Genomic DNA, 144,179 nt, shown 5'->3' on the forward strand with positions numbered 1-144,179 from the left:
AAATTTGGCTATGAATAGACGGATAGATGGCTAGGGAAGTGAATAAATGTAAGATTCTATGAGCCAATGTAAATGGCATATTGAATAAAAAAAAGTATGGCGCTTTAATTAGGTGGCTAACTTCATTAAGCCCTCAAATCCTTTTCCTTCAAGAAACCCATTTAAAGTCCAACTCCCCTAAGCTGTTTATACCTAGAATTTTTTCGAACGTATTCTTTGCATCCTCAGGTCTAGCAGCGAGGGATGTGGCAATTTATCTCTCCAACAAATTTCCTTGGGAGGTTGTAGAAGTTCATAGAGATCGGCAGGGGAGATGGATATGGGTCGCAGTAAAGCTATATGGGAAGAGGCTTAATGTAATTAATTACTACGGCTCGATAGGTGATGATGAGGCTCCATTGACCCAAATATATACTTTATTATCGGGCAGATGATAATTGGAGGAGACTTTAATTTTATAATGGATCCAAGAAAGGATACGTCAAATAAACAGAGGAGACAATTGAAACCGAATACTAAAAAAGTTGTGGAAGCTATTATCAAGGGTTTCCAATTGGTGGATGGGTGGAGGGAAAGGAACGTGGAAAGAGAATGTTTTACTTTTTACTCGCATCGTTTTCAAACTGCATCCAGAATTGATTTCTTTCTTAGCTCCAGGTCCCTCCAGATTGTTGAGGCAGGTATAGGATTTAACCCATTTTCCGATCATGCTTATATTAATCTGGAGATTAAAATCAATGGTGTGAATAGGGAACGACCCCGGTGGCAGCTGGATCGCCTCCTCTTGCAGAACGAGGAATGGGTAAAGGATTTCAGGGTCTGGATTGGGGAATATTTTCGGATCAACGAAAATACTGCTTCCCCTTTTTCTGTTTGGGGTGGGTTTAAAACGACAGCTCGGGGTCTAATAATAGCTTTCACAACTGCCCAACATAAGGTTCGAAGGGATAAGATAGCTCAATTACAGCTGGAACTTGAACGGGAATATGCCCTTCAATTGCAGTCTCTTCCTAATGAATATGACCAGGCAAAAATGGCATTGAAAGATTTTTTTACCATTGAAGAGGTTTATGAGGAGAGCCAATTGATCGGCAGACTCCTGGCAAATTCTACTAGAAAGAAACAGGAATCAGCCTCAATAATAAAAATATTGGATCCCTCTACTGGTTCGGAAGTAGTCGACAGCTCCAGAATTGCCCAACTCTTTTTGGATCATTATGCCCGGTTATACTCCACTGAATATAAAATACAGGACAACTCGATTGAAGAGTATTTTTCAACCTTAGATCTCCCTCAACTATCCTCAGAGAGGGTCCTTAATATAGAAAGTCAAAGTGAGGAAGGTGAAATTTTAGCAGCTATTAAATCAACTGCGGGGTCTAAAGCTTGCGGGCAAGACGGGTTTCCAATTGAGTTTTTCAAAGTTTTTTCAAAGGAACTTGTTTAATTTTATAAGAGAAGGAGGCCAGGTCCCGTCCGAATTCAAAGAAGCGATTATCGTCTCATTTGTTAAAAAAGATAAAAATCCTGACGATATGAATTCGTATCGGCCCATAAGTCTTCTAAATTCTTAATACAAATTACTAATGAAGGTTTGGGCCGAGCGTTTGTTACCTGCTGCTCAGGAAGTCATTCATAGAGATCAAATGGGTTTTATAGCGGGCAGATCAATGGCTGCCAATACCCAGTTTTTAATACAAGCTTTAGACTACATTAATATAAACCGTATCCCTGCAAGTATCGTAATGGTCGATGCAGAAAAAACTTTCGACCTCGTAAACTGGAAAACCTTATTTATAACTTTGGATCAATTTGGCTTTCCACCAACTGTCGTAGGAATGCTAAATAATATTTATCAGGGTGCAACAGCTAAGCTTGTAATAAATGCCACCTGTGCAGGAACATTGCAAATAAAACGTGGAACGAGACAAGGGTGTCCACTCTCTCCTTTACTTTTTACCTTTCTTATAGAACCCTTGGTTTTAAGAATCCGGAACAATGCTGCTTTCCACCCCCCTATTCTTGATATGCCTAAACTTAAACTATTCGCCGATGATATTATCTTATACTTGGCCCCTAATAAGATCAATTTCGAGGAGGTCTTGGGAGAATTTTCTCAGTTTGAAAGAATAGGCGGCTACAAAATCAACGTAAACAAAACAGAAGTTCTCACCATTAATGCAGATATAGATGCCTTTCCCTGTTCTTTAAAACCACAGGCTTCCAGAACTGATCCCATAAGATACCTCGGGATTTATGTCTCCGCACAGTTTTCTCAATTATTTGATCTAAATTATCTAAGAATGAAAATAAAAGTAACCAAATTATTGGATCAATGGTCACTGCTTCCATTATCTATAGTAGGGCGAGTATCATTAATCAAAGTGTCTATACTACCTTTATTGACCTTCCTATTCTCTAATGTCCCTATTAAAATCAATCAGGTATTCTTTAGGGAGATTGATACTCTTTTTAGACAATTTATTTGGGAGAAAAAAGCCCCCAGAGTTAAATTGAACACCTTACAACTACCAATAGATCAGGGGGGGCTCGCGCTCCCACACGTAAGATCATATTATGAAGCTGCCCTTCTCGATTTAGTATCTGGGCTGTTAGGATCTTCATCTTGTAGAGATACTTTTTTTTCGATAGAATGTTGTTAGAAATTGGTTCATCCACTCCAGTGTTTTTAAAAACTGCTAAGCTTCCAAAGAAAACTCGGTATAAAACTTTAAGGGACACCCTTTTTAGACTCCAGGCTATTTTTAGGGACGTGAATTTGATAGGCTTTCAATATCTCAATATAAGAGAAAGTGCCAGTCTCGGTTTCCAGATACAAGCTAGCCATATTAAGGCCTGGGAGAATTCGGGATTAACCGAACTGAGACATTTCATAGTCCAGAATAGACTGACCTCCTGGCAGGAAATATTGGCCAGGTCAGGGGCTAACCGGAAACCGGCCTTTTTTTAATATCTGCGGCTAGTCTCATGGTTGAGAAGTAACGGAGATATAACCGAATCTCCCAACCAGTTGACAGCTGCCCTCTTTGGTGCTAAATTATGAGGAATAGGCAATTGGTACAAGTTGTTACATAAAATAGAACATCCTTCTCTGATCCTGAACCATCTGGAAAAAATAAATCGGGAGACCGACTGCAGTTTTTCCGAAAGGGAATGGGAGTGGATCAGCCCCTCAGGTGGCAGAGCATTGCGTGCTGCCAATTTTAAGAGGATGGCCTTTCTCTCAACGTGGCTGGCCTATTTAACACCCTCTACTCTTAGTAAAAGGTTCCCAGATGTGGAAGATAAGTGTTTTTGGTGTTCCAAATCTGGGGAAGGTGGTTGGCACCATATTTTTTATGTATGCCCCGGTTTGAGGTCTTTTTGGGAAGCCGTTTTTCTAGACATTGAGCGCGCAATCGGAAATAAAATTCCGATAGCAGCAGAGACTGTACTATTTGGCTATTGCAAGGGAGGCCTACAACTGTCTAACCCAGAAAGAGTTTTCATTTTTATTGCTTGTGCGGTAGCACGCTCTCTAATCTTGCAAAATTGGAGATCTAATGAACCCCCCTCTCATCAGAAATGGATTAATAAAATGAAAAGGGTTAAAAAATTTGCGGAGGCCTATGCGAAATTGGAGGTTTTTTGAAATTTTGGAGAAGACTTAATAGGCAAATGCAATCTTGGAGATGATTTACACAGTAGTCCTTTCCATATCCCTCTCCATATGAAAGCGAATCTCACTTTCCTATTGCCTGCCAAGAATGTATTAGCACTTTTTAGCAATTATATTCTAAATACTGGAAGTGGTGAATCGTTTTGAAACTCGGTTTCAATTGAAGCTTTTATACTAATGAATTCCTTTGATCGTAACATTTCCGTAAATAGCTATGTTTCGCACTTGCACTTTAGTGGATTGGATGATTGTATTTTTGCTGTTTGTACATGGCACATTGCACTTTCAATTGGAAGTGTATCTTTGCCTTGATTGGCTTTCATTAAGAATCTATTCTGCACTTTTAGATTTTATACTATTGAAGTGGTGAATTGTTTTAATGGATGTCTTTGTATCGTTTTTTATATGCCAACGCATGTTCTTTATTGTAATACTATTGCAACTATTCACGTTTGGCACTTGCACTTTAATGGTTATTGTGTATATGTACTTTTGCTGTTTTGCACACGGCACATTGCACTTTCTCCTAGTACTTCTTTTTCTTTGTACTATTACATTTCAAAGCCATATCATTTATGATATGAATGTTAATTGTACTTCGCAATGTTTTTTCTTTTTTCCTTTTCCCCCTCGCTCTGCTGAATAAAAAAAAATTAAAAAAAAAAAAAAAAGAATAAAGAACTGAATCCCGCTAAGGAAGCTAACACTTTAGGTGAGATTTGTATAGAAACTAGAGAATTAACATTAGAATATGTTTTTAGAAACAATTTAACCTGCAGTTTGAAGGAAGAAGAGAAAACTTTCCTAGATATGGTTGAGAGAAGAAGGTTGAACATGCATAAGAAAGCAGAAGGACATAAGATGAGTGAAACAGTGTGGGACATTGAGAAAGAAAAAGAGTTGAAAAATGGAGCCAGTCCAACTATGGCTATAGATGCACCACAGAAAGGCAAAATATGCATTACCAGGAAGAAATCCCAGTATGATTATTATTTCATAGGGACTAGTGAGTGCCATGATACATACTTTATTGCAAACGGATGGGGATTTAGAGGTGGAGAAGATCCAGTCTTTCCGGGAGTGTATTATATTTGTGGGAACAAGGCTTATTACAGGTTGCCTGACCATTGGTATGGCACATGTTATGTTGGCCTGGTCTTTCCAAAGATTTTTCACATGGATAGAGTAGAAAATGATGAACAAACTAATCCATTAACACGCTACAGAAGAGAAACATGGACAGAAATTGTAGGAGATATTTTTGGAGCTTTGATACCAGCAGTGGGAATTTCATTGAATGCATTTGGCATTCGGAAGCTGTCAACAGTGGTAGATCGCTTGTCAACAAGCACCGCTGGAGGCTCTCTTTTGGTAAATACTGAAATGGTTGCTTTACGCGCTATGGCGATGCAAAATCGACTTGCCCTTGACATTCTATTGGCAAAAGAGGGTGGAGTCTGTGGAATGCTGAAAGTTCAACATTGTTGCACTTACATTCCTGACGAAAGAAAAGATCTAAAGGTCTATATCAAAAATATTACTGATTTGCATGAAGAATTAGTACCACTGGAAGCTGAAAGTATCTGGACTAAAATGGCTAATAAGATGATTGCTATTAAGAATTTTATAGCTAAAATAGGTAGTACTATATTTGGTAAAGTATTATTTCCATTAACCTGTGTAAATGTTGCATTATTAATTCTTAGATTAGTGTGTATGTGTTGTAGATACAGAAGAAATAAGAAGAAAATAACAAGAGAAAATGTTAAAAAGAGACAAAAGAAACCAGAAAGAGATCCACAAGAAATAGAATTAGAAGAATTGAGGGAAAGTATGTATATAGAATCAAAAAGAGAAGATGATAAAGAAACAAGAGTTTAAAAAAATGAACAAGAAGACATTTTGAATTTCTACAAAAAGGGGAAATTAAATTGATTTTTTTTGGGTGGTGATTTTTGTGGTGATGATATATCACCAAAGGGGGGATTGCTGGAGCAGGGTTTTCAATTTAAACCCAAATACCTGTTTCATTTTCGTATGTTATTATTAAAAGTACTACTGATTAATTAGTAATTACTAAAGGTTTGTCGAGTCTTGTCTATCCAAGCTTATTAACAGAAGAATTACACGTGGGATTGCAATTGCATGGCTAAAATAATAAGTGAACTAAGTTGGTGAGCAAATTGACAATATAGATGTTGCTTATGTGATGTTATTGTGTTTTGCGCTTTTAATTAATATGCATTAATGGCTTTTGATGTCGCAAATGGCTAGATAAATACATACACATAAGGGTATTAGCAGGGGAATAACACTGTATAATCATTTCCATGTAGTAATTATGTTTTTGTGGTTTTTTTCGCTTAAGTTGACCATTGTGGCCTGCTGTAAAATGGCTACCACCCGCAGCCTGCATTCGGGTAGATGAAAATTGAAAAAAGGCTTTGCGCTGACTGCGACCCTGTCCCTTGATTGAACTGAAAAGCCATGAACATGACGACAAATCTGGGAGTATTGCCAGATGTCCCTGAACATGAAGAATTGTTACATCTTTAAATCTGACCTGATGAACTTATAATGGTCCCATGGATGAGATACATTTTATCCTAAAGAGACATCCGTAGAAGTAACGAATTAGTTATGGACTTCTAATTTCTATTCAGAATTTGAAACTATCAATACATGAGAAAATTCATCGTTGTAACCTAATGTACCAAGACGACATAATTTCCACCAATCGACTGTTTTGAAAGATATGTTTGCAACATTTGGAATGTAAATTTGGTATAAATATTAGTAGACTAGAGAGGTCTAGCGCCACTTCTTCCCGAACCAATATTCAGAGGTCCCGACGCTGACGGAGAGGACGGTGACTCTACATGACGGCTAGAAAACTTTAACTATTTGCTGAGGACCATTTCTGACTTAGAAAACGACTTTTAGCCAGAATAGGTAAATATGGAGAAAATTGGCTTTTCTTACAATTTTTAGATAAACAATATTCTGTTTGAATTACTGTGTCGGGTGGTTATTTTATTGTCATGTTTATTGAATATTTAGAGTGTTAGGATGTTTCACCAAATCTATAGCAACTAGTTGATGCCATTGACCTCAGGGTACATGCAGATTGGTTAGGTATTGAAAAGTGTTTTCCCTTATACATGGCACGGATAGAGTGGTAGGATGAATGTTGGTGTTATGGGCCCCACCAGCGTGTGATGTGTGTGTGTGCGTGTGACTGTGAAATCACTCCGTCCGTGGAAGTAGAGGGGATTCGGAAGCTCCGATCTGCACCATAAGCAGGACCAATTGACCCGGACAAAAGCTTTGGCCGCGTCAAATGCAAAGATCGTAAGTGGCATATTATTAGTTGAAGCGATATCAATAGCACCAATTAACTCGTGAGTTAAATCATGCAAATGGCGCCCTCTAATAAACCCCTTTTGATCGAGATGGATTAAGTTACCCATTATGTTGTTCAGTCTCCCTGCTATGATTTGCGCAAAGATTTTATAATCACACTTGATCAGGGAGATGGGTCTGTAAGACTCACATTCTTTTTTGTCTTTATTGGGTTTCAGAATCAAGGTGATGGCTGCCTCGTTCCAGGAACTAGAGATTGGGGAATTATTTGTAAAGATTCTATCAAAAAGATTCTCCATGACCGGGACAAGCATCTCATTTAGTGCAATATAAAACTCATTAGGGATTGCATCTAGACCTGCAGCACTCCCCCTCTTTAAATTTTTAATTGCAGCCCTGATATCAGATAGTGAGATCTTCCTATTAAGCTACTGAGCCTGATCTTCAGATAACGACTGTACGGAGGTGTTATCTAGGTAATTTTTCATTTGAGAGTCAGTGACAGCTAGATCTTCAGAGAGTTTGAACGCTTTTTCCATCTTGGCCCTATCTGAAAATATCTCCCCTGTTTCTATATTGCAGATCTCTTTAATCAGATTTCTCATTAGATTGACTCGAGATTTCCAGGCCAGGAGTTTCCCACTACCCTCTCCTTATTCATATTTAGCCAGTTTGCTGGCTTCCCCTCTTCTTTTAATAATACTGTCTAAATAGTCTGCCATATCTTGTCTTTTAGCTAACAGCTCAGGACTATCCTCCCTCTGATCTACACTATTCCAATTAGTTGATTGAGCAAGCGAGGCTTTGAGAATTTCGGCTTCCAATATCTTCAATCTTTCTTTTTTTACCTTAGTAATATTAGCTGAAATGCCAATAATTCTGCCTCTGATGAAAGCCTTATAGGCATCCCATATTATCTCTAAAAGGGCAGGCCTATCATTTGCTTCAAAGAAAAATAGAGTGTCCATTTTTAACTGTGCAACCACTGACTCATCGTTAAAAATGGACTTATATAACGTCCATCTTTTGGTTTCTGATTGATGAAAGAATTTTAAATCCATCCAAACAGATGAGTGATCTGATAGATGTTCTGGAATGTGAGAAATTACACCAACTAGTTCTGTCAATCTATGATCTATCAGAAAAAAATCTATTCTAGAATTGCGTTTATGTTTTTTATCATCAAAAGTAAAATTTTGAGGGCCAGGTATAGACTTATTTTTCACTCTCCAGATGTCTACCAGATTAAAATCCGCCATAAGAGTTTTGATCAATGAGCCCATTTTCGTATATAATAATCTACCCCCTTTAGATTTGTCCAAAGATGGGTTTAAAAGAACGTTAAAATCTCCACCCATAATAATGGGGTGAATTGAGTCAAGTAGATGATTGTAAATCGTTCTAAGAGAGGACTCATCGTCAATGTTTGGGCCATAATATCCCACCAAAGTCACCCACTTATTTTGTATTTTTAAATCCGGTATGACCCAGCGCCCCTTATTGTCTATCTTAAAGGACCCTAGAACCACATTGGCAGATTTGTTCCAGATAATAGCCACGCCCTCTGTAGGGTTGTGTGGTGTGAAGTGAGGCCTCTATCCATCTTTGTTTAGCAATAGCCAGTTCCCATTCATCAGCTGTGAGATGGGTCTCTTGTAGAATCATAATATCGAAGTCTGCTTGCCTTAAATATTGAAAAATTCTCCTTCGACCTGCTTGGGATCCTTAAACCATTAATATTCCAAGTACAAATTCTAATTTCAATAATTTGTACCAGCCCAGCGATCATCAACTCCAATCAAGCGAAATGCACTTTGGATGCCGTCCTTTTCTATCTGGTTAGCAACTTCCTTAAAAAAGCTGTATAAATGAGGACTTTTTCTTTTTGTTTTACTACTGTGCTCCCCACCCAGTGAAAAATGTAAAATGTAGTCTTTCCGTGTATCCCCAACCCCCCTCCCCTGGGAACCCTCCTATTCCACATGGGGTTTGATATAGAATAACCCCTATGAGCTCATTACCCACCCGGCAACCTATACTTATCCTGCTTTTTCTACGCAACCTTATCCTTGAGCTTTAACTTGATCAACAAAGACCCCTACCTCCTTAGGGTCTCTGAAATTATGCATTTTGTTCCTTCACATCACCCTAAGTAAGGCGGGAAACCTGAGCTGTACTGTGGCGCCAAGTGATCTTAGAATTGGTATAAATTTCCCCAGTTCTGATTGTCTGTCTTGTGTCATTCTGGAAAGATCCGATCTTATCCGAAAGACCCAACCCCCCTTTGTGAAAGTCCTAGCTTTTAAGGCTTCCGATAGAACCCGTTCTTTTAGAGCGTACGTTTTAAAATTAACCAAAATTCGCCTGGGATTTTTCCTGTTTGGATTCTTGGAGAAAGGGACTCTGTGAATTCTCTGGATGTCAGCTTCTAGCTCCTTAACCCCTACTATGCCCACGACGAGCTGGACTCGTCATGGAGCACAGTCGCGCTGTGCCCATGACGAGTCCAGCTTGTCATGAGGCATTCCCTGGGGAATCCCTCTGGTGCGGGCACCAGAGGGATTCCCTTTAATTAAAAATAGCCTCGGGAGCTGGGGAAGAGGTCCCCCAGCTCCCAAGCCCCCCCCCTTCACGGTAATGACGATCGGCGCGCACGTCGCGCCGACTTCATTACAGTGAAAGTGAAACTGAAATGAGTCAAGAGGCTCATTTCAGTTTTCACTTTCTATGTGCTCAGGGAGCTATCTCAGCCCCCTGACCACGTAGAAAGACGGGAGAGGTATCGTTGGAAAGGGAAGAATCTCCCCTTTCCAATGGTACCCCTCCCCAGTAGATCCCTGCTTGGGGATCGCCACAGGAGGGCAATCCCCAAGCAGGGATCCACCCACTAGACACCAGGGAGGGGGGAGCGGCCCCTTGGGCTAGGGCCTTTGCTTCCCCCTGGTTACTTTGGCACAATTTAGTCTTTTTTCCCCCCCGGGGGGCAGATGGGGGCATTAGCCCCCAATCTGCCCCCCCGGGGGGGCAAAAAGCCCACTAGACACCAGGGAATTGTTTTAGAAATAAAAATAGGGGTGGGGGCTGCCCGAAACGGGCAGGCCCATGCCCCTACCCCACCCCCTAATTACTACAGTCTTTCTGCCCCCCCGGGTGGCAGATGGGGCATTGGCCCCTAATCTGCCCCTTCGGGGGGGCAGAAAGCCCACTAAATACCAGGGATTAGTTTTTAGGTTTTTTTTAGGGTGGGGGCTGCCCGAAATGGGCACGCCAATGCCACCACCCACCCACCCACCACCATTACAGCCTTTCTGCCCTCCTGGGGGGCAGATGGGGCATTGGCCCCCAATCTTCCCCCCCGGGGGGCAAAATGACCACTAGACACCAGGGAATTTAAAAAAAAAAAAAAAATAGGGGTGGGGGCTGCCCAAAACGGCCAGGCCCATGCCTCCACCCCACCCCCAAATTATTACAGTCTTTCTGCCCCCCCGGGGGGCAGATGGGGCATTGGCCCCTAATCTGCCCCTTTGGGGGGGCAGAAAGCCCACTAAACACCAGGGATTTTTTCTGCACAATTGTTTTTAGGGTGTGGGCTGCCCGAAACGGGCACGCCAATGCCCCCGCCCTCTCCCCCACAAAAATAACAGTCTTTCTGCCCCCCAGGAGGCAGATGGGAGCTGTAGCCCCCAATCTGGCCTCCCCTGGGGGTGCAGAATGCCCACTAGAAACCATGGATTTTTTTGTTTTATTAGTGTAGGGGTAGGGGCTCCCCAAAATGGGCATGACAATACCCCACCCCACCCCCAGAGAAATTCCAGTCTTTATGCCCCCCCGGGAGGGCAGATGGTGGCAGTGGCCCCTGATCTGCCCCCTGGGGGGGCAGAAAGCCCACTAGGTACCAGCGAGTACGCAGGCTTTTTTTATGCGTGGGGGCTGCCCAAAATGGTCATACCAATGCCCCCACCCCCACAAAATATAGCCACAGTCTTTCTGCCCCTTTAGGGGCATATCAGGATGAAACCCCCTTCCCCGATTCCCCCCCAGGGCGGCAGAAATCCCACTGGGCTCCGAATTATTTTAGCAATGTGCATACCTGTGGATTTTGGGCCCTAGGGCAGTTGGCACGTAGGCAAACCTAGCAAACCTGTACATTCTTTAAAACTAGACACCGAGGGGAATCCTGGAAGGGGTGACTTCACTGGCTCTCACCAGGTTCTGTTACCCAGAATCCATTGCAAACCTAAAAATGTGTCCAAAATAACACATTTTCCTCACATTTCTGTGGTGGAAAGTTCTGGAATCTGCGTGGGTCCACAAAATTCCACCCACCCTGCGTTCCCCAAAGTCTTCAGAGAAAAATGGTACCTCACTTGCGTGGGTAGGCCTAGTGTACGCATCAGGCAAGGGCCCAAAACCTATTGAGGAGACATCAAAATTACCTATCACAAAACAACCTGGTTTTGCAAAGGGGGTCCTATGAGTTTTCGGCCCCGGGCTTGGCGGCCACCCAGTGAAACCTACCAAACCCACACATTTCTGAAAACTAGACACCCGGGGGATTCCAGGGAGGTATGGCTTGTGTGGATCCCCCAACGTTTCCTTACCCAGAATGCCCTGCAAACCTCAAATTTAGCTGAAAAATTCACATTTTTTACACATTTTTGTGTGGGAAAGTTGTGGCATCACCGGGCTGACACAAATTTCCTACCACCCAGCGTTCCCCTGGGTCTCCCGATTAAAACTGTGCCTCACTCGTGTGAGGTTCATTGTGTTCTTGCCTTCACTGACTTAACTCCACACTAAATAGAGGGGCTATGTAGTTCTTTGTCTGGAGACAAGACATAGCGTATTTAGGTGCAAGTGGGGCTGTTCTTAGCACCACCCTCCCAACCAGTGATGATCAATCTAGGCATACATAAGGACTCTATTTTGTGGAGCTGTCTGTGAGGAGTACACAAATTCCATCTGCCAACTATTCCCAGTCAAGGGGCAGATGGAAGACTGATCTGTCTCTACTGCAGTACGTGGTTGAAAGGAAGTGAGATGTCGCCAAAAATGAATGAATCGGTCTGTTTACAGTAAGCATAGAGACACATGTCGGGGAAATTGAGACTGCCTTGAGTTTGTGGTCTATAGAGTGAATGAGTGCAAAAATGGTTCGGAGGTTGTGCGCAGTCAACTGCCCCGGCAAGAATTCCGATTGATCTGGCTGGACAATATAAGGCAAAAGAGGCTGAAGGCGATTGGCTGGTAATTTGGCAAGTGTTCTGTTGTCAAAATTGATCATTGACAGCTGCCAATAAGAGTCACATTTATTTGTTGGCTTGCCAGGTTTCAAAATAGTAACAATGACTGCCTCACGTAAGAAGAGCGGTAGCTTGCCCAGGGACAAAGAGTCATCATACATTGTTTATAGATGTGGGTAAGGAACAGTGGGTTACTTGGTGAGTTGAGTGCAGATTGATTGGTCTTGCTATTATCACTGATGACAACTTGGATGCCTCCCAAAACATGGAGGGACAAACCACCAACCCCTGATTGTGAGCAAAGAAATCTAGAATGTCCTTGCAGATTTAATCATAGAACACCAGACCCTAGTGCATTTGGAGCCAATTTCCAGGTGAAGGACCAGAGGAGGCAGCAGGACTGGAGCATGATCAGAAAGGGTTCTGGGAAGGTGGGAAACACCAGTAGTCCAGGCAAAGGCATCTTCATGAACAACCAAAAGTCTATGTGAGGCCATGTGTTATGTGTGGAGATGACACAGGTGTTCTGAGTGCTGTGGGAACGCCACAAAGCGGTACAAAAGAGGGTGGTGATGGATGGAGCATCAGAACTAATCAAACACTCACACCCAGTCAACAGATCTGGGTTTGATCCATCACCGTTCTTTAGCCCACTCTGCCACCCCAGTTCAGACATGGCCATATGCAAATCAGTCTGACCCTGTGCCTCATGGGAACCGTCCAGCCCGAACTGCCAAGCCATGCCTTCCCTGGACCAGAAACAAGCTTCCTAGGACCGGTTTCTGGCATTTCAGCTGTCTTCAGCCAGGCTTGCTTGAATCTAGTGGCAAAGTGAGCAAGGGACTCACGTCTGAGCATACCCTGCCAACTTATGGCGAACAAAGCGGTACAAAAGGGGGTGGTGATGGACGGAGCATCAGAACCTATCAAACACTCACACCCAGTCAACAGATCTGGGTTTGATCCATCACCGTTCTTTAGCCCACTCTGCCACCCCAGTTCAGACATGGCCATATGCAAATCAGTCTGACCCTGTGGCTCATGGGAACAGTCCAGCCCGAACTGCCAAGCCATGCCTTCCCTGGACCGGAAACAAGCTTCCTAGGACCGGTTTCTGGCATTTCAGCCGTCTTCAGCCAGGCTTGCTTGAATCCAGTGGCAAAGTGTGCAAGCGACTCAACGTCTGAGCATACCCTGCCAACTTATGGCGAACAAAGCGGTACATAAGGGGGTGGTGATGGACGGAGCATCAGAACCAATCAAAAACTCACACCCAGTCAACAGATCTGGGTTTGATCCATCACCGTTCTTTAGCCCACTCTGCCACCCCACTTCAGACATGGCCATATGCAAATCAGTCTGACCCTGTGCCTCATGGGAAGAGTCCAGCCCGAACTGCCAAGCCATGCCTTCCCTGGACCGGAAACAAGCTTCCTAGGACCGGTTTCTGGCATTTCAGCCGTCTTCAGCCAGACTTGCTTGAATCCAGTGGCAAAGTGAGCAAGGGACTCACGTCTGAGCATACCCTGCCAACTTATGGCACAGGGACCAGACATCATGTAAATAGTTATCCCTGATGATCACATGCAGTTGTTCTGCAGCACCTGAATGGGGGCCACAGAGTGTCACAAGAGCGGCCTATAGTGTGATCTAAGATTGAAATCTCCCCCAATATAATTGTGCCATGCCCTAGTGTGGATATTAAGCACTAGACCTATGCAGGGAGTTAGTGCAGGTGTCAAAACAGTAAGAACATGTAGCAGTCTTGATCCAACAGTGAGATTGACATCTGCAACTATGAAGCAGCGGGGGCAATATTACCACGTAGGAAAAGTAGCTTTTTTTCTATCTCAGTAACTGAAATAAAATCATTGTTTACATCTTACTTGCTCAATAAACTCCTAACCTTATCAACTTTGCTTATCTTAACAGACACCTGTTTAACAACAAATGAGTTGTATTGTGCAGAATCTTTTTTAGATGATATAGAACCAAACCTGGCTAGGAAACTTTACATTTCTCTTCAGATATGGTACATTGACTCTCTCCACTTTCAAACCAAGATGGGCTAAGTCAGCTGATTCTGTCACTATGTGCTGCCCATCTTATAAACATGAGCAAGAATCTGTAGCACAAATGTTGTTTTCTGAACAGCCTATAGTAGGGCGAGGGCCAGGTGGATATTGCCAATTTGCAGGCATCCAGGTTCGAAGGCACTTGGAGGTAGGGCTGGGCGGAAATTGCGTAATCGCGGTACGCAAATCTCCGCGAAACGGTATAAAATCTCCGCGAACACGCAGAAATTCTGCGAACACGCGGGATTGCTTGTTCGTGATGCTTTTTTCCTGCTCACAATTGCTGTTTGCGTGCTCGGGGAGAAATATCACGCAAACATGCATTTTGAGAACGCGAACAAGAGAAAAATTTCGCGAAGTTGCGGAAAGCAGAATTTTGGGCAATTTTGCGTTCTCCGCGGAACGCGAAATTACCCAGATTCCGCAAATTCCGCGAGCGGAACAGAATTTACCGCCCAGGCCTACTTGGAGGCATGCAGAATTCTCCAGGCAGATTAGTTGGTCCCAGTTGTGTTTGATGTATCAAGGTTTTTAGTGAGTATTAGGTAACTTAGAATCCTCTAGACAGATTTGATGGCCCCGTTTGTGGTTGGAACACTGAGGTCTACAATGAGCATTGGGGTTGGACAGAAGAAGGTGGGAGTGGTCCCAAATTTGATAAACCAGGAACTTTTAAGATATATAATTGATAATGACCAATTGATTTAAAATCATATGTCCTGATGCTAAGGAAGTGTATGGAATACCAATATGTGTTTAAAGTGTGTATTTATTTCAAGATCATAAATGTATTTTAAGATTAGGTATGTATTTTATGATAGTGACTGTTTTATGAGCTTATTTGTATGTCTCTCTTATGGTATTTTTGATTACCGAAATAAAGAGTGTTGATCTGAGAAAAATCAGTGGATATCTTGTCAATGTTGCTAAGGCAGTTGTCTGCAGAGGTAATGAAGGAGCAGACTTAGTAAAGGCTGAGCACCAGGAACAATTAATGGCAGCTGTCGAGTCTGTAAAGAAGTGTTGTTTTCCACTCAGGCCGGGTAGATCAGGGAGTAGGAAATCATAGACTTTTAAAGTGAGTGTTTTACAGGGAGGAACTCTTATTTGGCAGCTTGCACAGTGACAATAATGTCAGTATAAATGGCAATGGTAATGCCCTTATGCTGGATCTCTTGAAATTCCCTGGCAAGCCGTATAATGTTATCCTAATCTCTATATTTGGGAAGTCTAGCCATGATGGGTCATGCCTGACATGCCCGGATGGGGAAGACAACTCAGCTCCTGATGTGCTCGCTCCACAATAAAGACTGGTGAAAAGACATAATCGCTGAACAGGGAACAGAGCATGTTTTCAATTATGGTTTCCATCTTGTCAAAAGCCGTGGACTTAGGAACACCCAGGAGGTTGTCATGTTTGCAACGCACTCAAAGGTCTTTATTTTTAAGCTTAATGATCTCCAGATCTTTGTCCAAGCATAAAAGGTGCCCTCCCGCAGTGGTGTGATAGTCTTCAATATCGGAGGTGTGAGTTTCTAAATGATTGAGGTGTTCATCATGAAGTCGAGTCTGCTGGTCAATAAATACATTTTTGCGTTGATGGATCTGAGGATGGTTTTTACATCTACCAACATCTTATTGGAGTCTTAATCTAGAGTATTTGCACCAGGAGGGGTTATAATAGTGGTGCAGGGGCCCTAATCCAGATCAGTCATGAATGTTTGATATTTGCCCTCAAAGGCCAGTGAACAAGCAGAGCCCATGACAATTTAGTGATTCCTGCCTCACCCCAGTGCTGAGAATGGTAAAGGGTCCTGGGGGCCATGAGCAGTCTCGAGCCAATGCCGAGATGGCGATGGAGAGCAAAGGCAGTGCTGACATGTAAATGGTATCCAAGGCAGTCCAGAAGATACAGTGGAACCTGTAGCAAGTGAGTGTAGATCAGTGTCTCCCTCTACGTCAGGCAGTTATGGCCCAAGTCCCCTCAGGTTCCTCCTCATCCCAGAACTCCCTATTAGGGAAAACGGGGGGCACAAGCATACCCAATGCACTACTGGGCTTGCTACAGGGAGTAGGTTTAAGATAGCCCTGGTATGGGACCCAACATCAAGCTCCGCCCTATCCTCTGAGGATCCAAGTGGGGGGAGGAACTCATACCTTTGGAGACAGAAGAGGAACAGGCTAAACAGGGCTGCCCCCACCCTGAGACTAGCCCATGAATACGAGGAGCTGTGGCCACTACAGAGAGTGGCACTGGCCCAATCCCCCTCCCCTTTACAGTGGTAGTTCACCACCCCAATGGCCCGGCCACCAGTCTGATGTCAGGCAAGCCTGTCATGGGGCACATGTTTAGGCTGCAGTCATCACACTGGATATGACCCTGAAGTGTCCTGAGGTTAAGAAACATACTGTGGCCAACAGTAGCAACTACAACATGAAGATCAAGCCTACCGAAGCCCACAAGGCAAGGCTGCAGATCACTCCCCCAGGGCCAGACATCAGGGAAATCAGAAGCACGATTGACTCACTCTGCTCTTCAATGCAGATGGCAGGTCAAATCTTGTGCGAGAGCAGACTGGCACAGAGGATATGTGTAGAATATTCCTTCAGCCAGCAAAGCCTTGCTAAGTGACAGCCATCTTGAGGCCAAGCTCTCCTGTGTGCCCCCAACCCTGGGAATATTTAGAATTCCCAGGATGTTCGAAAAAAGCACACAAACTTGGTAAGGATACCTAATCTGGACAAAATTGAAGCCTGAGCCCAAACTACCTCAAATAGTAAAAAATGGGCTGAGCACTGGGAGGTAGGTCAGGCAGTTAAGGGGATAATGTTGAGTGATTTAGCTCCGACCACTGATACAACACTACTTATAAAACATTGCCTTGTTGTCATATGAGTCATTGAAGAATTGGATTGTTGGTTCACTGGGGTGTTAGCCCTGGTCAAGCAACAGCCACAATCTCTTGCAGGGCAAACCACTAAAAGTCACTAAGTTAACCTGTGCTTAACTCTGGATAGATTTACACACAAATCAGTCAGGCTTGCCTTAGAGGCAATGTCTATATTATTCATGTAGCACACAAATGGAAAACACAACACAAGAAAAAATGCAAACCAATGTAGAAATAAAACTAAGTAGATTTTAGTACATGGTTTGAAAAACCAAAGTTATACATTTTTTTAGAAACAACTAGCAGCGAAAAGATCAAAGTGCCATCCGCGGGCATCTAATCACGTGTGACCAGGTCAAAGTAAAAAAACATGGGTGGCTGCGATAGTATGCGATTCAGTTACAAGAAGTGCTTTGGGAACAGTCTGCATAGGTAATGTTCAGCAGGTTAAGGCTACAGGAGGTGAGTCTTGGAAAATGTTAGAACAAAAGAAAACTAAGAATCTTCTGTTTCCCTCACTTCATAAGCAATGTAGCTGGCTAACTCGCTGGCTTACATATGCCATCACTGACAGCCAGTGTGACTTCACACCTGGTAATTTTCACTGAATCAGTATTTACGATTTATTAAGTAGTTAACATCAATGATAGCAATTCATTAACATACTAAGATGCCTATGTGAATAAAGAGTAAGGATTCATATTTTGTGAGTCATTATTAATTGCAAATTATAAATCAGTAATTTTTCTTTTTCAGTAATAAGGCACACCAATGCGTAACTGTAAACTGACACAGATGTAAAAACAAATATATAAAACATTTGTTTTTCAATAAAGAAGATTAAACAAATGAATCTCTCCATTTCCAGAGTCATGAAGGACACTACAAGAAACTAACAAAGAATCAAGCTAATATGACAAAATATAGCATTCACGACTTGGTCACTGAAGAGTGTAAATTGTATAGCGCACTACTCACCCCCAAGGGTCTCAAGGCGCTTGTACGAATACCGCTGTGGAACCCATCCTGGCTTTCCCTGTGAGGCGTCCACTCCTGGGCACCCCCAAGGTGGAGGCCAGGTATCCTTATCCATGATTGGAATAGGTACCGAGGCGAGAATTATCAGGTCTGTGGAATTTTGAGCCCAAGACCCACCGAGGTGGGGAATTGAACCCTGGTCCCTGGCTAGACCTCTGCATCAGGGTCTGCTGCTCTAATCATTGAGCCACACTTCTCCTCAGTGTTGTTCTGGGTAGTTATTTAAGGAGGAATGAGATTTCTTTAAAAAATCAAGAACACTCGCTGGAGATATTGACACCCCTGAGGATTTCCATGTGCTAACCATGTTTGGAAGGCCTGACAATTTAGGTAGTATTATTTTACTGTGACTAAATGTCTGAGCTGTTGAATCAAGGAAGATACCCTAGCTGAGCAACCTAATGTTTCTCAATTCACCCTCTTCAAGAGCCATAGCGCCAACAGGAGTAGCATCAACGATGCACCTCAAATAGATACAACCCCTACAGAGGATATGGAATCTGATGAATGAACCAATGGGGTTGGACCGATAGGTGAAGGATAAGCCAAGGTTGTCAGTTTCAGAATGACTGATTTATCAGTAAGACCTCTGCTTGATCATCTCTGATCGTCTGTAATACTCTCAGGATGAACAGGATGAGAGTAAAAGCAAAGAAGAGATCCTATTGCCATAATAAAGAAAGAGCATCCTTCCTCCATACTTCCAGACATGGTGCTAATGCGCAGAAGCAAGGATAAGGAAGAAGAGCATTCTTCTTTGTTGCAAAAATATCTATCTATCTATCTATCTATCTATCTATCTATCTATCTATCTATCTATCTATCTATCTATCTATCTATCTATCTATCTATCTATCTATCTATCTATCTATCTATCTATCTATCTATCTATCTATCTATCTATCTATCTATCTATCTATCTATCTATCTATCTATCTATCTATCTATCTATCTATCTATCTATCTATCTATCTATCTATCTATCTATCTATCTATCTATCTATCTATCTATCTATCTATCCATCTATCTATCTATCTATCTATCTATCTATCTATCTATCTATCTATCTATCTATCTATCTATCTATCTATCTATCTATCTATCTATCTATCGGAGATCACATGTCCTCACTATCTGCTGTAATGCAGTCTGGGTCGAAGATAAGTGTTTCAATGAGGTAAATTTCCTGTTGAGGTGGTCTGTACTCCTGTTTATGTTATGTTAATGTTATTTACACAATGATAAGGTAAGGACTAGGAAGAGGAAGACGAACAAAGAGGTAATAATGGTGTTCCTGGTGCACTGCTATTTTATTTCAGTATATTTTTCCAACTATAGCATAACAGGTTACATGTTGTCTTTTACAAAAACATTGACAACAAAATCACGGTATAGTACATTGTACATGAGGGAGATAGGCTGCATATTATGCCTTATATCCCACAAAACACGGTCATAAAGAGTTATACATTAGCTGGTTCCAAGGGAGATGAAAAGAAGAGGAATAGAGATGGAAGAAGTTAATGGATGTAGTTGGAGTAAAAAGCTAGGAAAGAAATATTAATGTCCACCAATTCCTAATCACCTACAAATCTTCCATAACGTTTAACATGGCAATAAGCTTTTTATGATTTAGCCTGAGTCATATAAGGTGTTTTAACATTCATTCGATGCATCACCAACATCAGCAGTATCCACCGAAGACCCTATAACCTCTGCAGCTGCTTTATCTACTCAATACAAACTCATCCAAGGACTGCATGGTCATTCATGTCCACTCCACTATCTCTATCATGTAGTTTATGTCTCATTATTACCTTTTGCCCAAAGGAACAGCCTACTTAATACCTTTGTCATACATTGGGGAAAGGATGATGGTAGGAGAAGTTGTGGGTTGACAGACAGTGGTGTTGGCTTAAAATGTACTCCTGAGGGACTGCATAATATATGACAGATCCCCATACTGCCATAAACATTTTAAGTTGGTCTTGAATCCTGTAAATTTGCCTTTTGTTTGTAGCCATCCTGAAATGTTCTGTCACTCACTCTTGTTGTGTGGGAATGTTAGGAGAGGGCAGTGTTTGACATACACATTTTTGTAACAATAAGGGCGCTGCTATCTTCCCAAAACAGGAATTGGCATCTTCCACATCACTAGCATTGTGTGGGATGTTAGTTTGGCTGAGCCTTTAAAATAGTGTTGTGCAGTGTACACCATGGGCTAGATGTACGACCATTTTGCGAGTTAAAAATCAATCGCACATTGATTTTTGAATGCGAAATCGGCCTTACGCAATGTACAGCAACTGAATACTGACTCGCTAAAACAGCATGCACAAATAGCATGCCCAAAATTGCGAATCACAATTAGGGAGTCACTAATCTGCATGTACAGAGGAGTCACAATTTGCGCTCACTCGCAAATTTCCTCATTTGCACATGTAACTTAAAATTAATTCAAAACAGGTATTAATCAATCAATCAATTAATAAGGGGAATTGTAAGCGCGCTACTCATCCGTAAGGTAGCAGTAACAGTGCCCAACCAATATAAACAGCCCCAGAATACATCAGAAATCTTTCCACAATGGCTGCCCTGTATGTGATAGCGAGGAGGATGCAGATATTGGCTGCTCAGCAGGAGAGCAGAGACATGAGAGGATAACCAGAATCAGGCTAACCTTGTTTGAGAAGACAGAGATATATGAGCAGTACAGCTTGAGCAGCACTGTGATCCTGCATCTAATAGACACCTTGAAGCCACAACTGGAAAGCAGAAACCAGTGCAGCAATGCAATCCCCACTTATGTTCCGGTGTTGTGTTCCGTCTGCCCATTGGCTACTGGGAGTTACCAACATCTTGTTGCGGTGGCTGGAGGGGTTCCGCGGAGTGCGCATTCATGTTTTTTCCTCCATTTCCGAGCTGCCATGCTCCAACACATACACCAACACATCTACCTGCCCAGGGAGGATATAGAACAACAAAATACTCAAATGCAATTCTACCCAAAGGCAAGGTATCCACAGGTCATTGGGTGCATTGATGGGACCAATGTGCCCATATGTCCCCCATCTCACATCGAATAAATATTCTGGATTTCATAAAGCACACATTCACTCCACATTCAAGCTGTCTGCAATGCGTACAACATCATCACAGACCTTGTGGCTACATTTCCTGGGAGCACTCATGACTCTTACATGTTTAGGCACAGTGGAATACACCAAAAATTAGAAAGAGGTGACTTTGATGAAGGATACCTACTAGGTACTGAAATTTCATGTCCACACTGAGATGTATTTGCACTTCAATGTCTGCCTGCATGTTGACTCACCATCATAAATCCCTCCCAAGGTGAACGTGCGTATGCGCTGCATCCATGGATCCTCACACAGTGCCTGTCTTCCAACTAAGGACATGAAAGGTGTTACAGCAGGGCACATAGAAGCACCAGGTACGTCATTGAGTGCACATTTGGCATCATAAAATTACGATTCTGATGCCTTCACAAGAGTGGCAGAGACGTGCAGTATGAGCCTGAGACTGTCTGCAAAATAGTGACAACGTGTGCCATATTTCACAACACTGCCTGCAGGCGTGGCTTGCCCATGGAGGTGTCTGAATCAGACTCAGCGGATGAAGACCCTGGCCTACCTGCCCAACAGCCAAGTGAGGAAAGCTCAACAGCAGAGGGGAGAAGGTGCAGACATTATTTTTTAAGGTACATCCTAACCATTGACACTCCACCCACAACAAATGACAATACAAAATGTGATCTTAACAATTGGAATTTCCCATTATTTGAAGGGCAGGTCAAAAAAATATGGAAAACCTGTCCATCTCAATCCACATAACCAAACAAAAGTATAACTGTCATATGGTTACTGCAAAATTAAAAATAAACAAACAGGCACATTGGTGAAAAAATGTCAATTCTTTCCTCTATGTCCAGCATGTGGGGATCTGGCAGGTGGGATAACTAGCTGGTGTCTGCTGCTTCTCTGCTGCACAGGCGTTTCTGCAGTAGAGATACTACTGTGGCTGGACACCTCACTGTCTGTTGTCTATGTGGCTCCTCCAGTAGCAAACATGTTTGTTTGGATTGCCTCCACTGCAGCTGTTATCTGTTGCAGCCCTGCTGCAATGTCACTATTGTAGTGGCCCATCTCAATCTGCAGACCCAGGTGCGCTTGGTGTGTTGTGTGGTTGCCTGTGTCGGACTCTCGATTGTCCTTGTCATTGAATCCATTCTGTGTGCCCGGCTGCGATTTATTCTCATCTACTGCCCTCTCTCCTCAGATAACTGTGCACAGCTGCCCAATAGCCCCTGTAAGGGCATCAAATGTTCCCTCATTGTGGGCCTGGCTCTCAGCCACCTGTTGAGTGATGTTTAAAAATCTCTCACTTAGCTTGGAGTTGGTCAGCTTAATCTGTTCCAGGCCACCAAACACCACCTGATTGGCTGTTCCAGTATGAGTGGGAGAGTGCATCCCAGCTTGCAGCCGCTTTCCTGACTACTGTGTCGGATGCAGCAGCCGGATCCTGGTACGTGGAGTGTGTTGGCATGGTGCTGGCTGCTTTGTTGCTGGTATGTCATGCGCTGGAGCCTGTGGTGACCTGTATGTGGCAGTTGCCTGGGCATTGGAAGAACTTGGCTCAATTGCTTTTCCTTCTTTCTGCCCTTCCTCCATCTGGACCTGCTCCTGTTGTGTGTCATTATCATCCGCCCTTGGCTCTCCTCCCAGAGTTGCATCTATGTTACAAATGGGAAAATAAAGAAACAAAACCTGAGTCACTATCTCAGTGGTAGTACTATGTTCTTCAGCTCATGTCAGTCCTTAACTGCACTGTTTATGTCACTTACTACATTTCCCATAATACACCAACTGTGACTTTTGGTTCATGTAGATGGATCATCTAGATGTAGTTGTTTCGGGGTGTGTGGCATGCATGTGGGGTACAGGGTTTTAGCCAATTTCACACTGACCAGGGGGTGGTGAAGATTGAGATGTGCCAAGGGTCCCAAACCCCAATACTGCCTCACTCTCCAGGGTACTCTCCACCATTGCCTCTGCTGCTAAAGGTTCTGAAACATTGAATGGGCCTCCTTCTGTTCCTTGTACTTCACACGTCGTCTTGCCACCATCTCATTGGCCCTGGAGTGCAGGTCGTACCACCTTTTCTTTAGGTCGTCCAGGGACCTGCCAGCTCACAAAGGGCATTTTTGTACAGCTGCATCTCTCTACAGATTTTTGCCAGACTCTGTGACATTATGACATGCCCTCCCAAACAGCTGAGCGTGGTTGTTACAGCATTCTTCAATTAGCATGTCCAGTTCCTTCATAGAGAATTTGAGTTTGTGCAGCTGCTCCTTTCCTGCCTTCTCACTGGACTTGTTAGACATCTTGGTTAGCTGGCTTGCAGTGTTGGACTGTGGTGCTGCACCGTACCATGTGCTGTCAATTCTGTCCAGGATTCTCCAGGGCCACCACTTCCTGTTTTGGGGTCCTTCTGCTCTTCCAGGAGGTGTGTCTGCTTATTTTTTGTATCACAGTTGCTATATGCACATGCAAAATGCCGTTTTCTGCTGCTATCACTATTTGCGAATGCAAAACTGACTTTTCCTCCATGGTAGCTAAGTGAGTCTCAATTTGCATCTTCAGTAAATTACCATGCAAGTCATTTACGACTTACAATTTGGGGACCAGTTGGGTAAGTACATTTATATTTCTGACTCGCAAATTGCGACTCCCTATTTGGCGCAAATAACGAGTTGCAAATTCAGGCGGTCGTACATCTGGCCCCATATTATGCCCTACTAAGGGATCTAATTTAGGGCATGCCCATAAGACATGCACTAAATCATGAGTGATTCCACACACCTGCAGCATACATCATCTGGTGTTAATCTTTAGCTTAAAAGTGGACCAGTCTCAATGGTTAAGTAGTTTAAAGTAGTACAATTTTAATATGAGATCTCTAAGGATACAGGTGTGATATTCCATAAGAACTGTGCAAACCTAGTCAGTATAGTCTCATATTATTCCTGTTGCCATTTTCTTTGTTCCAGAGTGTATAGTTGATGGAAATGCCACATCTAAGAGTATCATATATTTTATTATTTATTATTTATTTACTTATTTGCTTGATTAATTAAAATCATTGCACATTATTACAGGATAAGCAATATACATAACAGACAAATGATATAAAAAGGAGAATGCCATAGAATCCATGTCAAATATGTCAAAACTTGGACCAAGGACACTTTGATTGAACAAATAAATAACAGTTAAAACAGTAAATGCAAATTGATCCTCCAGATACGTTTTTGAGAGCTAGAGAGAAGAAATATGACAGCAAATCCCACAAGGTGATCTGCAGCCAACATGCAACCTCATCAATGAATTTCATTAATAAAAATCACCTGAAAGCTCTAAACATGCAATTTGTAACCTTAGATATGGAAAGAAACTACTAAGGCGGCCGAGTATCCCGACTGTGACTCAGCATGGTGTGTCATCCATTTAAAGTGCAAGTGCTACTAAACCTCTGCCCTCTGAGAGCATAGAGACCTGAGCGTAAACAATACTGAGCGGCCATCATCAGCAGCAAATGTGCAGCCCTTCTGGCAAGGGTGAATGCCTGAAACAATAACTAATGCTGTTTAGCCCCTGCATTCAGCATGGATGCCACCACCTTCATTTATTTTATCTATCTTTCAGAAAATTGGCCTGATTCACCTTTTTAGCACTCCTCCACAGCACCTTTTCAGGTTCTGATAATTAGCTGTCTAAAAATTGGAACCAGCCAAAAATGTCATGGGTAAATATAATTACTGTATATGCCGAGAGATTCCAAATCTGCTCCACACCCCATATGTAGTTTCCTGAGTGCCTGTCACCCAGTGATATCTGTAAGCTGCAGGGACGTAACACAGGCCCCCGCATCCCCCGTGGTGCGGGGGGGCCCGAGCTGCAGGGGGCCCCCTCAGCCCTGTACTAAGGCCTTAGAGCTCCGGATTAAATCCGGAGTGGGGACCCCTCCATGTACATTGCAGAGGGGCCCCCTGAGCTTTCGTTACGCCACTGATAAGCTGTAAGTGGCAACTGCCCCAAACAGAAACAAAGGAATTGGATTTGTGTAGCCTGTTGAAACAAGAAAATGAAGGTGGCAGTGAAAGAGCTGATGCAGGTCGGCAGATGGAATAGCATTAGCTCTATAGCCTCTAGGTCATCATGGGCAGATAACAGCATTGCCTCCTTCTTCAGAATTCCTGCTAACTGTTTTGATGGAACAGACAGTTACATCAGGTCCTTGGATAGAAGTACTTTGATAAAGTCCAAGTAAAAGTTAGTTAAATGTGATGCCTTTTTCTGAATAATATTCCATAAGAGCAGCTTATGCAAGCCATGTTCTGCAATTCTCATTTTAACACAAAGAGAAAAGACTCAAGCATAACTACAGTAATCCTGCCTTGTTAAGTCAAGCTCAAGACAGATGTGTGCCTGTGCCTTGCACTTCAGGAGATGAAAAAGGCATCTGTAGATCTGGCTTTGTGCCTGAGCCAGCCAGGAGAAAAGTCTGTTGTTATATGAACATGATCCACAAAGTAGGCATCAGTTTACTTTCAATGGCTTTGCTGACAACAGACAGATCTGGACCAGAAAGGCAGCTGGCGAAGCGCTGGACAGCAAGAGTGGGATAATTCTCAACTGAGGTCAATACTTCAATCTGTGAGGATGGCTGGCCATAACTGTTCAGCCAAACCCCCCAGTATTTAATTGAATCAATTATTTTGATATTTTGATAATTTAAATACCAGGCACCAAACTTGATTTTCCTGTTGGTAAAGACCAGAATCTTAGTTTTGGATGTTTTAATGTACAGTTTATTGGCTTTACAGTAAACAGCTATTGATTGCAAAGACCATTGTAGTCCTGTTGCTGTTTGGTCCATAAGGATGGTGTTGTTAGCATGATTCAAACTGCTGCCCTCTATTTTAGGTGGAAATCTCTTAGTTGGTCTTAAGTGGTTGTTCAATTCAGCCAAATATAGATTAAAAAGTAAGTTTGATAGGTCTCTGTTTGTATAAATCTTCACCGAAGTGGCCCAGTTTCTGCATACTCACACCCCCACCCATGTATTTGAATACAGGCTGATGGTGGCTGTTAAAAGGCGTGCAGGGATGTCCCAGGCTGTCAGTTTGGAGCACTTCTGTTCTCTGTCAACCTTCTCAAAGGCTGTTATATAGTCAGTGAATGCACAATATGAAGCGCTTGCCCCCTTTTTTGTAGCTCAGTCCATTATTGCCGATATGCATTGCAGGTTAATCTTTGTCTCACTCCCCTGTCGGAAATTAGTTTGAGTGGAGGGAATAATGTTTTTATCTGGCGCCCACTCATGGATTGTAGCAAACTGATTTTTTTTGCAGTTTTCCCCCTACTTTCTGCTTTGTATTTGAAGCAACGTTAATTGAATGTGTACTTGGTTCCTGCTAACCAGGTGCCCTGTACTAGTGTTCCTTCCCTAAACTGTATCATTGCTCCACAATTGGCACCACTGTGGGCTCCATGTTTGCCCCTAGTAAATGGTACTCCTGGTACCTAGGGCATTGAAACTAAGGATGGTCCCTAAGGGATACAGCATGAATGTTGCCACCCTTAATGATCCCTGACCAATTCCATGCACATTACCATTGCAGCCTGCATGTCTTGGCTCAGAGAAAAGTGAAGAGTCAACATGACACACATTCCTGAATGCCATGCCTGCAAAGCACTACATATGGTATAGATAAGGCACTCCTACAGCAGGCCTTACAGCCCCAAGGCAGGATGCACTATACCACATGTGTGGACATATCAGCTGGGATTGGACGTGTCTCTGTATTATATAAGTTGATTCGTAGAGATCCCAAGTGCACAGGGAGTATATGGGTTGTTTACGAATTCCCCAGCTCCATGATGGCTTCACTGTACCCAGAGATATTTGGAACCAATAATCTCATATTATAAATCAATACTAATGGCAGTTATGGATTTATTAATAAATACACCCCGAGGGTACTTTAGGGTGCCTCCTGAAATCCTTCCCAAGCGAGCCGACCAAGTTGCTGACCCCTTGAGATAAAAGCCTTTGCTCTCGGAAGTCAGGAATGAAGCCTGCTCTGGGAAGAGGTGTTTAAACCTCCTCCATGCAGGATCTGCATTCAAGGATGGGAAACATCAAAGGCCCGACAACCTGTGTTATGTGACTCCACTTTTTGGCAGCAAGACAGGTGCAAAAATTTGTCAGATTAGGAGGTGTGGCCAACCCCAAACCACTAGTTTGAGCACCCCCTTTTCAGATTCCTCCATTTTGTTTTGTAAGGATTCGCATTATAGGGTCAGGGTTATGCCACATTCCACAGGGAGGGGTCATATAGAGGGTGATGATGACAAAAGGAAGAAGTATCACTGCCTGGCAAGAACTGCAGAAGAACTGTGAACTTTTGGTGCAAATACCTGCCTGCTTGCAACTCTCTCTACAATCACGACAGAGTGACTCATCCTGCAAGTTGGAGCACTACCAAAGCATTGAGAAGCCTGTCTGCTCTTTGAAAATTGCCTACATTCTCTCTTGGAGTAGAAGAGCTGCTTCTCTGCACTCCGCAGGCACTGAAAAGCAGAGTCCGATCCACTGCCTTGCTGCTCCTAATTTAGTGTCTTTTTGTGGTCCACTATGCAAGGAATCGTATCTGTTGCTTGACCATGGCTCGCATCCCAGTCAACCAACAACACAATTTCTCACAATAAGTGTGGGATGTTGCCCCTTTTACAAGGCCTCTCCCTCTTTTTTTCAGAATGTAATGGCTAGTTTTTTAGACATAATGGCTAACTGATGTCCAGCACCCAGAGTATGTGGTTTAAACCCTAACACATGTAGAAATTGGCTAATCTTTGTGTTTCTATTTAACATTCATATATGGTTTGCCAAATATGCTCCTAGCACAGAAAGTTACATGTCACCTGTAGACTGCAGCGCTTATTGTTCCAGCTGCTAGTGTGATAAAGAACATGGCTTTGTCATTATCTCTAAAGCTTGCCAGCAACAGTTTGAACCCAGTTGTACAGACTTGTCAAAACAACCCTATTGACAAGTAGGAAACCGGTATTTTAAATATTTAAAAAGTGGCCCCTAAGCACACTTTGCTGCCCATGAGGTAGGAGGCATAATATTTATGAACAGAATATGTGTGGCAAGAGAAATGTCATGATTCCCCAATGACTACGTCGAAAAAGAAATTGTCACTGGTCAGGTTGTACTTGGCATACAGGTAAAGTGAAATTATAGATTAAACATGTTAATCAATACCCTTTTGCCTGTACGAGCTACAGACTCAATTCAATTAGTTATTTTTATTTTAGATGAAAATCCATTCTAATGATGAAGTCACCTGTTTTTAATATAGGGGAAATATAACTGTTAAAAAGTACATGGGACATGGGTCCCTTGCTTGCTGTGCCACTGGATTCAAACTAGCCTGGCTGCTGAGGGGTGTTACCTCAAAACCAGTCCCAGAATGCTTGTTTCTGGTCCTGGGAGGACCGGATTGGCATTTGGGGCTGGACTGTTCCCATGAGGAGCCGGGTCAATGCGTATTTGCAAATGGCTGGGTCCAAACTGTGGTGGCATAGTGAACACAAGAAGGATGCATTTAACCAAGATCTCTTGACTGGGGTGAATGTCTGATTCATTAAGCATCCTGTCTATCATTCCGTTTGGTGTGCCTTTTAACAAAAAAGAAAAATGACTGATTCCTTCTATCAGCACTTTTCATCCTAAGTGGGATGGGTATGCACGGACGGAATGAGGGGAGTTGCCCCAAACAGGTCCACGGATGCTTGTTTTCGGTCCATGAAGGACCAGGTTTGGCAGTTGAGGCTGGATTGTTCCCATGAGGTGCCTGGTGAAGACTGATTTGCATATGGCTGGGTCAAAACAGTGGTGGCGTAGTGAACAAAAGAATGATGGATTTAACCAAGATGTCTTGACTGGGGGTAAATGTTTGATTCATTCAGCATTCTGTCCATCAGCATCGCAATTATAAACAGGTAGTAAAATTGAGCCTATGCATCCTATTCCTTACAAAATTAGTTTGTGTTCAATAGTCTATATTATATTATTGATGCTAAAGGAAATGTTTGCTGCCTTTCTACACACCTGGAGTCTGTTTTGGCCTCTCCTTACCTGCATTGAGATGCAATAGCCATAATCGTTATACTTGGTGGTAAGTACACACTTACTGGTCCGCAGATTGACTTTCAAGCAATCATTGACTCAAAATGAGCATTACATTAAGCATAATATTCCACACTCGGTGGCTCATTTACACTTTCATTTTTTACATAAAATGTGCAGTGATAATGAGGAAACAATATGGGTAGGAATCTCATTTTTAAATCAGATTTGTACTATGTCCACTAATGTACTAAAATAGAACTTCTTTTGAACTTTAAAACACAGATTTATTGATGAAATCTCAGATTATTTTAAAATAGTTTAACCACACATGATCCCCTTGCCACCTATTTGTAGAAGATTTAGTGTATGTTATGTTCGCCAAACACCACATCTATAAGCCGCCAACTTCTACCAGGTGGTTATAAAGAAAACCATTATGGCATTAGGCATGGGACAGTCACTTATGATATCACTGTGGAGAGATAGATTTCACATTGATAGTGTCAGAAACAAGAGCGATGACTGAGTCTTCACATGCCGATAAAGTTACAGAGCAACTCCACAAAATTCTGCGAAATTACAAAAATGGTTGGAAAATATGTTGCTTGCACTGTAAATTAGCACTACTAGCATGAGCAGCAATGAAAATAAGTGCAGAACGGCACCATGTATTACGCACAACATGCATTGATTTGAGTTGATTTTGCTGCCGCTCCAGTAGAAAATCTACTCGAGTGTCACTGAATCTCCTAGAATGGTAGCCCTTTGACTGTGACCGCTTGTGAACATCAGCGACCACCCACGTTAGAAAATCGAGCCAGGTGATAAAAAATCTTGCTCACGCTCACCAGCTCGCATATTTTCAGCATCACAGGTTAACAATTCTGCCATGTGTTGAGTGACAACATTTGACCAGAACTCCACGTTAAAGAATAATGTGGAGTGACCAAATTGTTGCCAATTCCACTGGGGGGGGGGGGTCAGAATATTTCAGCCAGCCCTACTCTATATACAAAGGCATTTCAACCACAGACGCAAAGTATGACCGAAGAGTGTACACAGAAATATGCTGTCAGATAACCGAAGTTTACTGAAAGATACAGTGTCCCATAAATATTGCGCAGACACACATGCTATTTACTCATGTGGAATCGGAATCACTGCATGAGTGAATAGTGTGTGAAAAGACACAGAGAGCTGGATATAAATGAGGATGTGAATGTTACCCTGATATTATTTGTTGTTTTTTACATAGACTATGTAACTTTCAAGACTGTGATTGTTCCTGAATGATGCACATCACCTAACTATTGTTAGTGTATAATTTAGCTCCTGACATTTTATTTCCACAATCACCCATCGACCTCCTGCATCTACCTGCGTTTTAGGTATTTCCAGGCCTGTGATTTCCTGTTTTCACTCTTTTCCTGCCCTAATAGTTGGGACATTTGGTTTTCATGGTCATTTTTTATTCTGTTCCATATTTTAATAAACTGACCTTTTCGCACATACAACTGGTTATTTAGGCCAAACTCCAGCCTTATTTGCGCTGGGGATGCGTTATCAGACAAACGGAAAAGGTTTTTAAAAGTTTTTGAGACCACATTATTTATGATCACAGCATCGTTCCCATTTAAAGGCATTTAAAGCCTCACTACCTGACCTGACCTCAGGACACCCCTGCGCCGCACGGCCACCAGCTGTAGCGTGTGCATCCCCTCGCTACTGTCCTCAGCCTCGCTGAGCCCGCCCCGTCGACCCCGCCCCCCGCCGTCACATTTGGCGTGTGTTCTCTTCATTCTGTGCTGCCTGTATCGTTTTGCCCTTCTGTTCTGTGCCCTTGATTTTTCCTTTTTTGTGCCTGCATTGTATTAGCACCGCTCTCTGTGCCCCCCACCCGCTTCCCGCTCCACGCTTCCCGCCGCCTGCGTGCGGCCACGCCCCCTTACCTTCTGTGCCCTCCCCGCTCCCACCTACCAGCTGCTCCGCCCTCCCTCCCACTTGGCCATAAATGGCGACCATGCAGCGCAGGTGAGTGTGACCTGACCTCAGGACACCCCCGCGCCGCACGGCCACCAGCTGTAGCATGTGCATCCCCTCGCTACTGTCCTCAGCCTCGCTGAGCCCGCCCCGTCGACCCCGCCCCCCGCCATCACATTTGGCGTGTGTTTTCTTCATTCTGTGCTGCCTGTATCGTTTTGCCCTTCTGTTCTGTGCCCTTGATTTTTCCTTTTTTGTGCCTGCATTGTATTAGCGCCGCTCTCTGTGCCCCCCCACCCGCTTCCCGCTCCCCGCTTCCCGCCGCCTGCATGCGGCCACGCCCCCTTACCTTCTGTGCCCTCCCCGCTCCCACCTCCCAGCTGCTCCGCCCTCCCTCCCACTTCGCCATAAATGGCGACCGTGCATACGCGCAGCGTTGACGCGCAGCGGGCGCGCCGATTGAGCGCCGAAGGTGCGCCAAAGGTAAGCCCGTCTGCGCCCGTCCGTGCCTGGCCCGCACCCAGCGCCCGAACCCCTGGCCCCCGAGGACCCCAGCCCACCCGCCAGACGTACGACGCCGCCACCCTCAACGCACTCAACACTGGCCGAACCCCGGGATGCCACCAAGCCACCCCGAGACGCACCCACGGACCCTTCAGCTGCCTCACCTGCAAGTTCACCTGCATCCGGACCTGCCCCACACCAGCACCCGCCAAGCCGAACACCAGCAGCAACCACCTCAAATGCATCCTGCTCAACACCCGCTCCGTCCACAGACACGCCATCGAACTCTGGAACCTCCTCGACACCACATCTCCAGACGTTGCCTTCCTCACGGAAACCTGGATGAACGACTCCTCAGCGCCCGACATCGCCATCGCCATCCCAGAGGGATACAAGATCACCCGGAGAGATCGCGACAACCAGACTGGAGGAGGCATCGCCATCGTCCACAAGAACACCATCCGCATCACGACCAACACCGACGACACCCTGACTACCGCCGAACACCTACACTTCCAGATCCACACCGACCCCAAGACCACCCTCAGAGGCACCCTGATCTACCGACCCCCGGGACCACGCACACCATTCAGCGAGGACATCGCCGACTTCATCAGCCCACACGCCCTCCCCTCCGCTGACTACATCCTCCTGGGGGACATCAACTTCCACCTGGAGAACAACAACGACCGCAACACCACCACCCTGCTTGACAACCTCGCAAACCTGGGACTCAAGCAGCTGGTCACCACCCCCACCCACTACGCCGGACACACACTCGACGCCGTCTTCTCATCCAGCAAAGACATCGCCTTCAGCCACGCCACTGGACTCCACTGGACGGACCACAGCTGCGTCCACTTCACCTTCAGAAGAACCACGATCCACCACCACCAGCAACAGGATGCTCGAAGAAGCTGGAACAAGATCACAGCCGACCAGCTCGCCGCTTCCCTGAGCCAGCACCCTCCAGCCAGCTCAGCGAACCCTAGCCAGGCCGCCGACAACCTCACGAAGTGGATCAGCACCTGCGCGGACGAACTCGCCCCACTGAGGACCCTGCCCAGCAGACCCGGCAGCAAGAAGGCTCCATGGTTCACCGACGAACTCAAGAGCTCCAAGAAGAACTGCCGAGCCCTCGAGAAAGCCTGGAGAAGGGAGCCAACCCCGGACAACATGACCACCCTCAAGCTCGCCACCCGGAAGCACCATCAACTAATCCACGCCACCAAGAAAACTGCATTCAAGGACCGGCTGGACAACAACGCACACAACTGCAAGGAACTCTTCAACATCGTGAAAGAGCTCTCCAACCCCAACGCCGGAAACAACGACATCACCCCGTCGCAAGACCTCTGCAACTCCCTCGCCTCCTACTTCCACAACAAGATCGCTGACATACACAACAGCTTCATCCCACAAACAACGCCCCCCACGACCGCACCAATGCCCCCCACCACCACCCTCAGCGCCTGGACCCCGATCAACACAGAAGACACCATCCGCACGATGAACTCTATCCACTCCGGATCTCCGACCGACCCCTGCCCTCACCACGTATTCAACAAGGCCGAGGCTGTCATCGCACCCCACCTGCGGGACATCATCAACACCTCCTTCGACGCCGCCACCTTCCCTGAGAGCTGGAAGCACGCCGAACTCAGCGCTCTACTAAAGAAACCAACAGCGGACCCCACCGAACTCAAGAATTACCGCCCCATCTCGCTCCTCCCGTTTCCAGCCAAAGTCATCGAGAAGACCGTCAACAAGCAGCTGGCCGCCTTCCTCGAGACGAATGGCTCCCTCGACCCCTCACAGTCTGGCTTCCGAGCAAACCACAGCACCGAGACCGCCCTCATCGCTGCCACCGATGACATCCGAGCCCTGCTGGACAACGGAGAAACAGCGGCCCTCATCCTCCTAGACCTCTCCGCGGCATTCGACACTGTCTGCCACCGCACCCTAGTGCAGCGCCTCAGCAACGTCGGAATCCAGGAGAAGGCACTGGAATGGATCATCTCCTTCCTCGACGGAAGGACACAGAGAGTCCGCCTACCACCGTACAAGTCAGAGGCCACCGAAGTCATCTGCGGCGTCCCCCAAGGATCATCGATGAGCCCCACCCTCAACGTCTACATGAGCCCCTTGCGGCCATTGCACGCCAACACAACCTCAACATCATCTCCTACGCAGACGACACCCAGCTGATCCTCTCCCTGACCAACGACCCCGCCGCCGCCAGAGCCAACCTCCACGAAGGGATGAAAGACGTAGCCGAGTGGATGATGACCAGCCGCCTGAAACTGAACTCAGACAAGACGGAAGTCCTCATCCTGGGCTCCTCGCCCTCCGCCTGGGACGACTCCTGGTGGCCCCCCGCCCTGGGCACCGCACCCAAAACGACAGACCACGCACGAAACCTGGGCTTCATCCTGGACTCCTCCCTCTCCATGACCAGACAAGTCAACGCCGTCTCCTCGTCCTGTTTCAACATCCTGCGCATGCTACGGAAGATCTTCCGGTGGATCCCCACCGAGACCAGGAAGACGGTCACCCAGGCCCTTGTCACCAGCCGACTGGACCACGGCAACGCCCTCTACGCCGGAACCACCGCCAAGCTCCAGAAGAGACTCCAGCGGATACAGAACGCCTCAGCCAGACTCATCCTCGACATTCCCCAAAGCAGCCACATCTCCGGACATCTGAGAGACCTGCACTGGCTCCCCGTCAACAAGAGAATCACCTTCCGTCTCCTCACCCACGCACACAAAGCCCTACATGACCAAGGCCCGAGCTACCTCAACAACCGCCTTAACTTCTACGCTCCCAAACGCCATCTCCGATCAACCAGCCACGCCCTCGCCGCCGTCCCCCGCATCCGAAGAGCGACAACAGGAGGAAGGTCCTTCTCCTACCTGGCCGCCAAGTCCTGGAACTCCCTCCCGACCGACCTGCGCCTGACCCAAGACCACCTCTCCTTCAGGAAGAAGCTCAAGACCTGGCTGTTCGAGCAGTAGCGGCACCCCCCCCCCCAAGCGCCTTGAGACCCTCCGGGTGAGTAGTGCGCTTTATAAATGGCTTTGATTGATTGATTGATTGATTGATTGATTGACTACCATATGCTAAAGTAGGCAGCAATTTTGCTCATATAATCTTTAGGAGGGGACAGTAAGTCAGATTGCTTAGTGATTTCTTTAGGATCCTAAATGCTGCTGTCAGGGCATTTGCTTCCCTTCGAATATCCAGTTTTTGAGGGAGAAAATTTCCACTATCATTAAATAAAACACCCAGATACCTATAAGATTCTACTTATTCTTTTTCGACTTTTTCCAGAAACCATTTGAATTTATGACTTTTTAGTAATCACCATAACTTTAGTTTTTGGTCGTTTATTACCAACCCATTTTCTTTTGAATAGGATGAAATACGCTCAATTACCCATTTTAACCCCACTTTTGTATGGCTTCAAAGTAGACATCACCTGCGTACATCAAGTTCGATATTTCTTTGTTGGCTAATTTAGGCGGGTGCGCAATTATGTCATTCAGTGCATCTGTAAGATCTGCTAAAATAAGATTAAAAAGTAATGGGGCCAGTACACATCCTTGCTTTAGTCCTGCTGTTGTTAATATATCCTTCGTTAGTGTCAGGCCATCCCCCATCCGCACTCTAACCCAGTTGTCGGTATACAAAAGTTGAATTTATTTTAGCAATGGAACTGGGATATCTTGCTCCTGTAATTTTCTCCAGAGGTGTTCACGCAATCAAAAGCCAATCTAAAATTGACAAAGCACAAATACAAGGGTTGTTTCTTTAAAATAGTTTTGTGCATCAATAGTGATAGGGCTAATATATTTGTAGTACTACCTAATTCTTTAATAAAACATTTTTGATTAGGCTGGAGTATCTGTTTATCCTTTGCCCATTCAGATACATTTGAAAGTAAAATCCCCATAAATAATTTGGCATCTGTATCTTGAAGAGTTATTAGACAATAGTTTTCTGAATGGGACGAATTTCCTTTCTTATAAATAGGGGATATTAGAGACCCTCTCCAGGATTCAGGTATTGTCCATGTCTGTGCTACTTCTTTAAAAACCTCTCTTAGATGTTCTGACCATAGGTCTGGTTCCTCCTTATAAAGGGCAAACGGAATACCATTAGGACCTGGTGTCCCATCTTTTTGTTTCATTACAAGTTTAGACTCTTGTAGCTTTATTATATTAATTTCACGGTCCATTTCATGATTTAGTGTATCCATCCTGTTCTGATTGCCAACCTGATTCATTACTTTACCATCAGAGTTTAAATGTTTTACCAGAAAGTCAACCCATTCATTTTCAGTTAATCCAGATGTTAACACAAATTTTTAAGTTTGTTCGGTTGCTAGTATAACAAATGTTGTCCCTAGATAATGTTTAGCTTGTTTTCTTTCATTCCATATTAATTCCCTCAAATTTTGATTTGTAGTTTTTAGTTTAATCGATATTTCTTTATTGTATGAAAACTTGGTTAACTGTCTCCTGAGATGGTTATGAGTCTGTCTCATTTTCCTTATTGTATAAGATAAATTAATAATGTTTTTCTTTTTTTTCCATTCGTATCACTTGTTTTTCCTGTAAAATCATATGGTTTGACTATTTTACCTGTAAAAGTTACCCATTGTTCAATTGGGGATTTCATGGTTTTATATTCAAAACAATCTTTAACCAGTTTTTGGGCCAATTCATTGGTGTCATTTTTATTGTGAAGTTTCCAGATAAGTCTTCTATAGTTGATGGTTCCCGTTTGGCATTTTGTTGTTAGATACTTTTGGTGTTTTTCACTCGGCAAATTTGTAGTGATTATTTGCTGACTATGATCACTATCAGGCACCATCCTTAGATAATACGACTTAAAATTGTTAAAGATGTTCAGTGATACCATTGTATAGTCAATTTGTGACTTCGAATTATGTGAATGAAACGTTCATGCAGGTGGTGCATCTAACTCGAATCTACCATTTAATATTCGTAGTCCCATTGCATCTATGTCCTTCACAAATTTTGCTCCTAGTTTACTTTGCCTGGACTTTATTATTGAATTAAGTGTCTGCTCAGGGATTGCCCATTGATTATCTTGTGACTGTGTAGTATTGTCTCTCATAAATGGCACTAATCGATTTAAATTAAAGTCCCCTGTAAGTTTTAAATCTACGAAAGGGTCATCCATCATTTGTTCCAACAAAAAACTGGCAAGGGTAGCACACCTATCAAACCTTGAACTCTGTGTTGGATGTATATATACATTGATCCAATTGTCCAATTGTGTCCGATGTAAGAGCAAAATTTGTTTGAGTAATTTTTTTTTCGATCGATTGCTTTCCAATTTTAGTGAACATAGCGAAATACTTAAAATGTTTTCTTCATTATTGAGGACTGCTCTCTACATAGTGAGTTTTTTTGTTTATCCGTTGTTACCTTACATTGTTCTTTTCCTTCACTTCCCCTTTCAGTTGATGCTTCCTCTAGGCGATATGTTGCTACTATAGTTTCACGCTTGGCCCTATTTCTTCCTTTGCGTTATTTTTTCCTGTGTCTTTTTGACATGCTAAACAATGGAGACACTGCTTCTTTGATCACCCGGTCTTCAGTTGTCTTTTCTGTATATGCAACCGATGGTTTTGAGTCCAATAGCTTCTTTCCCTCCAGCTATTTTTGGAGTTAATTTATCCTGGATATCGAGGATTATTGTGGCACTAAGTTGTGCCGTATCTCTTACAGCCATCATCCTGTTAGTCCTGTTTTCCTGTATTTTACAAGTATCCTCTTTATGGTTATCTTGTTTCTTTTGGAGGCTCATTTTGACGTCTTCTATTATGGTATTCATGACGTCCGGTATTATTGCCAATTTGTTTATTATTGGGGCACATGCACAGTCCGAATATGTTGCAGCAGCTTCCGTTTGGGCTCTAATTATCAAACTATTTAGCTGAGAAAGTTTATGATCTAACCCGGCTACTATATTTGCCATTACTCTGGGTAGTTCAATTTGTATGTCCATCTTATTCGACTGGTATGTCAGTGCGTCTAGAGATAGTGATGATATCCCAAATAGACCCCAAGTCCTGGTTGCTGATGCTTTTAGCTTTTTGATCACACTGGGGTTCGTATTTGTTGTTGGTGGAACTTTGCAAATCAACACAGGGGGATTTCCTGTATTTCAGTTAACTTTTTGTAAGTTGGCCGTGTCAATATGATTGCTACTATCATTTCCACTATATAGTGTTTTACTGCTTTTAGTGCTGTTATGGCATGCAATTTAATTTTTAATCCCAGAAGTTTCAATAGTTCTTTGTAAAGTTTCTTCATTGAATCCTAACTTTCGATAGATATTAGTTAATATATTTTGCCAATGAGGGATTGACCTTCCTTCTCTTCATTTCTTAGTTCCGTATTTGTGCCTCCATTAGTTCTTATTGACATGGTTGTCCCCAAGGTGGAACTAGTATTACTATTAATTCTAAATTGATTATCCGGCATGACATCTACCATGTTCTCACTGGGGTCTCGATCTACCACCTGGTTATGTATGAGGTCACAGGATTGGTTAATTTATTTTCCTTATTTCTACCTCAACCTCTATAGGTAACATGGTCGTTGTTTGGAAAAAAAAAAAATATTCAAGTTTTTGAATTCTGATTGACAGCACAAACTTATATATTAAGCCGAGAGGTTACAACCAGACTTTTTTAGCAGTCAGAAAAGAAGATAAGAGTTAATTCATTCCACTCAAATATACTGTCAAAAAGAAAATGAACAATGACTCATCCTACTCCAAGATATGGTTAAGGAAGAGCTCAGCCATATATCAATTCATGCTACCAACAGCAACATTTACAGCATTTACTAACAGGTGTCACACCGAATAGATTCTCCTATCCCTCTCTGCAAATGGTTCAGGGATCGATAGCCTACTATGGCTCCTTCCATCTCATTAAAGGAGACCAAATGCATCAACCCAAAAGTCTAGCTCTTTTACCCTTTCTATCGTCTATAGCTCTTTCCAGAGTGAACATTGAGAGTAACCGCGACAACCACTGCTAAAATGTTGGGGGCACCGGGTCAAGCCAGGCAGAGGCTATACCTATCCGTACTATGGCCATAGCCATAAAAAGAAATTGATAAGATGAATCTTGCACCTCATTATTGCTGACACCTAGAAGTATCAGAGCAGGGGTTAGTGTAACTTTCAGCCCTAATGTCAAATCAAGAAACTTCATGATGGAGTCTGACAGGTTTTCAAGGCGTGAGCAGGATCCAACCATGTGTACAAAATCAGCCTCAGGTGCATCACACCGCAGACAGCTAATTCCGACCTGCCCGCCCCGTTGTGCAATCCATGCCGGGGTGTAGTAAAGTGCTAAGACAGTCTTATAGTAATGTGCTTGAAGTCCTGCTGAGCACAGAAACATCTGACCCAGTTGTAAAGAGTCAAGGAACCTCTCTGGTTCAACACCCACCCGTGCCGCCCATTTCCTGCATGTTTAATCTTGTTTAAGCACGACTAATTCAGCATATATTAACCATATCTCGCACTTCCTGCTGTCTCTAATGATATCTATGACTTTAATTTTACTAAACCCATTAAACCCCCTACCTTCTTGCTAAAAAATCTTCGCAGCTGCAAGAATTAAGAAAAATTACATCTCTCCAGTCCATACTCCATCTGGATATCACAAAACTGATGAAAGCCTTTCCTCTGTATTTGATCACTGACATTCCGGATCTCCCGTTCTGCCCAATCCACCATGATCCCATCAGAAAATATTTCAGGAAACATGGGGTTTTTGTAGAGCTGGGTATAATAATTGATCCTCCCAAGACCAATCTTTTTTTTAAGTGCCGCCCAGATTTTAAAGGCAGCCAGTAATGTCTTAAATTTTGTCTTCTTATTAATAACTGGGCTGGATAAATTTCATAAAACAATTCCCAGCTTGATCCCCGAGAAATAGCTTGTATACATCAAGAAGCCTTTCTTCCTCAGCGGAATCGCCAGGGGGTGCACCAAATAATATACTCATATACTGGAGAGCCGCTGCCCAATAATAAGTTTTAAAATCAGGAACAGCAAAGCCCCCTCTTACCGTGGCAGTGACCTAAGGGTCCTCCTAGTTTTCCCATGCACCCTTATGAATCTGTTAACTATGTTCTCCAGCATTACAAACAAGTGTTTTTGAAATTCTATCGGTATTGCCCTAAACAAGTAAAGTATTTTTTCTAAGAACATCATCTTAACCACATTACAGCGGCCCTCTAATGACATTTGTAAATGATTAATTCTGTCAAAATCAGTTCTCGCCTTCCTAATTACTGGCTTAATATTCCTGGCAACCGGACTCCCCAACTCCGGCATAATAGTGATACCTAGATACACTGCTGATTCAGTTACTCGCGGGTCAGCAATAATAGCATGCCTATTCTTAATAATCTGAATTTTTGCTTTGTTTAGTGCATAACCTGAGAATCAACCAAAATCCTGTGTGACCGTCTCAACCACCGTATGTGCAGTTGAAGGATTTGCAGTGACGATGGCAACATCGTCCTCGTAGGCCAGTACTTTAGATTCCAGACCTTGACACATAATAGTCTTAATTCCGTTATTGGCGTCCAGTAGTCATATTAGGGAATCTATATATATAGCAAATAAATGGGGCGAACATGGGCATCCCTGCCTTGTTCCACGCTCAATAAAGAAAAGAGCAGTGTAGCCCCCATTCAGTCTTAAACAAGCTGTAGGTGCTCTATACAACACCTGGATGGCTTTAATAAATCCATCTCCTAAACCAAACTATTTCAGAGTCTCCCACAGGATTTCCCAGGAGACCCTATCAAATACCTTCTCAGCATCCGAAAGCAAAGCGGTCATAGGGTCCCCAGACATCTCTGTTGCATCAAAAAGTGTTATTACTTGGTGGACATGCTACGTTGTTCCCCGACCGATTCTAAACCCGTGTTGACAGGGATGGACGGTTTTCCTCATAATACCATTTAAGCTTTTTGCTTTAGACTTAGAATTTTTTTTAACATCACTATTTAAAAGGGTTATTGGCCTATATAAGCATGGCTCCCTCGGTGGTTTGTCTTTTTAAAAAACAATTACAATATCCGCCCCTGCCCATGACTCCAGAGCAGATCCACCCATTTTGAGCTTGCCGAATAACCTCAGTCAGATCAGGTCCTATTATATCTGCAAAAGTTTTATAAAACTCTAATGGAATCAGGTCTGGACCAGCAACATTGCTAGATGGTAAACTTTGCAAAGCACCCATTATCTCCTCTTGTGTCAAGACGGCCTTGAGTGCCTCCTTATCTATTAAATCAATCCACTGCAGGAGTATCTTATCTAGATACTCTTGATTTATACTTGGCGCAATTGAGGGTTCATTGGTATAGAGCCATTGATAAAATTGCCGAAAAGCCTCCCGGATCCCAGAGGCATCAGTTACTATGCCCCCACTAACATCCAAGATTTCAGCTATCTCCCCTGCAGTACTCTTTTGTCTTAGTCTCACCACCAGAGTATGCCCTACCCGTTCGCTAAACTCATGGCAATGCTCTCTTTTTGCCAAAAAGGTTTCTGCAGCTTTAGCAGCAATCCGCTCTCCAGCATCAGCCTTACTTGCGGCCAACTGTAGTAATATATTCTCAGTTGGGTGCCCATATTGATAGAAATGTCCAGATCCTCTTCTATCTTAATAAAGTTTTTTCTAAATGCTTCCTCTTGCTGTGCCGCATTCTTTTGCCGGTACATACTACTTGTTTCCCCTCTGACCCCCACTTTAAAAGCATCCCAGACTATCCCTGTGCATGTGCTCTCCCTATTAAAATCCCAAAATTCCTTAATCCACCCCTTCATATGAGACACATATTCTGGATCATGTAAGAGCTCCCGTTTAAAAGTCCAGCCTCGTTCTTGCCTTAACCCCCCTGTGAAAGTGACTGTAAGAACTAGTGGGTTATGGTCCAAAAGTATCCGAGGGTATTTCATTATCCTAAGTTTTGAGATAAAATGTGTGACACAAAAAAATAATCAAGTCATGAGATAGCCTTATGCGGTGCTTGAAAGAACGTGCTACGGGTTTGAAATAAGCCCATGCATCAGTAAGACCATTATTCCTAATTAAATTTGTGAGAGCTGCAGAGACCCTTCTTTTCCTACCGTAATATCCACCTCCCGAAGAACCCCAAAGCACCCTCAACCCATTAATGTTAAAATCCCCACAGACTATCACTGGCATGGGCCATATTGCAAGTTCAGCATCCAAAAATTCGAGAACCTCAGGGTCATCACCAGTCGACCCATACACCGAGCAAATTGTGAATATTTCACCACCCACCGAGCATTCAGCCATAGCCCATCAACCCCATTGATCAGCTAGCTTTCTTTTAACCTTTATATCACTCCTACGGGTGACAATTTCTACCCCTCTTGTACAGGTACCATGTTTAGTATTCACCATAAGCTTATATCCTAGCTGTTCCAAGATACTGCCTCTAGTACCGTCTATGTGAGTTTCTTGAACACATAGTATATTGATTCGTAAAAATGTAAACGAAATTGCCGCCCTTGCCTTTTGCTTTGATTGTTTAACTCGCAGATGTTAACTGAAGCTATTCGCACACTCATTATATTATGCTTTGCCAGTTCCTACTCAAAGCCTGCAAAATCCCTATCATATTATCACTTTTTGATTCATCAACACTTAATCTTACAAAGCTCATTCTCCTCACATTTTTATTCCCAAAGCTCATCTCCATACCTTCCCTCACATGTTGTGCTGTGCAGTGTAGTGCTGTGGCCTTGCCTATCCCCCCCTTTTACCCCCTTCCCCCTTGAGAAGAACAGACCCCACTCCCCTACAACCCTTACAGGTAGTTAGGTCAAGCTTGACCTATGTCTGGCAGCCGATCTCACATCTCAGACCTATGTGAACTCACCCCCATATGCCTACCTAAATCAGTGACAAAGCCCAAAAACCAAATCTAATAATCAAAAGACAAAATTTTGGACCCAAAGTGGATATGTACTTCGAGTGCTTCAAGTCCCAGGAACCTACATCAAAATCAATGATTAGTCAGCAGTTGAGCCCCCTTGTGTGATACGGCCTGTTCCACTCCTCCCCCTTGCCTCCTTGAGCTCAATGAGATATTCTTGTGCCTTGATTTCGGAGAGAAACATTCTCACCCTCCCATTCAAGATAACCTTGAGCCGGGTGGGAAATAACAAAAAAGCCTCACAACCCAGCCCCTGAAAGGGAGTTATCAACTGACGAAGTCTCTACCTCCGTTCGACCGTAGTATTTTTTGGGGCGCTGGTTGAGACTCTGAGTAGGGAGGAAAGACTTCTGGAAGCCAGGAGATGCTCCTCTCAGGTTAATATTAGTACATTGGTCGGCGAGATAGCGGACAGTGAGCCTGCATCTACAAAGGCCGGAGTTCAGAATAGCAATAGCAATGGCACTTCGGTATGCCCCGATATTTCATCAGTTGTCTCATCGGATGCACAACCGGATAACTGGTCTTACTGGTCAGATCTCAACACCATCATGGTCTAGTGCACCCTTTTTGTCCCCAGAGGCAGATAAGTTTCATTCTTTAAATAATGACTCCGAATCATCTGGTCTCAGTGAGTTCGATACATCTGACGAGACTGTCTCGGGGAAGTTATCCGCTATGCAAAAAACACATCGCAACAGATCCTCCAACTCAAAGCGACAGGCAAGGACTAAAGCTAGATCTTCAAAATCAGATTCAGCCACAGCTCGTAAACTTGAATGGGATTACTGTGCAACAAAAATGACCATGAGCATGGTTTACGGGTCCAATCCAGCAAATATTGTGAAAGGTGGTTCTAATGGCCCTATTAACTCTGAATCAGCAGCTTCCTCACCTACATTAGAGCTACTGTATGCTACCCTTAAGCAGATGCAGGGGGAGGCCAGACAAGAGAGCCGAAGATCACTCCAGGCCACTAAAAACCTGCAAGGGGCTATTCACAAAGTTAACAAGCTGTGCACCGATATGACTGAACGGTTAACCTAGGTGGAAGAAAGAACTGCTGCCTTGCAGGTAGAAGTTGAAAAGCTCCAGACATTTAAGGAATCATAGGAAAATCAGTCTATGGATATGTGGTAGAAGCTGGAAGATTTTGAAAACAGGCAACACCGAAATAATGTACGGCATTGGACTGGCAGAAAATGTGGAGGGGGAGAACATTATGGTCTTTGTCGTCTCTTTGCTGAAAGGTAACATGGTCGTTGTTATGAATTTTTTCTGGTTTATCTCTCCCTGTGGTTTCTCATCCCTTGGTACTTCTGACACATCCATATCGTTTTTTTTTCGATTTCAGTAGGCAATATCATATTTAGTAATTCAAGGTCAGTTATCTGGTCCTCTATGTCCACAATATGGGGACGCTTATCTAGTGATGGCAGGTCCATTTCTTGTCCGACAGTTTGCGTACTTCCTGCCAAGTTGTTAGTTGACTTAATAGGAGTTTGTAGTTCACTTATTTCTGACTCTTTCTGCATTGTCATCAGAGCCCCAGATGGGTCTTTCATAAAATCGAATTTGTGTGGGATTTTTGTGGATTTTTCAAACATCCATACTATTGGTGAAATGAGTGTTTGGTTCACTCCCGTTGTCTGTGCTTTTGCTTTTTTATTACTTTTGGTGCTTATACTTTCCGTGCTCGCCTTGTGGGGGCGGCCTGATGCCCTTTCTTTTCCTGAGCGCATGCCCGGTATTTATTCGTATTTGTTATCAAATTTTATTTTAATTCAAATGTGTCACAAATGTGTCACAATTGCATCCAATAACCTTACTATGCCTGTCCGTACTGTGTGCGGTCCAGTTGGTACTGTGTTAAGTAGTCACACCACCACTACTTTACTGGTGCGCTGGGTTGTTTCTCCTTTTGGCCCTCCTGTAAATCCTTCTGCCCTTTACGCCCCTCCTACTGGAATGGTCTTTTTCTTTATTTTGCTATTCCTTCAACAGGTCTATCTTAGATCTTAGGTAGTGCGGGCAAAGGATGAGGAGCACAGAGGGCACAGTGGATATAAGGCAAGCGGGGCACTCAAGGAAGAGTCACAAGCCGCACCTGATCTAATCAGGCCGCTTCTGCGAGACCTCCGAGAGCCACTCTTATTGCAGCCGCCAACTATAGGGCGGCCGCGCTTGCTACTGCTGCCGGATCCTTGTTTGCCTGATGAGAAGTGGTCAATGAGCCTTTGAATATCTCACTGGGGAGCACACAGGATCATTTATAATTAAACTGTTAAACTGTAGTCTTTGAAAGGTCTTGAAAGGCTTACCCAGATGAGAATAGACTTCTGCCCTTGTTATGTTATGTTATGTTAATTTATTTTTAAAATGCACAAAGCTACCCAAAAATGGTTTCCCAGCGCAGACCTAGAAGGAGACTCTGAGAAGATGACTGTCACAGAATGAAAATCATTGATTGAACAGCCAAGTTTTTAGCTGTTTACGAAAATTTGAATACAATGTTTCTTTATGCATCAAAGAGGGAAGAGAGTTCCACAGACATGGACCGAGATAGGAGAAGGAGTGACCACCCATTCTTGCAAGCTTGATCCTGGGAATCTCAAAGTTTTCTTGAGTAGAAGAATGTAATGAACGAGAGGGTTGATAGAGGCGTACCAGGTTTTGCAGGTATTTAGGTGCAGTACCATTCTTGATTTTAAACATATAGCTCAGGGCCTTGAATTTTGTTTGATTTTCCACCCTGAGCCAGTGCAGATCTCTCAAGGCATTAGAGTCAGAAGACATTCTTGGAATTCTGCAAAGCAATCTCGCTGCAGAGTTCTGTACCACCTGAAGCTTACACAGCACATCCCTGGTGGCACCCAAAAACAGGATGTTTCCATAATCCAGTTGAGAAGTTACAAGTGCCTGGACTACGGTCTTTGGGTAGCAGCAGGGAGCATCCAAATTATTTTTTTTAACCATTTGAGGATGGTGAAACAGGTGGCAATTTATTGTCAATGATAAAACCAAGATTTCGGACCTGAGTAGAGGGCAAAGGTAGAGGCGCAATGGTAGAGGCCCCATTTCATCAGGCCAGTGTTGAGGGCCCCAGAGATCTGTATTTTTTCCAAGAATAAGCTCCTGGCTCTGCCAACTCAGGCTATATAACACAGGCAAGGGGACTCTATATTCCACATTCCGGGTCCCTCACACCACTTCGCCTCCTGCTCCTCGTTTTGAATCTTTATTTTATTCTCTTGCCCAGGGCCACCAGTCCAACCACAATGAACCGATTCAGAATGGGGCTTAGACCGGGGCTCAGACCCAGCTGGCTTGGGCGAGAACATCAAAGCAGCAAGAGCGGGGAGATGGCCCGGAGCTCCTTGCCGCTTCTCGCCACTCCTTGCTGCCCGCTAACTCCCTTTTCAGTGTTGGTCTTGATGTCAGTGACCTGTTTGAACTACTGAATATGGCAGCGTGGCAGCGGGTATAGTGTGGCAGAGTATACGGTCACAGCCTTTCCTCCCATTTCTCCCACTTGCCACTGCCTCCATTCCTCTACCGCTCTTCCGCCACACTGAGCTGCACTGAGCACTGAGCAGGAGCTTGAAATGGCGTCTCAAGCTCGATCAATCGAGCGACGCAGTCCACAGTGAAAGCACATAACCATAGAGCGGCGACAGCAGAAGTGCAGTAGTGCTGCCGGGCTCACAACACGTCAGTTGCGGCAATTCGCTCATGGCTACGCAAACCTCACGCCCTCACGGCCCGCCTCGCAGCCTCTCAGTCTTTCAGCCTCATAGCGGCAAGGCAACCGCAGCCGTAGCACCGCAGCTCTGTTCACGCTGTTCTCTGGCTGCTGACTCTGCACTCGTGTCCCAAGCACAACAAAAACAACAGTACCTGCGTAAATGGAGAAGTGCATGTGTACTACCTGAGTGATTGCATGAGTATATGAGTAATTCCTGGGTGATTGCAAGAGTGCATGGAAACTGGCTGGATGTTTGCATGAGTGCAGGGGTAGTGCCTGCATGATTAGAGGAGAGCGTAGATAGTGCCTAAGTGATTGAAGGAGTGCATGGGTAATGCCTGGGTGTTTGCAAGAGTGCACGGGTAGTGCCTGAGTGATTGAAAGAGTGTATGGGTAGTAGGGGTAGGCGGAATTTGCAAAAGTGACTTTCGCAAATTATCGCGAAAATGTTAAAAATCTCCGCAAACACACGAAAATATCGCGAAGATGCGGAAGTTTTTTCCCGCCCGTTCCCATGCAGTTGCTTGCGGGCACGGTCATCTTGTTTTCACTCTTCTCACGATGCATGATCGCGAGAAGAAAGACGTGATCGCGCGACCAATTACATTACTGTGGGCGCGAACTGTCGCAAGTCAGTGCAAATGGCTACCAACAATCCAACATCTCGTGGAGAACGCGACCGGATCGGGAAAACTTGTCGGCGAACGCGGGGGACTCAGGTAAGGCAATCGCGCGCGCGCGAGAATGTATTATTTTACAGCGCGAGCAAGAAACAAATTATCGCTAAGCTGCGGAATGCGGAAATTTTTACATTTTCGCGCTCTCCGCAGAACGCGAAAATGTCAAATTATCGCAATTTCCGCAAGCGGAACGGAAATTTAGCCCAGGCCTAATGGGTAGTTCGTGGGTTATTGCATAATTGTATGGGTACTTGCTGAATGATTGGAGGAATGCATGAATAGTGCCTTGGTGATTGGAGTGGTGCAACAGTAGTGCCTGAGTGATTGGAGGAGAGCATGGATAGTGCCTTGTTGATTGGAGGAGTGCATGGGTAATGCCTAGGTGTATGGAAGAGGGCCTCAGTACCATCTAGGTTATTCATGAGTGTATAGGTAGTACCTGGGTGATGAAATGAGTGCAGCAGCACTGCCTGGGTGACTGCATGAGTGCATAGTTAGTGCATGGATGATTTATTAGCGTATGGGTAGTGTTTCGGTGATTGAAGGAGTGCTTGGGTAATGCATGGCTGGTTGCATGAATGCAGGTATAATTTGTGACTGTTTGGAGGAGTGCATGAGTAGTGTCAGGGTGATTGTATGACTGCATGGGTAGTGCCTTGGAGATTGTATGAGTGCAGGTGTAATGTCTGGGTGATTTTATAAGTGCTTGGGTACTGCCTGAATGATTGGAGGTGTACATGGGTAATATCTACATGATTGCATGAATGCAGGGGTAATGTCTGGGTCATTGGAGAAGTGCATGGATAGTGGTTGGGTGATTTCATGAGTGCAAGAGTAATGTCTGGGTGGTTGCATGAGTGTAGTGGTAGTTCCACGGTGATTGTAGAAAGACATAAGTAGTGTGTGTGTGATTCCACGAGAGCATAGGTAGTGCCTGGATGATTTTGTAAGTGCTTGAGTACTGCCTGACTGATTGAAGGACTGCATGGGTAATAGCTAGGTAATTGCATAAGTGCACAGTAAATGTCTGGTCATGGGAGGAGTGCATGGGTAACGCCTGTGATTGCATGAGTGCAGGTGCAATGTGTAGGTAATTAGAGGAGTGCATGAGTAATTTCTGCCTGATTGCATGAATGCAAGAGTAATATTAGGCTTGTTGCATGACTGTAGAGGTGGTGCCTGGGTGAAAGGAAAAGGGCATAAGTAGGGCCTGGGTGATTTTTTAAGTATATGGGTACTGGCTGGATGATTGGAGGAGTGCACTGGTACTGTCTGTGTGATTGTAGCAGTGCACAAGTAGTGCCTATATTATTCTATGAGTGCATAGCTAGTGCCTGGGTGATTGCATGAGTACAATCGTAATGTCTGGGTGGTCGCAATTGTGTAGTGGTACTTCCTTGGTGATTGCAGGAGAGCATAAGTAGTGCCTGTGTTAATGCATTAATGCATATGTATTGCCTGGATGATTTTATAAGTGCATGGGTACTACCTGAGTGATTGAAGGACTGCATGGGTAATACCTAGGTGACTGTATGAGTGGAAGCATAATGTCTGGGTCATTGAAGGAATGCATAGGTAATGTGTAAGTGAATGCATGAGTACAGGGCTAATGTTTAGCTAATGAGAGGAGTGCATGGTTAATGTCTAAGTGATTGCAGTAGTGCAGGGGTAATGTCTGGGAGATTGGAGGAGTGCATAGGTATTTCCTGGGTAATTGTATGAGTGTAGAGTTATTGCCTGGATAAATTTATAAGTACAGCGGTAGTACCTGAGTTATTAAAGGAGTGCAAGAGTAGTGCATGGGTGATTGAAGGAGTACATGGATACTGAATGGCAGATTGGAGGAGTGCATGGGTAATGCCTAGGTGCATCAAGGAGTGCATCAGTAGTGCCTGTGTGATTGCATGGGTACATAGGTAGTCTCTGGATGTTTTTATAAGTGCATGGGTATTGCCTGAGTGATTGAATGACTGCATGGGTAATAGCTACGTGATTTCATGAGTGCAGGAGTGTTGCCTGGGTCATTGGAGGAGTTCTTGGTTAATGCCTAAGTGATTGCATGTGTGCAGGAGTAATGTGTAGGTAACTGGAGGTGTGCATGGGTAATATCTGAGTGATTGAAGGACTGCATGGGTAATACTTAGGTGACTGCATGAGTGTAAGCGTAATGTCTGGGTCATTGGAGGAATGCATAGGTAATGTGTAAGTGAATGCATGAGTACAGGGGTAATGTTTAGCTAATTAGAGGAGTGCATGGTTAATGTCTAAGTGATTGCAGTAGTGCAGGGGTAATATCTGGGAGATTGGAGAAGTGCATAGGTATTTCCTGGGTAATTGTATGAGTGTAGAGGTATTGCCTGGGTAAATTTATAAGTACAGCGGTAGTACCTGAGTTATTAAAGGAGTGCAAGAGTAGTGCATGGATGATTGAAGGAGTACATGGATACTGCATGGTGGATTGGAGGAGAGCATGGGTAATGCCTAGGTGCATCAAGGAGTGCATCAGTAGTGCCTGTGTGATTGCATGGGTACAGAGGTAGTCTCTGGATGTGTTTTATAAGTGCATGGGTGTTACCTGAGTGATTGAATGACTGCATGGGTAATAGCTAGGTGATTTCATGAGTGCAGGAGTATTGCCTGGGCCATTGGAGGAGTTCTTGGTTAATGCCTAAGTGATTGCATGTGTGCAGGAGTAATGTGTAGGTAATTGGAGGCATGCATGGGTAATATCTGGATGATTGCATGAGTGCAAAACTAATGTCTGGGTCGTTGCATGACAGTAGTGGTAGTGGCTGGGTGATTGGGAGTGTATAACTAGTGCCTGGGTAATTTTTTAAGTGTATGGGTACTGATTGGATGATTGGAGGAGTGCATGGATAGTGCCTGGATGATTGCAACAGTGCAAGAGTAGTAGTGCCTGATTTATTCTATGAGTGCATAGCTTAATGACTGGGTGACTGAATGAGTGCAAGAGTAATGTATGGGTGGTTACATGAGTGTAGTGGTAGTGCTTGGATGATTGGATTAGTGTATAGGTAGTGTCTGGGTGATTGGAAGAGTGCATACGTTCTACCTGGGTGATTGCATGAGTGCTGGAGTAATGTCTGAGCAATTGGAGGAGTGCAAGTGTACTGCCTGAATAATTTGAGGAGTCCCTGAGGAGTGCATGAGTAATCTTTGAGTGTTTGCATGTGTGTAGGAGAAATGTCTGGGTGATTGCAAGAGTGCACAGATACTGCCTGAGTGATTGGAGGAGTGCTTAGATAATGGTTTGATGATTGCATGACTGCAGGGGTAATATCTAGGAAATTAGAGGAATTCTTAGGTAATGCCTGGGTGATTCCATGAGTGTAGGGGTAATGTCTAGGTGATTGTATTAGTGCAAGGGTAATGTCTCAGTGATTGGAAGAGTGCTTGAGTAATGTTTGAGTGATTACATAAGTGCAGCTGGGTGGTTGTATGAGTGTAATGGTAGTGCCTAGGGGATTAGAGGAGTACATAAGTAGTGTATGGGTGATTTTATAAGTGCATGGTACTGGCTGAGTGATTGGATTAGTGCATAGGTACTGTCTGAGTGATTGAAGTAGTGCATGAATAATGTCTGGGTGATTTCATGAGTTCAGGTGACATGTCTGGAAGTTTAGAGGAGTGCATAGTACCGGCACAATTTCAAGAGTACAAGGGAAGTGCCTGGGTTATTGGACAAGTGCACAGGTAATGACTGGGTGATTGCATGAGTGCATGAGTAGTGCCTGGATGATTGGAGGACTGCAAGCATGGTGCCTGGGTTATTGCATGAGTGCATAGGTAGTGCCTGGTTGATTGGAGGAGTGCATGAGTGGTACCTGTGTGATTGAATTAGTACTGTGGTAATGTCTGTGTGATTGGAGGAGTACATGTGTACTGCCTGAGTGATTGAATAAGTGCATGAGTAATGTTTGGGTAATTGCATGTGTGCAGGGGAAATGTCTGGGTGTTTTGAGAAGTACATGGATACTGCCTAGGTAATTAAAGGAGTGCAAGGGTAGGGTGTGTGTGATTGAAGAAGTGCATAGCTAATGTATGGGTGGTTGCATTAGTGTAGGTGTAAGGTCTGTGTGGTTAGACTGTATAGATAATGCATAGATGACTGCATGACTGCAGAAGTTTTGTTTGGGTGAATGGAATAGTGCATTTATAGTGCTTAGGTGATTGGAGGAGTGCAAGAGTACTGCTTGAGTTATTGCATGACTGCATAGGTAGTGCCTGAGTGATTACATGAGTACAAGAGTAGTAACTGGGTGATTGGAGGAGTTCAAGGGTACTGCCTGATTGAATATATACATGCAGGAATAGTACCTGGGTGATTGAAGGAGTGCATGGGTAATGCCTAGATGATTGCATGAGTTGAAAGGTAATGTCTGGGTGATTGGAGGAGTACTTGAGTAATGTAAGTGCAGGGGTAATGTACGGGTGATTGGAGTAGTGTATTGATAGTACTTAGGTGATTGGAGGAGTGCAAGAGTAGTGCTTGGGTTATTGCATGACTACATAGGTAGTGCTTGTGTGATTGTATTAGTCCAGGGGTAATTGCTGGGTGATATTATAAGTGTATAGGTACTGGGTAGGTAATTGGAGAAATGCATGGATATTACCTGGGTGATTGGAGGGGTGTGGTAATAGTGTATAAATGAGTGCATGGGTAGTGTTTGAAAGAATGGATGAGTGCAGTAAAAGCAGCTATAAACATTATTTCATATTATCATGCTTATTACATTATTTTATCTTAACTTTTTCACTAATGTAGATACAAAACTCAGTGAAACTATGTTATAGTAGTTTTGTTGTAATGTGAATTTAAAATCTTTTCAAACTTCACTATTACCTTCTGGAAAAAAGAAGAAACACTATTATTGAATATAATATTATAGATTTGAGATCACAACATCATTTTAGAATTACATAACATTTTCAGTTTCCCTTTTTTGCTGCTCTCATATTCTACAGAATTTCACCATACACAGGGATTTCAATGTACAACAGCGGGGGCAAAAAAAATCAAAAAATGAGATTGTAAAAAAATCACAAATCAGTGTTAAGCATTATTTACAACAAGTATAACTATCGGTTTACCTATCTACTTTTTCTAAATTACAATCTTCAACCACATTAAGTCTTTTATTTCTGTCAACTACATTTTGTAAAATATCAAATATATAAACTACTTCTTTCAAACCCAATTTTCCAAATGCAATATCCATTAACACAAACAATAATCCAATAAGTAATCATTCGCATCTTCCCAATATGCCGAATAATGTTTCCAAATCCACTTGCATTGATCGTATTCAAAATAAATTCATTAATTTGTGTTCACATCTTCCCAATAGGCCAAATGATGTTTTCAAAACTTTGGCATCAAAAATATGAGATATGAATTTGGTAAGCCTACATTTGAATTCTAAATAAGCATCATTGCAGAGTTTCCATCCATTATTGCACTTTAAATACACAGTATAGTGTCCAGATGTTGTAGTAGGTCCATCATGGAAATAATAGCCACATCTTTAAAAGTTGTTCCTGAAATTGATACTTGACTTCCCACAACATTTTTTCTTTGGATTCCAATTTAGTTCCTTTTTTTCTACAACATTGTGGCATTAAAATAACATATTTTCCATATCTTTCTATATATAATGTTGACATAATTTCTAATTCACAACAAGAACATTTCATATATTGATTAGCAGTTTATACAAATTTTTTAAAAGACACTGATTTGCAAATCTGGTATCGTCAAGTATTTGAATCGTTCAGTGTCTATTTCGGTGGTAGAAGAAAATGAACACTCTTCACATTTATGATCCCATCTGTAACTTGGTACAAACACATTTTCAATATCTATTCCTTCATCTTCCAATACTCCATGCATAAACATAAGAAATTCTTGTGCATATTGTTGTATATTCAATGTCAATTTCAATGAAGCAGTACATAAATCCAAAAGATGCTGAATGCCAGAAGCGGTTCTATCGGTTACCAATTTTTGAAAAATATAATGCAGTAAAGAACAGAATTATTTTTCTCAATTTTCCATAATTTCATGAGGAAGATCCTCTAGATAAAAGACAACATTTACAATTACATTAGCATAGCAGTTGATACCTGAACTATTTTCTAACTGGTAGCCTACAATATCTATCATCAACAGTGTCCATTTTCATTTTCTTTGCAGTTTCATCATTCACTCAAATTGTTTTCTTTTTTTCGAATCTCTGAAGAATATTTGTCATTTTTTCATTTTGGACACACTACACGCTTCTCATATATTGGATATTCACCTAAGTTAGGAGCATAGAGTCTTCTTAACTGAGTGTACTCTTCTACAAAATTTACATTAGCACTAATCTTTTTCTCATCAAAATCAATCAAATACAAACCAGATACATTTCTTACCTGAGACAATGCAACGTATGCCATACCCTGTTTAAACACTGTACTTCCAATATTTACCAAAGCACTGTCTACACTTATACCTCGAGATTCATGAATGGTTACTGCGTATGCTAAAGAAAAAGGAAACTGTTTTCTACGAAATACAAGTCTTTTATAAGCAAAAAAAAACTGTACAATGTTCAATTTGTTTTACCTCTTCAATCTGATCAAACATCATCTTCAAAAATTCAATTCCATCTCTGTTCTGAAAATTTACAAAATCAACAACTTTACCCATTGCTTCTTTTATATAACCTTCTTCTATATTTAAATCACGCCTTAAAATTAGCTGACAGTTTACACATATATATAAAGTCTTTTCTAAACCTGCAGTCTTAGACACCTACTATTCCAAAGAATCTAATTTTGACTGTAATTTATCTGAGAGAAGAATAGTAACTCTTTGATTTTCAATTTTATCAATAGCTTCTATTTTCACAATTGGTTGTTTTTCCATTTTCAAAAGGTCTTGATTGAATGTAGAGCACTCTTGCAGTGTTAGCATTAGGCAAAATATAGACTTCTTTTCACCAATTTTCTTAAATATGATTTAAGGTGCTATATTTTCATTTGCAAACAATGTTGTTAAAAGACGACTTTGTAAACCTTCTTTGCCATATTTTGTCAAAAAAACAATTCTTATATCTTGAATACTTTTTCCATAATGTTCATCACTTGCTTGTCGCATATTCTTAATATGTTCTTTATATTCAAAATGACACCAAGTATTTTAGAAACAGGTTGCCCTTTCAAAGGAGTAAGTTGAATTAGGTCGCCAAATACAATTACATGTTTTCCTCCAAATAGAACTTCATAATCTGTTTTAAAATCTGTTGCATTGTTGAATGTACAAAGGCAAGCATTATGATTGAGACCATGCTCACTTCATCAAAGTTTAATTTTCTTCAGTACACTTGACACTTCATAACAAGCTTCTCCAGATAGCTTGTGATATTCCAATTTATTTTCATGTTCAACTGCAGCATTGATGTAAAGTAAACACTTTAATGTTGTGTGCTGCTAATCCAGTTGGAGCTGTTACAACACAAGATAAACGTCATTCAGTAGTTTTGTTTAGATAACTGGTGAAAACTTTATTTAAGAACATTGTTCCTGTTCCAGCTTGATCACTGATATACATTTGAATAGGTTTAAATGACATGCATTAGCATTATTTTTTTCATGTAGCATACCATGCTGTATCTGTAGTGCCACTTGCTCATATATTTATTTTTGTTCAATATGTAGTTGTTCTTACAACTTTCTCAAATCAATAATATCATGTTGTGCTGTTTGCACTGTCGTTTCTACTTCATGGCTATTGCAGCTTCATTTTCAATATTTGGTTGTCCTAGTGGATCTTGACTTAGTGGAGCAGAACTCTGACTATCTTGAGAACTGCCTCTAGCTATTTCAGCTGCAATAGTAGTAGTAATTATGAATTGAAGGTTATCTTTTTATGCATTAAAAGAATCACCATAGCAGTCAAAATCTCAAAGTAATTCCATTTCACTACACCAAGGCTTGAAGAGTTGCAGCAGTGCTAAATAGAAAAAATCACTTTTATCTGGATGTTCACAACCGAGTTTTCTGTGGAAAGCATTTTCAAGCAAAAGCTGTACAATTTTTACTAAGACTCTTCTCTTGTGAAATTCCTTCCCACATTTTTTTCAACTCTGTCTTTTCAGATTTGGTTATATATGACATAACATAGCGAGCAACATACTGGATATCCATGTTTACATTCCACATTGTCAAAATCACTGGATTGTGTCATTAATATACTTTAAATCTTTAGTTCTTCTTATGTTGTATGTATTCTTCAGAGATTTTCGTGTTATAGTATGTCTTAAAGCTGACATAAAACTATGACTCTTCCTTTTGAAATTACTGGACGTGAAAATCCAAAAATAAATTTTGTATAACATTTTCCCATTGACTTGTATTTTGGTTGACAATATTTTCCACACCAATGACTGTGAAAACGTAAAACTTGTTTTCTTAAGCTCTCCTCTCTTCTTTAATTTAAATGTCACAGGTAACATACTCTTCGATAAAAGACAAAACAGTTTCATTAGAACCAATTCCAAATTTTGGTGCATCATTGATCTATAATAACATGTGTATATGAGATTGTGCATTGATAATAACAACGTCATGGTTTTCCTGGATTTTACGAGGGAGGTACAATGCAGCAGAGCGTCCTTTGCTGTTGTCAAGGCTAAACTAGGCAAATTGAACCTGCTTGTGCCATGTTATTTCCCGCTCGGCTTCGGGTGGCAGACCTGATGGTGACTCATTTCTTTAACACGCCACAAGAAGCTTGGGACTGACTTGACAGCCACAGCTCAGTGGATCAGCATACTTCAGCTCCTGGAACCCCACAGCAGAGTCCTCGCAGTCATAGTGTTGGAAACAAGACTCCTATGAATATAGAAATCAGTCTTGAACGTCGCAAGGCGCTACAGGCGGTGATATCGCTTAGTCAAAAAAGCCCTGGTTACCTTCTAAGTGGGAGTGGACGCCACACAGGCAGATCGGAGGCCTCACCAGACCACAGCAACAACAACAGTCTAGGAACGGAAATGCCACAGGTTATGCCCCAAACGGCTGATGATCTTGTTTGAGGGTCATAGTGTGACATCCAATGTGGAGATTTTTCAGGGCCTCCCATCCTTGTACCACTGGTGCAGCCCAGTGAACTTATGCCTTTCCTACATTGCCTTACCAGCTACTGCCCCACATATCAAACTGTTCCGCGCCGCTAGAGGAAGCGTCAAGGAAAGCGTTTATCAAAAAAGTGAGTACCCCGCAGACAAAAACATACTAGCCAATAAGAAGAACCAAGAATATAGCTAGGACATCCACCCGGAGGAGCCATTACAAACAAACCTTGAATCAGAATCTTTAGATAAGCCCCATACCGAGGGGAATGAACCAGAGTCCCTAGGTAATCCCCATACAGAGGGGAAAGAAGTTCCAATATATAGTCATAAGCAGAGGAGAACGGGAAGAAAGAAGAGCAAGAACATATTGGATTATTTCAACTCGGGCAATGCAAGACCAGGAAAGCAGGAAGAAATTGGTGGTAAAACAGAGGAACCATTGCCACAAGCAAGAGCCAACAAATTGAGCCACTCAACCAATTTAATATCAGGGGTTTTAGACATCAAACGGGAAAAGTCAGTGGACGAGCCAAAAGGGCAATCTACACAAACATTAGATGAAATCACTGAGCACTCAAACAACAGAGTGTTAGAAATGGGGGTCTTTAGTTGGCACAGGTATGCACTTGCGACAAGCAGGGACTCTCAATTCAAAGTAGGCCTGGGCGGTAAAATCCGTTCCGCTCGCGGAATTTGCGGAATTTGCGTAATTTCGCGTTCCGCGGAGAACGCGAAATTGCTCAAAAGTCTGCTTTCCGCGATTTCGCGAAATTTTTTGCTTGTTCGCGTTCTCAAAATGCGTGTTCGCGAGATATTTCTCCCCGAGCACGCAAACAGCAATTGTGAACAGGAAAAAACCATCGCGAACAAGCAATTCCGCGTGTTCGCGGAATTTCTGCGTGTTCGCGGAGATTTTTTACCGTTTCGCGGAGATTTGCGCAACGCAATTACGCAAATTCCGCCCACCCCTAATTCAAAGTCAGAGTAAGGGGATCACCCTTTCAAATAACCCCTGCTCACCCTTTAGGTAGTGTGGCGCAAGCAGTCAAGACTATTCTCAGGGCGTCATAGGTTAAGCATTTGTGAACACATACAGTAATACAATGACACACCACAAATGGACACCAGTCAAGGTTGTATCAAAAATAGTTCTCTTTATATAAGGTTTAGCACAAGACCAGAATAACGATTAAAATGACCACAGTATTATTTTAAAGTTCAATGTTCTTGCAAAAATGCTTAAAATGCAAAAATAGGCTTCTTTAACTCAATTCTGTACCTGGGTGTACGACTCGTCCACATTGAAAACAAAGAACGTACGAGTCAAACAATCGGTGCGGACTCTGGGGTCCGGGACTTGCACACTGCGGTGCGAACAGAACAAAGTACCTTAAGTTCGTGGGGTCCGCGACGGACAGTGCGGGACAAGTTGATGGGTCCGGGTCGTAGTTAAGCAGCGTATTCGGTCTGGTCCGGTCGCGGCATTGGGACGCGGTGTTGGTACGGGGCCTTCAGGGATACGTGCGGATGGCCCGGATCAGCTTGCAGAGTCCGTGGCGTTGGCGTTCGAGCCGTACCTTCGGTGCGGATAGGCGGTGAGACTTCTCGGCGCCGTACAGCGTACGGGGAGGATCAGCATACTGCGGTTTCTCAGCTCTGAGTACGGCACGGTGCAGTACGTTAGCAGTGTACGGACGGTACCTGCGGGACGATGGAGCTTGGGTCCGGTGTACAGGGTTCGGCAGCCAGTGATGTACATCTTGAATCGGCAGGGAAGGTTAGCTGCAATGCAGCCGGGAGGGATACGGTGCGAACTAACGATTTTGGATCAGCGTAGACGCACAGTGCCAGGCGGCAAAGACACGGCTTCGCGGCGGATGTAGTACGAGGCGTACTGTGGCCAAATCCAGCGGGAAACAAGCACAGATCATCCAGGCAACTCAATTTTAGAAGGCAGATGAGTCCAATGGTCCTGGGACTCAGTTCAGGGGGCAAGCTCTTCTTCCAAGCCTTTGGAGATTGTTGAAAAACAAAGTGCAAAGTCTCTTTCAGTCTTTTCCTCTCCTTTCTCAGCAAGGCACCAACTGCAGGCCAATCCCCCAGGTCAGGGAAAGTTACTCCTCCTTCAGCTTCTTCCAGGTCCTTCTGGTCAGGCAGAGTTCCTTCGTGGTTCAATAAGGATCTGATTTCTTAGGAGCAGGGCTCCTATATTTATACTCAGTTTCTTTTGTCTTTACAGGCCAGGGGGGCCTTTGCATAATCCCAGTCCAGTTCTTTCCAGTGAGGAGCACTTTGTTGTTGAGACTCTGGCTTCTTCTTTCAGCAGGCAGGGCAGAGACATCAGACGCTCCCCAGGGGGTGGAGCCAGCATTGTGGAGGCAGAGCACTGTCCTATTCAGAGTCAAGGTGCACTCCTCCCACCCATCCTGGTGTAATCTTTCTATTCACCACCTGGCAGCCCCAGCCTGTCTCCTGTAACTTCCCAGCCCTGTCACTCAAGCTACACACAAAAAAGATAGCCCTCCCCTCCAGAGGCGGACTGAAATGGTTAGGCACGCAAAGGCTAACTTTCTAAAAGTAGCATTTGCAAACCCAGGATATTAAAATAACCTTTTCTAAAAGATGTATTTTATTATTCTGAGTTCAGGCATACTAAACATGAATTTCTACCATGCTTCCTGAGCCTGCTAGGATTATAGAGTGTTATAATCTAGCAGCCCATTCTGGCCTATGGAGAGCAGGTAGCCTTACAATAGTGAAAAACAAAAATGGCTGTAATTCACTATTAGGACATGCCACACACCTCAGGGCATGTCCTACCTTATCCTTACAAGGCACCCTGCCTTAGGGCCTACCATAGGGGTAACTAATATGAAGGTAAGGGAAGGTTTAGGGACTGGCAAGTGGGGACACTTGCCCAGTCAGCATGACAGTACCAGACTGCATGCAGGTTCTGCAATGGCAGACTATAGACACATTTTACCAGGCTGCTTCTGTGGGTGGCACAACCAGTGCTGCAAGCCCACTAGCAGCATTTGGATATACAAGCCCTTGGCACCCCTGGTGCACTCTACTAGGGACTGATAGTAAACCAAATAAGCCAAACAGTGAAGTCAATTCACATAATACACTTTACCAAGGGAGCACTTGCCCTGTGGCACTGGATGGCAGTGTCACAGGGCCCTGAGCAGCTAACACCAGCACAAAAATACATTGAGGCACAGACAAAAATGGAAGGGTGAACCACGCCAAAGGTGCCAGGTCTAACACAGAGGTTCAGTACTGCTCAACTTAAAACGCTCTGCAGAGGTTGCCTTTTCTAGGAGAACAGATGAGAATCTCGAATCTCGAATCAAGCCCTTGGACCACTGCAACACCAGGGGATTTTGACACCAAACTGGGGAAGAAAGTGGATGAATTGCCAGCACCTTCTACAAACTCTACAGAAGCATTAAGAAGGTGCAAATCGTTGGGAGCTCCAGCACATCTTATTAAGCAAAATCCTGGAGAGGCAGTCACCTTAAGGAAAACAACAACTACTATTACCAAGGGAGACTGCAGTCCCCGAGTGGATTTCTTCGACCCTCAATACAAAGAGGAACCAGCTATCCAGGCAAATCTGCCAACTGCTAATCAAGCGCAATTTAAAAACAACTCAATTGTATTTATCCCTGAATACAAATCTAGAGGACTTGGGGACACCCTCAACAGGGGGAACATTCTACAGTTAGTGTAAGCCATTAGAAACCTGGTGAATATAAGCACTCACGACCTGGAAAAATTAGCATTTAAAAACATCAGACAGAGAAATAACATTAACAACCTGGTCCTCAGAAGAAATCGTGAGGAGGATTCTGGATGAAGAATCACAACTAAAAGAATGGGGAATACAAATTATACTCCATCAAAAACCTGAATACCCGGACCCGCTGATACCAACCAACAGAGATCAAGGAAAAGCAGCCAAAGCATTGTTTGGCCAGCAGTCACAATCAGTTCTCAAAGGGGTGTGCAGTACAGATGTACCATTACCAGAAAGGAGCAATCAACAGCAAGCACCCAGATCGGAAGACTGGTCCTGGCTAGCGAGGGCGATAAACGATCAGAGGAGAGAACTTGACTTAGGATAAACAACCATCTCAAATTGATCACAATCTACGAATCTGCTCCTGGGATATAAGTGGACTGGGCAACAAAACATCGGACCAAGACCTCCCGGATTACTTTCAAGGTTTCGATCTAATTCTGCTACAAGAAACTTGATTGGTAGAACCCTTCCACATACTAGCTTTTAAAACCCATCATATGTCAGCAGTATAAGGTTTCAAATTAGGACACCCAAGGCATGGGATAACAATATATTAATCAATAAAAACAATATAAGAAACCAAAGGTGCTGACACCTTTACATCTGCCACTAATTCAATTATCGCACTCAGAGTGAGCATATGGGACAGAAATATGACACAACAAATATTACTTCTAAACATCTACATACATCCTCTCGGAAGAACAAACCTCCAACATACTATTGTCAGGAGATTTTAACATGCACTTAATGGGGCCACTGACGAGGGACGAGCTAATTGAGAAACAACATTCTGCCTGGAACATCCATTGTCAGGAGCTGAGGATGAAGAAGCAACATTCAGCACTCGCCAAGAGTTTTGTCAACAATTTGGAGCATTTAAGCTTTGTGGCACTAAATGGGAGATCCCGGGGAGACCAGCCCCCGGCAGCAACTTTTCACAGTGCAACTTCAAGTATGACAATAGATCACACCTTGGCATCTTTTTCATTTTTCAGTAGGATCACAGGTTTTCAGGTGCACCTTCAAGTACGACAATAGATTACACCTTCGCATCTTTTTCATTTTTCAGTAGGATCACAGGTTTTCAGGTAGAAACCAAGACCAAAGCGATCACTTGCCACAGGAAATCTCCAAAAGAATCACCGGATCCTTTTTTGACCAGCCTGTCGAAGACCTGGAGCTCATACACACAGATAACTTTTGGAGGATTAAAACAAACAAATTAGATGAACTTTTGGCTTCAGCAAAAGCATTATGGGAACAAAGGGAAGAGGCCAAAACAAATGAGATATCGCACTAGGAACATTTTATTACAACACTAGGAGGAAAACACACGGAAAGCACTCTTCCAGCACTTCCGGCAAATAGGTCTTCAAATTCCCACAATAAACACTTCTCTGGTAGAACAACTTTAAACCTCCACAACCTCAAAAAAGCTGTAAACATAGGCTTTGGAAAATAGGGCCGGACCCGAGTTTACAAAGGGAGCTAGTTCCACTTAAAGCGGAAAGGAAAAATATAATCTGACAGGCAAAAAGGGACTCGGTAGAAAATATGTGGGCTAGACTGGTACACGATTCAAAATCCAACAACAGAGCAAGATTATGGTGTACAATAAACAGTCTAACCAACCTGAATGCTCTAAGAATCATTTCTAACTTGACAGAGGAAGCTTGGGCCTCTAACCTGTTTCATCATTTCAAGTCTGATCAGGAGCCCAGCTTACATCACATCTCAGACGTATCTACTTTTAATCAAATTGTCTCATCAGGAAACAAACCTTTTTTCGTTTATAACCCACCAGATCCTGGAAAGGATAGCCAAAGGCAAGTGGGAGGGCACACCGGGCCCCTACAGGATCCCACCAGGCCTAATAAAAAAAGATACGGAATTTTGGGCCTCGAACTTGCTACCTTTGTTCACACAAATTACAAGAGGATCCATCATTCCGGACTCATGGAGGGGGTCAATCATATCCGCAATACTTGAAAAAGGGGATAAGAACTTAGCAAGCAGCTATAGGCTGGTGGCTTTAATACTTGCCCTGTCCCTATTGATTGACGGGGCGAACTCAGCAATTTCATGGATTATCCTTTAGCGTTCAATAAAATTGACAGGAGCAAACTCTGGCGCAAGCTTAAAGACAAAAAAATACCTCCTGTTCTCCCAAACCAGCTAATACTTCTCCACACAAACTCGTAGGTTCAATTTAAACTAGGAGATGGGAAGTTAATGTCCCAGAGAATTCCAACAACCATGGGACCTAAACAGGGATACGTCCTTGCTCCTACACTTTTTAACTTGTTTATGTCTGATTTATCATCTGAACTTGACTCTCGTAACTTGCATGCACCATCGAACCCCCATCGACCTTCAACACCTAATAGACACAACTAGCAGATATTCAGCAAACAACGGTTTGACCATCAATTACGACAAAACGAAGTTAATGAGGATTCACCCAAGAAAGGAAACTTTTTAAATTCCGCTGGCACATGGCTAACTCAATAATAGAACTATACAAATATCTAGGAGTGATAATGGACAACAGGGGCTCATGCAACCTACACAAAGATGTCATCAAAAAAAGAGGCAACTCCATTGCTGTAGCAATGAGATCCATCAAGAGTAAAATCACTGGCCCGAACCTTACTCCTTTTTTAAAAGTTTGGCAAGCAAAGCTCATTCCGGCAATCACTTACGGGAGCGAGTGCATGACGGGAAGAGATGCGGACATATTAGCTAGCACTGTTTCAAGAGTGGCCAGAATGATCTTCAATTTATCTAAGTACGTCTAGCCAGCCCAGATAATGCTGGAATTCGGCATACAGCGCCAAGAAATAGCTCGCAAAGGAGCTTACGCCAAGAGCTGGTGCAGGATTAAAAGTGCCGAACCAGGATCTCTACCTATAGAAATAAAAATACATCAAAAGAGAGACTGGAAAAGTTTACGTTAGCAAAACCGAGCGGAAAATCTAAATCAGAATCAACGAACATAAATCCAACATACGCACCAAGAACCCCAAATCAGTTGTGGCCAATCACTTCAACCAAAACAATCATAACATCAGCCAACTCAAATTCTTAATCCTGGAATTGGAAGGGAAAAAAGAAGGTTGTGATAACAGAAAATATCTCCTTCAGCGAGAAAACTACTTGATAAAAGTATTGGACAGCATACATCCATTTGGAATGAATGAACGCATAGAACTGGCATGTTATCTATAAAAGACCTGCACCATTTTTTATAGCAGAGCCATTATGAACAAATAGTATAGTTTATATAACCTGTCTCCACATTAGTTTATGTTTATTATCATTATTAACTATCTTTATTTACTCTTCTTAATTTTGATTAGACTCATACACCAGGTCACATGCACATCACATGAATATTAGATTCTAAAAACACATTCAAAGATGGCTACCACGCATACACAGAATGAGTTCCTTTTCCATTACCATAACATTGGTGTTCTAAATAAATCAGTATCGGAAACTGACACATTATTCACCCGACGGAATTAAACATGAGATTGGTCAACTTATAGCAAAGTAACCCACATACACACAATGCCACTGAAAGAATGCACGACCTAATTTGAATCACATCTAAGTTTTATTTCACGTCGCCTCACTCGTTTTTAACAGCGTAACACGGAGCACGCTAAAGCTTGCAGCCTAATTGAAACGCGACCGTTAGCCATTTCACTTTCTCGATCAACCGCCTTCACAATATAACGACCCTTTCACGCTAAACCGGTTAATATACACCATGCCGCTCTTTATTTATTTACACTACAGGGCATGCCTCCGCTTTTATATTAGTAACGAAACAAACAAAACACCAAGCATGAACCCGCTTTTTTTCACCTGTGCAATTTTACTTCGTAAATAACAAATCGCTACCAATAGAGCCTGATATTTCAGTTCTCTTGAACTCCACAGTTTATTTATCTTATCACTAGTTAGTAATTTCATGTCTCGAGTTAAACGGAGCTCCTCGGATTGTACATTTCACCCATAACCACACATAACATCGCAAGCATCAATATGAGTGATATAACATTTTGTAATATAAGTTTTTGTACATAGTCCCTCATGATATTATGTTTGTTATAGGACTAATCCCTGACAAAGGGTAATGACACCCAAAATGCATTGGATATCATAGTCCAGAAACTAAAAGAGATCAATAGATTTAACAGAAATGTATGAATAACGTGCATGGATTGAAATTCACCAATTAGTAACTTGCTTGATCATTACTATCAACCTGAAGATCCAATAATAAGGACACAAGTTGTGCCCGGGGGACACATTCCTTTCTAGGACTAACTGGAAGAGTTCACACAAGGGGTTGATCTACCTGCACTGGACGGGCATACATCACTCTTGCTAGGATGAGAGATCGAAGTAAGAGAGGTGCGTAGAGCTATCAAGAGTATGGCCCGCAATAAAACTCCACACTGATGGTCTCCCGATAGAATTTTACCTCGCATACATTGACCTCTTGGCTCCCAAACTCGTACAATTAAATAATGATGCCAAGAGACTTGGCAAACTCCCTGTCTCCACTTGGGAAGCGATCATCATCCCTCTGCTAAAGCTGGGCAAGCAGGCATGGGATAAAACTGCGTACTGCCCCTTATCCATGCTCAACTTGATTATAAAATACTAAGTAAAATCTTAGCCTCCCGTTTGCTCCCTCATATGACCACCCTTATACATAAATACCAATCCAGGTTCATGCCCACTAGAAACACAGCGCTCAATATCAGAAGGCTCATGCGCATCCTGGAAGTGGACACTTACCATGAGGTGCTGCCACGATATTTGTAGTGGACATAAAAAAAGACTTTGACAGTCTGGAGTGGGCTTTTCTATTTCATGTGATGCAGAAAATGGGGCTAGGGTCTGGTTTTGTGAACTAGACAGCTCTTTTATACGCTGCCTCCACTGCCAGAATTAAAACTGGGGGCCTAATCTCTGATGCTTACAGGGTGGGGTGGGGCACGTGACCGGGTTATCTCCTCATCCTATTGTTATTTGCCACAGCGATGGAGCCCTTAGCAGCACATGCCAGATCAGCAGAGTGGTAGGATTGAAGGTGAACTGGTCAAAATCTTGCCTGTTCCTGGCACATGGGAATAGGCTAGGCCCTCAGCACACAGAGGGAGTGAACTGGTAAGACAGATGTCTTCCCTATATGGGCACACATATTTAACACAAACACACGGATATTCTTGAGGGTAATATTGGGAAGGCCATCAGAGGGGCAATAGCCAACTTCAATTTCTGGGGATCTTTGCCGCTGTCAGCAGAGGGCCGTATGTCCCTTCTTAAAATGATAACCCTCGGGAGGCTCTTATATTACTTTGGGATCCTACCGAGCTTGATCACGGTAACATATTTCAAGCAGCTTTGTTCAATGGTCACAGCCTTCCTTTGGGGCAAGGGCAGATGCAGGGTGGCACTCAGTACACTTGTGTGACCAAGAGCAGAAGGCTGCCTGGTGGTCCCAGACTACGAGACCTATTATTTGACAGCACAATTTCAACAGCTTACGCAGTGGGTAGCGAGGGCCACTAGGGGAGATGATGAGCACAGGAAAGATTTGGGGCCCGTTGTTGTTGCTGTCCCGCATTGTACTGCAGCTCCTGGTTAACACTGCGACCCTCACCCTGGAACTCACCATGGCACGAAAATGCTGGCACAGATATTTGCGCAGACCGTCTATTAAATACCTCTATGCGCCAAAAGTACCATTGATAATGTGCAGGGCCCTGCCACATGGAGGTAAATTGAAGCTTGGGTGGAACAGGGGCTGCCTACCATAGGGGACCTATATGAGGATGGTGCCATGATCCTGTTTAATGACCTGCAATCCCGCTTTGATTACCCGGGGAATTTACTACAGTACACAGCCCTCACTGCGGCTATCAGGAAGCACTGAGGTAAGGGACTTACAGAACCATCAACTTCCATGGGCTGCCAATGAGTATTGTTGGCAGCAGGCACTTTTAAAGCAATGACGTGCCACTATAGGCGCATGATGCTGGAATCCTTACTCCCCCTGTCTGTCCTGAAGCTCAAATGGGAACCTGATATAGGGGGGATCATCCCGGATAAGGCATGTGGAGAGCTAGTGGAGAGAGCCTGGAAGAGCATGAGGAATGCAAGTTTTTAATTTGTGCATTTCCATATTTTACATAGAGCATTTTAAATAGAGCATACCTTACCCCAGTAAAACTACACGCATATTTCCCAGCCCAATCAGCGGCCTGCCCGACATGTAACACAGAAAGCGCAGATTTGATTCACAAGTTATGGGGTTGCCCGTTCCTAGACAGTTACTCAGAGGAGGAAAGAACAACATTATCAGACCTCACTGATAGAGAGATGGATCCAACCATGGCTCATTGTATTTTGCACTGGTTACCCCTCACGTCCAAGAACAAAATTACTAGCAAATTTATAAACCTGGGTCTACTCCTGGCCAAACGGAACATCACCACCCATTGGAAGGTAAAATAGGGAGCTAAAGCCATAGCAAAGTGGAAAGCAGAATTCCTAAAGTGGGCCGAATGTGAGGGAGTGATTAGGCTACTGTTCCAGCGGAAAGGTGGCAAATTTACATATCCTCCTTGCGTCACAGATCCGTCACCACACAGGCTCTCATTCACACACGCATTCATTGGTGGGGCCCATAACACCAACTCTCACGCGTTCTCACTCTGAATCCGGACGCAGGAGGACGATGTATCTGCTGGATATGTGGGGGGAATACCTTATTACCTATAAGGAAGAAAATTTGTTACAGAATATACCTATTTACATCAACACCTATAGGATCCTAACCTTAACATCAAGGCACTCCACCACTTGGTCGATAGACCAATTAGTTGGACTGGATGATGGTGATTTAGAACCAGCTAAAACACATTAAAGCTTCAGAATCCTTTAGTGACCTACTTGAAGAACCACTATCTCATATTCTGTTAATCAATATTTAGTTTATCTAATTTCTTACTTGCAATTTATAATTAGCATTTCAGTCAATCAAGTTTGAATTTTAATCAATCAACACAAATTGCATGACATTTTATATTTACCTATTCTTGCTATCGGGGTTCTTTCTAATTCAATGGGTTCTGCATTACCCAAATTCTTTTGCTTAATCGTCCAATTTGAAAGCAGGCATTGACTCAATAAGTCCAAAAAGTTATCTCGCTCAGCATGGTACGGTCCCAAAGATAACCAAAGGACCAGGCAATCGTGCAAGCGAATCGATCACTTACATATGGACACCCCTCTGGAATGCACTCTCTCCTCGGGACGCAGTCTGTATCTCCTCCCTATTCTACTATCCTTTTATAATAATATTCTGGTTAACGTGAATCATTTTTTGAACTGGAAAAAAATATTATTGGCCAATCTTTCGAAAATTGTTATATGGTCCAGTTTTCTCACTGTCTTGGGTTCTCAGAGAACTTGCTTGGTCACATCCTTAGTATATGTCATGCTCATGCTACATTGTTGATTCTTCATTATAGGTGACTATTGTTTTCTCTGGGTAACTGTCACTGACTGAAATCTGGCAGTCCTCCATGTTCCTATCCTTGACCAGGAACACTGTGCTCTGAATTGAGGATGCCTGGAGATCTTCGGAGCCATCCGAGTCTGCGCAGAAGACATCGCGCTCACAAGACGGTGGCCACTTCGGAACTCCATTTTGAATGTTATGGCTTGTTAGGCCCGAATGCCAACTTAAGCAAAACAAACACAAAAAAAATAATTAATATGCGGAAATGAAGATTCTAATGACCAACCCACTCTAATCCCTTTATATATTAGTATTTTACTAGCTTATAGCGACATTTAAAGCAATAATACTCACCATTCGGCCCTAACAGGAATACAAACGTCACCAAAGCAACATAAATCATGCAATATTCTATCACCACACCAACTACTGTTAATAGGCGTACCACAATTAGTTATTAGAGTTATTCTGCCATGCAAATAGCAATGAGTCCCGCGTGTAATTTGTGTTTATTAAAATGCGCGTTGTTGATTAATATAACACAACAAACAGTTAATTCAAATTAATATATAAATTGATTACGTTATTAGTATTTTCATGCAAAATAGAGAAGGTATAAACAAGTTTGCTTTACCTGCTCCATCAATCCCCCCTTTGGTGATTTTTAATATCACCACAAATTCCCTTAAATTTTGATAACATTTTTATGGAAATTAATTCAGTTCTCTTAAGTTTTTGTTATGTTACATGATTGTTTCCCTTGTTTTATCCTCTTATACACATTCTCTTTCCATTCTTCTAGTTCTATATCTTCCATTTTACTTTCCTTTCTTTCTTTCTATCTTTTCTTGGCAGCTTCTCTTTTTATATGATTTTGTAAATTTCTTCTTTTGCTACATAAACATCCTAGTCTCAGAATTAATACTAAAAATATCACACGTTACTGGAATTAGAATTTTACCAATAAACTTACTACCTAATTTTATTAAAAAGTTTTTAATAGTAGAAAACCCTTTTCCAATCTTCTCCCAAACACTTTCAACCTCCAATGGAACAATCTCCTTGTGCAAGTCAGTTATATTCTTAATATATATTTTTAAATCTTGAATTTCGTCAGGAATATAAGTACAACAATGTTGCACCTTCAGCATTCCACAGACTCCTCCCTCTTTGGCCAAAATATTATCAAGGGCAAGTCGATTCTGCATAACCATGGCTCTCATGGCAACCATTTCTGTGTGTATCAGTAAAAACGCTCCAACAGTGCTTGCTGATAAGCGATCCACTACTGTGACAATTTTCTAATTTTGTGTGCATTCAGACAGCTGGTATCAGTGCTCCAAAAATATCCCCTAAAATTTCTGCCCAACTCTCACTCCTTCTACGTGTTAGTTGACTCCCTATCTCATGCACATCATTTTTCCCGCTTCCCACATGAAATATCTTTGGGAAGATCAAGCCTAGGTAACATGTGCCATACCAATGGTCCGGTAATCGATAATAAGCTTTGTTCCCACAGATAAAATATAATCCAGGGAATACCGGATCATTTCCTCCTTTAAATCCCCATCCTCCCATGATTCTATAAGTATAATGGCAGTCACTCACACCTATGAAATAGTTATCATACACAGTTTGATTTCTTCTAATACACAATTTCCCTTTCTGAGGCCAATCTAAAGCCATTGCTGGACTAGTTTGTCCTTTCAAATGTTTTTGTCTTTCAACATCCCAGACTGTCTTTTCTTCGTTTCCCTCAGGTATCTTCCTTTGCATCTTGATTCTCCTTTCTTCTACCATATCTAAAAAGGTCTTTTCTTCTCTCTTCAGACTACAAGTGAGATTATTCCTAAATACTGATTCTAAAGTTAATTCTCTAGTTTCTAAAAAAAATCACCTAAAACTTTACCAGGTTTAACCCTATTCAAATCAGGAACTACATGTACTTGTGAATTTTGTTTATCTACATCATAAAAATAATATTCTAGGTTCCCTGTTTTATAAAACAAACTTGCTAACACACTACATGTTATTCCATAGGTCACTGGAAGTTGGTGGTATGTAACTCCCTCAGACACTGATGCAGGCAACTGCATGCAGATGAAGCAGTCTCTCACATCCATGGTTTTTACATAATCATACAATAATTTTGAGAAGACATTGTTAGAAAAATCAGTTATGGACCTATCGTTATGTAAGTAAGTTCTATCTATTTTTTTAATTGGATGAATATCATGAATCATTTCTACATTAGACTTATTCTCACTATGACCTTCTATTGTTTCAAACGTTACTTTAAATGAAACTATTAAAGCTAATACACCCCACAGAAGCATTAGTAATCCTGTACAGCAACACACCTTGCACCACCTTCGAAGGAACACACATGTAGATTTTCTACCTTCTATGTTTGCCATTTCGGAAAATGATCAGTGTCTTTTGACTTAGCCTTGTCTACTCAAGTCAAAACTAGTTTTGTATAAACCCAAGGATCTAGGCGCCTGCTTGGTTCCTTTTGGATATGTCTCTTATTCAGTATTTTCAAAATGTTTCTCTTCTGGAACACGTTGGTTTCTTCAATTTGGCATTTGATCGTCTTTCACTTTATTCTCACAGACTTGGTTCTGAATTTCCTGAACATCCGTCTCTTCTCTGATGTCGGACAAGATAACTCTCAGGAATTCCGAATCTTCGTCTTCCTCAACCACCTCCGGTATAGTCACCCCTACATCCCCTTGGCTGTCTGCTTCCTCTTGTACTTCAGGAAGTGCCACGTATGTCCACTCTGGTGACTTGTACTTCTGGTTGGGTTTCTTAGTCCATTTTCCCCTCTCCAATGGTATTTGATCAATGTCTTTTGATTTCTCTTGGCTAGACACCTCATTTACTTGTTCAGCTCTAGATGACTTTACTCGTGTCAGTCGATAACTTAATCTCTTTACCTTGTTTGGCCAAACTTCTTCTTTTGCTGGCCTTTTCAAATTAGTTCCTTTTTCACTTCTATCCATTTTCCATGCTCTGTTCCTCAGGACTCGGCCTTCTTGTACGTCCTCATCACTGTCCTCAGATTCAGTTCCACCTTGACTCTTACTTTCAGTAGTTTTTTTTCCACAACTTCCTTTTCCTTAGCTAATTCTGTCCCTCCTCGTGTTTCTTCCACACAATCTTCCTGCTGACTAACTGTCCCTTTTTCTACCTGGATGTGTGGTTTCCCTACACCTCCTCAGGGTTCTTCCACAACAATCTTTCCCTCTCTCTCTCTGTATCTAGTTATGTACCTCACCATCTACTTCTGTGATTTCAGGTGTAATTTCTCTAGTTTTTACATGTGGAGCTTCTTTATAGAAAATTTCTTTGACAGTCTCTTCACTGTTTTCTTTTACTCTTTCATGTACTTGGACTTGTTCAGCATTTGACTCTGAGCTAGTGTCTGGAATCTCCAATCTCCTTCTTAATGGTAGATTCTCTGCTACTATAACTGGACTTGATTCTAACTCTCCCCTTTCAGGAGTTGTTCTTTTTCTTGTTTCTACTGAATCTGACTCGGAACTGGTATCAGATTCTTCAAAGTCTTCTTTTTCACTGTTATTCGCTGGATTAGTAATTCGCAAGGTATGACTAGAATTAATCCAATTCTTCACTCCAGCACATTTCACAGCTGCTGTCGTGGTCAAGATTACCTGACGCAGTTTACCCCACCGTGGGACCAGGCAATTTCTTCTTCTGTGTACTTTAATCTTTACCCAGTCTCCTGGACTTAAATCATGAGTTGGCTTCTTTTCAAGAGTGGTTGCATCCGATCCAACCTGATGAAACACAGAATGAACGGAATCAGCCAACCCCTTGCAATACTCCATCACCAAGTCATCAGATATAGGCAGTAGTTTGTTGACAGGAATGATAATATGTCTCATTGCCCTCCCCATTACTATTTCATGGGGACTCAATCCAGTATTTCTATCAGGGATAGATCTAATAGTCATGAGCACTAGAGGCAAAACATCAGGCCATTTCAAACCTGTGGCTAAACACATTTTTCCCAATCTATTTTTAATGGTGCCATTCACTTGTTCCACCACACCAGAAGCATCTGGGCGATAATGACAATGCAGTCTCTGCTGTACATTCAATGCCTCACAAATCAGTTTCATGATTTTATTATGAAAATGCTTTCCTCTATCTGATTCGATCGCGACTGGAAAACCAAATCTGGGAATGAATTCTGTCAATAGTAGTTTTGCTACAGTAATTCCATCACTCGTTCTAGTTGGGTATGCCTCCACCCATCATGAAACCAGGCAAACCACCACTAGAATATACCTCAGTCTATTGCAGGGGGGCATTTCAATGAAGTCAATCTGCATTCTGGTGAAAGGCCCTCCTTCCCGTCCTATCATTCCTTGGCTCACCACTGTTTTCCTTCCTGGATTGCATTGCTGACATATAAGGCATCTCTGACACAGGCTCTAAGCTACGAGTCTAAACTTGGCATTATACCATGTCTGTTTGAAAAGCCTAATCATAGCATCCCTTCCTACATGTGCTTATCCATGATACATCCGTGCCATGGCGGAGACCATGCTATCAGGCATGACCGGTCTTCCATCCCGATAAACCCAAACGTGATCTGTCTCTCGGGGTGCACATCCTGATTTTATCCACTATTTCCTTTCCTCGGCTCCTGCTTCTTCTTGTAACTGCCTCACCTCCTCCCATGTATTCACAGTGTTAGTAAAAAGTAAGGGACATGAATTCATCTCCTTTTCCCTGCCTCGATTAACCGAATTCTGGTTGTGTGCACAATATTGTGCCATGTCATTGGCAAACACGTTCCCTGCTGATATATAATCAGCGGTCTTTGAGTGTGCGGCACATTTTACTACTGCCATTTGCTTAGGCAGCTGTATCGCCTCAAGCAATTTTCCAACCACTTCATCATTCCTTATAGAAGTTCCACTCGATGTCAGTAATCCTCTTTAGGACCAAATCTGCCCAAAGTCATGCACCACACCAAAGCCGTACTGAATATCGGTAATCACAGTGACTCTCAGATTCTTTTCCAACTTGCACGCTCTTGTTAATGCAAATAGTTCAGCAACCTGGGTTGATTTCATTCCTTTCAGACAAGATGCTTCCAGTAAAGCTGCTACAGTACATACTGCGTACGTTGCACTCAAAATCCCTTCATCTGTTCTCAAGCATGACCCATCCACAAACATCACATAGTCACTTTCTTTCAGAGGTACATCTTTTATATCAGGGCATGGCTTAGTACAAAAATCAAGCACTTCCAGCCAATCATGATCCACATCATCCCTGACTTTCACATTCTCAGCATCAGGTAACAATGTTGAAGGGTTCACATTGAGACATCTCACAAGGCTCACATTCATTGCACCTAAAATGACCTTCTCATACTTAGTTAGACGACCATGCGTCATAAACTGAGTGCGACTCCTAGTTAAAAGGACTGCCACGTCATGAGGCACAAACACTCTCAAAGGATATCCCACACAGTTCCTTCACTCTGTTCCAGGCTCTTACAGGTAGCTGCTACAGCTTTCAAACAACCAGGTAATGCCACATCTAAAGGATCTAGTATAGCCGAAAAATATGCAATTGGTCGTCTCAATTTTCCATGTTTCTGTACTAGTACAGAAAACGCACATCCATTTCTTTTGCTGCAATAGAGCTTAAACTCTTTTTCATAGCCAGGTATGCCAAGAGCTGGGGCTTCACACAAACCATCTCTCAATTGTTTAAAAGCCTTCAACTCTTCCTTATTCAATTCAATGGGGTCTTTTACATCACTCTTTGTCAAACGTGCCCAAGGTTTTGCAATCAGTGAGAAATTACTGATCCACTGACGGCAGTACCCAACCATTCCAAGAAACATTCTCACCTCTCTTTGAGTCATTGGGGCTCTCATTCCTTTGATTATCCTGATCCTATCTGCAGTCACTTTTTTTCGTCCTTTTTTGATTTTATGGCCTAAATACTGTACATCCTTTTGAATTATTGTAACTTTGATGGGGATACTTTAAGTCCTCCATCTGCTAAATGATTCAGCAAAAAACAGTATCCACTACACAGGCTTCTTGAGTTCTCGATGCCACCAATAGGTCATCGATATATTGGACTAGTACCAAACTTTCGGCCATTTTTAAATCTTCTAGGGACTTCTTCAGAATCTGATTAAATATCGATTGACTTTCTGTATACCCCTGTGGGATTCAACAGCATGTCAAAGTACGTTTGCCAAAAAGGAACGCAAAAATCTGTTGGCTGTCAGGGTGCAATGGAATGGAAAAGAAAGCATGACACAGGTCAATGACTGTGTACCATTCTGCATCAGGTGGAATCTGGTATAGAATCACAGAAGGGTTTGGTATGATGGGGCAACATGATACAACAATTTTATTCACCTTTCTCAGGTCTTGTACTATCCGCAAAGCTCCGTTAGGTTTTTTCAGAACCATAATTGGCGAACTGCATGGACTACTCATTATTTCTCTCAAAATACCTTGTTCAATCATTCTCTCTATTATAGGAGTAACTCCTGTAATTATCTTGGGTGCCAATTTATACTGTGGAATATTTGGGTAACTTACTCCTTCCTTTATAGTAATTTTTACAGGGTCTAAATTTCTCATTAGTCCCACATCTTCCCCTGTGAAATCCCATACTTCCGTTTTCACTGTTCTCTTTAATTCCTGAGACAATTCTTCTGGGTCAAATACAGCAATTGCCTCAGTAACTTCAGGTTCCATATTGGCTATAGTCATTTTGTACAATACATCCTCGTCAGGAGTCTCAAAGGCTATCCCATCAGGAGTACAGAAAATCATGCAGTTCATCTTACACAGCGAATCCCTCCCTAAAAGATTTACAGGGCTGGTGTCGCACACAACAAAACGGTGCATATCGGAAAATGTCCCTATTTTAACCTTAACTGGTTCAGTAAGATATGTTTTTATCTGTCTGTTTGAGACTCCAACTACTTGGATTGTGTCATCTGAGAGAGGAAGATTTTTAACGTCAGCTGATCTAACAGTTGAAAGACTAGCACCAATATCTACTAGGAAAGTAATGTTTTCGTCATGCATCTTTCCATCCACAAAAGGGCCTGTCTGGTCTACTTCCAGAGTTGCACCAAGTACGCACTCATCTTCCTCTCCTCGGCACCGTCAATAACTGTCTTTTGACTCACTCTAATCGTGTTGCAGTCAATACTGCAAAACAGCACTAGCGCGCAACAGCTTAGTTACCTGTTCTGCGGTGTAGAGGCATGTCTCATTACTGTATCTCTGAGGGTTTATGCTTCGTGGAAAAGACGGTTTTGGTACCTGACACTGTTGGGAAATAAACTGCTGCTGTCGCTGTGGTTGACAACTCACCTCATTCTGCACCTGTGGATTTAATGATGCATTATCGCCATTAGCACTTGGGGGTAAATTACACTCGGATTTCCAATGCCCTATTTTTCTGCAGTTATGACATGGCCACTTCTTTTTAGCTTCTCCTATACTTATCTGTCCTTTTCCCTTCCCAATATTGGGTTTTTGTTTCATATGGCTAATGCCGTTTGCTTATTCAATCAGTTGGGCTTCCTGTCTTTCTGCCACTTTAAACTGAGCCCACATGGCCTTTTCTTTTAACTTACATTGCTTGGCTTCAATCTCATCGCTAAAATACTTTGCATGCCTCAATACTTCGTCTATCTTTTTATTTTGCCAATCCACAGTATGCTACTTAATCATTTCACTTACTTCAGGTCGCAACCCGTACACAAATCGATATACAAAATGATTCAAGTCTTTCTCACTCAGATTTTCATCTCCACTGTATTGTTTAAAAGCTAATAACTATCACTCATAATAGGCATGTACAGATTATTTTACTTCTTGGTGAGTTATATCAATCTTTACCCAATCAGTTTCTTATGGAAGTACTTTATTTTTCAGAAAGGTAACTACCTGTTCGTACTTTCTCATTTGCTCTGGATCAGGGGCGCCTGTTTTAGGATCTCAAGAGTATTCCTGAGTAGGCCAATCTACTGTAATTTTACATTCTGCCCATAGATTTGCTGTCACAATTATGTCAAATAGACTGTTCAAATCGATCCAAAGTACTTTTGATAATTTGAGAAACCTGTCTACCGGCCTATACCATTCCACCGGCTTCTCGCGAAGACGGGGGAAGTCATTTGTAAATGATAAAATGTCCTGTCTAGTCCAGGGAACATGCACATAGCCTCCTCCTGGGATCTCCCTCATGGAACTCTCAGTTACCAATTTCTCTCTTACTTGGAATGCTGCAAACGTTTTGTCTGTTGCATCGTCTCGTTTCCGAAACCACCTGCTCTTCCATTTATCTACATCGCCCCATTTTCTTGGTAAAACAATTAGGTCTTTAATTTGAGTTAATCTTCCTGTGGTATTCAAATTCTCAATATCTTTTTCAGCAAAGTCTGCTCTGTATGGTATTTCACTCGCTACTTCTTCCAATTTCTCACGCAAATTCCTCACTCTCCATGTTATACTTTTACATAGAAACATTAGTTCTTCATCCTGATATGCTTTTAACTTTTCTGTTGGACTAGTTCCTACTAGTAATTCTTCCAAAGTTATTTTTAATTTTGTCACATCTAAAGGTCGAGGTTGGACATCTTTTTGCTGTAAACTCCTTAACCATTTGCTTAGTTCATCAGAAGTGGGACCTACAGGAATTATTTCATTCCTCACTTGTTCTAGACTCTTTGGTGATCCTGATACTGATTCTGTTGTCATTAGTGTTTTATTTGTTGGACTCTGATTCACTGTCAAATTTTTAGGAGTACTTAATCCAGAAGTTCCTACCAATTGTCCCCATGGATTTTCGCCTGAATTTCTTTTTTTCCATTTCAGCGTGTTTATTACTGTTGTAAGGGATCGTCAGACAATGCTCACTATCCTTTTGCTTATCAAAGACAGGCATCACTGGTCCTATTGTTACAGGAACAGTTACAGCTTCCATATTTTTGGTCAATTCCCTAATCTTTTCAGTTAACTCCAGGGTAGTTCTGGCTAATTCAGCTGAGTTTTCAATTGTCATTCTACCGGGTTGTGTATTTTCTGATTCTTTAAAGGGATTATTTTTCCCTACCTCAGGTGGCGTTGGCTCAAATTTTATATTTTGAGGTGCACTTGGTGTCAACAATGTAGAATTTGGTTGGTATGGGGGAGGATTTTTATAAAACATGTCCTTGAGTACATCATCTTCTGACTCATTCACACCATACTTGTAGCCTTCTGACCCAGTATTGTTTCTCTTCTCTGTACACTTTCTACTACTTCAGCATTTCTCATAGGGAACATCCCATCAGCCATATTTGCACTCCTCCATCTCCTCATTCTATCATCCTGATTCTCCTGTCCACACGGTCTACCAAACATGTATTTATACCTTCCGCCACTCCGCTGTCACTCCCTTTCATACATCTCATCTTCCCATTCTGTTAATGCTTCAAACTGAGTAGGTCTAGGTCTCGGCTCGAATCTCATCATCCTTTCTGTTAAGTTCCTTAATACCGCTAAATTAAATGAACCATGTTCTGGAAACACTAAATCTCCATCATCTTTTGTATACTTTGCCCAATTATCTAGCCAAATACATGTATGATACCCATATTCTGCAACCATGAAGGATGCGGGTGATTTTGGTGGAGGAAGCAGATGTCCCTCTCTAGTCACAAACGGCTTATCTTTTTAAAATAAATTCTTGATCTTGCCAAACCATGACTTTTCTCTTTTTCTGGTGGATCGTAATACATCATCTTCCTTATTCTGTATCGCTAGATTTCCTCCACGACTATTCTGTGGTCTTATCCAATCGTAGCGCGACTCACACTAACGCACCAATCAGGAGCGTCTATATCACTTTTGCAACTCTCCAATCCCAGCGCGGCGTACACTAACACACCAATCCGGAGCATCTACATCTCTTAATGGCTGGCCAATCCCACCACAGTCTTTCTGACGTCAGCTTTCTCACTACTCCTGCTTCTGCTGAACGCTCCTTTACAAAATTAATTGGCAAACTTTCTCTTCGTTCTTTTTCAACAAAAATCTGTTAGTAACAACATAAAACCACCACCATTGTCCGCTTCGCTAAACCAAATAAATAGTTTTGACCTTTTACACAAGAATTCCGTATTTTTCGAGAACAGCGCTTACCTCTGCCCTACCACTGAATTATTCCACTCGCCGATAATGTAGCACTTCCCTCTACCTTACCCTTCAAACAAGCATTAGCTAACTGGAAGATAAAACACATGTGGAGACTACACTGCTCCTGAGAATTAAGGCCAGAGTTTCACAATAAAACCGAATGCTATTTCACTTACACACATTCATACGGAAAATGTAGTCCATTGACACAAGAATCCTGTATTTCCTGAGAACAGCACTTACCTCTACCCTTCCACAGAATTATTCTGTTTTGTTGATAAAGTAGCACTTCCCTCTACTTTACCCTTCTTACAAGCTTAGGGGAGACCTATTACCTTTCCAGTGATAAGCGTAATCAGAGCTCACAATTGACTCCTGTTCTAAAGACCGAATTTTCACAAGGGCCTTCGCTATCCATACACCACTTTCACACAGAAAAATCTCTACCGATAACACACGACGATGTTACCATTTTCGAACCCAGACAATGCGTCGTGCAACTCCAATCGTCACACGTTTTGCCCGTGCACCTACAGGGCAACAAGACAATACACCGTGAGACTTCACTTGCCACATGTTTTCCTCTTGTACCTACAGGGCATCCAACTTCCCACATCCCGGAAGTCTTCAAAAACACCATAGAACGCGACTCGACTCAACATAGAATGTTAGAACATAAACCAAAAATCAATCAAACATCCGCAATCAATAATCAATCATCAATAATCACCAAACTAATGCAATAAAACCATAACTCTGCTACCAGAAAAACTGTTCCAGCGGGAAGGGGGCAAATTTACATAACCTCCCTGCGTCACAGATCCGTCACCACACAGGCTCTCCTTCACACACGCATTCATTGGTGGGGCCCATAACACCAACTCTCAGACGTTCTCACTCTGAATTCGCATGCAGGAGGACGATGTATCCGCTGGACATGTGGGGGTAATACCTTATTACCTATAAGGAAGAAAATTTGTTATAGAATATACCTATTTACATCAACACCTATAGGATCCTAACCTTAACCTCAAGGCACTCCACCACTTGGTCGATGGATCAATTAGTTGGACAAGTTGATGGTGATTTAGAACCAGCTAAAAACACATTAAAGCTTCAGAATCCTTTAGTAACCTACTTGAAGAACCACAAACTCATTTTCTGTTAATCAATATTTAATTTATCCAATTACTTACTTGCCATTTATAATTAGCATTTCAGTCAATCAAGTTTGAATTTCAATCAATCAACACAAATTGCATGACATTTTATATTTACCTATTCTTGCTATCTGGGTTCTTTCTAATTCAATTTGCTCTGCGTAACCCAAATTCTTTTGCTTAATCGTCCGAATCGAAAGCAGGCCACGACTCAATAATTCCAAAAAGTTCTCTCGCTCAGCACGGTATGGTCCCAAAGATATCCAAAGGACCAGGCGCACTCTCTCCTCGGGATGCAGTCTGTGTCTCCTCCCTATTCTACTATCCTTTTAGAATAAAATTCTGGGTAATGTGAAACATTTATTGAACTGGAAAGAAATATTATTGGCCAATCTTTTGAAAATTGTTTTATGGTCTAGTTTTCTTACTGTCTTGGGTTCTCAGAGAACATGCTTGGTCACATCCTTAGTTTATGCCATGCTCATGCTACATTGTTGATTCTTCATTATAGGTGACTATTGTTTTATCCGGGTAACTTTCACTGACTGAAATCTGGCAGTCCTCTATGTTCCTATCCTTGACCAGGAACACTGTGCTCTGAATTGAGGATGCCTGGAGATCTTCGGAGCCATCCGAGTCTGCGCAGAAGACATCGCGCTTACAAGACGGTGGCCACTTCCGAACTCCATTTTGAATGTCATGGCTTGTTAGGCCCGAATGCCAACTTAAGCAAAACAAACACAAAAGAATAATTAATATGCAGAAATGAAGATTCTAATATTAAGCCCACTCTAATCCCTTTATATATTAGTATTTTCCTAGCTTATAGCGACATTTAAAGCAATAATATTCACCATTTGGCCCTAACAGGAACGCAAACATCACCAAAGCAACATAAATCATGCAATATTCTATCACCACACCTACTACTGTTACTAGGCGTACCACAATTAGTTATAAGAGTTATTCTGCCATGCAAATAGCAATGAGTCCCGCGTGTAATTTGTGTTTCTCAAAATGCGCGTTGTTGATTAATATGACACAATATACAGTTAATTAATATATAAATAATGTTATTAGTATTTTCATGGAAAATAGAGAAGGCATACAAAATTTTGATTTACCTGCTCCATCATTACAAATAGTGTAGCAAACCAAGAGTGAAAAGGCCTTGGAATGGGAGAGAGCTTGGTAAGCGCTCGTTGTGGCACTTAAATCTCCTGAAGCGGAGGGGTATGACGCATCAGTAGGCGATCCTGTGGCAGCTATTGACTAACGCATAAGCAGCTCTAACATCACATTGATCTGAAGCCTCACATTTAGTAGTGGTGCTCGACAAGCAGGCCAGGTAACAGGGACTGCAGCCTCCTATACGAATTATTCGCCCCATGGAGATAACAGTTCTATTGGCTTCTTACAGCCTGCACTAAAGTGACACGCCTGAGGGGGTGGGTAGCAGGAAGGATGGGGGGCTAGTTGGGGATGGGAATTTTCATTGGTTGCAAATACTTATCATGATGTCCGTATGCAGTGCCTGAACATTTGGAATGGACATCATATGGTGCTTCAGCTATGCCACAAATAACCTGATTTGCACTGTGATTTTGCTACCTATCTGGGGTATGTAACTGGAACCCCTTTTTGGATGAATGGAAAATCAATAAAAAATTGTTTTCTAAAAAAAATAACATGTGTATATGAGGAGCACCTCTGGGGTGGTACTCCTTTCTCCAAAATAAATCTGTAACTTCTCCAAGAGGTGGATTGTTTTTTAATGCAGAGAAAATACATCATAGCTTGAAACATATGATTAAAATATCTGCACACATTCACAGGATCCAAAAAACACAATTCTCCAGCTATCTTCAATTCAGTTTTCTTGACATTTAAACTTGCTTGTCGAAGAAATTTAAGTAAATAGTTCCAAGTATAATCAGCACAGTTAAGTGTTAGAAACCACATAGGAGTACGCAAGTTTGTTAACATACCTTTAAGTTCACCATCATGACGATACCAGTACTCATTAGTACCACGTTGGCACGGTATCAAATTAATTAGATTCCAAATGATTGTCTCTTTGTCAAACTTTGTCCATAAATTCCTTTGCAGAAACAAGTGTAAGATGAACTCCTGTTTTCAATATGTGATTCACTGAATATGAATGTCCAGACAAGTAAATTTCAAATAGAAGATGAAATATATATGGAATGCACTGTCAAAATCGTGGATCTTCTTTGTACAATTTTATAGTCTGGTATTCTAAAGCCGGAATCTGTACTGCTCGTTCATCATATTGTTCACCTTCTCCAGTGGGGAACAGCTGTACAAAACAACAAGCTTCTAAACGTTTTTCCCATATATTCATGGGAGTTCCCTTTGCTTTCTTCATTTGAAATATTTAAATAGTGTTTTCAATCACTTCTTTTGTATGTAAAGGATGTATACTTTAATGTTTGTAAATCTCTTCACTCCTGCTCTTGTCCACTTTTTCTATTTGGCCAGTTAACATTTCTGTATCTTCGTCTAAACATATTTCCTGGTTTTCCATATTTACACGTTTATAATAAATATTGTTTTGTACAAGATATAATATAGCCTTTTGAAGTTTGCTGACATCAACTAACTCTTGCCATATGTTGTGACTCTTTGTTGGTTCACCATTATTTAGAATGACTACAGGCTCACTTTTCTCTCTCTCTATACCAACAGTTTCAATATTGTTTTTTAAATCCAACTCTTCCTTTCAAACCTCTTTGTAAATCTTTTGAAGGTAGGTTACCTGTTTTAGGCTGTATATGAATAATAGCCTGAAATGAGTAAACAGATTGCATCAGAATGGACTCATATAGATTTAAATCTGCTAGTTCCAGAGGAATAGCTACCAACTCTCAATTGTTATCTAGTGCTCTATCTGGCATTTTGTTCTCTTCTAACTTGTTGTAACAATATCTATAAATTTGTTGATCAGAGCCCAACTCAAAATGACCTCCCACCAACAAATAGGCACCAAATTGCTCCCACTTATCATTGTTTTACTTGTATTTTTTTAAATTCACATCAATATTCCTAGTTTGACGTCTATAGTGAGTACATCGATAACAGATACAAACATAGTTTGGTTTTTCGAATGAAAGTATCTTAAACTGTGTAATTTCTTATTCACACTTCTCAGTACTAATATCTTCCTACTTTTGTTCCAACTGTTATTCAACAGCTAAACTTATCAAACGCTCACTTTCTCTACACTCCTTGTGAATCAAAGAAACAAAACTGTATATCATCACAAACTTTTTTTACATCCAATACTGAACCACGAAAAAGAGCTGTGTTCATTTCTCTTACAGATAATTCAGAACTTTTTATGTAGTACAATCACCTTATTAACTTCTGCTTTTCTGTATGATTACTGCTAACATTCTGAAATGTTGAAAAGTACTTTTACACACTTTTCTAGAAAGATAAGCCAGAGAATGACCTGGCAACTTAGTATATTTTTATAGTATAGATTCCTGTTGAATACTACAAATACTACTAGAATCCCACTTATACACTGGAGCATGTGCACGTCTCCCTTGAACTTCTGCGGCTATTACATCCTCCACATTTCTAGGAACTATCTTTTCTTTTTCGAATGGACAACTGTCCTTTATCTTGTAACAACGCCCACAGGTATCAACTGCATAAACTAATATATTTTGTTGAAAACATCTTTTTTCATTTAAAAAGGCTCAGTGCTAGAAGTATGCTTCTATTCACCAGAAAAAGGCTTTGCAGAAGTTACTTCTATTAACCAGTCTTTTTCTTTTGCTTTTCTACTGCATAGTGCATTGTTTTATTCAATGTTTTCATTCTCTTCAATACCAATATAAATAATTTCGGTCTCAATTCAAAAGCAGTAGCTATTGCACTTTCAATCTGTTGCTTCTTCTTATATGCGGCAGATCTTTTTTTATACTTTTTACAATATTTTAATACATTTTGAATACCGTATTACGAAACATTTGTACACGTATTTCCTTAAATTGTTTCTGTCTTTTTGTCACGTGTTCCTCATTTGATTCTCCTTTGTTCGAAAAATTTTGTCCTTGTTTGATTAGTATTTTCATCGATCAATCTCTCCACAACTTTTTTTTATAAATTTTTTAGTTCTCTTCCCAGAAGCCACTTTATCCTCAGCATCTTTTTGGTGTTTTTCTACTTCACTTGTTTTAGTTTTCTTCAAGTACTTCTGTTTCCTTTGTTCTCTTCTCTTTTCATGTTTTCTTGAAATCTTTTATTTCTAAAACAAATAAAATATCTTCCTAAAAACAAATAATACTATAATTAATTTAGTACAATAATTCAAACTTCAAAATGTAATATCATCTCAATTTTGAAAATAACAACTACGCGGAAAATTACAATTACATTTCTATTGCATTTATATCTCATAGGAAGAGAAAAGTATAAAAATGAGCAAAACATCCTCAAAACACAAGAATAGGTGGTCCCACAGCCAAAAAGAGTAAGGAAAACAAAACGATTTACAAACAGCAAAATGGAATACTAAAAAAACTCAACTACTCTAAAATGTAAGAAATGCAGAAAGGAGCAACAGATTTACAAAAAGAAAAAAGACAGGTGCAGAAAGAGAATAAAGTGCAGAAAGAGAAAACAGTTGTAGAAAATGCAAGTAAGGTACAGAAACAAATAAAAGGGGTGCAGAAAGAGGCAAAATGAGTTGAAAAAAGGTATAAAACAAGTGCAGAAAGAAGGAAGAGAAGTCGAGAAAAAACAACAGAGGTGCAAACACACACACAAGAAGTGCATAAAGCAGCTAAGAAATGCAGAAAAAGACACCAGAGGTCTAGAAATAGACAAGAGAGGTGCACAAACAGGGAAGACTAGAGCGGGAAGAGGAGACAGGGGTATAGAAACCAGAGGGGAGCAAAAAGAAACAAGAGAAGTCTGTAAGAAGCAAGAGATATGGAAATAGACAACACAGTTACAGAAAGAAGCAAGAGAACTCCAGAAACAATCAAGAAATATTAAGAAACAGGGAAGAGGAGTGCAGAAAAAGGCAAGGGAAGTACAGAAAGAAGCAAGAGAAGTGCAGAAAGAAACAAACGATGCACAGAAAAAGACAAGACAGCTGCAGAAAGAGGCAAGAGAAGTGCAGAAAGAGGGAACATGGATGTAGAAAGAGGTAAGAGAGATGCAGAAACAGGAAACAGAGGTACAGAAAAAAGATAGCTGCAAAAGAGACAAGAGGGGTACAGAAAAAAGCAAATGAAGTGCAGAAAGAAGCAAACAAAATACAGAAAGAAGCAACAAACATGCACAGTGAGACAACAGTGGTGCAGAAATAGTCAACAAGGGTGCACAAAGATGCAAGCGAGTTGCAGAAACTGGCAAATGAGGTACAGAAAGAGAGAAAAAGGGGTGCAGAAAGAAGCAAGAGAGGTGCAGAAAAACTGAACAATGGGTAAAGAAAGAAGCAAGAGAAGTGCAGATAGAAACAATATAAATGGAAAAAGAGGCAAAAGAACTGCACAAACAGGCAAGAGAATTGTGGAAACAGGCAACTGAGGTACAGAAAGACAGAAGAGGGGTGCAGAAAGAGGCAACAGAAATAGAAAAACAGGGAAGAGGGGTGTAGAAAGAGCAAAAAGGAGTGCAGGAACAAACAAGTGAGGTGCAGAAAGAGGCAACAGAGGTGCAGAAAGAGCAACAGAGGTGCAAAACAACTAAGAGAACAGCACAAAGAGGCTAGAGAGATGCTGAAAGAGGGAGGAGGAGTAGTATGTGTAAAGGAAGATTCTCCTTAACTATATGACTGCATAGTAGGGCCTACGTAAAAGGATGCGTGTAAGGGTAATGGTAGGGTCATTGGATGAATTCATAAGCAGTGCCTAACAAAATGTATCACTGAATGGCTACTACCTAAGTCATGAGTTCAGTTATAGAGTAGAGCCTCAATAATAGACTGAGTGCACCATTACCGCCATGGTGATTGCAACAATGCATCAAAAATACCTGAAAGAAACTATGACTACAAGCCTAAAGCATGGTTTATTGCATGACTGCATGGGTAGAGCTTGAGATAATACATGAATGTATGCATACTGCCTCTGTGATTCTATCACTGCAGAAGTAGTACCTGGATCATTGTATGAATGTATGAGAAATACAGCTGAGAAAATATGAATAGTAACATAATGATTGGACAATTTCATGAGTGCATCAGTACTGTCTCAGTGAATACATGAGTGCATAGGTACTAGCTGAGTAAATGTTTGACTGGAATAGTAGTGTCTAGCTGACTATATTCCTAAAAACAAGCATTCATATGTATGTACCTTTTCCTACTGGCATCATAAATAAAAGAAACATACACATACATATATACCAGTGTTGTATAGCTCTACTATCTCATGTGAGAATATATGTGCAATCTGACACATACTTGAGACATAACACCACAAAGTCCCTTAACCTTGACAGACTGCACTTTCCATTTTAAAAGAGATACCTAACATATACAGTATACTTAAAGTATGCATTTCCATACACCAATACAGACTGATCTAATCATTAATATATGTGTCAACAAGTCCTAAACCTCAGTTTTGGGCAGCAGATTCACTATTCAGCAACTACTCAGAGTGTTGGGCCAAGCCAAATACCAAGCAGCAACGTTTTCAATGTGTATAATACAATTTTAATAATTTTCCAGAGAGTATGCATGCAGGTGTCTGTACCTTTTAAAAGTGGCATCATATATCAAAGAAACATGCAAATAGGTGGGTAGTGTGTAGTGCCTGAGAGAATGGATGACTGGATGGGTAGCACCTGACTGAATAGTTCAGTGCAAGAGTACTACCTGGGTGATTGCATGAGAGCAGCAGTACTGAATGGATGATTAGATCAGTGTAGAGAAAATACCTTAGACAAACCATGAGTGCACGGCTAACACATGTTTAAAGACAAGAGTGTATGAGTTATGCTTGAAAGAATAAAAAAGTGCACGGGTACTGCCTGTGTGATTATATGATTACAGTGGTAGTAACTAGATGATTGCATGACTGTATGAAAAGTACATGAGAGAAAATATGAGTGTAAGGGTAATGCTTGGGACATTCTATCAGTGCACCAGTAGTACCTGAGTGAGTAGATGAGAGCATGGGTATTCCCTGACTGAATATTTGAATGGGATTGTAGTGCCTACATAATTGCACAAATCTATAGTTAATGTCTGAGGGATTAGATACCATGCATGTGGCTGTGCATTTTCCTAGTGGCATCATATGTATAAGAAACATACAGATACATATCTACCAGAGTTGTACACCTCTACCATCTATTTAGTCATAACACATGAGAGAATACACAGACACATACCTCATTCATAAGACTAAAAAGTCCCTTAAACTTTAGGGACTGCTCTTCCCATTTTAAAGAGATACCTAAAATTATGCAGCATACTTGAAATGTATATCTGAATAGACCAATACAATCTAACCTAATCACTAATCCCACTGCCAACATATTTTAAATCTCACTTTTGGGCTGCACCTTCACTATTCAGAAACCACTCAGAGTCTTGGGCCTATCAAATATACAGCAGCAATGTTTTCAATGTGTCTGTTAAATGTCTCACCATATTCCAGAGAGCATGCATGCATGTGTCTCTACCTTCTAAATGTGGTATAATATATCAAAGAAACATACAAATAGATAGGTAGTGGGTAGTGCCTGAGAGATTGGATGAATGGATGGGTAGCGCCTGAGTGAATATTTCAGGGCAAGAGTACTGCCTGGGTGATTGCATGATAGCAGCAGTACTGAATAGATGATAAGATCAGTGCAGGGGAAATACCTTAGATAAACCATGAGTGCAAGGCTAACCCATGGTTGAAGACAAGAGTGTAGGAGTAGGGTTGGAAAGAATTAAAACGTGCTTGGTTACTGCCTGTTGTTCTATGACTGCAGTGGTAGTAACTGGGTTATTGTATGACTGTATGAGTAGTAGATGAGAGAAAATATGAGTGTAAGGGTAATGTTTGTGCCATTCAATGAGTGCATCAGAAGTACCAGAGTGAATAGACAAGAGCATGGGTATTGCCTGACTGAATGTTTGAATGGGATAGTAGTGCCTGGGTGATTCAACAAATCTATGCTTAATATCTGAGGGATTACATTGCATGCATGTGTCTTTGCCTTTTCCTAATGGCATCGAATGTAAAAGAAACCTACAGATACAAGTGGCGGTCCCCAGGGCCACAGAGGGCTCCAGGAGGGGGCTGTGCGGCCCTCTTACTTTGTGAAAATAGCCCAAGGGATGTGGTGGTCCCCGATGCTGGGGGTCTGCAACGGACCCCCACATTACAATTATTAGAGCCCCGGGGAAGTGGTGGTCCCCGAGGCTTGGGGGGCCTCCACAACCCTATACTAAAAATGAATCATTGCACCTGGGACCTTACCCACCCAGGGGCTCATTAAAACGAAGCGCTGCATATAGCGCTTCATTTCTTCTAATGTTTTTGGCGGGATTTGTGTACCCAGCGCAAATTCCACCCCCTAAAAAATATATACACATTTTAGGGCCCTGATCATGCCTAGAGTGTCAGGGTATTTCTATTAAGCCCCCTTATCTTTTTTTAATCATGTAATACCCTTTATTACACGTAGCTGCAACAAAGTCAGAATGAAAACAAGGGCTCTTTTTAGAGCCACCCTATAACGCAACAGTTAATATTACTGTCCGTATTCAGGAATTCACAAAATTGTGTGAGTTTCCTGGGTCCCTGACCATACCATTTGGCAATCATCTATGTAACGCCCCTAGTATATTATTGAGTTATTCCAATTGCCCCCTTTCCAGGCCAAAATCCATTTATCTTCACAAGATGGCCACCGAGCCTGGGGCCTAAATCCCTGGAGACCCCCTTGCAAAACCAGGTTGTTTTGTGATAGGTAATTTTTATGTTGCCTGAATATGTTTTGGGCCCTTGCCTGTCACAGGCACTTGGCCCACCCACATGGGTGAGGTACCATCTTTGTTGGGAGACCTGGGGGGAATGCTGGATGGTAGGAAAATTGTGGTTTTTCTGATACTAGAATATTTTGACACAGTAATGCAAAAGACATGTGTGACTATAGTCACATTTTGAGGTTTGCAAGGAATAGTGAGTAAAAAAAAAATGTTGGGATTCATGAGAGGCACACCACACAGCAGTACCCAAGTTGGAGGTTTACTTAAATATCTAAAGTTGGAAAATGTTCCATAGAGACAGACTACACCTTAGCTCAGAAAGACAGATGAGACAAATATGACTGAATATACATCTGTTCCTCAAGTACACACACATGCTGGCTGGATTTGGCACGAGTGTGAGTGAAATGTTCAGAGCGTAAAATTCTATTAAGAAGAGATTTCACAAAAAGGAAATACACTGTTAATATTTAAATATTTAAAAACCTGAACCAATGATTCACAGCTTGTGAGCTGTAAAGCCACAGCAAGGCACCAACCATTCACACACCTTTCATACATGACACACAAGACCATTCACACTGCCAGCCACGGGCCCAGCACATTACAACATTCACATCAATAGACAGCACCATTCAAGGGCCCATCATTTTCAAACAACCAGATGACTGATATAGCAATCACATTGGTGGTGGTTGACATAGTGTGTGTAGTGGTGTTTGGCTAGCAGAGTGCGTAATGACCAGCAGCAAGTCACTACTCACATACTGCCAGCCAAGTGCCAGCCCACGCACACCACCAGCCAAGCACCAGCCCACCCACACTGCCAACTCACACATACTTCCAGCCAAGAGCCAGCCCACACACACTGCCAGCCAAGCACTAGCCCACACACACTGCCAGCCAAGCCCCAGCCAACGCACACCACCAACCAAGCGCCAGTCCATGCACAACGTCATAAGTTTTTTTTTAACAAGAAAGAAAACATGAACCAATTGGAACTACATACAAAACTATAACTACAAACACAACAGTGTTAACTAAATAAATCATTATAATGCCAACCGTGAAACTGAACAACAACTATATAAAACCATAAAGACCAGGCAGTACACTATTAGACTCATGGTTGCTCCCAAAAACTATTTTGAGTGTGATACAATGTGAAACATGTAGGCACAAACATCTGTGGAATAGAAGGACAATCAGGACAGTGCATATGACTCTCCTTCTGCATACCTCTTTGCAAACAGACTCTACATCTCTTACAGAGATTGTTCTTTCTGGGTGTAGGAGGAATTAAATCAGGAAAGTGGTGATCTTTAAATTTAGCCACATCCTCCATCACTCCAACACTAGGAACACTTGTTTGTTCCACTACAACAAGGCTGCCTATCACAGACTCCTGAAACTGAACAAAAGTTATCTTTGATGCAGGAGAACACCCCTTGAACACAACAAAAGTTGCTAAATTGAAAAGATGGATGGCCAACTTCTTATTCCAAATGTAAGCCTTATGAACAGCAGTTTAAGGATCCAACCTATGATCTACTCTATCAACACCACCCATTTCCTTATTGTAGTCTACAATGCACGCCAGTTCATCAACATGACCCCAAACAGTCACAGGTAAAGTACTGTCATCATGACTGGTAGTCAGCATGTACACATCCATCCTGTCCACAAATTTCACAGCTTGCAGTTCCTTACTACGCAAGACACTGCACTGTCCCCTTGAAGCTTTTTGCAAACAAGGTCTTTTGAGTAACCCTTACGGTTAGAGCAGATTGTGCCACAAGCAAAAGTGTCCTCTTTGAACAATTCCTTAAACAATTGCACAGCAGTGTAGAAGTTATCAAGGTACTAATGGTGACCTTTGTTAATCAGTCCTCTAGCAAGCTCCCACACACTTTACTCTGAAACTCGAAAACTGGACAACCAGGGGGGTCAATAGTGGAATCCCTACCAGTGTACACCTGGAAATTATAGATATCTCCTGTCCTACTCTCAGAAAATAGATACATCTTAATTCCATAACATGTTCTCTTGCTAAGCATGTAATGCCTAAAAACCAAACAGCCCTTGAACAGGATCAGAGACTCATCAACAGCTATTTCTTTCCCTGGAGTATAGATCTCTGAAAAGCGATCTACAAAGTGTTGAAGAACAGCCCGAATCATAAAAAGAACGTCACAGTCAGGGTGATCTCGTGGCAACGCTAAACCATTATCGACAAAATGCAGCATCTGAAGCAAATGTAAATGCTGAACACAACTCATAATTGCAGGAAAAATGGTTGTTGCCATCAAGGGACTGGTAGACCAATATGAAGCCAGGGACAGCTTCCTTTTAAAGCCCATCAAAATGTCAAACCCAAAAACTTCTCCATGTCATCCAGATGCGTGGGAGTCCATTGGGTAGTTCTAGAGTGAGCCTAGGTCTGGCACTGTTGTCCCTCAAAAACTGTTCAGCATACAAATTAGTCTGCTCAACAATCTCAGATAAAAATACATCATCCATAAACAACTGAAAAAACTGTATAGGCAAAATATTTTCACAATCCAATCTACACCCTGCATCACCATTAAAGGCAGGCAACTCCTGCTGCACCATGTTTGGATCAACCCAGAGTTCATCACTTCCAGTCGGAAGCCGTGCAGCCCCAGGCTGCATTTCCGATGTCTCTTGCTGCACCATCTGCAAATCAGTGTCCTCCTCTAAACTGGCACCTTATCCGCACTGAGACTAGCTTCATCCACACTGAGAGTATCTTCATCATCAAATGATCCCTCATGGACAGAAAACTCACTGTCAAGATCTTGCACTCCCTCCTCTCCTAATAATCCAGCTCAGAGGAAGATTCAAAAGGAATGCCAACCACCTGCTGCGCAGTAATTCTATGGCTAGCCATAATCCTTACAAATAAAGGTAACTTGTCAAAGAAGTCAACAACAACAAACACTTTGTAAATAAGTAATAAACAAAATTTGGCTTTATCACAAAGACCTATATACTCCAAAACTATACCGCTCACTTGCCAGAAGCAGCTAGACTCACCACCACCTACTCTGCACAGACACACTGAGGATTAACAATATCCTACTAAAAAAGAAAAGGAAATTACACATAAGACAATGCAAAACACATCACAAGGAATTTAACGCTCAAAACACTAGATAAATATACTGCCATTATGTCACCACTTACAAACAATGCATTCATGCATGCTAATAATACTCATCACAACCACTGCCGAAACCACAAACATGAATCAAAAGATTTGCACTAGAATAAAAAGGAGAAATAAAACATTACACTCACATATGCAAATAACACACAATCCACCAGCCAAGCTAAGGGGTAGGTGGGCCTAAGAGCATAAGCCTGATGTCTCCCAAGGGGGGTAGCAACAGCCAAATAATTCACCCCATAAAAGGGGAGCAACCCTCCACAAAACCAACATTTAAAAAAACATTGTGCCTAGTGGCTTCTGCTCCCTTGGGAACAGATGGGCCTAAAAACATATGGCTGATCTGCACCCAAAGAGGGCGAAAATGGCCACAATTATGTCCCCATAAAGGGGAGTGACACTTGCCCAAGGGGCCACTCCCCAACAACAAAAACCCTGGTGTCTAGTGGCTTCTGCTCTCCTTGGGGACAGATGGTCCTGAAAACATATGGCCGGTCTGTCCCCAAAGGGGGCAGAAAAGGCCACAAGAATCACCCCATAAAGGGGAATGACCCTTTCCTGAGGGGCCACTCACCAACACCCAAAAACATAAAAAACAGAAATCCCTGGTGGCCTAGTGGGGTACACTAAATAAAAAAAAATAATAATAATCCGATCTGACCCAGAGAGGGGCATAAACGGCCAAAATAATGTTCCCCCATGCCCAAGGGGCTGCTCCCTGCAAAAATATCCACGGTGGTCTAGTGGGGCAGGATTTTTTAAAAATATGGTCTGATCTGATGTAGGTGGGGGGGGAGTGGAAAAAAATGGCCAGAATAATGCTCCCCGAAAGGGAGTGACCCTTGCCCAAGGGGAAACTCCCTGCAAACAGTTAATCAATTTTATGCAAAAAAAAATTCCCTGGTGTCTAGTGGGCATACTTGCAGCACGATAGCGCAATCATGCAACAAGAATGCTCAGCAGAGGCATCAGAGGAAAGGAAAAATTCCCCCTCCCCAAGGAGAAACTCACCACACAGAATAAAAAACAATCAGCCGATCTTCACCACAGGGGTGCAGAAACAATCAAAATAATGCTCCTCAAAGGGGCTGCTCCCCACAAACATATGTGGGCACAATTTATTATTTAAATGGTCAGATCTGCCACCCAGGGGGACTGAAACAGCCAAAATAATGCTCCCTAAAGGGGAGCAACCCTTGCCTAAGGGGCTGCTCAATGCAAATAAATCCATGGTGGTCTAGTCGACACGATTATTTACAAAAATAGCCAGATTACCCCCCCCTCCCCAGGGGCAGACACAGCCAAAAACATTGCCCCAAAATGGGAGCAACAATAGCCTAAGAGGCTGCTCCCCGCAAAAGTTAATCACTTCTATATTTAAAAAAGAAAAAAATCCCTGGTGCCTAGTGGGCATTTCTGCTGTACAATTGCATGATCGTGCAGCAGCAATGATCATGAGAGGCATCGGAGGAAATGAAAACCCTTTCATTTCCCACGATGCCACTTTTGTTAAAATCTCCCCTCCCTGAGGAGAAACTCACCTCCTGTCTTTCCGAAGAGCTGGAAGCAAATGGCTTCTAGCGCATCCAGTATCATGTAATGACATCTGCGTGTGAGGCGCACTGATGTTTTAGATGACATGGGGGCAGGGGAAGGGATTTCCCTGCCTTCTCTGTTGGGGGCAACATTAAGGGTGGCCAAGAGGGGGAGCACCAGCACCTCTCCCATGGTTGGGTGCAATGACGGCCAGGAGCCATCCAACGCACACACCCACCATGACTTTGAACGTCTCATGGACATCCAACGAAAGGAAAGGGCTAATATATGTAGGCCATTAAGGTGTCAGGGCTGGACAAATCTTAGTACAATCTTCTAAAAGGTATTCCCCTTCAAGGTTCAGGTACGAAAATTTGTCGAGGTGCCCGTTTGGAAAGTGTGGTAAATATTTAAATTACCTGTACTATTTTTATGCGGTAAAGTCTAGTAAGAATAACTCAGTCAAAATAAGAGGCAGAATCCGTGGTATTAGATGTTCTGAAAAGGGCTTTATTCCTTACAAAGGAATCATAGTTCGAACCAGGCAATCTTATTCCATCACCACGAAGGTTCAGGAAGGGATAGGCAATACATTATTGACAAGTAACAATATATATATGAAAAGCATTGCATTAAGACAGATGCAGGAGGCGTAACAGCTGATAATACAGATAAGAATACACATACGTAATGAAAATGGGTGTAATAACAGGCGTATACTAGAAACGTCATTTAAAATGATGTCACAAGTGGGTGGATCCATAAGAGAATCCTGCAGAGTCAGCAGAAATGTTTGGCAGAGATGCGCGCGCAGCCGCATGACGTGTGATTGACGTGCAATTAGAGGGTGAAGGGGAATTGACATTTAGCTCTACATGTGGAGACAGAAGTCTGGGGGGTCAGGTCAACCTAATCCCAAATCGTATCTAATATCTTTGTTTAAGGAACTGTTTTATCCAAAAGGAAAGGTCTCTCGGACGGAATCTATTCTATACTGACTGTTAGTGCATGTACAAGCGTCTATGTGTCTACATGAGATGCGAGGGGGCAGGAATCTTCCATGGTAACAGGGCTATGAATTACTTTCATAAAGACAGCGAGGCCGAGCTCTTTGCTCGGTAGCTGGAAAGATGTTTACCTAAACTACTAGACAGGAATGCATTGGATGAGGAGCGGAGCAGATAACTTGAAGGCTGAATACAGTTTTTTGGCAGGCAACAGGCCGCGTCAGGCACCGTTAGCCGCGCAGGGAGTAGGACAAAGTTCATGGATACGGATGAAGGTTCAAGCTGGAGCATTTCAGAGGCAGAAGCAGGAAAAGGCTTGATGGCAGAATTCAGGGCCTACTCGCCTGAACTGTAAAATGTGAAAAGTGAACCATATAAAGTCGGTGGCCAATCATACTTAGGAATGGACTATTCGACCCATTCATGGCGGATCTGAAAGAGGACATGTTAACGTTGGACGCACATGTATTTGCGTCTTCATAGCTGGAACTGGAGGGAACATACATGTACTTGTAGCATGTACATGGAGCCGTTGGGGTCTAAGATAGGGGACACAATTGACCATAAAAATTCATATTTCCTCATTCCCTCCTTGTCCCCTACGGACCCTTATGAAATATCCATCTTCATCAATCCATCAATCTGTTCATATAGCATCATTTGTTCTTCTTTCTTCTTCCGGGATCTTGAATAAAAATTCGAAGGCGGGATACACGATGTGGCACACAGACCACAAATCGCTGGCCCACATTGTAGACACAAGCAGCAACTGAATAGAATGAGAAAGCCAATACCTAGGAAGGATACGATCCTCCATCCCCAGGCTGACAACACGCTCCAGAACCAACCGGACCAAGTCCAGGTGCCTGGATTCTGGTGTATCTGGCTTACAATCTTATGAAGTCGAGTTATGGCTTTATATACTGACGGCGCGTTTTCTGGTATGAAAACACAGCAACTTGATCCGATGACCCTGCAAGCTCCGCCCCTATCGGCCAGGATGACGTCAAGGACAAGACGATTTTGAAGAACAACAATCCGCATCGCAGACTGCTCCTCTGTTAAGTTGCCTAAGGCGGAAGTAGTTTCATTCACTACTGCTTCAAGGGTTCTAGTTAATCTACGTATCAACTTACTATTAGTGACTGTACCTATGTAGGGAAAGAAACCTTTATTGAAATCTGTGTATTGCTCCCATGCTGTTTCGGTGTAGTCGACAATCGGGAGATCTCTCTGCTGTCTATTGTGTACTAAATGGGTATTCCTATGGTAATCAGGCGGGGTTAGGAAAACAGGTGGCAGAAGGAATGCAATGTAACAGGTACCATCCCAATCTAGGGGTAGGCGTATGTATGCGGTGTGACCACAGATGAAGTAGGAGTGACGAGAAGCTCTAAATGTAGATTTGCCTTTATCACTGAATTCTATTACAGTGATACATTTACTATGGCCCATGTGTATTGAACCATTCTTTCTTACACATAATTCGCCTCTAACTGGAAATACTGACATAGCGGGCAAGATTGGTGTAGCTTCGGATTCAACATTCAGGATCATGAGATTAAGTGTAAAGTTACCTAATCCATATACTTCATTTTCTAGATCAGTTCCTGTTCTTTTGGGAAGTCCCTCCTTGTTAGGGTAGCAGACTTTAAGTAAAACTAGGTTCAGGTTTCCCCAAACCCAGTTGTCTTGATAAACTACTGAATTCGAATCTAGGGAATTAATCAAACTAAACCATGCTCCACAGGAGCCATTGTGTGTGAATGGATACGGAAAGAGAGGCAGAACTCCCTTGTATTTCTGATAGGGAGGGAGTCGGCCACATATCCAACAATTTGTAGCATTGCTGGTCTGATGAGAATGATGTAACACACTAATGAATGTGTTGTTGCGCAGCGCAAATCTATAGGACAACTCATGCGGGGGTAATTCGCTAAAAGAATGTTCGGCAGTAACATTGAAAGCACGCTTGGAAATAGGGTAATACATGTGTAATAATATACTGGCAATGATAATCAGAAGACTTAGGAAAAACATAATTAACAATGTCACTATGCAGTGACTACGAAGTGATTTACAGTACGCATGTTTCTTGAGCTGTTTCTGTCTATTTCTCTCTCTATTTCGGTCTAGAGGATACATGTCAGAGACAAATTCAACCGATTCACCTTGGAGAGGACTTAAACAATCAAATTGTCTGACTTGCTAGACCTTAGTTTCAGTTTATAGTTTTCCTTTTCTGTCTTGTCAACCAGGGGGAGTTTTGAGTCAGTCTGTGAGGGAATTCAGGGCTGATAATTCAAGTCGGATGATAGTCCATGAAATTTTTTGATATGGCTCGAGTGCAACCACCCTTTACGTCCCTCAATCTTCACAGCTGTCCTTGTGGTCAATAAGACGAGTTTAGGCGACTGCCAGCGAGGCTCCAGTGGGTTCCTTCTGTCGAAGTTCCTTATAAGTACAAGATCTCCCGGAACCACGTCATGGGGCTTCACCTCAGTGTTATCGGGAAAAGCTGCAGCTACCTGTGAACGACAAAATTGTAGTGCAGACATCAAAGAAGCCAGGTAATCTGTCAGCATATTACAATCAACATCAGTTATTTTACGGGGTATAGGCGTCCCCCACATATTTGGTGGTCCACCGAAGATCACCTCATACGGGGATAGCCCTGTTCGAGAGTGTGCTACCATTCTCATGTAAAAGAGCGCAACTGGTAAAGCTACTATCCAGTCGACACCTTTTTCTCTACATACTTTGGACAGTCTAATTTTCAAAGTTTGATTATGCCGCTCCACGAGACCTGCTGCCTCGGGATGTCGGACACAGTGGAATTTCCATTGATAGCCTAACAAAAGTGAAACATGTTTCATTAGCTCGGATGAGAATGGCTGGCCATTATCTGAGTACACAACACGGGGCAAACCATACCGTGGGAAGAATTCTCGAACTAACTGTTTGGCAGTAGTCGGGGCAGTGTAATCTGAGACGGGATACGCCTCTGTCCACCGGGAAAGAGCGCATACAACTACGAGGACATATTTAAATCCTCGACATCGTTCCATCTGGATATAATCCATCTGGAGGACTTCAAAAGGGTGATCGGGGCGTTGAAATCCACCCTGTTCTACAGGTACGCCTTTTCCTGGATTGAACTGGCAACAAATCATGCATGTACGTACTTTCTGTTTGGCTGCTGCTCGCAAGTGTTTATTGAACCAAATGTGTTGAATACTGTCTAGGATAGCTCTCTCTCCTAGGTGCGCTGGACTATGTATTGTGTTAATGATGACTTGAACCATTGAGTCGGGGAGAAACCATATAGATTTTCCCTTCGTCATCCATCCTTGATCCGTTTGGATCCCTCCTAATTCAGTCCATCTCTTTTTTTCTTCTGGTGTAGCATGTGTCTGTATGTCAATTACATCAAGGGCGGGATCCTTAACTGTCATGCAGTGTGTTGGTGTCGGAACTATTGTCTTTGTCGTGTCAGTTGTATAAGTCTGATTCTGAGCAGTCTGTTTAGCTGTTCTGTCAGCTAGGTCGTTACCCTGAGAAATAATGTCAGTCACTTTTGTATGGGCTTTACACTTCATAATCGATATTGCAGTCGGCAGATGTATTGCATCTAACAGAGCTTGAATAAGGGGACCGTGTTGGATGTGGGCACCGTGAGAAGTTAAATAACCTCTCTCTCGCCAAAGTCATGGACTACTCCGAATGCGTAACGTGAATCTGTGTATATGTTGACTTTCTTATTTTTGGCTTGAATACAGGCTTGTGTCAGGGCGATGAGCTCTGCTGCTTGAGCTGACAAGGTATCGATACAATTTGTTTCAATAATTTCAGTGTCTGTTGTGACTGCATAAGCGGCCACTAATTCTCCTGTACGTGTTCTCATGCATGAACCATCTACATACAATGTCAGGTCTGGATCTGATAATGGAATATCTGTCAAGTCCTGTCTGGGTTTTGTCGTAATAGTAATGACTTCAATACAATCATGTGCCAATGGGTCTGTTCCACTTAATGGCAGAAGTGTGGCAGGATTTAATGTACTACAACGTCTGATTTCTATGTGTGGCTGGAACAATGTCAATTCATAACCCGTCAGTCTTGCTATAGTCAAGTGTTGTGTTTGGGTCCGGTTCAAGAGAACCTCTACTGCGTGTGGTACTTGTACTGTCAATTGATGTCCTAACACTATGGCATCGCTTTGTCTGATTGCTAAAGCTGTTGCTGCGACTGATTTCAGGCACGCAGGAAGAGCCTGAGCTACTGGATCTAATGTACTAGAAAAATAAGCACATGGCTTGTGTGATCCTGCTTGTTCCTGCGTGAGTACTGACAAAGCAGTACCTTCACGTTCCGTAACAAAAAGTGTAAAACGTTTGCTGTAACATGGTGTTGCTAAAACAGGTGCTTGGCATAAAGCTTTCTTTAAGCTTTCAAAAGCTTGTGTATGTTCCTGAGCCCAAGGGAGGACAGTCGATGTCGCTGCCTCCTGTGTTGTCAACTGAATGAGTGGTTTTGCTAGAAATGCATATTGAGGGATCCACTGCCTACAGTACGAAGTGAGGCCTATGAATGCCCGTACCTCCTTTTGTGTCTTGGGTGGCGGCATGTTAACAATTAACTGGATACGGTCGGGTGTAAGCTGTCTTCCCCCCTTGGACAGCAAGTGCCCAAGGTACACAACTTGCTGGACACAGAATTGCAGCTTTGAAGGAGACACTTTGTGCCCCTTGTCGGCTAAGAAATGTAAAACCGTCAGTGATGCTTTTTCACATTCAGGTTCGCTTCGGGCGGTGATCAGCAGATCATCGACGTATTGAAGCAAAGCAGTGTTAGCTGGCATGTGGATACTGTCAAGTTCTCTTTTCAGTGCTTGGCTATAGATGCTGGGGCTTTCTGTGAATCCTTGAGGTGCGCGTGCGAATTTAAAACTTCGTCCATTTAAACTGAATCCGAACAAATATTGGCTTTCCGGATCGATTGGGACGCTAAAGAAAGCGTTCTTAAGATCAATTACAGTAAAGAACGTTGCTTCTGAATCTATGGCTGTTAGCAATGAAGAGATATCTGGGACCACGGGGTATTGTGGTACAATGCATTTATTTAATTCTCGCAGATCAATAACTAATCGATATACTGGTGGTGCTTTTGGATCAGTTCGTTTAAGAATCGGAATTATCGGGGAATTGCATACATTGGAGTCGGTTTCCACGACCACTCCTTGTGCAATGAGCTCGTCAATGATTTGCAGCAAAGCCACAACAGCATCTGGGGGCAACTTGTATTGTCGCATTCGTGGTAGTACTACTCCTGTTTTGAGTGTGACTCGATATGGTGTAATGTGCATACAACCTACATCAGTGGGGCCTTGCGCCCATAAATGTGCAGGTAGATTCTGTAACCGATGATCCATGTCTCTAGACACGTAGTGACCTTTAAAGTCACGCAAAAATAGTCGTACTCCTTCCGGAGAACAACATATTACAGCTCCTAGAGCCTTCAATGTTTTTATACCTAACAAGTTTTCTGGACATGATTTTGTAAGCAATAGATCTGTAGTCCGTGTTAATGGACCGACTGTGAATGCAAGTGGTTGCAATACTTCGTTAATAGTGGGCTTTCCTGAAAAACCAAGGGAAATATTTTGTGAGCCTGAGATGGGTGCCCCTGGGACTTCGCTGTGACTGATAGTGGTTCTGCTTGCCCCTGTATCGAGTAGAAACTTTCTGTCTTTCCCTAATACTTGACTCTGTACGTAAGGACCTTCTTGATCTACGGGAACCTCAATAAGGGGTAGGCCAACTTCCCTCTCTAGGCTATTTCATGTGTAGCGCTGATACTCTGGATAGTCATTTTGTGCATACTGGTACATCTGTTGTGTCGTGTTTTGTGTTGCAGCAATAGGCTGTGGCTGTTGTTGTGGTTCTGGTGTAGGTTGCGCATGCTGAGGTACTTGTTGTTGGATCTGATCCTGTCTAGGCGGACGTGGTCTCTCTTTCGTTATACCCGTAGAGATATTATGTTTTAGAACTGCGCAATCGTGTATATAATGGCCTGACTGTTTACAATAGTTGCATGTCCCTCTAACAGGACCCGCTGAATCATTGGACTGCATCGTACCCTTTTTATGACCGTCCGCTGGAACTGACTGAGCAACGAGCATTTTCATTTTCGTGTCTTTCATACGCCTTTGTTCATGTTCTTGTTCTTCTCTAATTCTATTGTGATGATATTGTAACATTTGTAACATCTGTGACGGTGTGTTATCTTGCCAAGTACTCTCAAATTTCAGTACTCTACCCTTAACTTGGGGCAGGGAATTCTCAACTAATTTTGTCACAAACAGATGTGGATACGACTCACTACTTGCTTTTATGCCACTATTAATACCAAAACATTTTTCAAATCGGGAATAGAAATCACTAGTGTCTTCATCTTGTTTTTGTTTACAGGCTGAAATTGCACCCCAGTCTTCCTTTTTCGTAGTTAATAAACGTGGTAGTACCTGCACTAATAATCCTGGTAATGCTGTAGTCTTTTCCCCAAGCCCTGAACCTGCAGCTCGGGCTTTTTCTTCGGTTTCTAGTGCTGTCCAATCTATCTTTTGGTCTCCCACCTCCCATTCCTTTTCTTTGAGTTTCTCGTAAATACCGGCAGGCAATAAAACTTTCAATATTTTCATAATGTCAGGATAAGTATACTCTCCCATGAGTAACATGTCTTTTATCTCACGGTGGAAACCTGCTGGGTCTTTGTCATGGCAAGGTACTACTTTCTTCATTTCTAATAATTCAATTTTAGTTATGGGCGTGTACACAAACACGCGTTTAAATGTATTGTCTTTACCTCTGATTGGGTGCACTTCGCGTAAGGGATTCTGTCTGTCTACGTGATACGTTTTTCTTTCCTTGGGGGGAACTGAAACATGTTCTGGGCATACGAAGACAATGTACTGGTGTCGATATTCTAGAATTTCTTTAATTAAATCAGTACCTAAACCTCTCCATTTATTCGTGAGTAATTCTATCAGTATATCAGGTAGGGGACCAGGATCGGAATGTTGGCTTCTATATAATATAAGGAGGTGTTGTATCATGTATATACCAGCTAAACGCTGTTCGTCTGGGGTAAGGTTCAAAAACGTGTGTGCTAGCGCATCATCACTGTATTTTTCCGAACTGTCAGCCCATTGTACTGCTGACCTGGCTAATTCTTGTTCATCCATAGAATCGAGCATATGATACCCCCTTCGGTCTCGGAGTAATTTATCAGCAGCTTGGAATAGGTGTTCAGGGGACTTCGTATTTAACATAGGGGCTGGAAAATGTCTGTTACATTCTGGACGTATCGGACGTATCGGATCATTAAAGTATCTGGTATTGTTACAAGGTCTTCCCCTACCTACATAAGCTATCGTTTCTAATTGTCCTGTGGGCATTTCTGATTCTTCCTCCTCCTCTCCCTCTGATTCAGTTTTGTCTGCCTCTAATCTGGCTTTATGTATTCGTTCTACTTCTTTGCGGATCTTTCGGCACATAGCTACTATACATGTCTGTTTATCATGTTTTCCCTCTGATATATTCTGACCCCATCTGGTAAGTACTTGCATTCCATCCTGGTCTACCTCGGACCTATCTCTGTCTCTGATCAAGCAGTTTATGAAGAAACGTAACAGTAGTCTCTGTATATCCACTTTCTGGTATTCCATGGCTTCGTCAATACTTTCAGGGCCTTGCCCTGTTTGGACAAAGCGATATATATTGTCTAAATGTTTAATCATTCCTGGTAGTGTCGTTAAATACATTGAAGCTCGTCGTATACGTAGTGATGATAGCAGCATTCTGTCATTTTTACCGGGCACTGGATCATATCTACAATCTACAAGATGTTCCTTAAACATGTCAGACGTTGCTATTTGGGGTGTACGTTGGTTTGCTAAATCTCTAAGAGACGATTTACTTCGTAATGATGGCGTGGCGAAAATTGCTGCCGCACCTCCTGTCGCACCTTCTGAGGTGCTAGGCATAAAAGGATTTGTGGGATGTAAGGTAGAAACTGTGGATGCAGGAAAAGTTGGATTGTGCGGAGGAGTTTGTGGTTGCGGAGTTGGGGGCGGATGATCTCGGTGTTGAGCACCATCGACAGGTGGCGTGTGTGGCGGAACATTGACATATTCTGGAGCTACATCGTCTAAATAGGAGGAAAGGAAAATATCTTTTGCCGTCTTGGGATGTGCTTTAATCGGGAGTAATGGGGGTGGCAAATCTTTCGGTATTTCCGGGGTGGCCTTAGGTAAACCTTCGGCCAAAAGAGGATACATACCATTCATAGGAGTGTTTCGTTGTCTATCTACTTGTTCTGTTTTTACTCGGATACCTTCCTCAACTAATACGTTTTCTCGGGCTTTATTTGAGTTCTCCCTACTTTTCTCTTCCAGTCTGAGCGCTTTCTCTGTGCGCCTATGTGATTCTTTACGCCATAGTTCAATGGCATCTTTCTGTGACTGTCTGGCTTTCTCTTTCCATAATTCTTCTTCTACTCTCATGATGCAATCTGCATCCCATGTCCCAGCTGCGGGCCACCTCTGACTTTCTGCTAGATCCTTGGTGTAGTCCACCCATAAATCAAGATATAATACGGCATCTAGGCCATGTTTATGATACATAAAATACCCTGGAGTGTCCCTAGGTGGAATGGGAACAGCTTCTTCGAGTACTCCTTTTCTAGTTTTGATCTGTCTTAATTTTGAAAAGAACGGCATCTTTAAACCTTGCTACTTGATTCTTACTTGAACTGGACTTGAACACAATTAATACAATAAACACAATAATGGACACTCATTCATACCACCATTTTTAAACACATTAAAACATTTGACATGTAACATTTAACGAACAATGATAATTAGGAGAAAACTAACTACTGACAAAATACTAATACTAGATAATACTGAATTATATACATGAACATACTGGATATACTGCTAAACAGTACAGATACACTGCTAAAACAGTGCAGACCGGATTTGTGTACCCAAACCCGTCAGGACCGGCACAAATTAATGTGCACGTCTAAATGCCTCCCCAGCAACGGTACTCACCGGGTAGCACGGAACGGAAGGCCTCGGAACTGAACTGAACTGGACCGGACTGGACTCGACTGGACTCGGAACTTCGGAACCTGGTGGGCCTCTGTATACCTCGGATCTTGCTCTCTCAGCTAGGCTCTGGTCGGGATACTTCGCACTTCTCACCGCCTCGTCTGGGTGTTGATCGCAGCCTCAGTCACCTCCGCTTGGCCGGAGGGAGATACAGGAAATCCTGCGGGTACGCGTTTTTGTCCGTTCAGCTGTAGCAGGGGACCGGGCCTGCAACGCACCTCCGGCGCGTGAGATGAGAAAGTGTCCCTGTTCGGACGCCAATTTATGTGGTAAATATTTAAATTACCTGTACTATTTTTATGCGGTAAAGTCTAGTAAGAATAACTCAGTCAAAATAAGAGGCAGAATCCGTGGTATTAGAGGTTCTGAAAAGGGCTTTATTCCTTACAAAGGAATCATAGTTCGAACCAGGCAATCTTATTCCATCACCACGAAGGTTCAGGAAGGGATAGGCAATACATTATTGACAAGTAACAATATATATATGAAAAGCATTGCATTAAGACAGATGCAGGAGGCGTAACAGCTGATAATACAGATAAGAATACACATACGTAATGAAAATGGGCGTAATAACAGGCGTATACTAGAAACGTCATTTAAAATGATGTCACAAGTGGGTGGATCCATGAGAGAATCCTGCAGAGTCAGCAGAAATGTTTGGCAGAGATGCGCGCGCAGCCGCATGACGTGTGATTGACGTGCAACTAGAGGGTGAAGGGGAATTGACATTTAGCTCTACATGTGGAGACAGAAGTCTGGGGGGTCAGGTCAACCTAATCCCAAATCGTATCTAATATCTTTGTTAAAGGAACTGTTTTATCCAAAAGGAAAGGTCTCTCGGACGGAATCTATTCTATACTGACTGTTAGTGCATGTACAAGCGTCTATGTGTCTACATGAGATGCGAGGGGGCAGGAATCTTCCATGGTAACAGGGCTATGAATTACTTTCATAAAGACAGCGAGGCCGAGCTCTTTGCTCGGTAGCTGGAAGGATGTTTACCTAAACTACTAGACAGGAATGCATTGGATGAGGAGCGGAGCAGATAACTTGAAGGCTGAATACAGTTTTTTGGCAGGCAACAGGCCGCGTCAGGCACCGTTAGCCGCGCAGGGAGTAGGACAAAGTTCATGGATACGGATGCAGGTTCAAGCTGGAGCATTTCAGAGGCAGAAGCAGGAAAAGGCTTGATGGCAGAATTCAGGGCCTACTCGCCTGAACTGTAAAACGTGAAAAGTGATCCATATAAAGTCGGTGGCCAATCATACTTAGGAATGAACTATTCGACCCATTCATGGCGGATCTGAAAGAGGACATGTTAACGTTGGACGCACAATCGCACATGTATTTGCGTCTTCATAGCTGGAACTGGAGGGAACATACATGTACTTGTAGCATGTACATGGAGCCGTTGGGGTCTAAGATAGGGGACACAATTGACCATAAAAATTCATATTTCCTCAAAAGCGCTATTGTTCCATAACACAGAAACCTTTGTTGGTGCTATTCAAACTAATCCAGGAGCCCCAGCAGCAGAGTTTGTTTACAAAACACAGTATACTCTTTTACAGGATAGTTCCCATTCATTTTGAACTCTGGTAGGCTTCCCAACATACTAGTAGGGAAACATGAGAGCGAGGTATCCGCAGTTGAGGTAGTAGTAAAGGATCTACAAAGAGCTTCTCAGAAAGCTACTAGTAATTTAGTAAAAGCTAAAATATCTTAAAAGAAGCAGGCATATAAGAAGAGAAGAGGGAATCCAGTTTATGTTCAAGGTGATAAAGTTTGGATCTCGACTCGTAATATGCGTTTAAAGGGAAACAGAAAACTCCAACCTTGATTTGTGGGTCCATTTCAGGTAGAAAGAATGGTTAATCCAGTGAGCTTCAGAAAAAAACTCCCTTCTAAATTTAAATTACATCCAGTGTTTCATGTGTCTCTTATTAAAAGAAAACCTCCAGAATTTAGAAAAACGACACCACCAGCCCCTGTTCAGATTCATTCTGAAGAGGAATTTTAAGTTAAGCAAATTTTAGATGCTAGGAAAAAGAGAGGGAAATTATTTTATTTTGTTGATTGGAAAGGTTTTGGCCCTGGTGAGAGATCATGGAAACCAATTTCTAATGTTTATGCCTCCAGATTAGTTCGAGCGTTTTATAAGATCCATCCAAATAAGCCAAAAGAGGAAGAAGAGGAGACTTTAGTGGTGGGTATTGTCAGGATGGACAAATCTTGTCACAACCTTCTAGAGGGCATCCCCTTTCAAGGTTCAAGGACAGAAAGCTGTCAAGGTACCTGTTTGGAATGCGCCATCATTCCATATCACAGAAATGTTTGTTGGTGCTATTCAAAGCAATCCACGAGTCCCAGCGCCGGAGTTCCAAGATGGCAGCAGCTGTGAATAGTCCAGACAGTCGCTGGTCTAGTGTTTTACCTTCATAGGAAGTGTTGCTGCAATCACGCTTGCACACTATGCACTGAGCACACTTCAATAGAATTTTTCTGAGGATAAGCTGCATCTTCCCTTCAGACATGCTTCATGAGAGGAATTCTTCAAGGGAGTGGTGCTTTCTGAAACACTTTTCTACCTGGCAAGATAGCTTTTAATATCTGGTGAAGAATTCATTTTGATGATAGTTTGTGGTAATTGGATATGTTGAGAATTTAGGAGATATTCAAGGTAGTTGACCTAAAGTACAGAGGCATTCGATGTTACAGTGAGTAGAACAATTGGGGCAGTCCTCCACCAAGTACGTGTTAATAGAAGTTATTTTAATGAAGTTTTACAGAGCAACTTGAATTTAGAAATTTTGTGGAAGTTACACAAAGCCGATATTTTTGTCAACACTCAGTTTTTGGGATTTTATTCCAAGAAATTACACTATGTCTATTTTTTTTAAAAAAAAGGTTATAATGAAGTGAACTGAACAATTTTTCAAAAGAAAAGACAATACACAAGAAAAGAAGAAAGGGAAAAAAGACCTGATGAAATTCAATATAAACATATATATATTTACTGACTGCCCAAACGTCACTTGAATCTACAAGACAAAGAAAAAAGAAAGACAATTCAATACAAAGTAATATAATTAACTGAACTCAATATGATTCAGTTAGCGATCCAAATACAATCTTTCCTAATTTTCTAAAATTAACTATGAAGGCAGATAGTCCACTTAATAAAAAGTTAATTAGAATGCGATGGTGGGAGAGAGTGATAGTGCAAGAGTGACCAAACAATTAGACATTGTAATCTGTGCTTTATGTTAACAGGTGCCTTAGAAGACACTCGCTAGAAACCAGTAATAAAGAGGCACGTCCAGTGGCAGTCTCTCTTGTCATCCCAATCCCCTCCCCCCCCTTTACTGTGAGCTGAATCCAATGACTTAGCTTGTAGTGGAGGTTGGGATTTGTTGAAAAGTTATTTTGCTTGTGTGGAATTCAAGCTACAGGTTCTGACAAAAGGGAACTCAGCTGATTAGCAATGCCAGGTGAAACTTAACTCTGCACTAGGCCTGGGCGGTAAATTCCGTTCCGCTCCTGGAATTTGCGGAATTTCGGTAATTTCGCGTTCCGCGGAGAACGCGAAATTGCCCAAAATTCTGCTTTCCGCGACTTCGCGAAATTTTTTCTTGTTTGCGTTCTCAAAATGCGTGTTCGCGAGATATTTCTCCCCGATCACGCAAACAGCAACTGTGAACAGGAAAAAAGCATCGCGAACAAGCAATTCCGCGTGTTCGCGGAATTTCTGAATGTTCGCGGAGATTTTTTACCGTTTCGCGGAGATTTGCGTAACGCGATTACGCAAATTCCGCCCACCCCTACTCTGCACTTCACACATGGTGTATTTGACACAACTAGGCCTTGGAATGGAAAAATCTATATTAACGCCACACTGTCTTTGTAGCAGAATTTTGGAGATGTCATGTCTGTCTCTAAATCCAAAATGCCACATATCTGTACAGCTAATGAGCTGATGAAATCCACTACATCTAATGAATGTCAACATGTCAACAAATGTCTAGTAACCAAGTTCAACTCTATGCAAATCGATTACGTTGCTTATCTCTTACTATTTTGTTCCATTCTAGGTCCCAATTTACCTTGACACAAACAATGTGGATGGAGATACCTCACTTCCAACACTAACAATATTCTCTATCTCTCAACAGGTCGATTCACCACTGCATCTGCACAGAGGTTGGAAATGGAACAGAGTTCCTCTCCCCCACAGGATGAAGCCCTCAGTGATGACAATACTCTTGTAGAGGTGGACATGGATAAACCTTGTGGCTCATCTAGTCAGGCTGGACAGATGCCAACAGGTGCGTACACTATGCCCACTACAACACCTCCCATCACTGCTGTAACAACACAGCAACCAAAGCCCTCCAAACTGTGCACCTAACACAGTCAGTACCATCCTGTGTATCCCAGTCCTAGATTCTCCAATGGCTAAACCCACCCCAGCCATTGAGAACCACGTCCCAGTGGGTGGGTTCAGTGTGTTACAAGGGCACAGGGCCATAGGGTAGGCATTGTAGGAGGGTAACTATGGGGCTGCATACAGAACCCACTGAGGCTATGGTCAACCAGGCCGCCGTCACCCAAGTCCCTTAAGTCTACCTGGACTCCCAAAGTGTCATGGGCCAAAACCCAGGAAATTAAGGAGCTGCACAGACACACAAAGTGGTAGGTTGCTGACATCCACACTGAGGTGGCTGGCATCTTTATTGAAAGGGTCGGCAGTCACACAGAGGTGACTGTCACCTGCACCTAAATAATCTCCTTCTTTGGGGTGATACAGGACATTACCACCACCTTTTGCAGGTCACATCTACCTGCATTTACGCCTTCCTGTGGTCCAAGTACATCCCCACTGTCCAAATCTGCCACAGGAAGGGTGGCCCTGCTAGAGGATGACAAGCCTGCAAACCACCCATGTCTCAGCAGTAGCAGGTCTCCACTCTGGCATCAAGACGGAATGTCCACCAAAAATGAAGGTGCTCAGTATGGAAAAATACCCAACATCACCAGTAACAGACCTTGACCCTGATGTCCTCCTGTGTGTGCTACTGTGAGAAAGTACCCTCTTTCTGCATGGTTGCCGCCAATTTTTGCTGAACTGCTGATGTACTTTGACTGAGTGTGCTCTGGACTTCTGCTAATCAGGTATACAGGGCCTATGTTCTTTCTCTAAAACTGCATTGACACCAAAACCCATTTGGCATCCCTGGCCACAGGTCAGCCCCTGGTAAATGGTACCACAGGTACCCAGTGTGCAGTGACCAGGGAAGGCCTATAAGGGCTCCAGCACTTATAGTGCCACCCTTAGATGTCCTGTGCCTTTACACTCACACATTGCCTTTGCAAGCTGCTTGTCTTGGTGCAGAGCAAAGTGATGAGCCGACATGGCACACTTCCCAGTGTGTCATGCCTAGAGCCCCCTGCCCTGGCATAGATCAGTCACTCCTCTAGCTGGATGCACTATACCAGTGATGAGGTTACAGGTGCATGAGCCCTGTACCCCTCTTAGACATTATAAGTGCAGTGCTGCTATTAAGAGTATATTATGCTGAGAGTTTGTCATTACGAACTCCACAACACCATAATGGCTACAGTGAAAACTGAGAAGTTTGCTATCAAACTTCTCAGCACATTAAACCCACACTGATGTCAGTGTGGGATTTAATGAAACATGCACACAAAAGGCATCTTAGAGATGCCCGCTGAAAAACAACCTACCACCAGTGTCCAGGCTGAGTGGCTGCTTTCAGACATGTTTCTGGACCCCTGGGTCAATAGCCCGCTGCTCTTGGGGACCTGAAACAATACACACCCTAGGACGAAATGGTAAGCCTCCTCCCCCAGGATGGGCAGGGTCCACAAAGGGGAAGCTTCAAAGGCTTTCCGCCTTTGTGAGCTTCCCCAGGCCACTTGTTGCTTTCAGCAACTGGTCCCCACTGGTTCTGACCCCCACTTTGGGTGGGAGAACCAGTGGGAAAAACAAGTGAGGAAGAGAGGTATGCCCATCTCTGCCAACTTGATCCCTCAGGTGGGGGAGGTGAGGTAAAGCACAACTCTCAGTCATTGCCATCTTGCTGATAGGGGGACCCAGCAAAACAGAGAGAGGCATATGCCCCCTACCACTGAAGGGTGGCATAATAGGGGGTGTACCCACCCCAGGGAAGGTACCCATTGGTCCCAAACTTTTACCACCTGTAACAACACTAAATTTAGTATTGGGGCACCCCTGAACCTTGCTTCCTCGGACAAGAAACCAGAAGGAGAAGAAGGACCAGATAGCCATGCCAAAGCTAACAAGTGGAGGATGCCTACTGACTTGGCCCAAGCCCTACCGGCCTGTCCCCACCTCGAGCCTGCAGAAGCAAAACTCCAGTGTGTCCTGCAGTCAGAAACCTCAAGAACCGAGAGGGCCTGCCCTGCCTTCGAACCCAAAGACTCTGTCTCCCATGAACACCAGATTTGTTCATCAAAAGGACTCCAGCTCCGGCAGGATCCACAAGTCTGCACCACTCTGCACCCAATGACCACGGCCAGAGTTTGAGTCACCCAACACCATGAGGAGGTCTCCCCGGTGATCCAGACCCAAGATCCAGTGATCCCTGACCTGTCTCGAGCCTCCAACTGACACCTGCAGCCTAAATCCAGAAGGTACCGCAACCAGGAGCTAGTAAGAAGATCCGATCCTAAAGGTACCCCCTGAACCCAACACCCCACTGCCATGGGTGGCCCAACCGGTGGTGCCTACCCAACCCCCAGCATCCCAACTTGCCTCTCTAAATGGTGGTCACACCCGGAAGTACTTTGTTCCCAAGCTTGCAGTGTGCTTGCAAACCAGAGACTCCTCTTTGAAAGCTACAGGGCACCAGATGTCAAAACCGCACTCTGTACCTGGCCACCCCAGTGCCATTGAGGGTGCACCTTTGGTGCTGGCTTGAACCCCCATTTGCCCTTAGCTTAAGTGCAGGAGCTTTGCTCCCACAACCCTGTAGCCTGCTCATCAGCAGCCACCAAGAGGAGGCCCCCTATCCCCCATTGGATAACATTGGGCCTCAGCCCACTGCACCCGACCACCCTGGTGCCACTAAGAGTGTAACATGAGTGCATCCTTGACCCTGGGGGACCCCTGAGTTGAACCCCAGAATACCTGCTCCCGCAACTGATTACTTACCTTTGAACCGATAACCCTATTTTCCTCCATAGGATAACATTGACTGTTTTTCTGTGAAAAGTTTTTAAGTGTGGAGTTTGAAAATATATGATTTCCTTTAAAACTGTAACTAAATAACAAAACTGTGTTGCTTACCTGTTTACAGGAAATATTCCAGTGCAGTATCCAGGTATACTGCACTGTGTTAGAAAAGTAATCTGTAAAGTGATCTACTTGACATTCTAATAAAAAGCAAACACAAAGTATAGGTACAGTATTTCAAAAGCATTGCATTACTAGTAGCTCTACTGTAATGAAATCAAAAGGAATTTGCAATTTCAAATTCAAACTGTTTACAAACTGAATTACTACTGTAAAGTATTTTTTTTTGCTTACCTGTGCCAGGCTTGCTTGGTTCTAGAAAGTAAAATAACTAAAATAATATTTTTAGACAAAACCAATTGATCTGAAGTTCAGTCTTTGAGTGTGTGATATAATTTGTTTATTGAGTGGGTACAACAAATGCTTAACACTACCCTCTGATAAAGCCTTTCTGCTCGACCACACTACCACAAATAGACAGTAAGGTTCTAACTACTTTTACCTCTGGCTATCTTCGGGGTTCCACTGGACACAGTGCACAATATACCTCACTTTGGTATAGTATATACACAGCCAGCTTCCTACATTGGTGGATCAGCGGTGGGTTATACAACTTTGCATTTGTTGAACTAACTTGTTTACCACCTGATCACACAACAAAATTCTTAAATTGTCTGATTTTTTACAATTGGCAATCTTTTTGCCGAATTATTATTAGTCTTGTTAGGGCCTTGGTTAAGTCCCTTTAGAATTTTAGAAAAATAAAAAGTCACTTTAGCTAGAGATAAGAGGTGGTAGGAGTGTTTTTAACTATGTCTCCTAACAAGAATCCAGCTGTTAGCGAAGATAACCACAATGGCATAGAGGACCAGGTTGAGGAGCTCGACCTCACCCCTTACCTCCACTTGTCTTTCAAGGAGGTAAGGTCCCTATGTAAAATTAAAAACATAACCATGGAGTCCCATCCCACCAAACAAAAGCTCCAAAAGCTTCTGGCTGGGTATGCTAAGGACCACCCATCTGAAAATGGTGAAGACCAATCAGATGAGGACGAATATGGAGGGGATGGGGAAGTTTGTCAACCCCCCACTTCATAAGGAGAGAAGGGCCCCAGTGGCCCTGAATCCAAAAATCAACCTCTCAGTGCCTAGAGCCCACACAGGTGGATCAGGCATTAATGAGGACATTGAGGACAGCCTCAATGAGGAGGACAGCCTTTTAACAAGGCTGGTTCTAGAGAGAGATCACAGGGATGGGCATAACACCCATCAATGGTGGCTGCAATTTACTTAATAATGATAAAAGGCAATCTTATGATCCTACAATCCCCAAAGGGATTGTCCCTAAATATGAAGAGAGTAATGATATTGCAAAGTGGTTCACAGCCTTTGATAGGGTTTGTGAAATGAGAAAAATGAAGAAGTCACACTGGGGGTCACTCTTTTGGAAACTATTCTCTGGTAACTGCAGAGACAGACTCCTGACACTTTCTGGGGCAGAGGCTGGGTCTTATGACCTCATGAAGAGAACTCTGATTGAGGTATTTGGATTCAAACTTGTGGAAAATAGAATTAGATTCAGAGGGGCTCACAAAGTCCAAAGCCAATGCTGGATTGACTTTGTAGAATACTCAGTTAAGAAACTAGATGGTTAGTTAACTGGACACAATGTGCATGATGTTAATGGACTTTAAAATCTGTTTATGGAAGAACATATTTTAAGTATTTGCACTAATGAAAAGTTACATCAGCATTTGGTAGACCCAGGTCTAATTTCTCCCCAAGAATTGGGAAAGAAGGCAGACCATTGGGTCAAAGCAAGGGTGCCAAAAACAACCACTGGGTGTGACCAAAAGAAAGGGGTGACCAAACCTCCCCAGGGGAAAGGTGATGAGAACCCCCAAGATAAAAAGCATGAGTCCGATAAAGGGCCGGAAAACCTGCACAGGAGGGTGGGTCCCAAAACTCTTCCCAATCCAATAATAGGTACAGGAGAAACAAATTTGATCCTTTAAAGGCCTGGTGTAACAACTGTAAGAAGTTGGGACACTTAACTGGAGATGCTGCTTGCCCTAACAAGAAGCCCTCTAGTCCTCCTACAGTTACTCCTGGTATAGTCAGTCTCCAGATGGTATAAACAGTGAGCCAAGGGCAAGTCGGTTGGCACACTGAAGCCATTCTAGTTTCAGAAGGGTATGTTGAGTTTGCCACTTTAACTGTGTGGCCACCAAACTTAAAGAAGTATTTGCAATACCTTTGGATTTATGGAACTAGGATAGAAGCTCTGAGGGAAACAGGTGACAGTGTCACTTTGGTGAGAGATAAACTGGTTTCCCCTTAGCAATACCTGATTGTGAGAACTTACCCAGTCACCAATGCTGACAGTGTTACCACTAACCATGCAATGGCTATGATGACATTAAACTGGGGGGGTGGGTTTACTGGCCTGAAACAGGTAGTGGTCTCTCCAAAGCTTCCAGCTACATGTCTGCTTGGTAATGACCTGGAAACCTCAATATGGGCTGAGGTAGAATTGTAAACCCATGCAGCAATGCTGAATATCTCTGAGATGGTGTGTGTAAAAACAAGAACTCAGAGCATACAACAGGGTGAAAAAAGAAGTATTGGAGCCTGAAAGTATGCCTGACCTTCCAAGAGAAAAGGTAAGAAGACTGGAAAACCAGCATCTGTACAGCAAAAGGATCAGGACCCCTCTCCTCAGGGAGAGGACTTTGACACCCCAGAGGGAACTGAGCCCATGGAGCGTGGCCCCTACCAGGGGGACCCTCGAGGGAAGAGCTGTTCCTTGGACAGCAGGACTGTCCAACTCTTGAAAGCCTGAGGCAGCAAGCTGCTACCCATGAAAAGGGAGATATCAGTGGTATCCATTGAGTTTATTTGGAGGAGGGACTTTTGTACACTGAGGCCAGAGACCCCAACCCTGAAGCCACTAGGAGAGTGGTAGTGCCTCAGAGGTACAGGGAGTTCCTACTGACTTTAGCTCATGACATCCCCCTAGATGGACATCTGGGCAAAACCAAAACCTGGGAAAGGCTAGTTTGTCACTTTTATTGTCCCCAGATGCCTCACAAGGTAAAGGAGTGTGTCAGTTCCTGTATCACCTGTCAAACCAGTGGCAAAACAGGTGGACACCCAAAGGCCCCCTTGATTCCACTACCAGTGGTTGGGGTTCCCATTGAAAGGTTATATGTGGTCACAGTGGGTCCACTTGAACCACCCACAGCATCAGGAAACATGTTTATACTATTGGTAGTGGATCATGCCACTAGGTATCCTGAGGCAGTTCCCCTTAGAACTACTATAGCTCCTGCAGTAGCCAAGGCCCTCATTGGTGTCTTCACCAGGGTAGGGTTCCTAAGGAGGTGGTTTCAGACAAAGGTTACAGCTTCATGCCTGCTTACCGAAAACACATGTGGAAAGACTGTGGAGTGCAGTACAAGTTTACTACATCCTATCACCCACAAACCGTGAATGAGGAATTAACCAATGTGAAGGCAGGATAGCATGAGCTGGGCACACCACAACATTGTGTTGAATCACGTGATGGCATTCATATTGCTTTAAGACCAACACACCACAAAGATCAAGTCCAATGAAAGCTAGGTAACTTCCATTCTATCTCTGTGCAAGCTGTCTTGGTACTGGCTTTGTAGACATATACTCTGTGACAAACATTCTCAGGACCAATACATATCCATTTCGTACATCTGAATAGCATTACATACCTGCTAATGTCACAACTCTGAAATGTCCAAATGAAGATGACATGGTGAGGATATCTAAAACAGACCAACACAGAGAGATTTGTCAACTTCTAGAGAACACATTCCCAAACAACATTTACAGCTGAAGAAAGCTACCCTTACAAAACAAACACCTTTCCCCAGATATTGCCAGACCCATACATTCCAAGTATGTAGCATTAACATCCTCCTCACAAGGTCAATCTAACAGTTGCAGGATTTGTCAAAGTCATCACATTTCACACCATCCTTACACTCAGGAGAAGTAGTTCTGGATGAGATCCTGATGCAAGTCAGAGAGGAGGTTGTTATTGCTACATACTTGGAATGCATGGGTCTGTAAATATCCGGGAAAGCTTCTTATATTTTAAATGTATCTTTGTTCAGCTGTAAAGTTGTCTTTGACTGTGTTCTCTAGAAATTGACAATGTGATGTGTGTCCTATGCAGGTTTTCTTAGCTAATCTCTCTATGTTGGCCTGTTGTAGGTACCTTCACAATATCTTTTTTTTAAAACTGTGTTCCAGAGTTGTATAGGATGCTGTTCATATGTACGAAGTGGACATGGATTTCTCTTGGGAATATCTGTCACAGAGTTTGGGTGTACAAAGCCGGTACAAAAACAGCTTGCACAGCAATAGGATAGAAGTTGCCTGGTGTCCCATCATCTGTTCCAACACAATGTAGTGTTGTGCCCAGTGCATGCAATGCTGCCTTCAAATTGGCTAATGATCTATGAACTGGTTGTACCTGTTGATGTATCTCCCCGTTGTAGGCCAAAGTGCTTGTAGAATTTCACTGACATTTGTTTGTGACATTCCACCAGATGCAAGCGACACTGGATTGAAATTACCCTGGGATCAGAAACTGTACTGACACACGTCTATTTATTTCTTTATTTGAAGCAGGATTACTTTTGTGAAGAAGGCAATATGGCTACAGCTGATGATGTAGACATAATTTATGTTGTCTGTTGAGTGGGATATTGTCAGATGTATCCCCTCCTTTAAGAATAACTGAGTCGTGTCTTATTTGCTATGTGAATGACATTAAGTCAGCCTATGATTAGAACAATGGAATAAAAATGTACTCAGCCCAAACACTTGTATGTTGTGTTATTTCCTATTTCTGTCCAGAAGCAGTCGCGGATCAACCTGTTTAGACATAGAGACCATTGTTAATTTTGGATGTGAGGTATCTAGATCCACCTTGTTTGTGTCAAAATAAATGGGTACCTAGAATGGAACAAAATAGATAGTGATTAGTATTTTCCTTTATTTACATGGAGTTGAAGTTGGCTACTAGACATTTGTTGACATTCAATAGATGTATTAGATTTCATCAGCTCATTAAATGTGAAGATATGTGACATTTTGGCTTCAAGGATAGACATGACAACTCCAAAATTCTGCTACAAACACAATGTCGTCATAACATGGTATTTGTCCATTCCAAGTTCCAGTTGTACCTAATTGAGGAAAAACAGCCAGCTTGGTTGCATATGTAACATTATTCATCATGTGAGAAGCGGTCACCTGGCACAGCTAATCAGCTGAGTTTCCTTCATGGCTGGCACATGTTAGGGGTACATGGTTATGGTGTCACTCACACCGTCAATAGTTTCAGTGTATGGTTCCAGGACACCCTTAATCAAAGTATTCACACATATATGTGAGTGGAGTATTGTCTGTACATTGGGCAGTCCATGATGAGTGAAGATCAGTAGTGACATGGCAGACAAGTGAGAAGGAGCAAAAGGAGAGTAGCATCCTTGTCACAGTTGCAATCACAAGGCCTCATTGTAGTTTTAGTCAGTTCAATGTCACTTTACCAACCCTTGACAAATGGTAAGCTGCATGACTAGTATAGATCAGTAGTTACATGGCAGACAAGTGAAAAGGGGCAAAGGAGTCTAGCATCTTGGTTAGAGTTACAATCACACAACATCATGGTAGTTGTAGTCAGGTAAATCTCACTTTACCAACACTTGACAAATGGTTATTGTTCCATACCTGTTGGCAACATGCATTTGGGATGGACCATATTTTTAAATATTCCCTCATATCATGGGTTATGGATTGATATGTTGATGGTAATGCACTGAAAGATAGCATTACAACATGTGGCATGACATTGAATTGGATAAATGTGCTCCTATAAGCAAAAGTACACTTTGCTACGGATAGAGAATACAATAGCAAAAGCAAAGTGTACAGCAAACAGGACATTGTGATATTGTGGCAGTTATTGAAGTGTAACATACAAGAGTCTACCCTTGCCTCTATTACTGTCAAGAAATTGTGCTCCCAGGGAAAGAGTTTTCATGGTGTGATTGGAGGTCCACCGCCAGTCCTCCGAGCCTCCTGGTGGTGGCAGTTGTACATGGTATGTACCCTCAGACTGAGGTCCTTCCTTCTCTTCCTAAAGTCGCCCTGTGTGCACAGAATGGTACCAACAGCATTCACTCTGTTGACTATCCATTTTTGTCCCACATTTCAATTTTCCTACTGAGAAGAGTATGCTGGACTTGGGCTCCAAAAATATGTGGCTCTATTCCAATGATTTTATCCACCATGACTTTCAACTCTTCCACAGTGAAGCTTGCTTTTCTTTTTCCAGGCATGGTGAAACAATAACATGTAAGTGAGTATCTGAATGAAAAGCAAACAAGTAGTAGAGATAGAAAGGTGCAAAACACAAATTACTGGTGCGGAAGAGTGCTACATGGGAAGATGAAAGATGGGGGGCCTTATCTAAAAATGCTGATGCCTCTCCTGTGGGAGGTAGTTTGAAAGCTAACGATGCTGGCTAGGGATAAGGTATGTTTTACAATGTTATTTGAAGGCATATCTAATTGCTAAAGTAATCAATCCAATGGTCTTTGATATGTGTGTTTTTTGGGCACATTCCGCTGCAGTCAACGTCTGCTGGTTAACTACTATTTGTTGGCCAGTGCTTGGAGACTGTCAGTATGACTGTATAGTTGTAATACTCATGGCAGGTGGACCACAGATCTGGGAGTGTCAGTGGACGCATCGACGACACTGCAGACTGCAGCAGTTCCATTGGGAAGACCACCGTGTTCATCATTTCAGACAGCCCAAATCATTATGCAGTGGGTGGTAGATCTCTGGCATATCGTTGTCATAGATGACATGGACACGGTTCTCTGGTGCAAAACTTGTAATTAGGCCCAAAATAAAAATAGATTTTGTTTGTTTGTTATATCAGTGAGTGAGGATACAAGTTTGTGCAATGGGTGGTAGACTGCACAGCCTGACTCCTTGCAAATTCCAGCACCTCACACTCTTTGGGCATCTGATCTGTGGTTCTCACAAGCTTTGGCAGTGCACACTGGTAGTTGGATGGCAGAACCAGACTACTGGACTGATATTTATGCCCCCTTTCCTGACCAAGCGGCTGACCCTAGTACCACAATAACTTTGCTCATTCACAGTGGGATAAGATTACAAGGCATGGCCACAGATTGGATATCTGACACATTAGTGATGGAGTAACCTGCCTGTCAAACAGTAAATCAGGTCTCATGACTCTTGATATTAATGCAATTTTGTGATTGATGTAGTATTATTAAGCTGGCACAGAACTGTCAGCCCTCTTGTCACTGGTTGTGCAAGAAACAAAAGGGGGAAGATGACTTAGAGATTGTGGGGCAGATGTACGTCAGTTTTTTGCAGTCGCAAATGGGAATTCAGCCCGTCAGTCCCATAAACAAACCATATTTTGCGACTCGCAAAATATGGTTTGCGACTCGCTATTAGGAAGGGGGCATAACAAGGGCATCCCTTCCTAATAGCGAGTGCAAATGGCATTTAAGATTGATTTGCGATCACTTTTGCGGTTGCAAAACACTCGCAGTTTATCACCCTTTTCAAAAGAGTGGTAAGCTACTTGCAAAAAGGAAGGGGTCCCCAGGGGACCCTTTCCTCTTTGTGAATGGGTGCAAAAAATGTTCTTAAGAGCAGGCAGTGGACCCAGGGGCCACTGCCTGCCATTAAAAATTAAACTGAAAAGTTTCATTTTATTTTTAAAAGCATCTCGTTTTCCATTAAGGAAAACGGGCATCATAAAAAAAAACTGTGTTATTTAAAAAGCAGTCACAGGCCTTGTGAGTGCGAGCCACGTCCAATGGGGTGGCAAATTGCGACAGCCTCATGAATATTAATGAGGCATGCAATTTGCGACCCCAATGGGAATTGCAAACAGTGTCTGAGACACCTTTGTACACTCGAGTAGTAAATTGTGAGTCGCAATTTGACGCAATTTGAGACTCACAAAAATGAATGGTCATACATCTGGCCCTGTGTGTCTAATTGGAGACCTGACAGCAATTTCAAAATTCCTAATATTGGCAGACAGTTAATTTTATTAGAAGGGTAGAATAGGTAGCATTTTCTTATTCTAGATCACTTTTCCGATAAGGTTCTTTCTGGAACACTTAAGTTGAAGAATATGGCCATATTCTGCAATTGGCCATTTGGGGACTGCTGCTACAATTGCTTCTCTCCTAGGGCAGCCACTTTTTTTTTTTATTCTTGGCATTCCTCATGTGTACAGCGAGCAGGTTTCATCATTTGGTGAGCTGACAATATCTGTTTCAGAATTGGAAAGCTGTTCTATATGGCAAATTTATCAATTATTTGCTGCTATCATTGCATTTGGCTTTCAAGGTCTTAAAGGAATTCCATTGCCCTTACTCGAGTTGATATGTGATTAGAGAAGAATGGTGCTTAATGATGGGGTGGAGCTTGCCTGGCTACCAGATGGCCACTCTGTGATCGAGCTCCGCCATCCACCGTAACTATCCAACATGATCTGCAGCTTCTAAGACTTTGAAGGGAAGAAGAAAGGCTGCTGTTGAGATCCTGGCTGCCTGCTGAATCTGCTGTGGTCACCCAGCCCTGTCTAGCGCCATTGGTTCCGGAGATCCAAGCCACCGCCTATTCCACCAGTGCGCAGCCTAGAATCATGGCCGACGTGCACGCTATGGGGTTCAGACAGAGCCAACTGAGGCTGAGTCCAGAGGGTGCACTTTGGACCTCCAACGTCCTCCCGCTGGCGCTGAGGTTTTGCAGTGGAAGGCCAACGCGATCCTGTGCCCGTGGTTTGGCAGGTGAGCTGTGTCCTCTGGAGATCCACTGCCCGCGGACCTGGGGAGAACTTTTGGTGGGCGGGCGCGCCCCTGCTGACTTCTTTGCTGCCCTACTGATCGGCGGTGATCAGTATCCCCCACTGCAGCCCGCATTCATCGGGAACATTGATATCCTGGGGTACCCGACCCACACAGATGTAGAGCCCAAAGTCCTCGGGCCGGATTTACTGTAACGCCACGTTCATTCTCTGGCGGCGGGTGGAGACCTGGCTACTCTGCGCATTGGAGTGCGCCCTACTGACCCCATCGCTATCATCTGCTGGGACAACAGACTTTCTCTGGGGTAATATTCATAGATTGGCTGCTTTGATAGCGACTCGGCCCTGCTCCCCTCAGAGTTCCTTGATGTCCTGACTCACTGCGCTCAAGAACTCGTGAGCGGTGTTTGGCACCCCTAGTCATACATCTACTGCGGGGATCGCATACGTCGCAAGTGACATTATGGTCAAGCTGGATAAATCCCAGCCTAAGCTAAACTTTGAGCACTGCAAGTTGAAGTGCCATGAGGGGGCGGCTGACTCGGCGTTGGTATACTCTGATAACCCTGCTGACGACCCTGTGAGTGACATTAAACAAATAATTGCTTTCATGCAGAGTGGTCTGACAGCTATTGATGCCAAGATAGACACCCTGGCCTACAGGATGGATTGAATGGTGGAAAGGGTTGACAAGCATGCGGAGAGCCTGGAAATGGCGGAGCGCCGTATCACTGAAAAGGAGGAAGCCCAAACTGATACCAAAAATGCTCAGCGGCAAGTAGAGAAGGCGCTGATTGTGCTGCAGGATTGCGCAGAGGATTTGGAAGCTAGGTTTAAGCGGTGCAACCTCCGTATAACGGGCCACCCTGAATCTACAGCTACGGGGCCCATGGAACATTTCATCGAACAGTTTCTCAAAACACTACTGGGGGCTGAAACTTTCTCTGCTATATTTGTAGTAGAGAGATATTTGTAGTAGAGAGGGCACATCGCTCACTAGGCCCAAGACCCCAGCCTGACGCTCCCTCACAGCTCAGTATCGCTAAGCTCCTCAACTACTGTGACAGGGATGCAACACTTCGCAGAGCAAGGGAACTGGGCATGTTGCAATATGAGGGCTCCTCCCTCTCCCTCTTCCCTGACTTCACCATCAAAGTGCAGGAGCCCCGGAGGCAGTTTGTCCCCCTAAAGTGCAAGCTGCAAGATCATCACATTGAGTATGCTATGCTATATCCAGCAAGGATGAAATTTCTCTTTGATGGCAGAATTTTCTCGCCTGAAACCATGACCCGCAACCGCGTCTCAACGTCGAGACGCGGTTGCGGGTCACGGTTTCAGGCGTAACAGCGGATCCGTTATTTCCACTAAATTGTGGTAGGACTTGGCAACGTGACCTATACATCCTCGAGGCACGTTTGTTTCGCAACACCAGTACTTTTCCTTAAGAAATACGAGTAAGGATTACCCCACTGTAAATACAGGAGGGTTTTTTCATTCTAACCAAGGGTAGGGTACACCTTAGCGTGTGTAGACCGCCCTGGTTAGCATCGGTTCTGACGAAAACCTGGATAACTTCCCTCAAGGTTGAAACATGTAGACCTATCTCTCTAATTTTTTTCACCTCACTTTTTGTTGATACCTTAGGTCAATCTAACCTTATATGGTATCCCGCCAATCCTTTTTAATATTGTTCAGTTGCTCCATAATTAAATACTTTTTGACAGAGAGTTAAATCTGACAAATTTTTAAATCACTTCCTGCACTTGCACCACACCAGAAAAACAAAACCAGCTCCACTGTAGTCAGGTGTCGCAGCACACCAGGATGACACTCGGTTATCTGGGTGGGACCCCGATGATGAAGCATGTCACCAACCAGGTTGGTGAGTGAGGGGTCTTCTATAAGAAAGGATAAGCCTTTCTTTTCAGTGCACCTCTCCATCTCCGAGGCATTAAATTACCTTTGAGGGTGTACTCCTTCTATTGTTTGTGTAATTTGATAGTGTCAGCCTATGTGGACGATACACCCTTGTACATTAGAAACCCAGAAGTACATCTCCCTCCAGTTATACGTGAGGTGTTACGATATGGTATGTTATCGGGCTGAATATAAATTGGGATAAGTTCTTGATTTTCACGCTAACCCCTTGTACCACTCCTATGGAGCTAGATTACCCTTTTCAATGGACCTCTAATCCAGTCCACTTTCTTGTGATCCGAGTCCATTCGGATGCGGAACTCATGATCCGGGCAAAGTATGGTGGAGAGATAGCAAAATTGAGTGAGGATGTTGACCATTGGATTTATCTTCCTCTGTCACTAGTGGGGAGAGTTTCATTGATGAAGATGGTGGTTCTGCCTCGCCTTCTCTTTTTGTTTGTTAATATTCCCATTGTTGTCCCTCAACACCTGTTTAGGGAATTGCGGGTGTTGATGATCAGATTAGCTTGGACGGGTAAAGCGCAGCAGGTTTCTATGGACACACTTATGTTGCCCTGCTCTGCTGGTGGCTTGGGTACTCCAGATTTAGAGCTTTATTATAGGGTCGCCCAGGCAACACATGCGCATGCCTGGGTTCACGGTCCCCAAAACCTTCCACATCTTCATATAGAGAGAGTTGCTGCTGCTCCTGAACCATAACCTTGGCTCTTAGCTAAAGCTCAGATTAGACGTTGTGGTGTCCTCAATTCAGTGAATTCCATGACACATGCATGACACACCCTTCTTGATCTGTTCACCGGAGCCCAACCTTATCTGCCTAGAATGCGTGTAGAGTGGTGCCACTGGTTAGTTTTTAGCTCGGAGAGAGGCATGCTCCATGCACTGCATAGTCTTGGTATGTCTGAAATGGTTGATCTTTTTAAAAATGGTAAGATGGTCAATTGGGATGATGCAATTGCTAATAAGGAACAGCCCTCTGCACTAACGCAGTTTCAGTTTTTTTGCACGAAGCACGCACTTTGTGAGGTGTTGGGTGATGAGTTGACAGAACCTATGGAAACCCCTCTATCCATGTTACTCCGTTCTCAGACCATGATTAAGTCTAAACTGTATGCTACGGCCTTACAGACTAAGATATCCCCATACACAAAGGCCCGACTGATCTGGCAGGCTGACATTGGGGAGCAACTTTCGGATGACATATGGTATTATTGCTGCGTTGCCACCCGTAAAATCTCTCTAAATGACAGGCATAGATTGGCACATTTTAAATTTCTAAATAGGGTTCACTATACACCAGAACAATTGCACAGATATGGTTTGCATGATTCTGACTGCTGTGAACGTTGCAAAAGTCAGGGAGCTGGTATTTACCCTTTAGCATGATTGTGTCCCCCTGTGGCTGATTTTTGGAGTTACATTTTTGCAACTCTGACTGCCATTGTGGGTACTCCTATCACACCTGATCCTTTATTAGCACTGCTAGGATACACAAAACCCTTCCGTAAACAGTGACTGAGTGGGATGTGGTGTATTGTAATACCCAGTCGGACGTATACAATGAGCTGCTTCCACCATCCTCTCATCCATTAAGCTTTTGGGGACTTTTTGCTCCATATCAGGAATCCAATCATCATGCGGCTGAAGTGCAAGATGACTAAAATGTGTGATGCTATATTATTTAAAGTCTTCCTGTTGTATCATTATAGTGACATGGCTGTTGTCCCCTAAGTCGCGACTGTGGGACGATTCCTTCCTCAACTAGATCATGTCTCCTTGTGAGACGTCACTGTTGTACTGTAGTAGCTGTTTACACTGTGCGCCAATAGCCCCCCTTATCCCCCTCTTTATTATTTTGTGGTATACTGTATAATGTATGTGACCTGTGTATTTATTTTCATATGTGAATGTATTTCGTAATTTATTGTTAATGTTGGTTTATTTTGCAATTTCTTTTATAAATAAATATGAAAAAACACTGATGCTTAATGAACATTTATCATGAGATTTCTTGTACTGGAAACTGATAGACTCCTTGTGAAAGTGTGTGCTAGCTCTTTATCCACATACACACATACTTAACATTATTCTTTCTTTCAAAGCAAGTTCTCTCTTGATACTCTTGCGAAAAGATGTGTTGTGGAACAGTAAGTAAAAGTAGGGCTGAGTTTTGTGTTTAATGACTCTAGAAAAATCAAATTTGAACATAATCTTTCTTTGCTGTGTAGAGCATTTCAACTAATACACCAGAGAGCAGTATACTCATAGGAGTTAGCTCTCAAACATAACATTTCTAGTTAGGTTTACATAAGAATAGTTGTCTTCTGGCAGACTCTGAGCGTCCTTAAAGCAATAACAATGTGCCATTGTGACAGCGTGCAGATTAATGACTACTGAGGCCAATCATAAACTGAAGTAATGTCTTGAGTTCAGATGCATATGACATGATATGTTATTAAAATATTGCTCTGGAGCCTCGTGGTGTAAAAAACAACCACTAGAACATCCGGTGTCCTCTATCACCTGGCCATCACAAGGGTAGGCAACACTAGATGACTACCAAAAATATCCTGACACTGCTCCAATTTAGAAAAAAATGAAGACACATCTCTTTAAAGAATACTGCAGCAAAAAGCAGAAACTTTACACTTATGGTCCCTATCACTCATGGACCCTAAACAGTGCTCTACTCTCGTTTGACTAGGTTTGTTCTATACAAATACCTGATGGTAGTTCCAAGCACCTTGCTATTTGACTGAGTGGGCTGCTGGCAAACCCAAGTTGAGGCATAGGTCAACAGAGTAAGGGTCTCCTTTAAAGTGACACAGTCCATAGTAAGCATACTGATTGAAGTTTGCTGTTTGTGAAGATCAGAGAGGAGAGATTATTACAAAAGTGTGACAGTGATTATGGTGACCACATCTAGCCACGGCATGCATATGTGGAAACAAATATTATACATCACAGAATAGGCTGGAATATATGTTTTAATTATATTAGAATGAGTCACAGTCTTTCTTAGTGGGATTGTAAATTAAAGAAGGAAACGATTCTAAGATTGATGGGTGGTGACCAGACAATCAACTGTAGTAGTGGAGAGGGCTAGGTGGGGCAACTGAATGGACAAAGAGGATAGTTGTAATCTGAATCACATGGGATTCAAGGCAGTGCAGACTTTGCGCATGAGGATGTTTGTGAGGTCGGTATTGTGGCAGAGAAGGTGCTGAATTCTTGTTTGTTTGGTGTGGCTAGAAGATTGAACTTGACAGACTATATTAGGATTGGGGCAGTAAGTAGGCCTGGGCTAAAATTTCAATCCGTTCGAGGAAATTGCGATAATTTGACATTTTCGCGTTCCGCGGAGAGCGCGAAAATGTCAAAAATTCCGGTTTCCGCAGCTTGGCGATAATTTGTTTCTTGCTCGCGCTGTAAAATAATACATTCTCGCGCGCGCGCGCGATCGCCTTACCTGAATCCCTGCGTTCGCCGACACGTTTTCTTGATCCGGTCGCGTTCTCCATGAGATGTTGTATTGTTTTTAGCCATTTGCGATGTCTCGCGACATTTCGCGCCCGCAGTGACGTCATGCGTCGCGCGATCACGTCTTTCTTCTCGCGATCATGCACCGCGAGACAACTCAAAACAAGATGGCCGCGCCCGCAAGCAACCACATGGGTAAGTTGGCGACCCGCAACCATGCAGAAAATCTCGCGAACATGCCGGAAAAAAACTTCCGCATCTTCGCTATATTTCTGCTTGTTTGCGATAATTTTAAACATTTTCGCGATAATTTGCGAAAGTTAATTTCGCAAATTCCGCCCACCCCTAGCAGTAAGTAGAGATTGGTAAAAATGGAAAAAATCCCCTTTTTTCGTCTGGTCAGCCAAATATATTACGGATTTTTATTGCTGTTTTTGAGACTTTGCCCTCTAAGGCACTGGGGTTCAGGTATGTGCTCTAACCCATAACAATGGTAGAAATTGGCTGATACCTGAATGCCATATTTACATTTTCTATAAGGCTATGGTAGATTTTGAGGAAATACACCCATGGCATGTAAATATGACTTCAGGCTTAATATTGTAGCCTGTATTTAACAGTGCAAAACTTGCAGTGTGACGTGTAAAAAAGAACCTTTTTCAACAATAAAAACCTCTTCAAATATCAATAAGTCAACCCTATAAAGGCCTTTTAGCTTGTAGGGTGTTTGGTATTTAAAAATGACACATGTAGAAATTAAACTTCACCATGTCCTTGCACAGACAGGGCCATAAAGTATTATCGCAATAGCAGACCTATTTGTACTATGTAAGAAACCAGTGTACAGATAAAAAGCTTATGAAAGTTCAGCAAAGAATCTGCACAGATCGAAATAGAATGTTTAGCTATTATTTTCCTTTCATGATTTCATCTTTGAGAAAACAATGGACTACAGTAAGGGCCGTTGGATATACGAGATTCTAGCTCAGCCAAATTAATGGTAATAGAATTACCATATTTGTCACTCAATTGATTTAATTTGCTGTTTTACAGAAATGTTTTTTAGCAGAAATGGATTAAATCAATTCTGATACAGAATGTACCACATGTTTGTAATTCATTGCTGCATAATTTTGAAAATGTTTGGGAATTTTCCCATTTTCCTATATATTCATTTGTTTGTGGTCTCATGTCTGTAGCGAAATTGTAAAAAAAAACACATTTTCCCCATATTTCTGTGGTGGAAAGTTCTGGAATCTGCGTGGATCCACAATTTTCCACAAACCCCGCATTCCCCAAAGTCTTCCGAGAAAAATGGTACCTCACTTGTGTGGGTCGGCCTAGTGCCCGCGACAGGAAACGGCGCAAAACGCAACATGGTCACACCTCAATTTTGCAGTGAAAAATGACCCTTTTTTGGCAAAGTGCCTAGCTGTAGTTTTTGAACCATAGATCTGCCGGGACCCAGGGAAACCTAGCAAACCTATACATTTTTGAAAACTAGACAACCAGGGGAATCCAAGATCGGGAGACTTGACTGCCTCCCACCAGGTTTTGTTACCCAGAATCCCTTGCAAACCTAAAAAAGTATCCAAAAAACACATTTTCCCCATATGTCTGTGGTGGAAAGTTCTGAAATCTGCGTGGATCCACAATTTTCCACCCACCCGCGTTCCCCAAAGTTTCCCGAGAAAAATGGTACATCACTTGTGTGGGTCGGCCTAGTGCCCGCGACAGGAAACGGCGCAAAACGCAACGTGGTCACACCTCATATATCGCTGTGAAATATGACCCTTTTTAGGCAAAGAGCCGAGCTGTAGTTTTTTAACCCTAGCTCTGCCAGGACCTTGGGAAACCTATAAATTTTTGAAAACTAGACACCCAGGGGAATACAGGATGGGGTGACTTGACTGCCTTCCACCAGGGTCTGTTACCCAGAATCCCTTGCAAACCTAAAAAATTGTCAAAAAAAACACATTTTCCCCATATTTCAGATCCACAAATTTCCACCCACCCTGCATTCCCCAAAGTCTTACAAGAAAAATGGTACCTCACTTGTGTGGGTAGGCGTAGTGTCTGTGACAGGAAACGGCGCAAAAGCAACATGGTCACACCTCAATTTCGCAGTTAAAAATGACCCTTTTTTGGCAAAGTGCCGAGCTGTAGTTTTTTAACTATAGGTCTGCCGGTCTAAAACTAGACACCCAGGGGAATCCAGGAATGGGAGACTTGACTGCCTCCGACCAGGTTTTGTTACCCAGAGTCCCTTGCAAACCTAATTTTTTTTTTTTAAAACACCTTTTCCCCACATTTCTGTGGTGGAAAGTTCTGGAATCTGTGTGGATCCACAATTTTCCACCCACCGCGCCTTCCCCAAAGTCTTCCGAGAAAAATGGTACCTCTCTTGTGTGGGTCGGCCTAGTGCCCGCGACAGGAAACAGCGCAAAACGCAATGTGATCACACCTCAATTTCGCAGTGAAAAATGACCCTTTTTTGGCAAAGAGCCTAGCTGTAGTTTTTTAACTATAGGTCTGCCGGGACCTTGGGAAACCTAGCAAACCTATACATTTTTGAAAACTAGACACCCAGGGGAATACAGGATGGGGTGAGTTGACTGCCTACCGCCAGGGTCTGTTACCCAGAATCCCTTGCAAACCTAATCAATTGTAAAAAAAAAAACACATTTTCCCCACATTTCTGTGGTGGAAAGTTCTGGAATCTGCGTGGATCCATAAATTTCCACCCACCCTGCATTCCCCAAAGTCTTACGAGAAAAATGGTACATCACTCATGTGGGTCGACCTAATGTCCGCGACAGGAAACGGCACAAAACGCAACGTGGTCACACCTCATTTTCGCAGTGAAAAATGACCCTTTTTTGGCAAAGTGCCTAGCTGTAGTTTTAGAACCATAGGTCTGCCGAGACCTAGGGAAACCTAGCAAACCTATACATTTTTGAAAACTAGACACCCAGGGGAATACAGGATAGGGTGAGTTGACTGCCTACCACCAGGGTCTGTTACCCAGAATCCCTTGCAAACCTAAACAATTGTAAAAAAAACACATTTTCATCACATTTCTGTGGTGGAAAGTTCTGGAATCTGCGTGGATCCACAAATTTCCACCCACCCTGCATTCCCCAAAGTCTTACAAGAAAAATGGTACCTCACTTGTGTGGGTAGGCGTATTGTCTGTGACAGGAAACGGCGCAAAAGCAACATGGTCACACCTCAATTTCGCAGTTAAAAATGACCCTTTTTTGGCAAAGTGCCGAGCTGTAGTTTTTTAACTATAGGTCTGCCGGGACCTAGGGAAACCTAGGGAACCTATACATTTTTTAAAACTAGACACCCAGGGGAATCCAGGAATGGGAGACTGCCTCCGACCAGGTTTTGTTACCCAGAGTCCCTTGCAAACCTATTTTTTTTTTTTAAACACCTTTTCCCCACATTTCTGTGGTGGAAAGTTCTGGAATCTGTGTGGATCCACAATTTTCCACCCACCGCGCCTTCCCCAAAGTCTTCCGAGAAAAATGGTACCTTTCTTGTGTGGGTCGGCCTAGTGCCCGCGACAGGAAACAGCGCAAAACGCAATGTGGTCACACCTCAATTACGCGGTGAAAAATGACCCTTTTTTGGCAAAGTGCCTAGCTGTAATTTGTGAACCCTAGCTCTGCAGGGACCTTAGGAAACCTAGCAAACCTATACATTTTTGAAGACTAGACACACAGGGGAACCCAGGATGGGGTGACTTGACTACCTCCCACCAGGGTCTGTTACCCAGAATCCCTTACAAATCTAAAAAATTGTCAAAAAAAACACATTTTACCCACATTTCTGTGGTGGAAAGTTCTGGAATCTGCGTGGATCCACAAATTTCCATGGACACCACATTCCCCCATGTCTTATGAGAAAAATAGTACCTCACTTGTGCGGGTCAGCCTAGTGCCCGCGACAGGAAACAGCGCAAAACGCAACGTGGTCACACCTCAATTTCGCGGTGAAAAATGACCCTTTTTTGGCAAAGTGCCTAGCTGATGTTTGTGAACCCTAGCTCTGCCGGCACCTATGGAAACCTAGCAAACCTATACATTTTTGAAAACTAGAAACCCAGGGGAATCCAGGATGGGGTGACTTGACTGCCTCCCCCAGGTTCTGTTACCAAGAATCCCTTGCAAACCTAACATTTTCCCCACATTTCTGTGGTGGAAAGTTCTGGAATCTGCGTGGATCCACAAATTTCCATGGACCCCGCATTCCCCAACGTCTTATGAGAAAAATAGTACCTCACTTGTCCGGGTCAGCCTAGTGCCCGCAACAGGAAACAGCGCAAAACGCAACGTGGGCACACCTCAATTTCGCGGTGAAAAATGACCCTTTTTTGGCAAAGTGCCTAGCTGAAGTTTGTGAACCCTAGCTCTGCCGGCAGCTAGGGAAACCTACCAAACCCACACATTTCTGAAAACTAGACACCCGGGGGCTTCCAGGGAGGTATGGCTTGCGTGGATCCCCCAACATTTCCTTACCCAGAATCCCCTGCAAACCTAAATTTTAGCTGAAAAAAAACACTTTTTTCACATATTTTTGTGTAGTAAAGTTGTGGCATTACCTGGCTAACACAAATTTCCCACCGCCCAGCGTTTTCCCAGGTCTACAGATAAAAATGGTGCCTCACTTGTGTGGGAGGCCCAAGTACCTGCGACAGGCAAGGGCCCAAAACTTAGTGAGGCGACATCAAAATTGCCTATCTCAAAACCACCTGGTTTTGCAAGGGGGGTCACCTTGGTTTTTGGCCCCGTGCTCAGCGGCCATCTAGGGAAACCTACCAAACCCACACATTTCTGAAAACTAGACACCCGGGGGCTTCCAGGGTGGTATGGCTTGCGTGGATCCCCCAACGTTTTCTTACCCAGAATCCCCTGCAAATCTCAATTTTAGCTGAAAAAATCACTTTTTTCACACATTTTTGTGTGGGAAAATTGTGGCATCACTGGGCTCATACAAATTTCCCACCACCCAGCGTTCCCCCAGGTCTCCTGATAAAAATGGTGCCTCACTTGTGTGGGAGGCCCAAGTACCCAGCGTAATTGTTAGCGTCTAGTGGGCTTTTTGCCCCCCCAGGGGCAGATTGGGGGCTAATGTCCCCAACTGCCCCCCAGAGAAGGCAGAAAGTCCACTAGACACCAGGGAGTTTTTTGGGCAAATTTTAATTAGGGTGGGAGTTGCCCAAAACGGGCATGCCAATGCCCCACCCTAATTAACATTTACCCCAAATAATCCCTAGCGTCTAGTGGGCTTTTTGCCCCCCGGGGAGGCAGATTGGGGGCTACTGCCCCATCTGCCCCCCAGGGGGGCAGGAAGGCTGAAATTGTTACTGGGGTGGGGGCGTAGGCATGCCCGGTTTGGGACCCCCCCACCCTAATACAAATTTGCCCCCAAAAAATCCCTGGAGTCTAGTGGACTTTTTGCCCCCCCCTAGAAAGTCCCTTTGATGCCAGGGTGTTTTTTGGGCACATTTTTATTAGGATGGGGGCTGCCCAAAAGGGGCATGCCAATGTCCCCACCCTAATTAAAATTTGCCCAAAAAGTCCCTGGCGTCTAGTGGGATTTTTGCTCCTCCTGGGGGGCAGATTGGGGGCTACTGCCCCATCTGCCCCCCAGGGGAGTCAGAAAGGGTGTTATTTTTGCGGGTGGGGGGGGGGCATGGGCATGCCCCTTTTGGAAGCCCTCACCCTAATTCAAATTTGCCTCAAAAAAATCCCTGGCGTCTAGTGGGCTTTTTACCCCCCCGGCAGGGCAGATTGGGGGCCGATGCCCCCATCTGCCCCCCAGGGGGGGCAGAAAGTCCACTAGATGCCAAGGAGTTTTTGGGCAAATTTTAATTAGGGTAGGGGCTGCCCAGAACAGGCATGCCAATGCCACCATGCTAATTAAAATTTGCCCAAAAAATCCCTGGTGTCTAGTGGGCTTTTTGCCCCCCTGGGGGGTATATTGGGGGCTACTGCCCCATCTGCCCCCCAGGGGGGCAGGAATGCTGTTATTTTTGCGGGAGAGGGGGTGGTGGCATGGGCATGCCCGTTTTGGGAGCCCCAACCCTAATTCAAATTTGCCCCAAAAAAAACTTCCTGGTGTCTATTGGGCTTTTTGCCCCACCGGCGGAGCAGATTGGGGGATAATGCCCCAATCTGCCCCCCAGGGGGGGCAGAAAGCCCAGTAGATGCCAGGGAGTTTTTTGGGCAGATTTTTTATTAGGGTGGGGTCTGCCCAAAACGGGCATGCCTATGCCCCCACCCTAATTAAAATTTGCCTAAAACATCCGTAGTGTCTACTGGGCTTTTTGCCCCCCCGGGGGGCAGATTTGGGGCTAATGCCCCCATCTGCCCTCCAGGGGGGGCAGCAAGGCTGTCATTTTTGCGGGGGCTGGTGGGGGCATGGGCATGCCCATAACGGGCAGCCCTCACCACAAATTATAAGAAACAAAAAATCCCTGGGGTATGGTGGGCTTTCTGCCTCGGGGGGGCAGATTAGGGGCTACTGCCCTCAACTGCCCCCCGGGGGGGCATAAAGGCTGTACATTATGTGGGGTGGGGGCATTGACATGCCCTTTATGGGCAGCCCCTATCCTAGTAAATTATGCGGGCAAAAGAAAATATCTCTGGTGTCTAGTGGGCTGTTTGCCCCCCCGGGGGGCAGATTGGGGTCTATTGCCCCCATCTGCCCCCGGGGGGGGGGCAAAAAGACTAAATGACACGCAAAACATTTGGGAAGAGCAAAAGCCCATGCCAAAGGGGCCGCTCCCCTCTCCCTGGTGTCTAGTGGGTGGATCCCTGCTTGGGGATCCCCCTTCTGGGGCGATCCCCAAGCAGTGATCCACTGGGGATCCCCTTTCCAATGATACCTCTTCCATCTTTCTACGTGCCCGGACGGTTGAGATAGCCCCCTGAGCACATAGAAAGTGAAACTGAAATGAGCCTAAAGGCTTATTTCAGTTTCGGTTTCTTTGCATTGAAGACAGCACGACGTGCTCGCTGATCTTCATAGCACAGAAACCAAGGAGGGGGCCTTCGGGAGCTCGGGAAGCTGTTCCCAAGCTCCCAAGGTCAAAAGGATTAAATAGAAATCCCTCTGCTGTCTGCAGCAGAGGGATTTCGTGCCCCTAGCCTCATGACGGAATGGTTCCGTCATGAGCACAGGGGCACCGATGCTCATGACAGAACCATTCCATCATGAGCATCGAAGGGGTTAAAAAGAAAAGGAAAATAAAGTTATGAATAGAACAGAAGATCAATAACGAAATACTTTTGAGCGGTGATTATTTGCACAACTTCTTTTCTTATGGACTTCAAAAAGTTTGGTGTTCATGGCGACGGGTCATAAACTCCTCTGAGATCATTATGACTGTGAAAATTCTAATATACATATTCACAGTATATGATCAAAAGGGGGGAACAGATAAAAACCAGAAGCTGGTGATGCTGCTTATATATCTTTACTCTTTGTGCCGATGAGTCATGAACTCCTCTGAGAACAACATGACTGTTAATATTATAATATACATATTGACAGTATATGATCCCCATGGGAAAACAGAATAACAACTGGAAGCTGGTGATGTTAAGTATAAATCTTTAGGGTTTGCGCCGACGGATCACCAACACCTCTGAAGTGAAGTACTGTGTCAATATTATAATATAGAAAGTCACAATATATAAACTGAATGAACCAGAAAAGGAGCCATGTTTGCTGTACTCTGTCTGTTTTTGAAAAGAAACTGCTGAGGTTATAGAGAAAAAGGCGAAAAAACATGCAATAACACTTTTTTCTAGATATAAATGTGAAATATTGACAAATATCTACATATTATAATTATCTACTATGCCATAATCAAACAACTTACAACTCCGGAATATATTTTGTTGCCGCAAAACAAGAATCCGACGCGAGAAAAGGGAAGCTGCATCACAGAATGGACACAGATAAATAACTAGCGAAAACCAAACTAATCGAACAACAGGTGTGGTTTATATACTTTTTGGTTATTGAGCAGTCTAAGGAAGGAAGATGTGGCTCCACCTATTTAGATGTCACGTTTTATAGTTTACACCTGCTCACGTTTTAACTGTTTAACTTGTGCAGGTGTTGGGAAAAGTTACAAAATGTGAAACTGTGTCAAGGGTTCAAGATTATTCTTTCAGTAATCTTGCACAGGAACAGAGACGCTGATTCCCAACTCCCCTTCAAGGATATTTCTGTGGTCCAGTTTAATTTCTAGACCCACAAATCTACCCCCAAGGGGGAAGGGGGAGTGGATAAAATAATAAACAAGAAGAGACTGGTCCTGAAGCTTGTCTTCTCTCTTTCGTCTACTTCTTCGTTCAATCTGCAGACTGCGTGTCAACTGAGAGAATCTAAAAATCAAGCATTAAGTTATAATCTCTTCACTTAACTGAATTCTATATTCTATTCCGCTCCCTTGTTCTTTACCTACCCTTAGCTCCAAGCACTGTGCCTCTCTTCTATTATTCTTGTTACTATCTCTCTTTCTTTTTCTTGAAATAGGCACCTCTGGAATTTACCTGTCAACAAGATATCACTTAATGTATTTATTTCCTATTTGCCCCTAGAACTCTCTTGCTCTTTAGGTAATCTAATTCACTTACTTGAGTGTATATGCCTTTATCTCTGTAGGGACTCTTCTTAATAGTATCTATTTTCTAACATGTATTTTAACGTCTTTTCTTAACTGTTCAGGAATTCCTTTTTTGACGACCTTTTCCTTCTTAGCAGGATATTGCCGTTAATCTATTTTTCTGGTAAGTACTGTCTAGTCTCTAACTATATACAACATTATTTTCATTTTATTCAGAGTAATTCTATCATTTTCTTTTGTGACTTAGCTTATGTCTTCTTTCTTCCTTCAGGTTCTGGCAGCGCTAGGTATCCATCGCCGAAAAATAGGGAAGAGGCGCCACCAACTGTTACTTCAGCAAACTTCTCCTTCTCAAACTTGCTGCGAACTTAGACTGCTTCTGACTACTTCCGACGGAGGTAGCGGACGAGAAACCGGGCGAAACCCGACGAGGTAACTCTCTGACTAAATCTGAGGAGCCTAAGAATTAACCTGCGTGCTCTGAAACTTCCTCAGTGAAGTGCGCGTTGGTTCCAGCGCGCGCGCCTCAAGCTGCCTCTGAACACCTGTGGGGAATAAATAAACTAGACCGCTGCGATGATTAGAAAGCGGCGGCCTTTCTTCGGTTCCATTTCTGATTCAGCCTGGTCCAGCCATTGCCTCTGGCCCGCATTCTTCTTCCTGACCCATAACTTCTGCCCAACACTGTGCCCGCTATTGTCAAAGCGCCCCTAGGAGCCCTGACAGTACCCCCCAACAAAGGAGGTCCTCTCAATCGTGGCTTTGTAGGAAATCTTTGATGAAAAGATTTTACTAATCTCGGAGCATGCACATCTGACTCCAATTCCCAAGATCGCTCCTCTGGCCCATAGCCCTTCCAGTCCACTAAGTAGTACAATTTGCCTTTTACCTCCTTCGAGTCTAAAATCTCCTTGACTTCAAATTCTGTTCCAGATTCTAATGGAATGGGTTTCGGAGGCAAGTTTTTTCGCAGTTCTAGTGGTGCCTTTTTCAACAATGATACGTGAAACACTGGATGAACCTTCAATTTGGTGGGTAGTTTTAACCGATAGGTAACCTGAGACATCTTTTCTTCTATCCGATAGGGCCCTATAAATCTTGGTTGAAATTTCCTGTTACCTTTTAACCTAAGGTTCTTTGTACTTAACCATACACAATCTCCTGCCTCTAAGGGAGGACCCTCTCGTCTTTTTTTATCTGCATAGGTCTTGTATTTTTTCTTAGCCTGTTCTAAGTTTTGTATGACCGTCTGGTGGACTTGTTTCAAATGAGATACTAGGTCTTTCGCTACTGGGACTAGAACATCAGTATGCCCTATGGTGAAATTTGGGTGTCGGCCATAGTTCAAGTAAAATGGGGAATAGCCTGTAGAGACATTCCTGGCATTGTTGTGTGCAAACTCAGCTGCCCATAAATAATCTGCCCACTCTCCATCTTGTTTCGAAAGATACAACCTTAGGTACTGCTCTAATTCTTGGTTCACCCTCTCTGTTTGCCCATCTGTCTCTGGGTGATAACTGGTTGAATACCTGGCTTCGATTCCCAGACCTTCCAAAAAAGCCTTTCAAAAATGGGATACGAACTGTGTACCCCTATCTGAAATGACAATCTTCGGAATTCCGTGAATCTTCACAATTTGTGTACTGAAGTGTCTGGCAAGTTGCTTAGCTGTGGGAACCCCTTTTAGAGCCTTAAAATGTGCCATTTTAGAAAATGTGTCCACCACCACTAGGATGGTGTTGAAACCTTGACTAAGGGGTAAATCTACAATGAGGTCTAACGTAACTGTGTGCCATGGAAAGGGTGGTGTATGCAAAGGTTGTAACAACCCCTTAGGAGCCTGCCGTTCTGATTTTCCCTGAGCACAGATTTCACAGGTCTTGACGTACTGCTCCACGTCCCTGGTCATTTGAGGCCACCAATAAAGTCTTTTAATTAATTCTTCGGTTTTAGCTTCTCCTTTGTGCCCAGCTAAAAGAGCATCATGGCACTCGTACAGCGCTTGATTTTGTAACTCTTTGGTAGGCAAATACAAGGCTCCTTTAAAATATGGCAACTGATGTTGGATTTCTCTTCCAGCGCCCTCTTCGGCCCAACCTTGCATTTCTTCTGGACTCATGATTTTGATTATTTGTTCCTTCAGGTCAGTTGAGGTGGTGGCGCCAATAATTCTGGTACTTGGAATTATGGCTTGATTTTCTGTGTTACTTTTTTGGTTATTGGTTCCTAGTCTGGACAAGGCATCAGCCTTCCCATTCTGTGCCCCAGGTCTGTAGGTGATTACAAAGTCATAATCGGCAAAGTACAATGACCATCTAAGTTGTCTTGGTGTTAGTGTCTTAGCTGATTTTAGAAATTTTAAATTTCGATGATCTGTGAAGACTGTCACGATATGCTGAGCTCCCATGAGGTAGTGTCGCCACTCTTTAAAGGCGTCTTTAATGGCCAATAACTCTTTTTCCGTTATAGTGTAATTTACTTCAGCAGGCGTTAATTTTCTTGATCTGTAAGCTACTGGATGCAGCTGACCTGTTTCCTTGTGTCGTTGAGATAGCACTCCCCCAACTGCTAAATCGGAGGCATCAGTCTCAACATAAAATGGTTCCGAGGGATCTGCATGTAAAAGTATTGGAGCAGTGGTAAAGTCTTTCTTCAGAGATTTAAAAGCTTCTTCAGTTTCTTCTGTCCAATCAAAGCGAACTCCCTTCCTGAGTAGTTTTGTAAGAGGAAGTATTTTACGTGAGAATTCACTTATGAACCTTCTGTAGAAATTTGCGAACCCTATAAAGCTCTGAACCTCCTTAACACTTTCGGGGGACTTCCAGTCGACCACTGCCTTGATTTTCCGTTCGTCCATCTTTATTCCGGTTGGTGAAAGGACAAAGCCCAAAAACTCCACCTGGGAAACGTTGAACACACATTTTTCTAGTTTCACAAACAGCTTATTTTCTCGGAGCTTCTGTAAAACTCCTCTCACTTCTCCTCGATGCTTATTCTTGTCGGATGAATAAATCAGAATATCCTCAATGTAGACTATTGCACACTGATCAATGTATTCATGGAGGATGTCATTAATAAAATGTTGGAAAGCAGCCGGAGCGTTGCAGAGACCATACGGCATAACTTGGTATTCAAATAGCCCAAATCATGTTCTGAAAGCTGTCTTCCATTCATCTCCTTCTCGCATTCGGACAAGATGGTAAGCTCCTCTAAGGTCGAGTTTTGTATATATCTGTGCTCTTTTCACCTGATCCAAATGGACGGAAATAAGTGGAAGCGGGTACCGATTTTTCTTGGTGATTCTGTTAATTGCGCGATATTCGATACAAGTTCTCAAATCACCTTCCTTCTTCGGCACGAAGAATAGAGGCGAAGACACTGGAGATTGCGATGGCCTGATGAAACCATTTGCCAGATATTTGTCTAAGTATTCTTTTAAATGACGATGTTCTTTTTCTGTTAAGGCATAAACTCGACTGCAAGGCAGATTTGAGCCCGGTTCCAGGTCTATCTTACAATCATACACCCGATGTGGTGGCAATTGTTCTGCTTCCGTTTCATTGAACACATCCTCAAAATCTCGATACTCTTGTGGAATTTCTTGAGAATTGATGACGCAAACAGATACTGCAGTCATACACAAAGAATGAGCTGGATTACACCCATTGGTTTTTTCTTTTGCTTCAAAACAATTCTTCTTACAATACTCCGAATCCATTACTATTGTCCTGGAGCTCCAATTGATTGTTGGGTTGTGTTCTGTAAGCCAGGGTAGGCCTAAGATGAGTTGAAACTGGGGTGCGTCAATTAAATTGAATTGGATCACTTCTTGGTGTCCGTCACTGGAAATTAGCTGTACTTGCTCTGTATGGCTCACTATGGGTCCGGAGGAAAGATTCGTTCCGTCCACCGCCCGGACGGGTTCGCTCCTAGATTTCAATATTGCTCGTAACCCTACCTTGGTTGCAAATTTTAAGTCGCAAAAGTTTCCAGTAGCTCCGGAATCTATCATTACTGAAACCTCGGTCAATGTTACTTGCCGAAACTTAATTACCATTGACAAAATCAAGTGTGGGGCCGATGATTGCAGGGTATTCGCTACTTGATGTTCAGTTGGAGTTGATTTTTGATTAGCATCCACCGGTCCAACTCCCGCTACTGGTGGTGCTGCAAGTTTTCCTTCGGCTTGAAAGAAGTCTTTGGTTTCTTTGGACACCCCCTAACGAAATATCCACTGGAGCCGCAGTACATGCATAAATTGCCTGTCCTTCTCTTTTCTTTTTCCTCCTTGGTCAAAGGACCCCTTATAGTTCCTATTTGCATCGGTTCTGACACCACTTGTCCGTTCGCAAACTTGACTCCTTCTGACCGAGCCCTGTCAAACCTTGGAACTATTGGTTTAAAATCTCTTCTCTTTTCTCCTTTTCTCTCTCCTTGGCGGAAGTCTATTTCTAAGACCAGATCTACCAGCTCTGAAATTTGGGTGGGTCGATTTGGAATTTGCGCCAACACGTCTTTTAGCCCTCTATAGAAGACTGCTGCTCTTTTACTCTCAGGCCAGTCAGTCTCCACCACTAGTTTGTTAAATTGTGCCAAGTATGCCACGAGATCTCGGTTTCCTTGTCTTAAGTCAAGTAATTTGTTATCTACCGCTTGAGAGATTCTCCGTCTGTCAAAGATCCGAAGAAATTCTTGTTTGAATGCTTCGTAATTATGCAATAGGGGGTCATCACGGGAAACCAAGGGCATTGACCAGGACGCCGCATCTCCGCTTAAGTATGACAACACGAAGGCTACTCTTGACTGTACATCTGGGAAAATCGAAGGGCGGCACATGAAGTATAGTGAGCACTGAGTGATGAACATCTGCGCTTTTTTTGGGTCTCCGCTAAATCGCTCTGGGGAAGCTAACGGTATGACTGGGGACAGAGAATGAATTACTTGTGTTGCTATTCTACTTGGACCTTCAATAGGAGGGTCTCCGGTTTCTCGTCCTGTACTAAATGGCTGTCTTAACCTCTGAGCTAATTCTGCTGTCTCCTTCCTAGAGTTGACCACCTCCTGTCTAAGACTCTGATTTTCCTCCCTTACTGCCACCAACTCCTTCTGTATTGTCTCTAAAACTGTTCCTAAGGTTTGCAAATTTATTCCTTCAGCCATCTCTGCTCAGGTGCAAGTTTTTAAACGTGGGCACTTCACTCTGTCAAGGGTTTAAGAGTATTATTTCAGTAATCTTGCACAGGAACAGAGACGCTGATTCCCAACTCCCCTTCAAGGATATTTCTGCGGTCCAGTTTAATTTCTAGACCCACAAATCTACCCCCAAGGGGGAAGGGGGAGTGGATAAAATAATAAACAAGAAGAGACTGGTCCTGAAGCTTGTCTTTTCTCTTTCGTCTACTTCTTCGTTCAATCTGCAGACTGCGTGTCAACTGAGAGAATCTAAAAATCAAGCATTAAGTTATAATCTCTTCACTTAACTGAATTCTATATTCTATTCCGCTCCCTTGTTCTTTACCTACCCTTAGCTCCAAGCACTGTGCCTCTCTTCTATTATTCTTGTTACTATCTCTCTTTCTTTTCTTTCTTTTTCTTGAGTGTGTATGCCTTTATCTCTGTAGGGACTCTTCTTAATAGTATCTATTTTCTAACATGTATTTTAACGTCTTTTCTTAACTGTTCAGGAATTCCTTTTTTGACGACCTTTTCCTTCTTAGCAGGATATTGCCGTTAATCTATTTTTCTGGTAAGTACTGTCTAGTCTCTAACTATATACAACATTATTTTCATTTTATTCAGAGTAATTCTATCATTTTCTTTTGTGACTTAGCTTATGTCTTCTTTCTTCCTTCAGGTTCTGGCAGCGCTAGGTATCCATCGACGAGTTGTTTTCACCAGCTGAAGCCGAAAAATAGGGAAGAGGCGCCACCAACTGTTACTTCAGCAAACTTCTCCTTCTCAAACTTGCTGCGAACTTAGACTGCTTCTGACTACTTCCGACGGAGGTAGCGGACGAGAAACCGGGCGAAACCCGACGAGGTAACTCTCTGACTAAATCTGAGGAGCCTAAGAATTAACCTGCGTGCTCTGAAACTTCCTCAGTGAAGTGCGCGTTGGTTCCAGCGCGCGCGCCTCAAGCTGCCTCTGAACACCTGTGGGGAATAAATAAACTAGACCGCTGCGATGATTAGAAAGCGGCGGCCTTTCTTCGGTTCCATTTCTGATTCAGCCTGGTCCAGCCATTGCCTCTGGCCTGCATTCTTCTTCCTGACCCATAACTTCTGCCCAACACTGTGCCCGCTATTGTCAAAGCGCCCCTAGGAGCCCTGACAAACTGTAAAGGTTTTGATTACCATCGTAATACGTATAAGGTCCTTAATATGTACATACATTGGAGAGTTTAAAAACTGTTAGCTGGCAAACTGTGTCATTTGCATTCTCATGATTAAAAACATCTAAATAAAAGACATAAAAACAATATCGTTCACAATTGAAGAAAACAAATCGGTGCTAATATTTGTCATCACTATGCTGTTAAATAAAAAAAATGCCAGCATTTGCAAAGCGTAAAGCTACCCCCGGGATCGTTGGGAAGATTAATCAAGGTGTTACCCACAGTGAGATAGTGGTGGGCTAACATGCTGCTGGAGCCGGGAATCGAACTGTGAACGCTGTTGTTCGAAGTCAGCTATTATAGGTGCTGCATCACACATTTACTACACTTATATGTTAATTATTGCTAATTAAGTTGTATGCATTGTTAAATTATAAGTAAGGCTCCTTGTTTTCCATTGTTACTGATTTTTACAAATAAATACAGACAGAAAAGTATTTATTTTCCTCTCTGTATTTATTTTAAAATGTGGATAAAAACGGAAATTGGGTTATTTTTTTAGCGATTCTAAATGCTGTCAATCATGACTACCAGGTCAATAGGTCTGTCATTCTAAAAGTAAAAGGGTTAAAACAATAAAAGGATTTTAGTAAAGAGCCTTAAAGAGCAATATTTATGCTTGTATAAGAAAACATGCACATTTTAATATCAAGGTTGTGCATATTTTATCATCTGAGAGTGTTTATATGACTGAAAACGGTCAGTCCTTCAGGCATGAGTGCATATTTATCTGCCAAATAAATGTGGAAATATACTCATTTCAGATTCATTTTTTCACAAAACCCAAAATATATATGGATAACTATAGATACAATTATTTAAAAAAATATGGATAAATACAGACGGAAATGCCCAAAAAATAAATACCATAAAACCGGGAGCTATAAATATAAGTTATAAAAGTCTACTATTACGTTAGTTTTCACTATAAAAAGCACACACCTTCTTTTTAAAATTATAGGTTATAGAGACATTGTGGTCAGAAAGTAGCATTTAAAAAACCTTAGAAATTCACTGAAAAAACCATAGGTTTCAGGGACGTTATAGTTAGAAATTAGCATTTAAAAAACCTTAGATATTCACTGAAAAATCCATAGGTTTCAGGGGCGTTATAGTTAGCTGGACATTTCACTCATGCAGAAACATAGAAATTCCACCGTTATAGTTAGTTCAGCTAAATATAACTCGCGCCCCCACAATGCACTGCTCATTAAATGCTGATTTCTAACTATAACGTCCCTGAAACCTATTGTTTTTTCAGTGAAAATATATATATATATATATATATATATATGTTCTACATTTTAAACACAGCATCTTGCTCTCCGGGCTGTTCGAGGCCTACCCTATGGCTGGCTTATACATATTAAAGGAAGGTTTGGTTCTGGCAAAAGGCTATTTTTCAAATTTGAAATGGCAGTTAAACTGCACAAACCAGCTGCAATGGCAGGTCTAAGACATATTTGAAAGGGCTACTCAAGTGGGTGACTCAATCAGTGTTGCAGGTCCACTAAAGCAGGAAAGACAAATGATGAATGGCATTCTTACCAAATTAAATATTCACCTCTAATCTGTTTGGACCCAGCCATATGCAAATTAATCTTGACACTTCTCCGTATGGGAACAGTCCAGCCCAAACTGCAAGGTTAGATCCTCCCTGGACAAGCATCCTGGGACAATTTTTGGGTCATCACCCCATATCAGCCAGGTTACCTTGAATCCAGCAAGGGACCCACGTCTGAGCAGACCCTTCCCACTTAGGGTGACTGAGGCAAAAAAGAACACATGATCGATGGAATGCTGAACAAATCAAACATTCACCCCAAGTCACACGTCTGGGTTTAATCTATTGTGTTTTTGCTCACCATGCCACATTAGTTTGGACCCAGCCATATGCAAATCAGTCTTGGCCCTGCTCCCCATTAGAATAATCTAGACAGAACTGCCAGGTCATGTCCTCCCTGGACCTGAAACAAGCATACTTGGACTGGTATGAATCCAGTAGCACAGCAAGCATGGGGCCCACGTCTGGCCAAACCCTTTCCACTTAGGGGGACAAAAATCAGCCCTGTCATCAAAACTGTCATCTTCAGGTAGTCTGAATCAGAACCAAAAACACGGTGGACCCTTTGAGTATCGCTGTGCAGTAGATGAAGCACATTATCTGAACCAGAATGTATGGGAACTGGGTCGCTGCAGTGCAGTCAGAGTACACCTTAAATCAGCGTCAAGACAGATTGAGCTGAGGGTCAGCTAGTGGAGTCACAAACAAATGTTCCTCCAGTGCCAGACAAAAATACACAGCACAGCCCCCTTAAAGGTATTAACTTTCTGTAGCATCACCGATGGCCCAGGTAGTTTGGGGTGCAACGGCAGCAGTTGTGGAATTGGCTCCTCATTCAGGAACAAGTTCAATTTGCACTTTGTTGCACTTGAATCTTCTCTTTAGACAGAGAGTGTCAGGATGGGGTTGAGTCCTGCTTCGACTTCCTATTCTTTTTTTCAACTTGGGCTTTTTCTTCCTGGTCAACTATGACTGTGAAGAAGGCCTGTTGTGGGAGTGGCCTCAAGAGCATGAATGGCGCTTCACCCTCAACTCGAAGCCCAACTTACATGACTTCTAAGATGTCTTTCGAAGTTCATGACATACAGTTTAATTTTTGAATTCCGAATCACTTTCAGTTGCATGAGTATGCATTTTATGCATGACTTGGAGTCATGCCTGAGCGCAACCATGAAATACACACCTCACGCAGGTCTGTTGCTGACATCAGTTTACACCAGTCATAGCAAGCATGGATTGAACCCTGTACTCTGAGGTGTGGACTTTGTTCCCTTGCACCCTGGAACTCAATTTGCACAAAATCATATATTGATGAAAATGGAAGTACAGCTCTGGATTTGCGAACATAATCACAGAAAGATAGGAAATGATGTTGTCATGCCTGGTTTGTACTTATGTGCAGCTCTGCAACATCACTTATGGGGTGAAATGAAGCATATACATAGTGATACAGCTCCCTCTAGCTGCAAGTATGAAAATCTTCAAAATTCAGTCTGGTGCTGGGATTATTACAAATGTGAGGAATCTGTGGTTAAAATAACCTATCAACAGAGGTTTATCTGTAAAATTACAATGCCAGAATCCTCTTGGAGTTAGGGTTATTAATAGGTCTTCATCTACAACATGATTACACCAATCAATCAATCCATTTCATTCTACTACCTCGCAGCAAAGACCTGAAAAACCCTGCCTCTCCACCTCAGGCAATCATCTTCACTGCCTCAATTCAGGCCGGACTTTTTGACCTGGCACTTTGACTGAACCAGAGTGACATTGATGGATCAGCAGTCTCCCCCAGCACCTTGAGACCCACACGGGTTAGGAGTTGCACGCTACATGACAATTGATTGATTTAATTATTTACGCTGGGATCTTTGATGGAGGTCCACGTAGAAAGTTAAAAAATACATGTACAAACATATATTTACACAGGAAACAGCCTTTACCAAGCAGTCAAAACCCCACATGCATTCACCACACAGGCTAAACCACAAAGGCGACATTACCACACAAGTCTTTACTACGCAAGATTTTACAATGAATATGCCTTTACCACACATGCATTTACAACAAAATTCATAGTGAATGCTGATTGGTAAAGGCGTGTTTGGTGTGAAAGTTTTAAAGTTAAATGTATGTAAGTATTATATTTTGGAGTAAAAAACAAAAAGAACAAAAAAAATATATATATATATATATATATATGTATATGTATATATATATATATACGTATATATGTATATATATATTTTATCTAGTGGCGGTCGCCAGTAGATAGTTATAGTTAGGACCGAGTTCCCATAGGAAATCTGAAAATTCTATTTTGAATAACTTTGGCGCCGGTTGACTTATCTTCGTGAAATTTTTAGAACTAATGGGGCGCTCCACTCAGCTCCTACCCTGAAAGTCTCGGGGTGATTCATCAAGCGGGGGCTGAGAAAAAAGGGGGGTCCCAAAACGCGTTTTCCCCATGCATTTTCCCATAGGACCTTTAGTCGAAGGTACAGCCCGAACGGCTGAATGGAATTACAACAAATTTGGCAAAAAGGTAGCCCTTGGTTCACACTCGTGCCTTTTGCTTAAATGGTGTAAATCCGTTCAGTAGTTCCTGAGAAAATCAAAAGTAAAATCACATATATATCTGGGCGGAGCCTAACCACACATCTCATCGTGAGATCTGATTGGCTGTCAGCACTTCATCCAAGAAGAGTTGGCCGCCATCTTGGGACCAATATACATGATAGCACCTCA

Source organism: Triturus cristatus, chromosome 2_1 (assembly GCF_964204655.1).
Source record: "Triturus cristatus chromosome 2_1, aTriCri1.1, whole genome shotgun sequence".
NCBI lineage: Eukaryota > Metazoa > Chordata > Amphibia > Caudata > Salamandridae > Triturus > Triturus cristatus.